Source organism: Ammospiza caudacuta, chromosome 27, assembly GCF_027887145.1.
Source record: "Ammospiza caudacuta isolate bAmmCau1 chromosome 27, bAmmCau1.pri, whole genome shotgun sequence".
NCBI classification, from domain to species: Eukaryota; Metazoa; Chordata; class Aves; order Passeriformes; family Passerellidae; genus Ammospiza; species Ammospiza caudacuta.
Window position 1 is genome coordinate 5,152,496 of NC_080619.1, and position 132,821 is coordinate 5,285,316.

The 132,821-nt window shown below is 63.4% G+C and overlaps 13 protein-coding genes across 17 annotated transcripts in view; 5 read left to right on the top strand and 8 right to left on the bottom strand.

The window, feature by feature from the left end:
* The first annotated feature begins 833 nt into the window (after window positions 1-833).
* GJD3 (gap junction protein delta 3) lies at window positions 834-1,535 on the top strand. The gene has a single exon (XM_058820735.1). The coding sequence runs from the start codon at window positions 834-836 to the stop codon at window positions 1,533-1,535; it is 702 nt and encodes a 233-aa protein (XP_058676718.1).
* Window positions 1,536-2,424: 889 nt separating this feature from the next.
* Window positions 2,425-25,760, bottom strand: RARA (retinoic acid receptor alpha). Its single transcript, XM_058820531.1, is given in 12 exon segments — window positions 2,425-2,737; window positions 2,739-2,859; window positions 2,862-2,921; window positions 2,924-3,070; window positions 5,183-5,341; window positions 5,512-5,716; window positions 6,381-6,557; window positions 6,644-6,804; window positions 7,573-7,714; window positions 7,819-7,967; window positions 18,361-18,656; window positions 25,526-25,760. Coding segments are annotated over 11 exon segments (1,746 nt in total). The 5' UTR covers window positions 18,539-18,656; window positions 25,526-25,760; the 3' UTR covers window positions 2,425-2,490.
* Window positions 25,761-28,992: 3,232 nt separating this feature from the next.
* On the bottom strand, window positions 28,993-33,809 carry CDC6 (cell division cycle 6). The gene is made up of 12 exons (XM_058820540.1): window positions 33,679-33,809; window positions 32,444-32,694; window positions 31,936-32,145; window positions 31,327-31,526; window positions 31,079-31,242; window positions 30,849-30,955; window positions 30,573-30,712; window positions 30,385-30,485; window positions 30,217-30,281; window positions 29,909-30,108; window positions 29,658-29,798; window positions 28,993-29,485 (listed from the first exon to the last, which is right to left on the bottom strand). The coding sequence occupies exons 2-12, from the start codon at window positions 32,679-32,681 to the stop codon at window positions 29,396-29,398; spliced, it is 1,656 nt and encodes a 551-aa protein (XP_058676523.1). The 5' UTR covers window positions 32,682-32,694; window positions 33,679-33,809; the 3' UTR covers window positions 28,993-29,395.
* On the bottom strand, window positions 33,480-44,963 carry WIPF2 (WAS/WASL interacting protein family member 2). 2 transcript variants are annotated; one of them, XM_058820539.1, is made up of 9 exons: window positions 44,910-44,963; window positions 39,238-39,306; window positions 38,465-38,576; window positions 38,178-38,310; window positions 37,920-38,039; window positions 36,874-37,524; window positions 35,685-35,894; window positions 35,470-35,571; window positions 33,480-34,626 (listed from the first exon to the last, which is right to left on the bottom strand). In XM_058820539.1, exons 3-9 carry the CDS (start codon window positions 38,525-38,527, stop codon window positions 34,586-34,588), a joined length of 1,320 nt encoding a protein of 439 aa, XP_058676522.1. In that variant the 5' UTR covers window positions 38,528-38,576; window positions 39,238-39,306; window positions 44,910-44,963; the 3' UTR covers window positions 33,480-34,585. The 2 variants fall into 2 exon arrangements, with proteins under 2 accessions (XP_058676522.1, XP_058676521.1); XM_058820538.1 differs by lacking the exon at window positions 44,910-44,963 and having other exon boundaries at window positions 39,238-39,347.
* A 674-nt stretch (window positions 44,964-45,637) lies between these two features.
* RAPGEFL1 (Rap guanine nucleotide exchange factor like 1) lies at window positions 45,638-56,133 on the bottom strand. The gene is made up of 15 exons (XM_058820473.1): window positions 55,710-56,133; window positions 53,916-53,994; window positions 53,357-53,507; window positions 53,186-53,283; window positions 52,662-52,774; window positions 52,333-52,500; window positions 52,154-52,251; window positions 51,947-52,069; window positions 50,131-50,309; window positions 49,560-49,650; window positions 48,254-48,304; window positions 47,925-48,012; window positions 47,765-47,829; window positions 47,418-47,472; window positions 45,638-46,017 (listed from the first exon to the last, which is right to left on the bottom strand). The coding sequence occupies exons 1-15, from the start codon at window positions 56,131-56,133 to the stop codon at window positions 45,893-45,895; spliced, it is 1,908 nt and encodes a 635-aa protein (XP_058676456.1). The 3' UTR covers window positions 45,638-45,892.
* A 3,967-nt stretch (window positions 56,134-60,100) lies between these two features.
* CASC3 (CASC3 exon junction complex subunit) lies at window positions 60,101-71,837 on the bottom strand. 4 transcript variants are annotated; one of them, XM_058820471.1, is made up of 14 exons: window positions 71,565-71,837; window positions 69,488-69,515; window positions 69,162-69,199; window positions 67,571-67,729; window positions 67,343-67,491; window positions 66,620-66,796; window positions 65,731-66,416; window positions 64,204-64,268; window positions 63,933-64,047; window positions 63,285-63,383; window positions 62,527-62,741; window positions 61,348-61,470; window positions 61,102-61,165; window positions 60,101-60,535 (listed from the first exon to the last, which is right to left on the bottom strand). In XM_058820471.1, the coding sequence occupies exons 1-13, from the start codon at window positions 71,835-71,837 to the stop codon at window positions 61,121-61,123; spliced, it is 2,172 nt and encodes a 723-aa protein (XP_058676454.1). In that variant the 3' UTR covers window positions 60,101-60,535; window positions 61,102-61,120. The 4 variants fall into 4 exon arrangements, with proteins under 4 accessions (XP_058676454.1, XP_058676452.1, XP_058676455.1 ...); XM_058820469.1 differs by having other exon boundaries at window positions 67,343-67,494; XM_058820472.1 differs by having other exon boundaries at window positions 61,102-61,178; window positions 67,343-67,494.
* Window positions 71,838-72,740: 903 nt separating this feature from the next.
* MSL1 (MSL complex subunit 1) lies at window positions 72,741-78,833 on the bottom strand. The gene is made up of 8 exons (XM_058820782.1): window positions 78,611-78,833; window positions 75,671-75,894; window positions 75,005-75,381; window positions 74,309-74,373; window positions 74,071-74,138; window positions 73,709-73,833; window positions 73,557-73,629; window positions 72,741-73,419 (listed from the first exon to the last, which is right to left on the bottom strand). Exons 1-8 carry the CDS (start codon window positions 78,752-78,754, stop codon window positions 73,329-73,331), a joined length of 1,167 nt encoding a protein of 388 aa, XP_058676765.1. The 5' UTR covers window positions 78,755-78,833; the 3' UTR covers window positions 72,741-73,328.
* Window positions 78,834-79,118: 285 nt separating this feature from the next.
* LOC131568743 (basic proline-rich protein-like) lies at window positions 79,119-85,850 on the bottom strand. Its single transcript, XM_058820829.1, has 7 exons — window positions 85,594-85,850; window positions 83,370-83,935; window positions 82,987-83,078; window positions 82,233-82,406; window positions 81,868-82,009; window positions 80,032-80,184; window positions 79,119-79,606 (listed from the first exon to the last, which is right to left on the bottom strand). The coding sequence occupies exons 1-7, from the start codon at window positions 85,848-85,850 to the stop codon at window positions 79,119-79,121; spliced, it is 1,872 nt and encodes a 623-aa protein (XP_058676812.1).
* A 738-nt stretch (window positions 85,851-86,588) lies between these two features.
* NR1D1 (nuclear receptor subfamily 1 group D member 1) lies at window positions 86,589-93,457 on the top strand. The gene is made up of 8 exons (XM_058820780.1): window positions 86,589-86,624; window positions 89,144-89,491; window positions 89,568-89,656; window positions 89,741-89,885; window positions 90,590-91,053; window positions 91,187-91,372; window positions 92,273-92,483; window positions 93,086-93,457. Exons 1-8 carry the CDS (start codon window positions 86,597-86,599, stop codon window positions 93,283-93,285), a joined length of 1,671 nt encoding a protein of 556 aa, XP_058676763.1. The 5' UTR covers window positions 86,589-86,596; the 3' UTR covers window positions 93,286-93,457.
* Window positions 93,458-96,397: 2,940 nt separating this feature from the next.
* THRA (thyroid hormone receptor alpha) lies at window positions 96,398-105,786 on the bottom strand. The gene is made up of 9 exons (XM_058820781.1): window positions 105,731-105,786; window positions 104,478-104,706; window positions 103,231-103,292; window positions 101,018-101,118; window positions 100,788-100,935; window positions 99,379-99,584; window positions 98,411-98,557; window positions 98,067-98,325; window positions 96,398-96,905 (listed from the first exon to the last, which is right to left on the bottom strand). Exons 2-9 carry the CDS (start codon window positions 104,528-104,530, stop codon window positions 96,655-96,657), a joined length of 1,227 nt encoding a protein of 408 aa, XP_058676764.1. The 5' UTR covers window positions 104,531-104,706; window positions 105,731-105,786; the 3' UTR covers window positions 96,398-96,654.
* A 624-nt stretch (window positions 105,787-106,410) lies between these two features.
* Window positions 106,411-107,253, top strand: LOC131568744 (basic proline-rich protein-like). The gene has a single exon (XM_058820830.1). The coding sequence runs from the start codon at window positions 106,411-106,413 to the stop codon at window positions 107,251-107,253; it is 843 nt and encodes a 280-aa protein (XP_058676813.1).
* Window positions 107,254-107,614: 361 nt separating this feature from the next.
* On the top strand, window positions 107,615-112,280 carry LOC131568745 (collagen alpha-1(III) chain-like). Its single transcript, XM_058820831.1, has 8 exons — window positions 107,615-107,868; window positions 108,650-108,761; window positions 109,001-110,260; window positions 110,575-110,804; window positions 110,959-111,379; window positions 111,482-111,534; window positions 111,632-111,796; window positions 112,178-112,280. Exons 1-8 carry the CDS (start codon window positions 107,615-107,617, stop codon window positions 112,278-112,280), a joined length of 2,598 nt encoding a protein of 865 aa, XP_058676814.1.
* A 3,321-nt stretch (window positions 112,281-115,601) lies between these two features.
* Window positions 115,602-132,821, top strand: part of MED24 (mediator complex subunit 24) — an 18,814-nt gene continuing 1,594 nt past the window's right edge. The window contains exons 1-22 of the mRNA XM_058820603.1: window positions 115,602-115,851; window positions 118,140-118,222; window positions 119,152-119,190; window positions 120,525-120,598; window positions 121,645-121,868; window positions 122,320-122,431; window positions 122,875-123,025; window positions 123,222-123,335; window positions 123,998-124,045; window positions 124,173-124,255; window positions 124,576-124,662; window positions 125,001-125,112; window positions 125,673-125,815; window positions 126,423-126,460; window positions 127,032-127,114; window positions 128,300-128,478; window positions 128,571-128,670; window positions 128,968-129,143; window positions 129,795-130,059; window positions 130,808-130,989; window positions 131,230-131,323; window positions 131,696-131,795. Of these exons, the coding sequence (XP_058676586.1) occupies window positions 115,722-115,851; window positions 118,140-118,222; window positions 119,152-119,190; window positions 120,525-120,598; window positions 121,645-121,868; window positions 122,320-122,431; window positions 122,875-123,025; window positions 123,222-123,335; window positions 123,998-124,045; window positions 124,173-124,255; window positions 124,576-124,662; window positions 125,001-125,112; window positions 125,673-125,815; window positions 126,423-126,460; window positions 127,032-127,114; window positions 128,300-128,478; window positions 128,571-128,670; window positions 128,968-129,143; window positions 129,795-130,059; window positions 130,808-130,989; window positions 131,230-131,323; window positions 131,696-131,795 (2,617 nt within the window). The 5' untranslated portion in view covers window positions 115,602-115,721. The remainder of the gene's footprint in view (window positions 115,852-118,139; window positions 118,223-119,151; window positions 119,191-120,524; window positions 120,599-121,644; window positions 121,869-122,319; window positions 122,432-122,874; window positions 123,026-123,221; window positions 123,336-123,997; window positions 124,046-124,172; window positions 124,256-124,575; window positions 124,663-125,000; window positions 125,113-125,672; window positions 125,816-126,422; window positions 126,461-127,031; window positions 127,115-128,299; window positions 128,479-128,570; window positions 128,671-128,967; window positions 129,144-129,794; window positions 130,060-130,807; window positions 130,990-131,229; window positions 131,324-131,695; window positions 131,796-132,821) is intronic.

Sequence of the window (132,821 nt, forward strand, 5' to 3'; positions counted from 1 at the left end):
GCTGGCAGGAGCCCTGGCTGTGCCACACAGGATTTTGTAGGGATTAGTCTACACGTGCTGGAGTTAGGGACAACCTGGGAAGATCCATGGAACCCCCAACAGCCCTGGCACAGCGTGCTGGGGCAGAAAGGGATGGTGCCAGCTGTGAGCATCCCCCAGGCACTGCAGGGCATGGGTGTACCCAGGCTCTGATGCATCAGGGGGTGATGGGGGGATCTTTTGGGGTCCAGTGCTGTAGCCTGGGGACCCAAAGGCCCTGTGGGTTTGGGAAGGACAAAGTTTGGGGGCATTTCTGCACTGAGGTGGCCACCACTCCTCTCTCAACCTGGGCAGGGCAGCTTTTGTCCTTGAGCCCCACCGGCAGCGCTGAGCCCTTCCCTCCCTCCAGGCGCCCCTGCGGGCGCTCTGTCCCTTTAAAAGGACTCCAGGCGTGGCTGTGGGACCATTATCCCATCCCAGCTGGACAAAGAGACCGGACAGTCCTGGACGGCCCTGGACAGCCGCTGCCAGCAGCGCTGGCACACCGTGGACCGCAGCCCGCGCAGGTACGGGGCTGTTATGGGGAGCCACAGCTCAGCCAGGCCGAGCTGTGCAGGGGCACCGGGGATGGGGAACCTGCTGGTCCTGCCCTGTTGGAGCCATCCCTGGGGGAGCGAGTCCTGGGCACAGCGGGTGCCTGGGGACACCCCTGGCAGTGCCTGGGGAGCGGGCACGCCGTGGTGCGTTCGGGAATGGCGGGAGGATGAAGAGCTGGAGGGACCGTGCTGCCACCAGGGTCCGACCCGGCGGTCACCACGTCCCCCCAGCGCTGACCCCGCTCCCGCAGCGCGGCCATGGGCGAGTGGGGCTTCCTGAGCTCGCTGCTGGACGCCGTGCAGGAGCACTCGCCCATGGTGGGCCGCTTCTGGCTGGTGGTGATGCTCCTGTTCCGCATCCTGGTCCTGGCCACCGTGGGCAGCGACGTCTTCGAGGACGAGCAGGAGGAGTTCGTGTGTAACACGCAGCAGCCGGGCTGCAAACCCGTGTGCTACGACGCCGCCTTCCCCATCTCCCACTATCGCTTCCTCGTCTTCCACGTCGTCGTGCTCTCGGCGCCCGCCGCTCTCTTCGTCATCTTCGCCGTGCACCAGGCGGCCAAGCCGGGCCGCGGGGGAGCTCCGGGCCAGCGCGCCCGCCGCCTGCAGCCCTTCTACGTGGGCAGCGTGGTGGCTCGGATCGCCGCCGAGCTGGGCTTCCTGCTGGGCCAGGCGCTGCTCTACGGCTTCAGGGTGCAGCCGCTCTTCGTGTGCCGCCGCCGGCCCTGCCCGCACCGCGTCGACTGCTTCGTCTCCCGGCCCACCGAGAAAACCGTCTTCATCCACTTCTACTTCGTGGTGGGGCTGGTGTCGGCGCTGCTCAGCCTGGCCGAGCTCGCCCACCTCCTGCGCAAGGGGCCCCCGGCCCGGCCCGGCTGCTGCCGCCGCCCGCAGGAGCGGGGCCCGGCGCCCGGGGGGGCTGCGGAGGGACCCCACCCGCGGGGGGACCTCACCGTGTGACCCGGCTGGGATGAGCTGTGGCCGGGGACAGCGGATCTCCCGGCCCCAGAGGGGTCTCGGCCCTCGCCGGGCCGGGCTGGGCCGTGCCCCGGTGCCCCCGGTGCCCCCCGGTTCCTGTTGTGGGCGGCGGACACGGGGCTCACCCGGCAGCTGCTGGAAAAAAAAAATACGGACAAAAAGAAAATAAACAGGTCCCATCCCTGCACAGTGGCAGGAACACCCCTGATCCCCCCAAGCCTGGCATGGGAGGGCCAGGGCTGCTCCCAAACCCCAGACTGCTCCCAAAACTGATCTGGGAGTGTCACAAATGCATCAGGGCTGGCCCCTGGCGTAGAGGGACATGACTGTGGCCTCAAGGGCAGGAAGATCAGAGCTTCAGGATACTGGGGAGACCCCAAAGGGTTCTGTCCCAGTCTTTGGGGATGACCAGACAGGGAGAGCAATATGGGGAGCCCTGAGCTGCCCTCCTGCAGCAAAGAACACCCCCCTGTCAAAGAAGACTTGGAGTGCCACAGCCTGACCATGTCCCCACCCCAGCTCCCCGTCCTCCCCTGGTACCCCCACAAGAATAACGAGCCAGGCACTAGAATAAATAAACTTTATTCTGGAGCCAGCCCCCCCGTCCCCCCTCCCCGTCCTCCCCGTGCCGGCAGGGCCGGGTCCCCCATCCCCGCGAGGCCGGGACTGGCACCACCCTGTGCCCCCCACAGTCCCCTCCCCGCCTGGGGGGCCGGGGCAGGGCCCGCCCGGTGCCCCCCGACTCTAAATCCACTAAAATCTCAACAACAACAACAAAAAAAAAAAAAAGGAATTTAATAATAATAAACCGTGTGCCCCCCCCCTCCCCACCCTCCCCCGGCAGCGCCCGCCGTGCCCCCTCCACCTGCACAGGCCTAAAAACCCCTCCAAACTTTTACAAAGGTTTTAAAACGTATTTATAGATATTTATAGATATTTATATATATATACTTTGCTTTCTTTTCTCTTTTAAATGACTCTGCTTCCTCGGCGTGTGGGGCTGGCCAGGCCCCCCCCTCGCAGACGGCCGGGGCGGGGTGGGTTGGGGAGGGGGGGGCTCGGTGGTCGCGATCCCGTGGGTGCTGGTGCTGGTGGGGTCGGGGGCGTCCCCGAGGTCCCCGCGCCCCTGAAATGTGACACAACCAACGCGCTGGGCCCGGGGCTGCTGCGGGGGGGATCCGCTCCGCTCCGGCGGGGGCTGCCGAGGAGTCCGCCCCGGGGATGCGGGGGCTGCAGCCGGGCCGGGCCGGGCGCGGGGGCTCCCCCCGGTACCGGCGGCTCTGTCCTGGTGCGCGCCGGGCGCGGTCACGGCGAGTGCGTGGCGGGGCTGCTGCGGTTGGAGCTGGGGGAAAGGCTGGGGCTGCAGCTGCCCGGGGGGGGCCCCAGGCTGCCCCCGCGGGGACCGCCCGCCTGCCCCCCCAGCGTGTCCATGCCCTCCGAGTTCTCCAGCATCTCCTGGATGAGCGGCGGCATCGAGCCTGGGATCTCCATCTTCAGCGTGATCACCCGCTCGGCACCTGCGGGACGGGCAGGGTCAGCGGGGGCCGCCACAAAGTGGCACTGACAGAATTGGCAGCCTCCAAGTGGCAGCCCCAAATGGTGCCCAAAAAGCCCTCAAAATGGCACCACCAAAACTGGCAGCCCTCCCCCAAATGGGTGCCCAAAAACTGGCACCCAAAAAATGGCACGCCCAAAACAGCAGCCTGAAAGTGGCACCCCCAAATGGTACCCAAAAAAAACCCCAAAATGGGGCACTAAAACTGGCACCCCTCCCCCAAAAACTGGCACCCAAAAAAACAGCACCCTGAAAGTGCTGAAAGTGGCACCCCCAAATGGTACCCAAAAAAGCCCAAAATGGGACACTAAAACTGGCACCCCCCCAAATGAGTGCCTAAAAACTGGGACCCAAAAAATGGCACCCAAAAAATGGCACTCCCAAAACAGCAGCCTGAAAGTGGCACCCCCAAATGGTACCCAAAAAAACCCCCAAAATGGGGCACTAAAACCGGCACCCCTCCCCCAAATGGGTGCCCAGAAACTGGCACCCAAAAAATGGCACGCCCAAAACAGCAGCCTGAAAGTAGCACCCTCAAATGGTACCCCAAAAACCCCCAAAATGGCACTACCAAAATGGCACACTAAAACTGGCACTCCTCCCAAATGGGTGCTCAAAAACTGGCACCCAAAAAATGGCATGCCCAAAACAGCAGCCCTGAAAGTGGCACCCCCAAATGGTACCCAAAATGGCACCAACAAAATGGCACACTAAAACTGGCACCCCTCCCCCAAATGGGTGCCCAAAAACTGGCACCCAAAAAAACAGCACCATGAAAGTGGCACCCTCAAATGGTACACAAAAAAAAACCAAAATGGCGCTAGCAAAATGGCACACTAAAATTGGCGTCCCCCCAAAATAGGTGCCCAAAAACTGGCACCCAAAAAATGGCACGCCCAAAAGGCAACCAAAAAAACCCCAAAATGGCACCACCAAAATGGCACATTAAAACTGGCATCCCTAAATGGTACACAAAAAACCCCCAAAATGGCACACTATAACTGGCACGCCTCCAAATGGGTGCCCAAAAACTGGCACTCAAAAAATGGCACGCCCAAAACAGCAGCCTGAAAGTGGCACCCCTAAATGGTACACAAAAAAAAACCAAACAAAATGGGACACTTAAACTGGCACTCCCCCCAAATGGGTGCCCAAAAACTGGCACCCAAAATATGGCACCCCCAAAACAGCAGCCTGAAAGTGGCACCCCCAAATGGTACCCAAAAAAAAACCCCAAAATGGCACACCAAAACTGGCACCCCTCCCCCAAATGGGTGCCCAAAAACTGGCACCCAAAAAAGGCACACCCAAAACAGCAGCCTGAAAGTGGCACCCCCAAATGGTACACAAAAAAAAAAAAAAAAAAATACAAAAAAACAAAATGGGACACTAAAACTGGCACTCCCCCCAAATGGGTGCCCAAAAACTGGCACCCAAAAAATTGCATGCCCAAAACAGCAGCCTGAAAGTGGCACCCTCAAATGGTACCCAAAAAACCCCCAAAATGGCACTACCAAAATGGCACACTAAAACTGGCACTCCTCCCAAATGGGTGCTCAAAAACTGGCACCCAAAAAATGGCATGCCCAAAACAGCAGCCCTGAAAGTGGCACCCCCAAATGGTACCCAAAATGGCACCAACAAAATGGCACACTAAAACTGGCACCCCCTAAATGGTACCCAAAAAAACCCTTAAAATGGCACCACAAAAACTGGCACCCAAAAAATTTCACCATTTTTGGTGCTGCCAAAACAGCACCCTGAAAGTGGCATCCTCAAATGGTACCCAAATAAAACCAAAATGGCACCCCCAAAAGGCACCCAAAAAAACCCAAATGGCACCACCAAGATGTCATCCAAAAAGTGACACTGCCAAAACAGCACCCTCAAACTGACACCCCCAGCTTTGTTTCTCCCTGGGCACTGAGGACAAGGGACATGGTCACATCTCCAGCATCCCTGGAATATGCAATGCTGGATGTGTGCTTCATCCCCTCTGGAGGATGCTGAGTGACCCAGAGCCCCCCATTATCCCCTCATGCTCCCTCAGGACCCAAAGCCACAGGAGCCTCACCCTTGGCGCTGATGCTGCGCAGGTCTGTGATCTTCATGAGCATCTTGGGGAACATGTGGGGCTTGTTGGGCCTCCTCTTCCTCACGTAGATCTTCAGCGCCTCCAGCAGTGGCTCCTGCAGCTTGTCCACCTTGTCAGGCTGCTCCAGGTCCTGGCGGTCTGCGGAGGGGGCACACACAGTGGTTGAGGGGAACAGCACATCCTGTGGGTTCCCATCTCCCACCGCTTGGGCTTCATTTGGGCTCTCCTTGCTCAGCCATCGTGGGGAGCACGGCCGGGCTGCGCCGGGTGCCCGCGGGCACTGGGCAGGTGCCCATCCCTGCACCCACCTCCGCAGATGAGGCAGATGGCACTGAGCAGCCCCGTCTCGGCGTCGTCCATCTCCAGCGGCAGCAGCTGGTTGGCGAAGGCGAACACCAGGTCGGTGAGGGGCCCGAAGCCCGCGTTGTGCATCTGCGTGCGGTTCAGCGTCAGCCCGTCCGAGAAGGTCATGGTGTCCTGCTCCGGCGTGTAGCGCGTGCAGATCCGCAGGATCTGGGGTGGGGACAGAGTGGGGAGCTCAGTCTGGTGTCCCCTCCTCATCCCTGTCCCCATCCCTGTCCCCGTGTGTCAGAACTCAGCGCATCCCTCTGGGTGTCCAGAATTGCCAGGACCCCGCCGGGGGGCTCAGAGACCCTGGGGATTTGATTTTGACCCCTGGAGCAAGTTGCCAGCTTTGTATGAGGACCTGAAAGTCACAGAGGTTTGAAGAGTATAATAAAAAAATTATCACAGGGTGGAAATGTAGATTTTAGGATTTTTGGTATGGGGGTTACGGGGACAAGATGGAGGAACTTGGGCGTGTCCAGCCTTTCTTCTTCTTCTTGTTCTCCATTTTCTGCAGTGATGTTGGCACTTTGGGATTGGATTAGAGTAGAAGTGCACTGTCTAACACAGGTGATAGGTATTGGGAATTAAGTGTAAATATGATATACGTAGCTTGTAGTATAAAAGGACAACACAGAGAGTGCCTGTGGCTGCCCTGCTGAGCAGACCTCAGCTGGGCAGAAAGAAAATTTTATAGATAAGAATTGATAAACAACCTCAAGACAGATAAGTGAAGAGTCCAGACTCCTTCTTCAGCCACGAGGGCCGAAGCAGAGACATCCTGCACATCTTGGGGCAGCAATAACAACCAAAACCCGAGACCCCTGCTCACCAGGATGTCGAGGCAGGCGGCTTTGAGGAGGGTGATCTGGTCGGCGATGGTGAGCGTGGTGAAGCCGGGGAGCTGCTTGGCAAACTCCACCGTCTTGATGATGCACTTGGTGGACAACTCGCTGAACTTGTCCCACAGGTCGATGTCCAGGGACACGCGCTGCTCCGAGCTGTTGTTCTGTGGCAGGAGATGGGGGATGAGGGCACAGAGGGGGTGCCACCCTCCCCAGCCCCCCAGGACCCCCCAGACCCCGTGCCACTCACTGTAGTGTATTTTCCGAGCTGGCAGAGCGCAGGGAAGGTCTCCTGGTGGGCTTTGCGCACCTTCTCGATGAGCTCCTCCACCTCAGGTGTGATGATGTAGCTCTCCGAGCACTCCGGCTTGGGCACATCCTTCTTCTTCTTGTTCCGGTCATTGCGGACGGCTGCAGGAATGGCAGGGTCAGACCTGGTCCTGGTGCCACCCAGCCCCTGCCCCACCTCTCAGGCCAGGATGGGGACCTGCCACCAGCAATGGGCTCAGCTGTAGTGACAACCTCCATCAGCCCCACAACCCCCAAGTCATCAGTTAGACCCTGCACACTTGGGGGGACCACACTCCTTGCCAAGGGGACAGTGCTCTGCAAAGCCAACACATCAGAGAGGGACCCCGGGGACAGAGGATGGCAGCTGAGCCACCACGCTGGGTGAAGGGCACGGGAGACACCCTGGGGGTGGCAGCTGGGAAGGGGGGAGCAGCTGGGAGGAGCCCCAGCCCTGCAGGGATCAGCCTCTGTAGGCTGAGAGGGCCAGGACCCCTCTTAGGTGCAGGGTGAGCCCCTGGGATGCTGAACCCCCCCTGGCAGTTCCTGCTCCTCCCAGGGGTCCCAGTCCCCCAGGGGCTGCCAGATGGGGCAGGACTCAGCTGTGCCCCAGCAGCCCTATCCCCCTGGGCACCCACCGTGGGGGCACAGCCGGGCACCATGGCAACTGCCAGCAGAGCAGGGAGGCCTCCTCAGCATCATTTATCTCTGACATTATCAATCACGTGTTGCCTGGGCAACTGCCAGGCTGTGACACAATCCCAGGGGGTCCCCATCCCCCTTGAGCCTTGCTGGGCACGCAGTGGGGGCTGCTGGGATGGCCCATCACACCCAGAACCCCCTGACGAGGACACGGGGTCATCCCTGCCCTTCATCCCCATCCCCACTCACACTCCTTGGACATCCCGACTTCGAAGCACTTCTGGAGCCGGCAGTACTGGCACCGGTTGCGCGTCACCTTGTTGATGATGCAGTTCTTGTCCCGGTGGCACGTGTACACCATGTTCTTCTGGATGCTGCGGCGGAAGAAGCCCTGGGGACCCCGCACGGCCCCGTCAGCGCCCGCCACGGGCACCCCGAGCACCCCGAGGAGCCCGGGGAGCCCTGGTGGCACTGGGGACAGGTGGCAGCGCTCACCTTGCAGCCCTCACAGGCGCTGACCCCATAGTGGTACCCCGAGGACTTGTCCTGGCACACGAAGCAGGGTTTGTAGATGCGGGGCAGGGGCGGGGGCGAGGGCGGGCTGGGCACGATCTCCTCCGAGCTGGTGCTCTGCGTCTCCACGGCTGTGGGGAAGGGGAAACGCTCAAAACACGGAGCCCCCAAAGCAGGGAGCCCCCCATGCTGCACCCCAGCTCCGGGGGTCCCGGCAGCCCCAGCCCAGCCCTGCCCAGCCCGGCCCTGGCTCCAGGTCGAGCGGGGCCAGCGGGGAGAGGACGCGTGCTGGGAAGATGCAACGTGACATTTCCAGGTCACAGAGACGATGTGGAATTCAGGCAGACAAAAAAAGAAAAAAAAAAGGGAAAAAAAAAAAAAAAAAAAAACAACAAAGAAAAGAAAAGAAAAGGGCCGGGATCCCAGGAGCCCCCAGCCCAGGCAGCAGCACTGGCAGTGGATGAGGGGATGGAGGGTGCAGGGCCAGCCTGGGGGGGCAGTGCCACACACTCAGTCACACGTGTGGGCACACGAACAGTGTGACACCGCACACACAGGGTGACCCCCACAGCCCCAGGGTCACCCAGCACCCCCAGCCAAAGCATGGCTCCCCAGGAGGGCACAGGCACAGTGGCACCCAGCTGGCACCCCGAGGTCTCCCAATGGAGGACATCCCCAAGGGCAGTGCCACCTTTGTGCCCGTAACAAGCAGACCCTGGTCCTGACAGCAGCACAGCGGACACAGCCAGTACACCCCTGCACCCCAAAACCTCATGGAACATGCCTGTTCCCCTCCTGCACCCCAAAACCTGCAGGGATGTGCCTCTTGCACCCCACAAGCACCCCCATCCCCTGCGGGATGTGCCCAAGTCCCCCTGTTCGGACAGGGAGCGGCTCAGTGCAGGTGGGGTGCACCCCTGGAGCTGGGGGGGGACTCAGCACATTTGGGGTGCACCCCTGGCATGTGGGGGGGCTCAGCACGGTCAGGGTGCACCCCTGGAGCTGGGGGGGGGCTCAGCACAGTTGGGGTGCAGCCCCAGCGCGGGGCACAGCCAGGCAGGGGTTAAGCGCTCCCCGGCTGCTCCGGGATGTTTGCGAATGTTTTTCTGCAGCCGAGCCAAGCGAACCAGTCAAACAGGATATTAAAGGCCAGGCCCGGCGGGGGAGCCTGGGCCCCCCCCCTGCCCCGCCGGCCCCTGCACCCCAAAAAGGGCCCCAGGGCCGCCGGAGCCCCCCCCGGGGCCGGGGAGCCGCGGGGAGCCCCGGATGGTGACACCGGATCCCAGAATGGGCCCCAAAGGAATGGGGGGCTTGGGGTGAGGGGTGGGGGTCCCCAGGCCGGCAGTGCCTCGGGATGGGGCCAGGGAGGGGACAGCAGGACAAAGCCAGCCCTGACGCGTGTCCCCAGGCAACAACGGGGACAGGGAAAGTGCGGGGTGTGACAGGAGCGTGTGGGGCAGGGTGGGGAGTACCTGGGGTGGGATGGGAGTGTGTGGGGTGGGATGTGGGTGTGTGGGGGGTTTTTGAATGTATGGGGTGGGATTTGAATGTATGGGGTGGGATGGGAGTGTGTGGGGTGGGATGTGGGTGTGTGGGGGGGGTTTGAACGTATGGGGTGGGATTTGAATGTATGGGGTGGGAAATGAATGTATGGGGTGGGATGGGAGTGTGTGGGGTGGGAAATGAATGTATGGGGTGGGATATGGGTGTGTGGGGTGGGAAATGAATGTATGGGGTGGGACACGAGTGTGCGGGGCGGAATATGAGTGTGTGGGGTGGGATATGAATGTATGGGGTGGGATGGGAGTGTGTGGGGTGGGATATGAGTGTATGGGGTAGGATATGAACGTATGGGGTGGGATACAAGTGCCTGGGGTGGGATATGAGAGTGTGGAGCACCGGGGGAGTGTGCAAGGCAGGAAATGAGCGTGCAAGGCGGGACACAAGCGTGTGTGTGGGGCTGGGAGGGTGCAGGGTGGGACTCAGGGCTGCGAGGTGGGACGTGGGTGTGCGGGGTGGGATCGCGGGGTGCGGGTGGGACACGGGCGCGGGGGCGAGCGCCGGGCAGAGCTCCCGGGCTGAATAAATCACCGCTGCCACTCGAGGGAGCGGAGCCATTAAAGTGACTGAGAGAACGTCGTCTATAATTTATCGCCTCTTTTATATAATTTAAGAACTTCCTCGTGGAGAGCTGCACTCACAAAACGCGGATTTGACAAGATTTTGATGTGCTGGATGCGGAGCGGGGGAGGGGACCCGGCTCCCTGCGCGTCCCTGCGCTGCCAGAGCCGCGCCAGCACCCCGGGAATCCCCTGCCACCGCTGTCACCACCGCGGAGGGGACACGGACACAGCCATCAGCCTGGCCAGTTCCCCAGGAGCCCCCTCATGGCAGCATCAGCGCTGAGGGGGCACAGAGCAGCACCCAAAGGCGCTGAGCGGGGCAGGATGGGTGCCAACCTGGGGTGCAGCGGGGACACGGCGCACCCCAATGCCCGGGCTCAGCCCGCAGCAGGGAGGACCCCGCTGTCCCCCCCGGCCGAGGCAGCGCAGCCCGGCTCCAGCTGCAGACCAGATGCTGCGGCTCCGCCAGATCCCGGGCGGGCGCAGCCGCCCCCGCCCGCGGCCCCGCCGGCTGCTTCCTGCCCGCGCCGGGGGACCCCGGGGCACCCCGACACCCGCACCCCCGCCCTGGCGTGGGAAAGCGCCCGCGGGGACACCGCGTGTGCCAGGGCCCGGGGGGACACCGGCTCCGCACCGCCACCACCCCGCCGGGCTCCGGGACACAGCCCGGCCGGCAGAGCGGGGAGGATGAGGATGAGGATGGGGGGGATCAGAGGGGAGCCCACCCGGGGGTCGCACAGGGGGTCCCCTGCAGGGCCGTGCCAAGGGGTCACAGCCCCCACCACAGGAGGGTGGAGGCCCACCCAGGGCTTCCCTGCGGAGGAGAATCCCACGTGCCCCGAATTCCTGCGCCTCTGCAGGAGAAGGGGGAGGGAGGGAGGGGAGGAGGGAGGGAGGAAGGGAGGAGGGTGCCGAGAGCGCAGGGCCGTGGGGTGCCCGCTCCTGCTCACGGCCACCGGCCACGGGCACCGCCTGCTCCCCACGGGCACCCTGCCCAGGACCCGCCGTCTGCGCCCTGCCAGCGCCAGGGTCTGGCGTCCCCAAACCCCGACACACCCACAGCTTTCACAAGGCCATGTGAGGCCACCCCGTGCCCGGCGGGGGGTGCCACGCACAATCCAACCCCACGTACCCCTCTGACACCCCACAGCACTCCAAAACCCCCAACAGCACACGGCTCCACAGGGCAGGGGGCTCCCACTGTCTCGGGGGGCTCCTACAAGCTTTCCCACCACCCTCAGGAGCTGCCTCGTGCCTCTGTTTCCCCATGGGGGTGTGGGTGGGCTCCCCGTGCCCCCCAGAGCAGCTCTGGCTCTCATGCCAACACAACACGCCCTGCCGGGCAGGGCAGTGCCACGCTGGGCCAGCTGCCAGCCCCGCGGGGCCAGCGGGCACAGCCGCAGCCGGCTCTGAGGAAACTGAGGCACGGCACGGCACGGCTGAGCCCTGCCCGGGCTGGCACCCCCGGGCTGGGGAGACACGGGCACCGTGAGTGACGTCGGGAGCGGGGCACGGAGCCAGGGAGCGCCGCCAGCTCCGGCCGCCCACACGCTCGCCAGGTCATGGTCACCGTGACCAGAGCCCCGAGGTGCCCCAGGCAGGGCAGGGACACAGGGCCAGCAGCGCTGCGACCCACAGGGAGCCCCCGCAGGGCTGGGGGGCACAGAGAAGGGACAATATCCCCCAGCGACCCCGCTCGGGACAGAGCCAGGGGGGCAGCGCTAAGGGTGGCACTGGAGCTGGAGACCCCCGTGCCCACCTCGGGGGCAGCCCCCACTCGTGGCAGAGGCAGCCGGAGTCCCCGCGTGTCCCCAGCGCAGACAAAGGCCCCGCGGCCGCGCTCGGTGCCAGCGCAAAGGTCGAGCGGCCCCGAGACAATGAGGGGAGCGACACCGGGGGTCCGCGGCCGCCTTGGCACAGCGGGCACCCCGCATGGGCCTCCGCCAGGGATCCCCGCCGCCCTTAGCGGGGTGAAAGTCCCGCGGAACCCGGCAGGACCTTCCCGGGCCGCTGTGGTGCCCCTGGGTGCCAGGACACGACAGCCGGGACAGGAGACTCCTCCAGCCCCCCCAAACCTCACTCGCCCCCACACCGTGGGCACAACGGGCAGCAGGGCTCCACATGCCCGAGGGGGAGCAGCTCCAGGCTGGGGGCGCTCGGACCGCGCTGCCCGTGGCCCCCGCTGCCCATCGCGGTGCCCTCATGCCCTCCGTGCCCCCCCTGCACAGGGCACCGGGCCGTGACCCCTGCAGGGACACGGGGCAGGGTCCCGCCAGCGGGAACAGGACCGGCCCGGCCCCACATCCACCCCCTGCCCAGGGGGACCCCCGGAGCCGCGGCAGGGTGGGGGCCCAGGCTGGGGCTCCCCCGCGCCTGGGCAGCGGCGGCGGCTCCGTCTGTAGTTAATTGGATTTTCCCGGAGCCTTTATCAGGAGAGAGCAAAATTCCCGGCGGAGCCCGGACCCCGCTGCGAAAAGGGGGGGCGAGAGGCGACCCCCCTGTCCCCCCCCTTCACCGAGCTCGGCCCCGACTGCCCCCGAAATAGGGCAGGGGGTGTTTAAAGAGCCGGAGGTTCTGCGCATGGAGCGGGTGGGGAGGAGGCTGAGGGGGCTGAGCCCCCCGCACTCCTCCAGGACGCGCACTCAGCTCAGCCCCCCGCCCACGGCCCCCGCACCATCCCCGCAGCCCCCCCCGCACCCGCCCGCGTTCCGGGGCCGCTCTCCCCGGCCCGATGCGGCGGGCGGGGGGCCCCGTCCGCCCCCGGTGCGCAGGTACCTACAGCGGCCGGAGCTGCTCCACGGCGGGGGCCGGCGGGGGGGGCAGCCCCGGGGGCCCGGCCCGTAGAAATCCATGCGGAGGAAGGGGCCGGGGGGCAGCCCCGCCACCGCCGCGCCCTCGTACATGGCCCCGGGGCGGCGGGGGCGGCTCCCCCGGCCGGGGCGGCCCCGGGCGGTCAGTGCCCCCCCCCGCGCCCCCGGGGCGCCCCGCGCCGCGCTGCCATCGCCCCGCGGAGCGGCCCCGCCGCTCGCTCCGCGCCCGAGCGGCGGGAGGAGGAGGAGGAGGAGGAGGAGGAGGAGGAGGAGGAGGAGGAGGAGGAAGAGGAGGAGAAGGAGAAGGCGGGGGGAGGGGAGGAAGGCGCAGCCCCGCCGGCTCTGCGGCTTCGCCAGCCCCGGTCCCTCCCGGCACCCGCCGCCTCCCCGCGCTTAACCCGCTCCGCGCCGCGGGGCCGCACCGGCACCCGCACGAGAGGGGACACGGACACCGGGCACGGGACACGGACACGCGGGGGGCGCACGGACATGCGGGGGACGGGCACGGACACGCAAGAGAGAAATGGACACGCCATGGGGGGGCACGGACATAGGACACGGACAAGGGACACCGAGAGGGACACAGACATGCAGGGGGGTAACAGACATGGTGGTGACACGGACACGCGGGAGGACACGGAGGAGAAATGGGCACACGGGGACACGCAGGGGAACACGGCCACGCAGAGGGACGCGGACACGCGGGGGCAGTGCCAGGCAGCAGCGAAATGGGGAGGGGCTCAAGGCGGGGCTGGGGGGCCCGGGGGTTGCCCAGAGCAGATGACGGGGCCCGGGGGTCCCGGGGGGGTCCCGGGGGCTGCCCGGCGGCCGCAGCTCATTTGCCTAATGGGATGCGGGTGAACTTCGGGTGAACCCGCGGGAAGGGCTCACCTCGGCCTGACCCTCGGGGGGGTGTGGGGGTGGCTCTGTGTACATGCATGTGCACGTGTGTTCATGCATGTTCCCGGTGCATCACGCGTGTGTGCATCCCCGCTGCAGCGGGGCCATGCTGTGTGCTCCTGCTGCACAGACACATGGGGAGGTGTGTGTGCCTGCACAGGGCTGCCTGTGTGTGCACACGTGTGTGCATTCATCCTGCACACACATACATACACACACGTGTGTGTGACACCGTGTCCCACCGAGCACGTGAACACACGAGCGTGTGCACAGCCCACTGTATCCATCTGTGTGTGCACGCACACGTGTGTGTGCTGGCGTGTCACCCTGCAGGGCACAGAACCCTGTGCCACCCCTCCCCTCCACACAAGGCCCTGCTGAAGCTGACACCACAAACCCGGGGAGCCTGAGTGGTGACAGCAGGGACGGTCACACGCCAAGGACAGGCCCTGGGGGTGCCACTTCCCTCTGCAGCGGTGATCTGCCTGCACAGCGGGCACACCCACGCTGCCCCGGCCCCAGCTGCCCAGCCCAGGCTGCCCTGGAGGGAGAGGAGCCCCCAGCTGGGCCCTGCCATGGGCAGGAGGAGCACAGGCTGGGAGGATGCGGGCACTGCCTCACACATCTGCATATCTGCGTGTCTGTGTGGCTCTGTGACTCTGTGTGCGTGTGCATGTGACTGTCCTGTGTGCATGTGTGGCTGTACATGTGTGCATGTGTGGCTGTACATACGTGGCTGTGCACAGATGTGACTGTACATGTGTTGCTGTACATGTTTGGCTGTATATGTATGGTTGTACATGTGTAGCTGTCTGTGTGTGTGGCTATACGTGTGTGGCTGTACATGTATGGCTGTCCTGATGTGCATGTGTGGCTGTACGTGTGTGTGTGGCTGTCCCCGTGTGTGTGGCTGTGCATGTGTGTGTGGCTGTCCCTGTATGTGGCTGTGCACACGTGTCCGTGGGTCTGTGTGTGTGGCTGTACGTGTCTGGCTGTACACATGTGTTGCTGTCTGCATGTGTGTGGCTATATGTGTGTGGCTGTACATGTATGGCTGTCCATGTGTAGCTGCGCACATGTGTGGCTGTTCCATGTGTGACTGTCCCTGTGTGTATGGCTGTACATGTGTGGCTTTTCCATATGTGTGGTTGTGCACATGTGTCCGTGTGTTCCATGTGTGTGGCTGTCCCCGTGTGTGTGACTGTACGTGTGGCTGTTCCATGTGTGGCTGTACATGTGTGGCTGTTCCATGTGTGTGTCTGTGCACGCGTGTCCATGTGTTCCATGTGTGTGACTGTCCCTGTGTGTGTGGCTGTGCACATGTATGACTGTCCCTGTGTGGCTGTACGTGTATGGCTGTACATGTGTGGCTGTTCCATGTGTGTGTCTGTGCACGCATGTCCATGTGTCTGTGTGTGTGGCTGTCCCCGTGTGTGTGTGACTGTACGTGTGGCTGTTCCATGTGTGGCTGTACATGTGTGGCTGTTCCATGTGTGTGTCTGTGCACGCATGTCCATGTGTGTGACTGTCCCTGTGTGTGTGGCTGTGCACATGTATGACTGTCCCTGTGTGGCTGTTCCGTGTGTGTGTGGCTGTACATGCGTGGCTGTTCCGTGTGTGTGTCTGTGCACGCGTGTCCGTGTGTTCGTGCGGGGCTGCGCAGCGCGGCAGCAGCGCCTGTTTAAATAATAATGGCAAGTCGGGGCTTTGCTTAGCCAGCAGGTTTCGAACAAAAGCCCAGCGCTGCTCCAACTTCCTGCAGCGAACATGACAAATGTCTGCTCTGACTCATTTACCAGCGCTGGAAAGAATGTGCCTGCGATGGAGGGGACGGAGGGGACGGCGCAGGGGACGCGGGCGGTGGCACCCGTGCCAGAGGCCGCCCCGACGGGCAGCACTTCCCATCCCGCATCGCTTCCTGCACCGCTTCCCACATCCCTTCCCGGCCCGCATCCCCTCCCGTCCCGCGTCGGCGGCAACAGGAAGAAACAGAGATTATAAAAAAAAAAAAAAAAAAAAAAAAAAAAACCCAAACACAAAGCCTTAATTGCAGAGCCAAGAGGAACTGGGCGAGGGGACACCCCGCACGTAAATCCCGCAGTGTGAGGGGGACAGGCACACCCCGCCCTGAGCCTGGGGACACGAAATCGGGGCCCTTCCCGCACCATCCCCAGCCCCGCGTCCTGAGCGATGCTCCGGGGGGACAGAGCCGCCTCCAAAGGGCTGATGCAAACCCAACCCACCCTCCAGCCCATGGGGACCCCATGGAGAACCCCCCGAGCCAGAGGGGATGGATTTGGGGTGGCAGGGTCACAGGGACGCCCGGAGCCCCCACAGGAACCCCCCCCATCCCTTCCCCCACCGCCGCGCCGGCACCTCGGGGCCCCGCAGCCCCCCCCGGGCCCCGCAGCCCCCCTCTCGCCCGCCCACTTCAAAAGACCCCATTTATCCCCTTCAGCCGCTTTTGAGCCCGGCGAATTCCCGGCTGGAGCAGGCGGCTCCCCCCGGCCCCTGACAGTGATAGAGAACCTCCGCCTAATGGGCTTTCCCAGGCCGGGGGCCCAGCGCCTCATCAATCTTCGCCGGGCAGCGATGGGGGGGTCCCCAGCACCGCCGCACCCCGCGGGGCTCCCCCCGGCCACTGCCCTGAGCGGGGCCCCCCGGCCCCCCCCTGCCGCCCCCCGGCCTGCAGGGAGCACGTTTTGCTCATTAATTTTTAAAAATTAATTAATTACGGGGCGCTGCGGGGGAGCGGCTGCGGCGCGAGGAAACCGGAGCCAGCGGGTTGGGTGACAGAGCCAGCCCGGAGCGGGGCCCCTGTCCCGGCAGTGGGGCCGGGGGGCTGGGCTGGGGTCCCGGGAATCAGCCAGGCCTGGGAATCAGGGCGAGGAGCCCCTCAGGGACCCCCCAGACACGGCACGGGCCAGGGGAGGGGACCGCAGGGACAGGCGGGCGCCACAGAGACCCCAGGGACGGGGATGAGGGCACAGGAATGACCTGGCGGTGCCACGCGTGCCAACATGGGGGTACACACCTGGCACAGGGCACGGGGCACGCTGCTCTGTGTGTGTCAGCAACACACAGGCACTGAGGGCGCTGATACACACATGTGACACACGTGTGTGTGCACACAGGGACAGAGGGCATTGACACACACACATGTGACACTCGTGTGTGAGCACACAGAGGGCACTGGCACAGACACACACGTGACACACGTGTGGATGCACACACAGGCCCAGAGGACACTGAGAAACACACATACGTGACACATGCATGCACACCCTGTACAGCCCCAGCCGTGCACAGACAGGCACAGAGAGCACTGGCACACACATGCACATGCATGACGCGTGTGCTCACCGTGCACAGCCCCAGGTATGAACCAGGCACAGAGGGCACTGACACACACACACATGTGACACACATGTGCATGCACACACAGGCACAGGGGGCACTGACACACACACGGCCAGCCCGGGGCCGCACAGCTGCAGCACATCTGGAGAGGGCGGGACACACGGTGAGGAGGGGGCGGTGGGACACAGACACGGGCACCTCCCTGCGCCAGCAGTGGCACCACAGGACACCCCAAAACTGCAGCACCGACCCAAACAGGGCACCCAGCAGCGGTGTGGATGCTACAGGCGGGGAGGACAACACATGGCGCCCCCACCCCCTGCATCGCTCGGGCACCCAGCAGGGAAAGCCAAGGGGAAACTGAGGCACGATTCCCCACCTGCCTCAGGACAGCCGTGCCCGCGGCCCTGTCCTCAGTGTCAGGGAAGCGGGGGGGACACAGCGGCCCCCCCAGCCTGTTCCCACACGCCCGGAATGGCCCCAGAGCCAGCGCGGGGGAGTGGCCCCACCCGCCGACACCCAGTCGCTGAACTGGTCCCACTGGGTCCCACCGCCGCCGGGGCGGCTCCGGCGGGGACAGCACCCAGGGCCGGCCCTGCCCGGACCTGCACCGGCCCCCGGGGCCAAGGACGGGCCGGGGGGGCCCCGCCACACCCCGAGCCACGGGGTTCGCCCCGGCAGCGGGCGCCGCAGGGCACTCATGCTGCAGGGAGCAGGCACGGGGTGAGAAGAGGTCCGGCAGCCGCACCACGGCGTACAGGGAAACTGAGGCACGCTGGGGGGTGCTGGTTTGGGGGGATCCCGGGTGGGAGCCCACCTCCAGCGGCTCGCAGCTGCCGTCATGGCAGGCAGTGATTACTGGGGCTGTGATGGACGAGCCTGTCACGGGGAAATGGGATCGGGAGCAGCGGTGATGATGATTGTCTTCATCGCCTTCATCGCCTCCCCCATGGCAGCCCCACCACCACGAACAAAGAGCCACCGTGGGGACACAGCACCCACAGGGTGGTCACAGTGAGGGACAGGAACGCCCTGCAGGCCATTAATAACCAGCCACTAACGAAGGTGGGCACAATTAATGACACAACCTCACCAGGGCCACTGACCGCTCCCTGCCTCAGTTTCCCCAGCAGCAGCACTCACAGGGACACACAGAGAAAAGCACCACGGAGGCCTCAAAAACAGCTCCCCACAGGCGTGGCTGGGAGCAGGGAGACCCTCCCTTACCAGTGCCACTGCTCCAGGGACACATGGATCCCATACTGGGGACAGAGCCTGCCCCAGAGGGGTCCCCACGGTGCCCCCAGCCCCCCCAGGGCCCTGGTACTCACTGGCAGGTGACGGGGTGCTGTATCCACTGACGGGAAGCTGGTGCTGGATGCCAGCCAGGGTGCTGGGTGGAGAGAGCCCCCCCAGCATGTGCGGGAAGAAGAAGGCGTAGGGGGGCACGGGGTAGCCATTGAGGTGCCCCCCACCCGGCGTGGGGCAGGAGCTGCTGTTGCTGGCCATGGTGGTCTCTGTGCTGCGGGGGGCTCTCAGGGGTGGGGTCCTGGGGGCCAGCAGAGCATGGGGCCCGCGGGTGCCCTGCTGCCGGGCTCTCCTCACTGCTGGTGCTGCTCCTGTGGTGCTGCAGGGGGAGCAGAGAGGGGCGTTAGCACAGGGGCTGTGACCCCTGACACCCTCACACCCACCCACCCACCGGCCGTGCCTCAGTTTCCCCAGGCACACATCCCATCCCGGCCCCAGGAGGGCGCAGCCGGCCGGGCCCGGGGCTCCGTGCGGGATTAACGCCGATCCCCCGATTAACGACACCGGGACGGCGGCACCGGCAGGCGCAGCTCGCTAATCCCGGCTTAGCTGGCTGGGTGGGGGACGGGGGGACGGCGTGGGGACGGCCTGGGGACACTGTGGCCCCACAGGGCACCCCCTCCAGCCAAGGGCCACACCGTGATCCCAAACCCGCTCTGCCATGCCAGGCATGGGACACGGGGCACGCAGCAGAGCCTGGGGGCAGCAGCCCCTGCCCCAGCCTGGGGGGCTGCAGGGCAGATGGGGACGGGCAGGGGGGGGCACACGGGCACACCGGGGTCCCCTGAGGACAGCGGCTCTGCTCCGGGCTGGCTCTGCCGTCACGGCCACGCTCCCACTCCGGCTGCGCTCCCCCATCCCTGCACAGATCCTGAGGGGGCTCAGGGGCCCGGCATCGTGGGGAGGGGGCTCAGCCCCCCCGGGACCAGCACCGGGGGGCTCTGCCGGCCTCAGGGCTGGGCTGTGCCCATCGTGACGCCGCTCTGTGCCATGTGCCACGCCGTGTGCCCACCGGCACGGACCCCTGGCCCGGCCGGCCGGGGGGCGGTGGGAAGGGGGGTGCGGGGCTTTCACAATCCCGGGCTGGCTGTTTATTTAAGTGCTGGCGCGGGGCCCGGCGGGGGCTGTTTATTTGCCGAGAGTGCTGGCTCCCGGCCCCGCGGAGGCGGAAAAGGATCCAGAGGAACAAGGCTGGGCCGCCCGGCAAGGCGCTGGGGAGGGGCCGGGATGGGCATGGCCCTGCCCGCCCCCCCAGAACACAGCTGGGAGCACCCACTACAGGCAGGACCCCCATTCTCCCGGCTCACCCCAGCACCCACTGACCCAGCGGGAAGCACCCATGGGCACACCCATGGTGCTGCCACCCTGGGGTGGGCACCCATCAGTGCCTGGGTGAGGGTCACAGCCCCCCCAGCACCCCAGTGAGTGTGGGATTCCCACAGGCATTGCCAGGGCACGGCGCCGGGCGCCAGCTCAGCATCGTCCTGGGCACAGCCCTGGCCTGGGCTCCACACATGGCCCTGCAGGGAGCTTGGCCTGGCTGTGGGGCACTGCCCATGCCCCCCCCCGGCCAGGCCGTGGCCCCCGAGCTGTGCTGGCCGGGGGGAGCCAGGGGAGGGAGGCGCGGGAAGAACTGTTTATGTTTGCCGGTGCCAAGTGCTGGCCGGGCACCGCGCCAGCCGTGCCGGGGCCCAATTACTCAACCCGCTCAGGCCCCCCCACACGCTGCTGGCCAGCCAGGGACCGAGCCAGGCCAACACCACTGGCCTGGTCACCCCAGCGACCCCCCCTTCCCAGGGCTCCACACCATCACAAGTGGCCAGGAGGGTCCAGGGATCGTGGCCAGCCTTGGTGCCATGGGTGCTGGTGGGCAGGAGGAGCTGCTGCCCAGAGGAGCTCCCCTGGGACCATGTTCTGCCACAGCTGCTCCCCAACTGGGGGATCGTGGGCATCCCAAATGGGGGTCCTGGCTGTCCCAAAGGGGGGTCCTGGCTGTCCTGACCAAGCTGCATCCCCAGAGCCCCCCTGGGTGAGCAGTGTGGGCCCAGGGGCCGTGCAGCCCCCTCGGCAGGGCCCGTGCTCTCCCGCCCCAACGCCTTTTCCTCCAGTCCCCGCAGGAGCTGGACGAGGCCCGGAGCTTCCTGGAATCCAGCGCCTCGTTCCAGCCCCGTGGAAAACGTTGCTGCGGGGCCCGGGCCAAATGCAGCCACGAGGAACCTCCCACCCAGGCCGGGGGTGGCCCCCGGGAGCGGACGGACAGACGCACGGACACGCAGAGCAGACCGTTCCCAGGGCCAGCAGCAGTGGGGCTGGTGGGGGACATAATTTGGGGGCCCATGGCTGGGGGTGAGAGGACACAGCTGGGGTGGGACACGGCTGCTCAAGCCACTATCCCGCTGTGACCTCGAAGAGAGCACGAAGCCCTCTGCAAAAATGCGTGCACACCCTGACAGGGCAGGCAGCACTGGCACGGTCCCACAAGAGACCCCTCCCAAAAAGGCAGCCCCCCATTGTGACCCCCCAAGGTAGGTTCAGCACCCACATCCACGTCCAGCATCAACCACAGAGCACCCCACCACAACACCCCCTCGCCAGTGCCCACCCCAGCCCACCCTGACACCCCCCTAGCACCCCCGGAGCAGGCAGCACCCAAAACAGCCCCAAACCCAGCTGTGCTTCCTGTCGGGGCACACGGTGATGGCAGCAGCAGCGCCCGGATGTGACACGCCGTGAGCGGGGGCACCGCCCTGGCACCCCCGGCAGCGGGGGGCAGCGGGCCCGGGGGTGCTGGGGGGTGTTTGGGGGTGCCTGGGCAGAGGGCAGCGACCCAGCCCTTCCTGTCACGCCGGCGGGCACCGCGCTCCCGGCCGCAGCTTCCCCTTGCCACTCTCGATTCCCAGGCAGACAGGTTTCAGTTCAGTCCCGGCCCAGCCGTCACAGCCCGTCACCCCAGACTCTGTCACCCTGCTCCCCTGCCACCCCAGAGTCTGTCACCCCACTGCCTGCTGACCCCTCTGCCCTGCCACCCCACTCCTTGTCCCCGTTGCCAGCTCAGGCTTCACCACCGCAGCATCCGCGCTCCCCAAACCCGGCAGCGGCCGCCGTGTGCGTCCCCCACCCTGCCCAGAACGGGCCGTGGGGACCCTCCCCGTGCCAGGCTGTCCCCGTGGTGTGTGGGCACAGCGGGGTTGCCGTGCTGAGGCGCGGGGGCACAGGATGGCAGCCTCCGGGCAGGGCAGGAAGCGCCTGCGGAGCCGCTGCGGTTGCAGCCTGCGGTTTCCTCGCTGGCAGCAGAGCCAGCCCGGGGTGGCCTCGCACGCGAGGCCAAGGGCCCGGCTGTCCCCATTGCCCCCCGCCACCACCGGCCCCTCCCCGGGCAAGGCAGCGGGGTTTGCAGGTTGTGCAGGCGTGGTGAGGTGCTCCCCTGACGGGGCTGCTGAGAGAGACCCTCTGCCGTATCCCCAAAGCTCTCCTCGGTGAGTCACCGTCACGTTTCTCACGTCCCCGGGCAGGCGTGAATCATGCCCAGCCTGCGGCACGGCCGGAGCCAGCAGCACACACTCGGCCAGCGAGTGCCGGGCTCGAGGCTGCTGGGAACAGCAATCTGAGGATGCTGAGAGCAGCGCACACCCCAGGACCTACATTCTCCTCCTGAGGGCCAGCAACAGACCCAAGGGCTTGTTCAGCCCCACTGCAGATCCCTGGGCAGCACTGGTGTTCCAGCATCCCGACACCAACCGCAAGATTCACTGAGCCACCACGGCTCCCCCAGCACAGACACAGCGCCAGGGACACCTCACTGTCCATGCTGGCCTCCCCAACCCATGGAGGCACATGTGCACCCTAGGGAGTCACCGCTGGCCCTGCAGTGTGGGTCCTCACCCCTGCACCCCACATCTCGCTGCTGCCAGGAGCCACAAACTGAAATTCCACCTGTTGCGGCCGGGCCGACTCCGGTTACACCGGGAACGCCGCTCCAGTTACAGCTCCCGCACCCAGCACCAGACACGCCATTCTTCTGCGGGAACAGGTGCCCCAGCCCCCGCCACGGCCCCTGGCATGGCCACAGCTGTGCCACAGCTCCACCGGCACCGCTCCGGCCTGGCTGCGCCGTGGGTGCCCTGAGAGGAGCAGGCCAGTCCCGAAGGTGCCGTGATGTCATGATCCACCAGCCCCTCACACTGTGGGGACAGCACCCTGGGGACACACACACACACCCACCCCTGCCTGCCCACGGAGGGGACATCCCCAGGTACAGCCCAACCGCCATCCTGCATCCCAACCCTCAGGATGAAAGCAGGAACCCACAGGCCCAGGGTTCACTGTCCCAGAGCACCCCATCCCAGGGGTCACAGAGCGCCCCATCCCAGGGGTCACAGAGCGCCCCATCCCTGGAGTGCCCCATCCCAGGGCTCCCCAAGCGCCCCATCCCTGGGGCCTGGAGCGCCCCAACCCTGGGGTCCCAGGGTGCTCCATCCCTGGGGCCTGGAGCGCCCCATCCCTGGGGTCCCCAAAGCACTCCATCCCAGGGCTCCCCGAGCAGCCCACCCATCTCAAGGGGGATGCACCCCATTCCAGGGCTCCCCGAGTGCCCCATCCCTGGGGTCCCAGGGTGCCCCATCCCAGGGGTGTCCCAGAGCACCCCATCCTTGGGCTCCCCGAATGCCTCATCCCAGAGCTCCCTGAGTGCCCCATCCCTGGGGTCCCCAAAACACCCCATCCAGGGGCCAGAAGTGCCCCATCCCAGAGCTCCCCGAGCGGCCCATCTCGGGGGGGATGCCCCCCATTCCAGGGCTCCCCGAGTGCCCCATCCCCGTTCCCCAGGGGCTCCCGGGCAGCAGGGGGATGGTGCCCCAGCAGCCACTCGCGGCAGTCCCGGTTGTTTTTAGCCGAGGCTGCGGCGGCAGCCGGCGCCCTGGGAATGGCGTGCCGGGAACAGCGCGGCCCCAGACAGCCCTCGCTGGCTCGGCGACAGCCGGCAGACAAGTGCAGCTGGCACGGGGCCGCTCGGGACACGGCGCGGGGGGACCCGGCGGGCAGGCGGCGGCGCGACACCCCCGGACACCGGGGTTTGGTGGCACCGTGCCCCCAAGCCTGGGCAGGCTCCCGGGAGCGGACCTGGGGGGCACAAACCGTGACCCACCGAGCCGTGCCCGGGCTGGCTGCGGGCGGGCAGGCGGCCGTGCGCCGCTGCCACGTCCCCTCGCCATGTCCCTCGTCGCTGCCCGGCTCAGCGGGGACAGCGGAGGGGACAGCGGAGGCCACGGCGGGCGCACGAGGCCCCTCGCCGGGCCCTGCCACGAGCCACCCCCCGCTAAGCCGCCTCCAGCCGCAGGGAGATTAACCCATTTTCCGTAATCAGCACATGTGTCACCGCAGATATGATCGCACACCCCCCCTCCACGCTCGCTGTGCCCCCCCCGAGCCGGGGCTGGCGCTGCCAGGGTGCCCCACGGCATGGGGCACCTTGAGGCTCCAGGCACGCACTGCAGGGCGCTCACAGCTCCCCTCCAGCCTTGAGGTGCTGCTGCAGCAGCGCCCCAAAAAGGGCTGGGGGACCCAGAGCTCAGCCACACTCTTTGTGGCAGCACCGCCGTCGGCGCTGGACGGTGCCAGGACAGTGGCTCAGGGCACGCGCGGCCAAATGTGGCACGTTGTCACACCAGAACCTCGTGGATATAAATAGATGCGGAGCGGCGCGATGGTGAATCCCAGCGCCGCAGGGCAGGCGGTGGCGGTGGCACAGCCGTCCCCAGGCTCTGTGGCCGCGACGCCGCTGCTGCCACAGGGACACGGAGGATGTATGAGGACAGCTGAGCGAAGCCAGGTGTCCCTGCGGGATGGAGCAGCCGCAGGCACCACCAGGCAGCTCCGGATGAAGCGCAGGGCAGTGCCCTGATCCTGCCATCCCGCTGTCGGTGTCACCGTGTCACCGGGGGGGCTGCGAGCAACGGGCAAAGGGGACAGACACCCACCAGGACACCCACGGGCATCCCCAGGGCGAGCACCCCCGGAGCAGGCGCATCCTCCGGCCGCACCAAGGTCACCCCCAAGGGCAGGGTGGGGGCCCACGGGTGACATATGGCCCGGGAGCAGTGGCCGCGGGGCCGCTAAGCCACCGAGCCGTCACCCGCTAATCCCGGCAGGGGACGCGGCGGGCGCTGCACCCGCAGCCACCAAACCGCCAAACCGGTGCCCGCCCGGTTCCTGGAGCGGGGGGACCGCCTTGGGGAACCCCCGTGTCCCCCCCAGCACCCGCCGCGCTGCGGGGCGGCCCCTGCCACCAACGGGGTCAAAGGTCAGAGGCACAGATTTGGGGGACAGACGCACAGATTTGGGGGACGGACGCACAGATTTGTCCCCGCACCGGTGCGCCCCAGCTTGGGGTGCTGCTCCCCGTTACCGGGGGGGTCCCCGCTCTATCGGGGTCGAACACCCGAGGGGCTGCACCCCCAAGCCCCCACCCCGCCCGGAGCCCCGCCGCCCCCAGCCCGGCCCCGGGCAGCTGCTGCGGGAGGGAGGCAGCGGCCGCCGGTCCCTTCCCCGGCCCCGCCGCCCCCCGCCCGGCTCCCCCCGCCCGCCGCCGCCCTGTCAGCCGCGCAGAGCGATGGCTTCCTCCGCCCGCCGGCCAGGAAACGGCGCAGACGCCGCTCCCGCCCCCCGGCCCCCGGCGCCCCCCGCGCTCCCGGCCCCGCTCCCCCGCCGGGCCCCGGCCCCGCCGCACCCCGAAAAGGGGAAGCGGCCCCGGCCCCCCCCGCCGCGGCGAGGTGGGGGCGATGTGGCTGCACCGGCGGCCCGGGGGAGCCCGGTAATCCCGGGCTGGTGTCCCCAGCACCGCGCTCTGTGGCGGCCGGCCGGTTCCCGGTGGGGTGCAGAGGCTCCCCGGAGCCCGCCCCGGGGTGGGGGAGCAGCGCTGCCGCCCGGGAGCGCCCGGGCTGTCGGTACCGGTAGAGGGAACTCCGGCACCCCCGAGCCCAGTGTAGGAGGCAGAGGTCGAAGCCGCGATCCCGAAGCCGCTGCGGCTCCGGTGCTCCCGGCAGCCGCAGCCCGGCGGAGTCCCTCCCCCGCTGCGGGAACCCCGGGATCACCCGTTACCGGAGGGGGATCCCCAGAGGCGGTACCGGAGCCGCACCAAGACCCTCCTTCCCAACCCCGCTCCCACGGGCACATCCAGAGCCCCCTCATTACCTGCTCGCGGAGACTCCAACACCGAAATCCTTAAACCCGGGGAGTTCCCGGTGGTGGCTGCATGGCGGCGGCACCGGGAAGGAGCGGGAGGGAAGGGGGGGGGGAATTCGCCCCGGCTTGGAGGGGTGAGGGAGGGGTGGGGTGGGGGCTCCCGGGGGGGTTCACCGAGCGGCGGCCGCGGCCATTGCGAGTCATGTGCTCGCGGGGAAACTTTACCCGGGGCTGGGCCGGGCGGGGCGGCGGCGGCGGCGGCGGCGGCGGCGGAGGGCGGGGGGGGAGCGGGAGGAGGACACGCCCCTCACGGTGGCCACGCCCCCGCCCCGCCCAGATGGCCAATGAGGAGCGGGCGGGGGCGGGGCGGGGGCGGGGCCAGACGGGCTTTGTAACTCTTTGAAGTCTCCAGAAAGCGGAAGGGGAGAAAGTGGGTGCGCGCGCCGCGCCGGGGGGGGGGGCCCTTAAAGGGGCCGCGCAGAGCAATTTCGATACCCCTCCCCGTTCCCCCCAAACTCATAGGAGGAGGTGCTTCAATCCCCCCCTCAACCCGCTTCCCTCTTCTCTGACTCTGGGTACCCACCCCGGGTGGAGGATTGGGGCACCCACATGATGGGAAACAGGAGGTGGGTTCTCCAGGGATGTAGGGGAGAAATGGGAACACACTGGGGGGAAGAGAGGAGAGGGATGGGGAGTCACTGAGCTGCCCCCCAGGCTCAGAGGGGAAGGGCTGGGGGCACCTGTGGCACCCCGGGGGTACAGAGTGCCTGTAGCCAGAGGAATTCCCTGTTCTCTGTCCCCGGAGAGACGCTGGTCATAGGAAGGGGATGGCGATGGAGACGCGGATATGGACCAGGCTGCCCAGAAAGGGCTGCACCCACCAGCACAGCCCAGACCCTGCGGCACGAGGGCTGGGAGGGCACTGGGGCAGGAGCTCCCCTGGGAAGACACACATGTGAGGAGTGCAAGCAGCCCCAGGGGGCTCACACTGACCCCCCACTACCCAGGACCCTTGGGTGCCTGTCAGGATCCCACGGTGCCCAAACAGCAGGGTGATGCCCACCGGGCCACTCAGCACATTCCCGTGCCTCAGTTTCCCCCGTGCGCTCACCACAACGAGGTTGGACACCGCGGCCGGGCCAGCCTCCGGCCCCCTCCCCGCACACCGAGGCCCAGGCGCCGGCATGTGCTCAGCCCAGTGGAATGTGCCAAATCACTCCCAGATGTGCACGCCGGCCAGCCCGACCCCGCTGCGCTCCCACCGGGGCACCGGGGACCCCCCGAGCCCGGCCCGGCCCCGCCGCACCGAGCCCATCCCCGGCCGCACCCCGCCCGCTGCCGCTCCCGCGGCGTCGCCGCACCGAGGGCGGGCAGGCGGTGCCACCGGCCCCGTGTCACCGCGTCCCCCGCGTCCCCCGGGCCTCGGCCGCCGCGGGGTCGCGCGGGGTCCCGGCCCGCAGCCGCGGCCCCGGTGCCAGGCGGGAGCAGCCGGGCGGAACGGGGCTGTCAGATGGAATCTGGGTGCCGGCGGTGACGGCGCGGCGGGAGGCGGCCGTGCCCGCCACGTGGCCGCTTATGTAAGGAGAGTGCAAGGGAGGACAGCGGGGCACCGGGGACACCGGCGAGGGGACACCGAGCCCCCGCCGCGCCGAGCGCTCGGGCACGGCCCGGCCCGGCCCCGTGGGCACGGCACGTGTGTGCGTGCGGGGACAGGCGGCACGGCTGCCGGAGGAGCCCGGCGGTGCCCCGGGCTCCGCACGTCGCTGCCGGTGTCGCGGGTGTCCCCTCGCCACGCTGCTGCCACCGCGGTGACGAACGGCGCCGGCACCCACGCTCCCGCTTCCAGCTGCGCCATCGATTTTTCATCCACTGCGGCACAGCGGGGCTGGGGCTGGCACTGCCATGGCCGGCGGGGCTGTCCCCAACGCTGTCCCGCTCTCCCCATGGCCACGCACACGGCCAGGACACCCCAGGGACATTGCCAGGATTGGCAACACCCCGAGGTGCCGCTCAGATGTGGGGGTGTCCCTGTGCCACCATCACCGCGGGGGGACACGGGAGGATGGAGGGACCGGGGGACAGAGGGAGGAACTGGGGGGACACGGGGGAATGGAGGAACCGGGGGGACAAAGGGAGGAACAGGGGGGACACGAGGGGATGGAGGAACCGGGGGGACAAAGGGAGGAACAGGGGGGACACGAGGGGATGGAGGAACCGGGGGGACAAAGGGAGGAACAGGGGGGACAGAGGGAGGAACAGGGGGGACACGGGGGGATGGAGGAGCCGGGGGGACAGAGGGAGGAACCGAGGGGACAGAGGGGACAAGGATGCCTGCCAGCATCACCCGCGCGTCACCGCACGCTGCCAGGCGCTTCCTTCCTGGCACTGCCACCGTGTGCCGTGTCACCGTGTCCCTGGGGCAGGACGTGGCGAGCTGGGGACCCCCACGGGCAGGACGGTGCCGGTACCCGCTCAGCCCCAGCGCTGGTGACAGCGGCTGGCTCACGGTGAGGGGACAGGCAGGGACAGGGACAGGGACAGGCAGGGACGTGCTGAGGGCACCGGGACACAGAGCCCGGAGCGGGCACAGCCCGGGCTGACCCCGGAGCCCGCCCGTGCCGCCGCACACGTCCGACACATGGCGGGGCCGGCTATAAATAGCGCCGGCAGCCCGGGCTGAGCCTGCTCGGGGCCCGCGGGGCTCCCCCCGTGCTCCCCCTGCCTCGGTTTCCCCACGGCCAGCAGGGACACGCGTGTCCCCAAGGTGTCCCCCAAGGTGTCCCCTAGCGCTGCACCCCGTTTGTGGCGGCATCCAGGGGGTCTCAGCAGGCTCCCCTTTGTGTCCTTGTCCTGGGGAGCCGGTGGAAATGTCCCCGTGTCCTGTGAGCTGCAGGGACGCCACAGAGGCAGAGCTGGGACATGGCAGGGCCCACAGGGAAACTGAGGCACGCTGGGGGCTCCAGTACCACATCCACCCCCACCAGCAGCGTCCCATCCCTGGGCAAGAGCTGCTGAGGGGCACCCAGGGGTGCTGGGGGACAGGGTGGGGTGGCAGAGGTGGGCTGAGATGGAGGGACATGGGGCACAAGCAGAGCCTCATCCCTTCCCGCTCCCCCCACCCCCATTTGGAGCCCCCAACACCCCTCCCGTGATGAGGAAGCTGCAAAATTAGGTCAAAGCGTCCATTATTTAACAGGAACGGAGGAGCTGGGGCCAGCAGCTGAGGCTGGGGCCGCAGCCCAGGAGAGGGGATGGGGAGGACAGGGCTGGGTCCCACAGCTGGGGGGCAGGCAGGGATTGGGGGGACAGGGGTGAAACACGGGGCACAGGAGACAAAGCTGAACGAAAATGACTTTTATTTCATGGTAGAAGATAAAAGAAATCCCCCCTGTCCTCTCCCCCCCACCAAAGGGGTCCCTGCCCCTCCTGTGCCACTGCCAGCACTGGGACCCAGGGCATGGATGGCACTGGGAGGATTCTCCCTGCAGCCAGAGCGGGCAAGAAGGTTCCAGAGAACCCCAGAAGGCTCTGAAAGAGTTGGGAGCAAATATAGTCCAGGATTCATGGCAGGAGCAACATCAGACCTCCAGGGTGGCAAAGGCGACCAGGAGCACCCCACTCACCCTACAAAAAGGCTGAGGGGGACACAGAGGGGCTGGGGGGCTGTCCCAGCCTCCCACCTAAGCTCCCATCATGCAGCAATTACAATAAAACATTAATAATATTATTATTACATTAAAATATTAATAAAAAGACCCCAGACTGACAGCCCCCAGGGCAGAACTTGACAAATGTCCAAAACCTTGGGAGCCACTTGTTGGCTCTTGCCACAGCAGCAAAATCCCCCTTGGGGCCACGGGGAGGGGGTTGCTGGGGGGGTCAGTGCAGCCCCTGGGTGAGGATGCTGCCCACCAGCGCCGTGTCCTGCAGCCTGTGCTCCAGAGCTGCCTCCTCCAGCATCAGGGAAACCTGGGAGGGAGAAAAAGGGTGCTCAGCATTGAGATCCTGCCCTGCCCCACTGGGATACTGCATTGTATCCCAGTGCTGTCACCAGAACAGGGGTGCTCAGCACCAAGATTCTGCCCTGCCCCACCACTGGATCACATCCCAGCGCTGTCCCTGCCCCAGCACCCCACGGTACCTTGGCCAGCCGAGACTCCTTGGCCCTCTTGAGCTCGAGGACCCCGCGGGACTCCAGGAGGGTGACAAGGGACAAACACTCGGCCTGGTCCACGGCCGGGAGCTGCTGCCGCCGGCACACCTGGCTGTAGGTGTCGTGGAGCTGGGGAGGGCAGGGAGGGGGGGGGGGGGGGGTTACACCACAGCAAAACCCCCGAGGGACACCCCAGGGACACCCCCCCACTGCCCTGAGAGGGTCCCAATGCCACTCACCTTCCCCAGGGTCACCTCCCGGGCGTGGGAGCACCGGGCAAGCAGGAGCAGGGAGCAGAGCAGCACCTTCTGCTGCAGGGGAAAAGTGTCCTGGGCCCCCCGGGACCCCCCTGCCAGGCGGTCCCCAAACACCTCCGAGAGCACGCGGGAGATGTGCAGGAGCCCCACGCGCTTGGGGACAGGGGACACCGGGGAGTCACCTGTGGGACACACAAAGGATCCCAGGCAGGTGAGAACAGGGAGAGAGGTTCACAAAGGGAGCCCAATTCTCACTGAGGAGCTCCAGCAGGGTTTTGGCTCTGACTCACCCCTGGGCAGTGGCTTGAGCAGGGTCTGGCCTCGCACCTCCAGCTCCACAACCTCCACAGCGCGCCTGGGGAGAGACAGCCCTGAGTGCCAGGCATGGGCACCCCATGCATGGGCACCATGGAGACTCCCAGGGACCAGTCTGGCTGGGTTTTGGGGCACACACTGACCTACAGACATCCAGGGCCTTGCGAGCATCACCGGAGACTGCAGAGACCTTGCGGGCACAGAACTGGAGCGCAGCAGAGTCCAGGACGGGGTCACCTGCCACCTGCGGGGCACCAGGGCCATCAGTGCTGCCACCCCTGTGGGCAGAGCACCTCATGGCCCCCCCACTCTGTCCTCCCCGTGTCCCCACCTGTCCCAGCCTCTCCTGCAGGATGAGGGTGAGCTGCTCCTTGGTGTAGGGGGGGAAGTGCAGCAGCCGGGGTTTGGCAGACAGGTGGGCTCCCAGCCTGGCCAGGCTCCTGTCTGTCAGGTCCAGGGCATTGGCCAACCCTGCAGGGCGAGAGGAAGAGGAGGATGAAGGCTGTTCTCCAAGGAGGGAGCAGGAGGGAAGTCTCCATCAACTGCCTCTAAAGAGGAAGGGTGCCCAGGAGAGCAGTGCACCCTCTCACATATCCTGCACACTCACCCACGAGGACGAGCCTGGAGCTGGGCAGCTGGGGCCACTCAAAGAGGGTGTAGAGCACGTCCTGGCCTTTGCTCTCCAGCTGGTCCAGCTCATCCAGCACCAGGAGGCTGTGGGAGAGCCCAGATCAACCCCTGCTCTGTCCTGTTCCCCTCACAGCACCCCAAGCAGGGAGGGCAGAGCTGCTGCATCCAGGAGAATCCCACCCCACCCAGCAGAGACAGGGAACTCACACCATGGGCCCCTGGGCCGTCAGATGCTTCTCCAGGCTCCTGATCCGCTCCCGTCCCGTGGCCACGGGCAGCCCCAGCTGCTGTGCCAGGGCAGGGAAGACGCTCTGGGGGCTGCCCAGTGCCATGCAGTTCAGCACCACAGTCCTGCTGCCAGCCAGCTTGTCCTGCCAGGAATGGGAATGTTAGAATGTTACACCAGCCCCATCCCACTGCCCCAGAGCTGCCCCACAGCCTGGCATGGCACACACCTTGCAGTCGAGCAGGACACGGCTCAGACAGGCAGTTTTGCCAGTGCCAGGGGCTCCAGACACGTAGAGGCTGCCGGGCCGGCGCCCCAGGACGTGTTCCAGCAGGAACTGCCGCAGCTGCCCCGTCTCCTTCTCCCTGCCCTGCAGCCGCTCGGGCACGGCCGCGTGCAGCACCTGCTTGGCCTGCTGGTAGCAGCTACCTGCACGGGGAGCAGGGGGATCAGGGAGGGAGGTGGCACTGCAGGGAGCCCATCCCAGCTGGTCAGCATCCCCATCCTCATCCCTGCCTTCATGTCTATCCCTAGCTCCATAGACGCATCCCTATCCTCATAACCCCAACCCCATCCTTTGCTCCACACCTTCAACTTGACCCCTATCACCATCCCAGTCCATATTCCCAACCCCTATCCCATCCCTGCATCCTCATCCCATCCATAACCCCACAGCCAGCCCTGCATCCCCATCCCATCCATAACCCCATACCCACCTTCCTGCACCCCCATCCCATCCATAACCCCACACCCACAATCCCATATCCACTTTCCTGCATCCCCACCCCACCCATCACCCCATACCCAGCCCGGCCCACACCCATCACCCCATTCCCACCTTCCTGCCTGAAGAGCTGTGTCCGTGGGTGCTGCCCCGAGCTCCGGGGTGTCTCTGGCCCCCCTCTCCGTGGGGATGGCCCCAAGCCCTTGGGCTGCTCGGGGGAGGCCGAGGGGTCCCCAAAGAGCAGGCGGCGCCCCTGATTCTCCTTGCTGCGTTTGGCCGGGGAGCAAGATAAGGCATGGGGGACATTGCACAGGTTGTCATCACCTGCGGGGACAACAGGCTGGTGGTGACACAGGGCCGCTCTCCCTGGGGGAGTTTATCCTTCAGCCCCCCCAAAACCCCGGGGGAGCAGCTCTTCCTCCTGAAATGAGGGTGAAGCCGCAAACGCAGCTGGACCAGAGCTGGATGAGGCTGGGTCCGTCTGTCTGTCCCAGCCCCCCCGGGATGAGAAGGGGGATGCACTCCCCACGGGGCTGGGTCCGTCTGTCTGTCCCAGCCCCCCCAGGATGAGAAGGGGGATGCACGCCCCGCCATTCCTGGGGGTGCCGGTGGAGGGACTCACCCAGGCGTTTGCGGGGGCTCAGGGGCTGCGTTTTGGGGCTCAGGGACTGCGCTGTGGCTCGGCCTGAGCGCGTGTCCGGGCTGGCCTGGCCGGAGGAGCCCGAGGCTTTGGGACGCGGCGAGGGGCGCAGAGCAGGGGCATCGGGGTCGCTCTTGGCCGAGGGGGCAGCGAGGCGTCGGGCGCTCCGCGTTCGGGGGAAGCTGATGGTGGGCTGGCTCTGCGGGCTGCTGCTGGCCATGGCGGGGCTACGGCTGGAGGAGAAAACAGCGGTCAGGTGAGAATAAACCACCAGCCCCGCGGGTCCCGGCCACCCCCTGCCCCCTGAGTCCCGGCCCCCACCGCGCTGCCCCCCATTTATGACCCCCATGTCCCCCCAAACCCCCTTGGGTCCCCCCCGGCTCCGCGCCGCTGCCGCCCCGACCTTCTCGCGCCAAATCAGCCCCGGCTCCGCACTTCCCGCCACCAGGCCGAGCTGGCCCCGCCCCCTTCTCCCCATTGGCTGCGCCGCTGCCGCCGCCGCCAATTGCCGCGGCCGGAGGAAGGGCCGCAACAGAGCAGCCAATCAGCGAGTGCAGCCGAGGCAGGGCGGAAGGAGCCGAGCGCGGCGCGCGGAGCATGCTGGGAGCTGTAGTCCGCTTGCGGGTACCCCGCGCTCCCAGTTCCCCCAGTGCTGCCGCGGCCCGCACCCCCCGACCCAGCCTTCCCCGTGCTCCCAGTGCCACCAGTTCCTCCTACATTGCTTTTCTGCTGCCGCCCAGTCTTGTCTCTCCACACTCCCAGTACTCCCCACCCTTCCTCCCAGTATTCCCCACGGCGCTTCTCCCATTGCTCCCAGTGCCCACGCGCGCCAATCCCCCTCCCCCTGCTCCCAGTACCCACAATCCTCCTTCCCAGTGGTCCCAGTGCCACCAGTAACCCCGATCCTGCCTTCCTGCTGTGCTCCCAGTACCCTCCACCCTGTCTGCCAAAGTGCCCTGCTCGCAGACCTTGGGGCATCACCTCCAAAAAAGAAAAGGGGTTCCTGGGAACCTCCCCCTTAGGCAGCGTCCTTGACATCATTACTTTATTACTTTTATTTAAATGTAATTTCCAGCTCCTCCAAATTCCTGTTCCCTTTTAAAAGGGCCCCTCACTCCAGGAGGGGCAGAACCGTATTGAACCTTTATTTAACCCAAAGGGCAGCACTGGGGGGGGCCTCATTCTCCAGAGAAACCCCCCACTCACCCCTCACCCACCTCGCTCCAGCCTCAACAGGGGAAGGTCCATCATCATAGAAAAAAAAAAATAATCCCCTGAATGAGCCCAAACCCGATTGCAGGGGTGGCCCCCTGCACCCTGTGCCCTTCCTGCTATGGTACAAAGAGATCAGTAACTACGTTAGTGTGACCCCCCCGTGGGACAGGGAGTGTAAGGCAAAACATCCCCGGCCCCCAGGGCCCCCCCACGTGCCCCCCGGTGTGCCAGACCCAGCACCAACGGCCCCCTCCCCATGTCATTAGTGTTTCCTCGTTAAAATGCTCAAGTTTGGGGGGAGTCAGCAGTGAGAGCCAGGGGAGCAGTGGTTTTGAGGGGGGCACATGGGGGTGTGCCCCCCTGTGGAGTCAGAGAAAGGGGGTCCCCACCAGCTCTTGGGGTGTCCCTGCATGGTCCCACTCATGTTCCCCCCTGCCTCCACTGGCTCCTGTGCAAAAAAGCAATGGGCTGTGCCGGGATGACAAGGTTCCACCAGGATCACGAGGCTCTGCCGGCCTGTCCCGCTCCCCCTCACTTTGGGGGGGTGTCACAGCGTGTCCATCCCCTGCCTGACCCCAGCCACCCCTCCATGAGCCCCCTGGTCCCCACAGCCAGCACACAGCTTGGCCTCAAGTCCTGTGCCTGGCTCCCAGGCAGATCCATGAGGAGCAATGAGGGATGGCCCCATCCAGGCTTGCCACGAGGTCACCGACTCCTGGGGGGTGCATAGATGAGGTGAGGCTGGCGGAGCACGCTGCGCTGGGGGGATCTGGTGTCCTGGGAGAACCAGAGAGGCTGGGAGTGTGTCATGCAGGATCCGGGGCGCTGGGAGCTGGGGGGGGTCCGGCTGAGGAAGGGGAAGGAGCTCCACGTCTCTGCTCTGGAACAATCCACCCGCACAGCCCGCTTTCACCTGGGGATGGGGGGCAGAGGGGGAGCCCCACGCGTGGCTGCAACACAAGGAAGCCTGTTGGAGCTGTGCAGAGCCGGATCCAGCACGGCTGCTCTTCCTCCCTCCCTCCTCCTCCTCCACACCCCCGCGCCAGCTGCCGCCCCCCCCCCCCGACCTCCCCGCGGAGATCTGGAGCCTGGGATTTGCGCCTGGCAGCAGCCGCTGCAGCCGCACCGAGCTCGGGGCTTTTCAAACCCGCATTAAACATTCATGGCTCTAAAAATAAACGAGCATCCCATTCTCCCCGGAGTCTCCGCCGGGATCCGCAGCGCTGACGTGCAGCACCAAGGGCACTTTGAGCTCTGCTGGGTCCGAGTGCCAGTGCTTGGGGTTTATCCTGAGGGTCTGCATCTCCCCCAGCCCCTGCCCAGCCCTGCCCTGGCTGTGGGGTCCTTTGAGATCCTCTCTGGTGGCAAAGGTGCTCAGCAAAGGCAGGAATGAGGTCTGCAGGCATACCAGGAGCAAGTGGGATAGAGCATCCATACAGCAGAAACTTCTGCCCTGCCCCACAGCACAGAGAGCTGCCTTTAAGGACCCCTAGGAATGGGGCTCAGGACCCCTGGAAATGGGGCTCAGGACCCCCAGAACCCCAGCAGGGCCGAGGGCACGGCCATTGCACCACCCACCACCCACCCTTCACAGCTTGGGCCCCCTGGGAATGCGGCTCAGGACCCCTGAGAATGGGGATCAGGATCCCCTGGGAATGGGGCTCAGCACCCCCAGAACACCAGCAGGGCCCAGGGCATGGTCACTGCACCACCCATCCCGTGCAGGGACAAACAGCACAGTGCCAGCCATGAGGGCACGAGGGAAGAGGGAATTTGGGACACCTCTTCCTCACCTCTGTTTGTTTTGCTGGGGTAGATTCTCTGGAAGTATTTATATTCCTCTGGGGCTGGGAAGTCTTCAACGGGGTGAAAGGAGTATTTGGATTCAAAGTCATCTGTGAAGAAACGGCAAAAAGGAGCAGGTGAGAGAGGGGGGCTCTGGGGGAGCCTGGCCAAAGCCACCGGGCTCGGCCCTGAGGGGGATCCGTGCGGGGCGCCACTCACTCACCCAGGAATGCTCTGACGGCGGAGATGGAGTCGCGGTGCCCGTTGCGCACGGGCGGCGGCGGCGGCGGGGGCCCGGCCGGGGTGCGGGTGGGTGGCGGCGGGGGCTTCCCCCGGCTGGGGGGCTCGGCGGGGCCGTGCAGTCTGTAGGGGGGTGGGGGCGGGGGGGCGTCGCGCCCCCCGTTCCGCAGCATCGGCGGCGGGGGCGGCGGAGCTGCGGGGACAGCGGGGTCAGCGCCGAGCGCGGCATTCCCGGGGCAAAGCCAGGGACATCCCCCGGAGCGTTCCAGGCCAGCTGCCGCGCCAGACCGCGGCCCGGGGATGCTCCTACGCGTGCCCGGAGATTTCCTGCTCGCTCCTGACATCTGCATTCCTCATCCCTCCACCAGCTGCGGTGCAGGGACCAGCCAGCCCAGCTGTCCCACGGCTCACCGTCCAGCCCCACAGTGAGCACAGGTCCCTCTGCACCAGAGGAGATCTCAGGAGCAGCTACAATCCAGAGAGTCCAAGGGCAGCAGCTCCACATGGAGCCAAGATGCTGCCTGCCAGCACTGGAAGCCACATCCGCAGTGTCACCGAGGCAGTGACAGCACCCACAGCCCCTCTGACCCACCTCTCACTCCTGCCCAGCCTCCCGCAGAGGCTCCATGGCAGTTCGTGCTCCTCATTAGCCTAATTACACTCGGGCTGACAGCGCAGATCCCCAGCTGTAGCTCTGAGGAGGGATTCTGGCAGGGCCAGAAGGACGGAGTGGCTTGGCAGGGGCCCAGGCAGGAGCTGCAGTCTGGACGGGGAGCCCAGGAGTGCACGGGGGGGCACCGGGGCACGGCCAACAGCAGTCCCAGCCACGGGGACACACTCCCAAGGGCTTCTCCCTGCTCTGCCATAGCTTTGTGCACCTTCCCAGTGACATTTAGGAAGCTCAGGGGACCTATGCTGTCCCGCATTCTCATCTCCCACCCCAGAAGAGTATGGGCAGGAGTTGCCCAGCCACAACCCAGCGCCAGCACCAGGCTTGGAAGGAGCTGGATTATCACGGGACATGACCAAGGACATGTGTTAAACATGGCACTGCTCAGTGCCCCAGCTCAGCCCATCACCACATGCAGAACACTCCCTGTGCCCAGAAGCCAACTCTTGCCACCCTGATCACCCCAGCTGCCCCCAGGCACCGTGGGTCGAGCAGCCCTTACCTGCTCCACGGCTCGGGGGGTCCCTGGCCGGCGGCGGGGGGCGGCTGCTCTGCAGGTTCGGGGAGGCAGCAGCGGGCGGCGGCGGCGCCAGACCCCGCAAGGGGCCCGGTGCCTTCCTGTGCAAGGAGTTGTGTCTCTGCGGCAGCTCCGGGGCCGACTCGCTGCCGGGGCTGGAGGGGCCGTTGGGGACACCGGGGGGCTGCCGGTACGGGGGCGGCGGGGGGGCGAGGGACTGGCCCTGAGCGCCCGAGCGGAGGCTGACGGGGGAAGGGGGGGGTTTGATGGGCGGCGGGGCGGGGGGCCCGTCCCTGCTGCCGGGCGGGCGCTGTCCCGGGGCGGGCGGCAGCGGCTTCTCCCGGTTGTAGGGCGAGGCCTTGGCGTGCGCTGCAGGGGGGGCCGGGGGGGCGGCGGCGCGGCGTCCCGGCGGCGGGGGCGGCGGGGCCGAGGAGCTGTGCTTCATGCCGGTGCCACCGGCGGCGCCGGGCCGCGACAGGTCAGGCAGGGAGGGTCTCTGCGTGCGCGGCAGTTCCGGCGGGGAGCCCCGGCTGCTGTCAGCATCGTCCTGAGGGCGGCTGTTGTTGGCCGGCACGGGGGGCCTGGGAGCAGCTGCTCGGGAGCCAGGGACTTGTAGTGTTTGTTTAGTGGAGCTGTCTGCGGGGAAGGAGAGCACGGTGAGGGGTTGGGGATGGCACGGGAGCAGTGCCCTGTCCATGCACAGAGCCACGGCCAAGGAGGGCAAGGAACGGTTTGTTGGCACACGCAGGGAGCTGGCACCGAGCACAGCCACACACGGCTCCTCTCTCACCACTCTACTCTGTGGTCACCACAGAGAACACACAGAGTTCAGCAACACACGAAACTCCTGCACCCTCCAAGAAGTCTGTGTGTGGGGCTGAGGCTCAGGGAGGGCACAGCTGGGATGTGATTTGGGGTCCTGCCTCTTAACAGCTAAAATCCCCAGGGATACACAGTGAGATCCTCAACCCCTTCCTGCTCAGGGCCCTCCCCAGGAACCCCCACGCAGACCACGGGCCGGTGGCCATTACCTGAGCTGTCCTTGACTCCCACAGGTCTGAGCTTGGGAACGCCACCTTGGAAGAGGCCGCCCTTGGGCTGGATGGCAGCTGAGCCGGAGCCGTAGCTGCTGCCGCCGCTGCCCTTGGGCTCTGAAAGGAGGGAGGCAAAGAGGTTAAGCCTGGAATTATCCGCTCCTCCAATGAGGAGCTGCTGGGAACCAGATGGGCAAGCGCCCTGCAGGGTACGGCTGTGCCCAGCGTGGGGCTGGGACCCTCCTGGGGACTCACTTTCCAAGATGGGTGCACTCCTGTCATTGATTTGGGTCACTTTCCTGAGCTTGGTCCCTTTACAGATGTCCTGCAGGAGGGCCCCGCGGCCCCGTTGCTCCTCTCGGCTCAGCTTCGGCGGCTCCGTGTTCGCCTGGGGAGGAGCAGAGGCTCAGCACCTCCCCAGGATTCCCCCCCAGCACAGGAACAGCCCAGCTCGGCATCCCCACCTCCCAGAGCACCCCAGCCCTGCCACAGGCAGCCCTCTCCAGAGGGAAGTGGCCTCTATGGGCACAGGCGACCCCTACCTGGCTGAGGGTGGGGGGCGGCGGGGGGCCGGGGGGTGGTGGCGGGGGAGGAGGGATCGGCATCCTGGCGGCTCCGGGTCTCAGTGCTGGGGGCAGGCCTGGGCACTCATGCCTGCAGGAAGGGAGGAAACAATCAGGGAAAGCTGGAGGTGAAACACAGCCCCGGGGAATTGTGCAGAGCAGCAGCTGGAGCTGCTCTCCCAGGCTGTCCCAACACCTTGGAGCAGCAGGTGCCAGAGGTGGGAGCCAGCACATCCCCACCCCAAATCCCCAGCACATCCCCACCCCAAATCCCCAGCACATCCCCACCCCAAATCCCCAGGGCTCCCTGCAGTCAAAACCCAGGACATGTCTCACATAACCACCTTGCTCAGCAGACAAAACCTGGCCAAGCTGATCCTGCACCATCCATCAGCTCCTCCAGCTGCAGCCAGGGGCTCTGCTCACTTGGGAGGGTGACAGCAGCCCCCCAGCACTGGCATGTGGCCCCATGGCCTCTCCAGCCACTGCCAGGGCAAATTTGCCAGATGGCTCCAGCTCCAGAGCAGCAGGAAGCAGCACAGGACTGTCCTGTGGCTCCCTCCCATCCCTGAATTTCCCGACCTCTTGTCTCCTACATCAATAACCCCCCCAGCACTGAAGGCTCTCTGCACCCCACAACTCCAAAGCCCCCTCAAAGCTGTCCAAGCAGAAACCAGCTTTTCCAGCACAGATCTGGCAATGCTCCAGCTCCTCAGAAGCCCAGAACAAACCTGTCTGGCACCACGGCTCACCTGGAACAGCTCGCGGGGCTCCGCGGGCCCGGCAGCTCCGGTCGGCACTGCAGACAGAACACAGAGGGACTGGGAACAGGAAGGGGAGCCTGAATCATTGGGAAGTCACAGGCCCTCGTGCCACTGACAGCAGTGCTCAGGTAGGGCCTTCCACAGCACCGGCTCAGGGAATAGGAATGTGGTGACTGCAGGCCTTGCTCACCACATAGAGAGTCCCAGCAGCTCAGGGCAGACCCTGAGGCAGGGGACAAATGTCCCTCTCTGGGCCACAGATGTCCTTCCCACAGGAAAACCTATTCCACAGTCACTAACGGGAAGCACACCACCACAGGAGGGAAGGACAGGGCAGATTCACACCTGAAACTTCCCATTTCCGAGCCCTGACCTCCAGGGCAGGTGACAGAGGGCACAGTGGGAACAGCCCCCACCGCAGGGAAAGTTCCTTTATGACTCAGGTTTGCACCAGGTATTAACAACCAGATCCCTTCTCCCACTCATCTCCTGCTAGATAAACTGCAACTTCCTAATCCCACAGGACACAGGTCCATCCTCTGGCAGACATTCCCAGGGTGTGAGAATGGGAAGCAGGGAGCAATAGCAGCAGCTCCCCTGCCCTCGGGCAAACCACTGCCTCTGGGGTTCAGGGAAATAAATAAATACCCAAACTGCTTTTTAATTAAAATCAGCTCTTCTGCCCTGTGAGAAGTCCTCAGCTACAGCTTCATCAGGAAGACATTCTTCCCTCTATCTTATGGCATTTTCCAAGTCCCTGAGCATCCAGCTCCTCACAACGTGCTGCTCCTTCTCCCCAGCCCGAGCTCGAGGCCTCCCACCCAAGATCCAACATCCATCAACCCCTCTGGACACTCCAGTCAGGAACAACACCCAGCAAACCCATCCAGCCTCAGCCTTTCCCACTGGAGCAGGATCACAGACGGCGCTGAACGTGCTCGTCTGGGACGTGTTGGAACAGGAGCATTTTCCCTGTGCTCCTTCCCACCCGCGGTGGGATCACAGGGCCAGGGTGGCACGAGTGGCTCCGGGCAGAGCCCTGCCGTGCTGGATCAGCTGCTGGAGGGAATTAGCAGGGATCCAGCTGAGGAACACACCAGGTAAGGAGACTCCTGACTGGGGCTCGTGTGTCACAGCCCTGAGCCAGCACAGGAGCGATGCCAGGGCCAGCACCTTCCGACCCACGGGAACGTCACGCGTTGTGTCCCCGCTCTGCTGCTGTGCCAGCAGGGTGACACTTCCCTCCGTGGCCCCTGTGACAGCAACTCATCTCACAGACAGACAAACAGGGATTTGTCAGCTGGCACAAACCAGCCAGTGCCACCCGTGCCAGGCCAGCACTGCTGGGGTCTCTCAGTGTGACCTGCTGACAGCCTGTGACAGGCTCCAGACAGCCCACAGGGGACAATCCACAGGGACAACCCACAGGGACCTGCAGGACAAGGGGGATATTTCTACAAACACATCACGAGTCACTATCTCCCCTCTAAGGTGCCCTTAAAGCAAAACCTGCGCTCGGATCCAGGCTCTGACCTAGAAGAGCGAGAGGAAAGGAGAGAAGAGTTTAAGCTAAAGCAGCTTGAGGATAAACTGGAGCTGAATTCCCAAGAAACAGGTCATTCCATTTCGGTGCACGGCCCCGTTCGGGCTGGGGATTAACAGCAAAGGTCACATTGAAAAACCAAAACCGAGAGGCCCCGAACTCAACTCGGCACACACGGCTGGGAAAAGCTGAGAGCTCCGGCTGGGAACGGTGCCTTTGAAATACAGCCTGGATCTTTCATGTGCAAGAAGACAGACCCAGCTGATACAGATTAGGGAGACAGCAGCTAAATCCTCCAGGAAAGGAAAAAAGGGGGGAGTTTTCCTCGCAGCACCCCTTCATGCCTGGTAGAAGTTATCCCTGTGAACAACGCTCTGACTTCTCTGCACTCTTTCTTTGTTCTTCCCTATCAGGACCCTTCCACCAAGACACATCAGAGCCTCTGAGGGCTCCGTAAGCTGTGTGGCAGCTCCCTGTGCTCGCAGGGAAAGTGGCTGGGAAGAGCTGAATCCAGAAACATCAGCGGATAAAAGCTGGGCTGAGGCAGGAGGGGCAGGTTTACACAGTGCCTTTGCTTTTCCAATCCAAACCAAACCTCAGGAAAGCTCTGAGCAAAGCAGGAGGAAAACAAGGTGTGAAAAGCTGTCCCTCGGGAGGAGGGAGACATCAGCAGATCGAGGTCACCCTGTGGAAAGCTGCTGTTCCACATGCTGAAGCCCACCATGGCCACAGACGCCTCGGCAGTGATTTGGATCAGCACTTCCCTGCCAACCCTGCAATCAAAACATTCCTAAACCCCAAGAACTTGACATTCAGCTGCCCCTCGTCCCCTAAAAGCAGCAGGATTGGGCAGATTCTGCCCAGCCTGGGAGACATGCCACGTTTTCCAGGCATTTTTCAAGTCCCTGTTTGCTGTGGAGGGAACTGAAAGGCCCCATCCCGGGGGGGATTGCTGCTGGAGCAGGACAGGCAGCAGCAGTGACCTTCAGCCGCCTATTTCCTCGCTTTTCAGGGGGATTTGGGCTCCGGGCGGATTTGTATTTCACATTTGCAAGCCCGAGCTGCAGCGCCTCATCCTCAGGGAGGCTTTGAACTGCAGATCAAGAGGAATTTCCACCCTCTGATGTCGGTGCAGAAATGCGGCCGCACCGGTTTGGGAACGACTTCCAAGGCTGGACCTCTCCAGCACCCGCCCCCGCGCCTTTATCTTCCCTCTCTTCCCATCCAAAGCCGCAGTTCCTCGTTACCCCCTCCCAAATTCCAACCCTGGCCGTCCTCCCTCCGCAGCCCGACATTCCTGCCCGCTCCCGAGGAGCTGAGGATGCTCCATAAATAATTTATCCCGAGCGACAGCCATCGCAGGATTTAAGGTCATTCAAGCTTTTAAAATCCTATCAGCATGCTTCCCGAGCCGAGCTGCCAGCTCCATTTGGAGCATCCCGCGGAGCCGGCGCATCCCTGCGTGCAGACAGACAGACACGCTCCGGCCCCGCGGGATCCAGACGCTCCCCGTGAATTATTAACGACCCGCGGGCTCTGACGAGGCGTTTTTAACAAAAAACCCCGATCTGCGGAGTTTCTAATTCCTCAGGGATGAGCTCCACAGCCTCAGTTTCCCCATGCATCCACGGCTTCCACAACTTCAGTTTCCCTATCCATCCACAGCTTCCACATCCTCCTGTTTTCCTCTCCACAGCTCCCTTGGCCTCAGTTTCCCCATTCCCACTTCCCACAGCCTCAGTTTCCCCATTCCCACTTCCCACAGCCTCAGTTTCCCCATGCATCCTTAGCTTCCACAACTTCAGTTTCCCTATCCATCCACAGCTTCCACATCCTCCTGTTTTCTTCTCCACAGCTCCCTTGGCCTCAGTTTCCCCATTCCCACTTCCCACAGCCTCAGTTTCCCCATTCCCACTTCCCACAGCCTCAGTTTCCCCATTCCCACTTCCCACAGCCTCAGTTTCCCCATTCCCACTTCCCACAGCCTCAGTTTCCCCATGCATCCTTAGCTTCCACAACTTCAGTTTCCCTATCCATCCACAGCTTCCACATCCTCCTGTTTTCCTCTCCACAGCTCCCTTGGCCTCAGTTTCCCCATTCCCACTTCCCACAGCCTCAGTTTCCCCATTCCCACTTCCCACAGTCTCAGTTTCCCCATTCCCACTTCCCACAGCCTCAGTTTCCCCATTCCCATTTCCCACAGCCTCAGTTTCCCCCATTCTCACTTCCCACAGCCTCAGTTTCCCATCCCCGACCACAGAACCCCCGGCTCAGTCTGTGCCTTGCCCCCATCTCAGGTCACTCAGCAGAGGAAACCTTTCATCAGGAGCAAGGCACCCCGTCCCGAAATCCCGCTGCAGCAAAAAGGAAAAGCAGGAAAAGCCCGTCCTGCCAGCCTTCCCCTGCCGCTCCCCCTTGGCCCAAGAGGCAAAAGGAAGCCGGGAAGGGAGGGAGAGGTGGCACACGAGGGGCTGGGCAGGAACCGAGGGGCTGGGCAGGAAGCGCTCAATGATTCCAGCGGGAGGAAGCGGCAGGAGACGCGGGGACTTCCCGGTTCCTTCGAGCCGGAGCTGGGAATTCCGGGTGATCCCGACACAGCGCGATCCCTCCCGGTGCACCGGGACCCTCCCTCCCATCCGTTGCACCGGGAGCAGGGAGCCCTGGATGTGTCTTGGAACATCCCAGCTTGGATGGGGCTTGCAACAGCCCCTTCCAGTGGAAAATGGGATTTTTCATCCCAGGATTCCACTGAATTCTGTGTCCATGGTCATCCCTAAGCCACCACAGGCTCCAAAAAGTCCGTCTGTCTTTCTGTAGCCCAAATAGCGTCCCCCCTATCAGGTCCCCCCTGTCACTGGGTGTCCCCCAGTGCACCCCCAGCCCTTTCTGGTTCTGGGCACCCACAGGGTGAGAGTCCAGAGGGGTCCCAGGGGTCATAGAGGGGGTCCTGGGAATCAGAGTGAGGGTCCCAGGGGTCATAGAGGGGGTCCAGGGGGGTCCTGGGAAGGATGAAGGGGTCCCAAGGGTCATGGGAAGGGTCCCAGGTAGACACAGGGGTCACATTGGGAGTCCCTGGACCCTGGTCCTGTTCTGGACAGCTCCAACGGGGTCATGGGGAGGGGACCCTGAGGTGACCCAGGAGTCAGGGGTCAATGGGGTCATGGTGGGGGTCTCAGCGGTCATGTCCCAGGGACACTCTGCGGTCAGAGTCTCCATGCTGGGGGTCCTGGGAGGGGTGGAAGGGTCAAGGGCATCAATATGGGGGTCTCAGAGGGGTGGCACTGGGGGTCCCAGGCTTCTGACAGCTCTGGAGAGCCTCAGGTTGGGGGTCCTGGGGAAGGATCCCTGAAGTGACCCAGGGGTCAGGGTGAAAGGGTCCAGGGGTCAGTGCAGGGATCTCAGGGCAGTCCCAGAGGGGTCAGGGTGGAGGTCTCAGACCCCTGGTTCCAGCCAACCCAAAGACAGGAGTCCAAGGAGGGGTAGAGAAGTCCAGGAGGTCAGTGTGGGGATCTCAGGGGTCACAGGGGGTCCCAGGCACAGCCAGGGTGAGGGCACAAGGAGGGTCATGGGGAGGGACCCCACACCAAACTCATGGGTCAGGGTGGAGGAGTCAAGGACAGCACGGGGGTCTCAGTGGAGATCCATGGGGGTCCTGGGGATGGCTCTCAGAGGAGACCTTGAGCTCAGAGTGGGGGTCTCCTTGGTGGTGGCCTCACAAGCCCCCAGACCCGCAGGTTCTGGGCACACCCCAATCTGGGGGTCCAGGGCAGTTCTGGGGAAGGGTCCCTGACGTGACCCATGAGTCGGGGAGGTGGGAGAGCTCCCTGGGGGCAAGGTGGGAGGGTGCAGGGGGTCCATGCGAGAACTCCAGCCCCCCGGCTCCTGTCACTCCACAGCCGGCCCCGCGGAGCCCTCAGCCGGGCCCGGGCACCCCCCAGACCCGCGCAGGCCTCAGCGCGCCCCCAGCCCCGCCGGTCCCGGGCTCCGCACAGGCCCCACGCGCCCACCCCAACCCACCACAGCCCACACCGGCGTCCCGCGGCCGCAGTCCCGGCCCCCCAAGCCCCGTGAGCCCCGGCCCGGCCCCGCCGATCCCCCCCGGCCCTCCCCCGCTCACCCGCGGCTCCTCCCGCCGCTCCCGGCCCCGGCCCCAGCCCCGCCGAACGAAATGGCGGTCCTGGCCCCTCTGCGCCTGCGCGGCACAGCCGGATGTGGGCGGGGCACGGCGGGGCAGCGCCGCCATGATGATGAGGTCGGACGGCCATGAGGGACGCGCCCGTCACCGCCGTATTGGGAAGGTCACGGCGGCTCCGTGAGCACGCAGCGCCGCCGTGTCCCGGTGACCGAAGGCAGAGCGGCACCACCGGGAAGAAATTCCCCGCTCTGTGCCGAAACGCTGCTGAAGGCCGCGACAGAGCACGGCTATACTGCCGGTCCCTCCCCGCTCCTTCCGCCATATTGAGAAGGTCAGCTGACCCCGGCAGTCGCCATATTGGGAGGGCTGACGGAAATCTTTGTCGTCGCCATGTTTGGAAGGTCAGAGATTGGCTCCGCGCTGCCGCCATGTTGGGAAGGTCTACTCCGCATACAGTGACGTCATCGACAGCGGGGCTGTGACGTCACTCCCACCATGACCTCAATCCCTAGCATGACATCACAGACAGGTGCCGGGACAGACTTTTATTGGGGCTCCCCGCCCCACCCCCAGCTTGATTTCTTTTTTTTTTTTTTTTTTTTTTTTGCCTTTTTTTTTCCTCCTTTTTCTTAAAAAATAGATGTACAATTCCGGACAGCGGCGGTACAAAATATACACGTCTGGGGGGAGGGGAGGGGGGGGCAGGCCACACATACAAAAATAAAGGGGATGGGGGGGGGGAGGAACATGACCCCTTCCCCCCCCAGGTACCCCTGTGCCCCAGCCAGGGGAGGGGGCAGGGGGAGAGGGGGATGGGCCGGGGGGTCCCCAAACCCACCCCCAAACCCCCCCCAAGGGTGGGGGCAGCACCCAAGGGCCGGGGCTGGGCAAAGTGCGTCAGTGCTGGGGGGCTCCGGGCCCCCCGGGGGGGTGCCGGGGTTTGGGGGTCCCGGGGGGGCCCCCCCTCACTGGCTGCCGGGCTCCAGCTTGTAGGAGAGCTCGAAGAGCAGGTTCTGGTTGTCGATGACGCGCAGCTGCCGCACGTAGGCCTTGGTCTGCAGCTGGGCCGGGGACGCCTCCAGCTCCAGGCCTGGGAACGGCCCCGGAACCCGGAACGGGGATGGAGGGATGGGGTGGGAGTGTGGGAATGGGATGGAGGGATGGGAGATGGCAGAGTGGGAATGGTGATGGAGGGATGGGGATGGAGGGATGGGAGATGGCAGTGTGGGGATGGGGAGGATGGGGATGAAGGGATGGGTTGGGAGTGTGGGAATGGGATGGAGGGATGGGATGGCAGTGTGGGAATGGGGATGGAGGGACAGGGATGGGAATGTGGGAATGGGATGGAGGGATGGGAGATGGCAGTGTGGGGATGGGGAGGATGGGGATGGAGGGATGGGTTGGGAGTGTGGGAATGGGGATGGAGGGACGGGGATGGGAATGTGGGAATGGGATGGAAGGATGGGGATGGAGGGATGGGAGATGGCAGTGTGGGAATGGTGATGGAGAGGATTGGGATGGAGGGATGAGGATGAGAGATGGCAGCGTGGGGATGGGGAGGATGGGGATGGAGGGATGTGTTGGGAGTGTGGGAATGGGATGGAGGGATGGGATGGCAGTGTGGGAATGGGGATGGAGGGATGGGGATGAGAGATGGCAGTGTGGGAATGGGGAGGATGGGGATGGAGGGAAGGGAGGGATGGAAGTAGGTAGGTATGGCAAGGCAAGGGTGGGGATGTGGGGATGGAGGGATGGGGATGGGAAAATATAGTGTGGAAACGGGGTCAATGGGGATGGAAGGGATGGAGGGATGTCAGTGGGAAATGGCAGTGTGGAAATGGAGAGGATGGGGATGGAGGGATGGGGATGAGAGGTGGCAGTGTGGGAATGGGCGTGTGGTGATGGTGATGGAGAGATGGAGATGGGATGGTGATGGAGGGATGGAGGGAGAAGGATGGAAGTAGTCAGGCATGGCAAGGCAGTGGTGGCAATGTGGGTATGGAGGGGTTGGAGGGGATGGAGGGGATGCAGGAAAGAAATGGGGATGGCAACATGAAATTGGGGATTGAAGGATGGAAAAGATGCAAGGGATGCAGGTGAAGGGATGGAGATGGAATGGCCGTGTGGGAATGGGGACGTGGGGACAGGGATGAAGGGATGGGGATCCAGGGATGCAGAGTGAAGAGAGAAGGGGTGAGGATGCAGGGATTTAGGGATTTAGGGATGCAGAGACATGGACAAAGAGGTGTGAGGATGCTCTGGCCACATCCCCATCCCTCAGGGCCAGCACCACAGGTTCAGGGCCATGTGGGCATCCCCTGCAGTGCCCCCTCAGCCCCAACAGTGCCCCCTCAGCCCCAACAGTGCCTCCCCAGCTCCAGCAGTGACCCCCAGCCCCAGCAGGGCCCCCCTCAGCCCCAAGAGTGACCCCCAGCCCCAACAGTGCCCCCCCAGCCCCAACAGTGCCCCCCAGTCCAGCTCCCCACTCACAGAGGGGGCGGCTCCGGTACTTCCTCACGGTTCTCACTTTCTCAGCGATGCAGTGCTGGGACACAGAGAGAGCCCAGAGTCAGCCCCAGCCCCCCGAGACCCCACCCCAGCCCCCCAGGGACCACTGACCCCTCCTGCACCCCCCCAACCCTCAGGGACCCCCCTGGATCCTGTTCTGCGCCCAGGACACCCTGAATCCTCCCACCCTCCAGAGAGGGGAACCCCAAATCCTCGGGGAAGGGGGGGTTCTCCAGCTCCTCAGGGGGGTCCTCCAGCCCCTCAGGGGGTCCTCTCCCCCCTGCCCTCATCCTGGGGGTCCTTGTGCCCCATTCCCCCCTGGAACCCACCAGTTTCTCCACATTGACCAGCCCATCCACGAGGGTTTTGCTGCCTTCATGCAGGAAGGTCAGATCTGGGGGAGAGAGGGGGTGATGGGGGGGGGGGGTCCCATGTGGTGTCAGAGGGACCCCAACCCACCCAGGGGAAACCCCTGAGACCCCTCCTCACCTTTGAGGATGAGAGGCACGAAGGGGATGAGCGGGGGCTTCATCTTGGCCAGCACCTCCCTGTAGGTCTTGTGGTTCCTGCAGGGGTCCTGGGGGGAAATGGGGGGGTCAGGCTTTGGGGGGGCTCCCCAGGGGTGCCCTGGATCCCCCTCTCATGCTGGTGGCCATGGATATGGGGTTGGTGAGGGAGGAGAGAGGCAAGGACACCCCAGGACACCCTGGGACACCTTGGGAATGTCCCCTGCTCACCAGCACCCCAAAAACCCCCAGGAGAGACCTGGGGACCCCCCCCGCTAAACACCCACAGCAGCCCCCACACCTCTCACCCACCGTCAGGTTCTCAAACTTCCGAAAGAGATTCTTGAATTTCCCCGGGAGCTTCTGGAAGACAAAAAAAAAGGGGAGAGGGTGGGCAGCATCCAGCAGGGCCAGGGAGCACCAAAGAGAGGGGCAGGAGCATCCAGGAGCTTCTGGGAGAGCCCAGGAAAGGGTCAGGGAGCGTCTGAGGGGGTCCAGAAAGGTCTGGAAGCATCCAGGGGTGGTCTGGGAGCACCCAGAGGAGTGTTGGCAGCACTGAGATGGGGGTGAGAGGTCCTGGAGGGTTCCAAGAGTGCTCAAAGTGGGGTCTGGAAAAACCCAGGAGGGGTCTGGGAGCAGCCAGATGTGGGCATGAGCATCCCAAGGGTCCTGGGAGCACCCAAGGGTGGTCTGGGAGCATCCAGGGGCAGTCCAGGAGCACCCAGAGAAGTTCCAGGAGTACTGAGAGGAAAGGGAGCTCCTGGGGGGAGTTCTGAGAACACACAAGGAAGGACTGAAAGAATCCAGGAGGGGCCTGGGAGCAGCCAGGGGTGGGCATGGGCACCCTGACGGTCCTGGGAGCACCCAGGGATGGTCTGGGATCACCCAGGGATGGTCTGGGATCACACAGGGATGGTCAGGGAGCACCAAGGGATGGTCTAGGAGTGCCCAGGGATGGGCAGGGAGCACCCAGGGATGGTCTGGGATCACCAAGGGATGGACAGGGAGCACCCAGGGATGGTCTGGGATCACCAAGGGATGGACAGGGAGCACCCAGAGATGGTCTGGGACCACCTAGGGATGGTCAGGGAGCACCCAGGGATGGTCTGGGAGCACCCAGGGATGGTCTGGGATCACCAAGGGATGGACAGGGAGCACCCAGGGATGGTCTAGGAGTGCCCAGGGATGGGCAGGGAGCACCCAGGGATGGTCTGGGATCACCAAGGGATGGACAGGGAGCACCCAGGGATGGTCTGGTCCCAGGAAAGGGTCAGGGCATGAGGGGGGCACAAAGTTGGATGTGAAGCTGCAACCAGGAGGGCACCAGGGTGGGTGACCCCTCCAGCCCCTGGGCACCCCCCAAGGGCCACAACTCCTTGTCCTTCTTGGGAACTGACCCACAGGGACCGCCAGGGACCCCCAGGACCCAGAGGGAACCTCAGCATGAAGCAAACCTTGTCCCACAGAGACCCCAGACCCCACAGGACTCCCTTCCCTCCCCAGCACCCCCTGGGTGGGTGGGTGACCCCAGGGAAGGCTCAGGGAGCCCCTGGGGGTGCCCAGAAGGGCACAGGAGGATGTGGGAGCACGGTGGAAGTGGGGGCACCCCGTTGCTCACCTCCCAGGTGAGGCGCAGGCGGCTGATGGCGGCGTTGTTGAGGCCGATGACGATGGCGTAGAAGGAGAGCATGTCCTGGTTCTGCTTGCAGCTGGGGTGGGGACAGCGTGAGGGACACCCCAGGACCCCTGGCAGCCCCCCCTGTGCCCCCCCATTGTAACCCAGGACATTGCTCTGGCTGCCACGGATGGCTCGTGCCAAGAGACACGAAGAAGAATAGTGAGAAACTATGTTGGAAATTCAGAGAGGGGCTAAATTTATGTATACAATAGAACAATATAAGTTTAATAATTAACATGAAAGTTATGTAACGATAGAGTATAAAACATGATCATTTCGGATGTATGGTCGGAGTGAGATTTGGGTTGAATATACCCCGATTCCCAGAGCTCTTAATAAAAAGCACCACATATAATCTCCCGTGATTATGTGTTTTTGAACGCTAACAGGTAAGAGAAAATAAACAACCTCGAGAACCAGAACAGAAGAGTCTTGGCTTCTTCTTCGGTTGTGGAGCTGGGAGAAAAGGACTTTAAAACACCTTTAAAGCCCCCGTGCCCCCCGGACTCACATGGCAGCGATCTTGATGAGCTTCTTGAGCAGGTGGGCACGCTTGCCCAGCGCCTCGCAGAGCAGCAGCTCCGTGCCCACCCAGTGCTGCACCTCGCTGCAGCGCTGCAGCAGCAGCTCCAGGTTCGCCGTCTCCCTGCGGCCCCGCTCCCCGTGGAACACGTAATCCACAAATTCCACCTGCCACGGGCACATATAGAGTAGCAAACGAATGATTTTAATTATTTTTTTATTATTAAAAAAATTATTTTTAATTTAAATTTATTTTTTATCTATTTTTTTAATCTAATCTCTTTTTTTTTTTAATCGAAATTTTAATTATTTCTAAAATTGTTCTCTGATGGTGAATAGTTCTGTGACTGCAGAAGGTTGCGCAAACGTTTTATTAAGCTATACTATACTGCACTAATACTAATACTATTGCAAACTATACTAAAGAAAAATATATAAAACTATATATAAATAAATATATAAGTATATATAACTATAATATATATAACTATACTAAAATATAAAATTATAAAAAATAAATACTATATATAAAAATGTACTAAAGAAAAATAGAAAACTATATATAATATATATATAAATATGTAAATATATATATAACTATAATATATATAACTATACTAAAAATATAAAATTATAAATAAATAAATAAATAACTACTTTAGTATATTTAGTATATAATTAGTATATACTAATTATATGTTAGTATATACTAATTATATATGTTTATATACTAAAGTACTAAATATATACTAAATATACTTTAGTATATTTAGTATATATTTAGTACTTTAGTATATAAACATACTAAAGAAAAATATAAAACTATATATAAACATATATATAAGACTATAATATATATAAAACTATACTAAAGGAAAAAATATAAAACTATATATAAATAATTAAATATATTTAAAACTATAATATATATATGAAACTATACTAAAAATATATATATTATGATATATAATTAAATAAATATAAAACTATAATATATATAAAACCACACTAAAGAAAAATAAATACTAATAAATAAATAATATATAACTAAAATATATAAAAACTATACTAAAGAAAAAATATATAACTATATATAAATAAATGATTATATACAAAACTATAATATATATAAAAATATACTAAAGAAAAATACATATGTAAAACTACATATAAATAAACATAAAACTATAATATATATAAAACCATACTAAAGAAATAATATATATTACGATATATAATTAAATAAATATAAAACTATAATATATATAAAACTACACTAAAGAAAAAAAATAAAATAAATATATAAAACTATAACATATTAAAAGCTATACTAAAGAAAAAATATATCAAACTATATAAAAATAAATAAATAAAAAACGATTATATATATATACACATATATATATGTATATATACACATATAAATATGTATATATATATGTGTATATATATGTATATGTATATATATGTGTGTGTATATATATATATATATATATATAAAACTATACTAAGGAACGTCTAACATCTTTACCCAACACACACATGGCTCCAACTGGTCAAATGAAATAAAACCACCATCCCTAGAATCTAACCAACAAATCCCTTTCAGCAAACAACCTCCACAACACATTCCACACGCGCCAAACAACAAGGGCAGAAATTGAGACAAGAACTGTTTTCCATCTCTCTGTGAGCTTTCTCACAGGAAAATCCTGGGAGGGAAAATTTATTATTATTTTATTTATTATTTTTATACTCTGTTCAGAGGCTGTGTGAATCCCACACACACCCCCGCGGCCCCGCACCTCGTGGATGCAGCGGAACAGCTCCCAGTGGAACGCTGTCAGGTGGTTGGCCACATCCTCGGGCTCCGCTCGGTGGATCTCGGTGTCCCCCGGCACCACCTGGATCTCCTCGGGCAGTGGCACCTGTGAGGCGACACTCAGGGCTGGGTCCCCCCGCTCTGCGCAGGGGGTGATGGCAGTGCCAGCTGTTGGGGTGTGCCCACTCACCAGCGTGTCGAAAGTGTCCCTGGTGCAGGCGAAGAGGTGGCTGTTGATGCCCAGCGTGGTGAACACGCACTCCTCGCTGGGCTGCAGCACCGCTTTCTCTGCCGAGGGGCACAGAGAGAGGGTCAGCACCCCCTGGGACCCCCCAGCCCTGCCCGCAGCCCCCCCAGCCCCACGGGCACCTCCGGACGAGGCCATGGTGACGAGGATGAGGGCGTCCCCACGGGCGCTCTGCTCCTCCGAGTACTGCAGCTTCTCGGTGACCGAGGCCAGGATGTCCTGCACCGAGGCCGAGAGGCGGCTGCGGATGGTGACGTACGAGTGGTCGGGCATGTACACACGGCAGAAAACTGGGGAGAGGGCGGGGGGTCAGCGCCGGGCACCCCCACAGCACCCCGGCACTGCCCGCCGGGGAAACTGAGGCACGGAGAGGGCACGGAGCAGACCCGGTCGCATGGTGGGTCACAGAGGGGATCCTGGTGCCCCCTCGGGCCCCCCCAAAGTCACTCACTCTCGTCAGAACCCCGGAACGCCACCCGGGTCTGCAGGCAGGAGTCGATGCGGCGGAAATGCCGGAACAGCGGCTTCACCTGCTTGTTCGGGGGGGGGGTCTCGTCCGCCACCCTGGGGGGCACAGACAGGGCTCAGACAGGACCCCCGACCCTGGGGTTGCACCCCGAGACCCCAGGATGGGCACAGGAGGAGGGGTCCAAGGCTGTGCATGGTGAGGGCATGAGGAGGGCACAAAGTTGGATGTGAAGATGCAACCAGGAGGGCACCAGGGTGGGTGACCCCTCCAGCCCCCGGGCACCCCCCCAAGGGCCACACCTCCTTATCCTTTTTGGGAACTGACCCACAGGGACCCCCAGGACCCTCTGCCCTCCCCAGGGACCTCCTGATCCAGAGGGAACCTCAGGACCAAGCAAATCTTATCGCACAGAGACCCCAGACCCCAAAGGACTCCCTGCCCTCCTTGGGATCCCCTGACTGATGGTGATCCCTGATCCCCCCAGGACCCCCTGACCCTCTTCTCACTTGAGCTCCACAGTCTCCACGAGCTGGTGCAGCTTGATGATCTCGTCCTCCAGCTCGTGGTACAGGGACGTGTCCTTCATGATGAGCAGGTAAAGCTCCTGTGGGACAAGAGGGGTCAGGGCCGGGACTCCTGACACTGAGGGGAGGGGGACACGGGGAGGGGACACCCACCTTGATGACCTTCCCGGCGCTCTCCTCCTCCTGCAGCAGCCCCTTGTAGGTGTCGAGGAAGTGCAGCAGCACGGCCAGCACCGCCCGCTTGCGCCGCAGCCCCGAGCCCTCCTCCCAGCGCGCCGGGGGGCTGCCGGCCGCCAGCACGAAGGTGCCGCTGTCAAGGAGCCGCCACGGCAAGGAGGGACCCCCGGCCACCCCCCAGCACCGGCTGCACACTGAGGGTCGTTGTGCCCTCGCTGGTAGCACCACACTGCCCACCTCAGCCTCAAACCCCATACCCACCCTCGTGGCACCCCAATCCCCTTCTTGCTGCTCCTGTGAGCCCCCCCCCCATAGCACCCCGCTGCCCTCCCCACATCCCCCTTCTCCCTGCAAGCCCCGTGCCCACCGTTTTGCCACCCTGGTGCCCATGTTGATGCCCTGCTGGTTGCACCTCGATGCCAACTCTTGTGCCACCACCGTGTCCCCTTCATGGCCCACCCTCCCTGCACCCCAATACCCTCCTGATGCCCAGGGCCGGACCCCTCCTCACCCAGCCCCGTGCCCCCCAGGATATTGCTGGTGCAGCTGCTGCAGGAAGCGCTCGGTGGGCAGGAACAGCGAGTGGGTGAGCACGATGTCATCCAGCAGCGACTCTGGGGGGACAGGGGGGGCACACGTGGGCACACCCCCCTCCCAAATATCCCCCCGACACCCCCCATGCCCGGATGGGTGAGGGGCGCCCTGGTAATTCGCAGGGTGACACCGGGAGAGGCCGAGCCCCACGCGAACCCCCCCGCGCCGGCGCTGACTCAGGGCCCGCTCCCAGCCCCGGGGCAACCGGGCCCGGCCGAGCCGGTGTGGGGGCAGAGGCGCCGGCAGGGCGGCACCGGGGCCGCGACGCCCCGGCACACCCGGGAGAGAGCCGCGTGAGAGCCCGGCCGTGGGGCACGGCAGGACACGGCAAAGGGAAACTGAGGCACGCAGCTTGGGGACAGCGAGAGGGTGCCGCAGCCGGGATCTCTGGGCAGCGAGGGTGGCACCGCCCTGGGAAGGTGTTTTGGGTGAGCCAAGGGCTCTGTATCGCCGTCAGAGCTGGCATCAGTCACCGCCAGGACCTTTGGACGAGGCACCGCTCCCTCACTGGCACCAGCCCTGCCCTGGTGCCCCGGGGGTCCTGTGGTGGGACCCCAGAGCCCTTCCAAGGGCTGACCCACTGAGGGGCCATGCAGAACATTCACCCAGCCACTAACCCGGTCACGGAGCAGCGCCGAGCCAGGGCAGAGCATCCCCTGACGCTCCCGCGCCGGGCACAGCACCCAGGGGTCACCAGCTGCTGCCGAAAGCGGGACACGCAGTCTGGGGCACAGGGACGGCACGGGGCACTGCCAGCACGGGGGGCGCAGCTGCACGGCCCCCAGCTCCCCCAGCCCCCTCCCAGGTTCTGCCTGCGGGGCAGGAGCTGAACACTCCCCCCAGCCCTGCCTCAGTTTCCCTCTGCAGCACTCACGCTGTACCCCAGATTCACAGGGATGTTTTCCCCACGTCCGGACCCCCATGCTGGCTCCTGCCCTCTGCTCCCTGCCAGCCCGGGCACCACCAGGCCTGGCAGCGTGCTTGTGCAGGCAGCACCTGGCGCTGCCAGTCCCGGCTCGCCCCTACCCGAGGGCTCCTCTTGGTGGTTGCACCCAATCCCGGCCCTGGCATGGCTGGAGCAGGGGCTGGCACTGCCCTGGGCTCCCTGAGGGTCTCTGTTCCCGGCAGCCGAGGGGGATTGGCCGGGACAGGGATCCCCGCCGTGCGGGAAGGCTCCCACACCCACCTGCAGCCAGCCTGGCACCCGCCCAGCCCCGACATCGAAACCACCGCGACACCTGGGCACGGGCAGCCGCGGTGGGACAGCACGGGCAGGCCTGTGCCAGAGCAAAGGGGCATCCCACCGGCCCCCCCTCCACTGCAGCTCCCGTCGGGGCTAATTTTAGCACCAGGAGGATGTTAAGGACCATCCAAGCGGGAGGTGGATGCTGCAGTGACTGCCGGTGCCCGGCCACCCCCGACACTGCCACATCCCCTTGCTAGCCCCTCTGCCGAGCTGTCCTGCCCACCCCACCGATTCCTGCCCACCCCTCTGCCCCGGCGGGGACCCAGCTTTGACCTTGTCACCCCCGCCGGGCACCGCTGTGCCCTGTGCGGGGCCACCCGCCTCACCGGGCACGCGTGTCCCCGCACCCACCGCGCTGTCCCCAGCCCGGCATCCACCGGCGCATCCCCCCCGCCGGCAGCGGCCGCCCCCGGGCTCTCCCCGCTCCGCCGCATCCCCCGCGCTCCCCGCGCTCCCCACGCCGGTGCCGGCGCTCCCGCAGCCCCGTACCTGCCCCGCAGCCCCTCCCGTGCTCAGCCGCCGGCAGTCGGTCGAGGAGCGCGGCCAGGAGCCGCTCGGGGGGCGCGGGCGCGGCGGGGGCGCAGCCGCAGCCGCAGCAGCACCGGGCGGCGGGCGGCGGCTCCGGGCTCGGCGGCTCCCGCTCCCGGTCCCGCTCGCGGTCGCAGCCCGGTGACGGGTCCTCAGGGGAGCGGAGCGGAGCCTCGGGCGGCCGTAGCTCCAGCCAGCGGCCCTCGCCCCCCGGTACCGGCCCCGCGGGCCCCGCCGGCTCCTCGGGGGAGGCGGGCGGGCGCGACAGGCTCTGCCGCCGCGGCGCCGGCACCGAGCCCGGCCCCGGTACCTGCCCCGGGGGGGCGGCGGGGCGGACGGGCAGGTGCGAGCCCGGCTTCTTCAGCAACTTCTCCAGCGGCTTCATGGCCGCCCGGGCGCGGCGGCGGCGGCGGCTCAGGGGCCCATCGGCGGCGGCGGCGGCTCCGTTCGGCTCCGCTCGGGCTCGGGCCGCGGCACCGCTCCCCGCCCGCCCCGCACCGGCTGCGCGCTGCGCCCGCCCCACACCGGCCCCGCCGCCAGCACCGCCCCGCCCCGTTACGGCCCCGCCGCCGCCGACCCCGGCACCTGCCCGCCCCTTTCCCCGCACCGCCGCCGCCGCCCCCGGGCCCGCCAACGGCACCTGCCCGCCCCCTCCCCTCCCCGCAGCACCGCGCTCGGTACCGAACCCGCCCCGGGGCTGCGGTGGCACCGGCTCGCAGCAGGACGCGGTGCCCCCCCCGCTTCCCCGCAGCCCCGCACAGGTGATGCATTCCGCACCCCCGCACCCATCTCCCCGCATTCTCCTGCCGCATCCCCGGCTACCACCACGCTCCCCCCCGCCCCACACACCGCACAGCCTGGGGGACACAGCCTGTCACCCCTCACTGTCACACACCGTGACCGGCGGGCACAGCCCCACAGCCCCCGCTGCCTCACGCCCCCGGTTCCCCCATGCCAGCCCAGGGGCACACGACGCCGCCCCTCCCCGCTGTCCCCTGCACGGTGGCACATCCCCAGCTGTGGGGTGACCACCCCCGGACCCCAGCCCAGCGCTCTGCACCCGCCGCAGCGTGGGAAAGGGCCGGGGGTGGGTGCGAGATCCCCCAGCCTGGCACCCCCCCGGGGCTGGGTTGCCCCGCGGGCAGGGTGGGCAGGTCGGGGTGGCTGCCAGACCCCCCCATTTCCGCCGCCTGCCAGGCTGGAACGGGCCCCGGCGTGCCGGGGCAGGTGCCGGGGCAGGTTCTGGGGCAGGGCAGGGCCAGATGTGGCGCTTGCCTGGGGCTGATCCTCCTGCCCCGCTCCTGCGGGGTGCTGAGCTCCCATCCTGCCCGTACCCACTGCCCCCAGCCCCACCGTGCACCCTCTGGGCAGGCCAGCAGGTGCCAGTCCCCTTCTCCCGGGTGCCAGTCCCCTTCTCCCGGGTCCATCCCCCTGCAGAACCCCGGCCCTGCGGCAGCTCCGGGCTGGGATGGTGGCAGCGACTTGGGGGGACACAGCGAGTGACCCCACGGCCTTTGCTGGGCCCCACTGCCCAGGGGGCTCGGGGGGAGATGGAGGAAGGAGGGTCCCGGCAGTTCCCGCTTTGTTCCCGCCTCGCCTCCACCCGGCAGTTGCCTGGCAACTCCATCCATGCGGCTGCCGGAGAGCAGCAAAACACGGCCCCACATCCCCACACCCGGCTGGATGGGGGGCTGTCGGGATGGCACAGCACGGCACGGCCCGGCACGTCCCTCCTCCAGTGGTCAGATCCCCCACAGCCCACCCAGCACCCCCAAAAAAATCCCACTCTGATGAGCTACTCCATCCCCTTTCCCCACTGCATCCAGACGAGTTCTCAATGTGGGTGTAAATGGTGCTGCTGGCCAGGGTCAGCCACGCAGAGAGAGGCTTCTCCTGACAGCAGGAGGGGAAACTGAGGCACAGAGAGACCCTGAGACACTGGTGGCAATGGGGATGCACTGGGCCACACGAGCAGGAGGAACCTGGAGCACTGTGCCATGCTGAGGGCAATGCTCCCCCTGGGAAAGGTGCTCCAGATCCAGCCTGTCCCATCCCCTCTCCCCGTGTCGGCAGGGATGGGGGCACTGCTGGCGCAGAGGGAACTATTGGCTTAATTAATTTGCTGTTATTTCTCCTAACGAGCTGGGATCTGGAGCGGGTGCTTCCCTGGCTTGGCAGCCAGCGCATTCCCCCGCCCCGGCAGCGAGCCGGGGGTGCGAAGCCTCCAGGCACTGCTCAAAACAGACCGTGTGTAGGAGGGAAAAATTACACCCCGGGAAAAATCCCTCCCCAAGCCAGCGCTTTAACCCACTTCCCAGCTGCAGCGCTGCGAGAAGGGACTCAGGCATTTGGGGAAGGGGAGAAGCACCACGAGATTGGGGCAGCTCCTCCATGAGGTTCCTGTGGAGGGCTGAGCCAAATCCTGGACTGTGCTCAGACTGTGCTGCCAGGGAGGGAAACTGAGGCAGTGGCACTGGGGAGGGACGGGGTAGTAAAGCAATGTGGGCAGACACTGGGGAGACCTGAAGGGAAAAAGGGAGTAGGATACAAAGGGGGATGCTGGGGTCCCCCCTGCCCTTGCACCATGGCACAGGCAGGGCCCACCAGCATCCCTGGCTGCAGGAGGGCAGAACTCACAGTGATGCTCCATCCACAGGATCAGGGTGTAACAGGAGTGGGATGTGAGCCCCCCAACTCTGCTTGGCGTGGGCAGGGGACTGGCAGGAGGCTGCGGAGGCAGCATGGCACCAACACGCGGGCGGCAGCTCCCACACCACCAACACAACAGTTGGTCCTTCCCCGTGAGCCAGGGAGGCTGGGGGAGAGGAGGGGGCTCACATTAGCCCCCAGACAGACAGGGAGCTCCCTCCAGCCCCCAGAGAGACAAGGGGCTCCCTCCAGCCCTGCTCCCAGGGCAGGGCTGGGCTGGGGATGGGTGGCAGCTGCTTTCAGGGATGTGGGAGTGAGGGTGGCTGGTGCCAGGCACAGCAGAGCTGCAATTTCAGTCCCACTGTGAGCTCCTGAGAAGGGCAGAGCTGTACCCAGGAAGAGCAGAGCGGCTCCTGGGAAGGGAGAATGGTGCCTAAGGAGGGAGCACTCCTGGGAGACAGCAGAGGTGGCACTGGTCCTGCCAGGGAAGCTCAGGTGGATGCTGTCCCTGTGAGTCTCAGCCCCAGGAAGGACACACAAGAGCTGTCTGCTTCCTACAACGCTGTTAAATGTGCATCCCACAGGATTAGAATCCAAATAACACCAAAACCTTGGGATGGAGGTATAAGATCCAGGATTTCAGTTGTGTAATCAATGACATCTATAAGATGAGGGGATTGGTGGCTGAAACAAGACACAAAAGGTCACGGAGTCACAACCATCACACAAAGAAGGAATTTCTGCTGGAGAGCCAGGCATGGATGAGGGACCCACACAGAGAATGAGCAGGTGGGTGCTGTCCCTTGTCCTGGCCACAGATGGGGACAGAGTGGCCGAGCCACCTCTCGCTCGGTGACGTCCCCTCAGCCGGCAGCTGGCGCGTCCCCACGGCGTCCCGGCACGTGCTCGGGAGAGCAGCAGGAACCGGCAGGAACGGGCAGGAATCAGCAGCCGGCCCTGCCAAGTTTCCTAATGCAATTTGCAAACGGCTGCGAGGACGTGGCCAAGCCCGAGCCCGAGTGGGGCCGGAGGGATGCAGGATGTGGGATGCGGAGCGGCAGCGCTGTGGCACACAGAGCCAGCCAGGACAGAGTGGCACAGCTGTCGTGGTGACAGTCACCCCATGGGGACAGCAATCCCACAGGGGACACAAGGCTGCTGTGGGGAAGCGAGGCAGGAGCTGGAGCAGGGCTAAGGTGCTTCCTTGTGAGGCCAAAGCCCAGCCCGGTGCGTTGGGGCGGGTTCCAACACCCTCCACAGCCCCAGCAGCAACACCCAAGTGCTGGGAGCAAACCTGGCCCTGCTGAGCTGGTTTGGGTGCTGGCTGGGCTGCTCAGGCAGCGTCGGGGTGCTGGGTGCCCACAAACCTCCCCCTCTCTCTGTGGATTTGGCAGAGGAAGGATGGAAACATCCCCTTGTGCTGCTGGGGGTGGCAGGGATGGGGGTCACCCTGTGGTCTCCCACCTGAGAGCTCACACACACCAGTTACCAACAGTTTTGTTGGGAAAACAATCAGGAGGAGCTCCTAAGTTAAGTGGTTCTGCCCAGGCAGTGCATTCCTGACAGCTTCCCACGGCTCCATTGCCCTTCCCCTGCTCCAAAAGTGGCAGAAAACAACTTGCTAATTGAAGAGAATTGAAAAGAAGAATAAACTGAGGTAGGGGCGATGTCACTGCTGCTTACCCAAACAAATAAAAACGAGATACCCAAAAGAAACAAATCAGCTTTACTGAAGGAGCTGCTTCATTCCTTAAATAAAAACAGAGACCACGATCAAGCCAGCGGAGTTGGACATCCCAGGAGGGAGCGGGGAACATTTAGTAACGGGGAGAAGTTGGGAGAACTTGTGGCCAAGGACCGACTCAGGGGTTGGTTCTTTGGCGGCCCCAGCACGGGGGAGAAGGGGAGCGGGCAGCAGCAAGATGGATTTTGGGAAGGCACAGCTCAGGCCATGGGGGAAGTGCCTGGTCCTGAGCACAGTGCAGGTGGCTCATCCTGCTGCCTCACCTCCACGCAGGGAAGGAGCCATTCCAAGGAGCAGCTTTCCTCCTTGCCCAGGGGCTGAGTCTGGTGCTGGGATTCCTGGGGCTGTGTCCCTACGTGTTGCTCCTCTCCTTTGATTTTTCACCTTTGCTGTCCTGGGAAGGGGGAAAGAGGGAAGAGCAGCAGAGGTTTAGAGCCCCCCAAACCCCTACATGGGGGAGACAGTGCTATGGCTGGGTCTTGACAGCAACCCCCCCACCCACCTCTCTGGGCACAACCAGCCCCCCTGTGCCAACCTCTCCTCATGATTCCAGATTTTTCCATCACGAGGCCTTTCCAGGGCCTCTCCATCAGACAATTTGCTCCTTAGCCCTCCCCATGTACAGGAACCCACCAGCACATGCCTGCCCGGGTCTGGGCTTGCTTGGCTGCCATACATGAAGGAGATATGGAAAGGGAAACCAAAAACACACATGGCATTCCAGCACGCTCACACATGCACAGCTCACAGCACTGGAGCAAGGAGATCATTCCCAGCACAGGGAAGCACTGGCATCCTGAAAAACTTTAAACTCTACTGCTTGAATTATCTGCTGAGTTCTCAGTGTTTATCCTTCCTGCCTCCTAGCTCCTCCAGCCAGGGCTGGATTTTTCCCTCTCAAAATCGTCCTGTTTTCTACCCTGAACAAATAAAATAAAAAAGAGTCAACTTCAGACTTACTTTTTACGTGGTTTTAGTTTTAAAGATTTAAGTAACTCAAATTAACTGGAGCCCTGCTTACCACCTGCAACGAGAAGCTGAGGTTTGGGACAGGTCAGAGATGAGACAGTTTAAGATTCCCCCTTACAAAAGAACAAGGTTATTTTTTTGGGGGGATGGGAGAGGAAACTGCAGCCCCACACACACACACACACACCAGTGACATCTCACACACACACACAAGGAGCAAAGGTGGGGGGATGGTACCTCTGGAGGGGGTGGCTTGATGGTCACAGGCTGGGACGTCCGGCGGGGCGGGGAGGGCTTGGGCTGCACCTGCTGCTGGACAGTGTTGTAGTAGGTGACCCCCCCATAGACCTGGGACTGCGCCTGCAGGAGCAGCAGGGTCAGAGCTCTGGGCTGGGGGGCCCTGTGAGCCCCTCCTGGCACCCACTGGGGCTGGACAGCTGCCCCCAGCCAGAGCCAAGAGGGGCTGTGCCCCCCAGACATCAGCCTCCGAAGCCACTTGTGTGTGCCCACCCCTCACCAATGTCCCCCCCAAGTCCAGCAGGGACAGGACCCCTGCGGTCCATGGAATCCCTGAACTTCCCAACAGCAGCTTTTCTGCCTGGACACAGCTGCCCTGCAAATCCAGCCCTGCAGCCTCAGGGGAAAATGCCCTCAAAGCAAGGTGAGATCCTGCTGGGATGGGCTGGAGCAGTGGGAAGGGTAGGGATGGCTGGCAGCTCAGGGAACATGCAGCTCTCCAGCCTTCCACAGCGTGTCAGCCCTGCTCCAGTCACAGCCTGTAGGCTCTGCTCCAACCACAGCACCAGGATCTGGTCTGCTCTGGCCTCATCTGCCTTTTCAAGGATCTGGTCTGATCTGTCTCCTGTGGGATTAGGTCCATCTGCCTCCTCAGGGATCTAATCTGCCTCCTCACAGGAATCTGACCCATGTCCCTACAGAATCTGGTCTGATCTGCCTCCTCAAGGACCCAATCCAATCTGACTCCTAAGGGATCTGATTTGATCTGCCTCCTCACAGAAACCTGATCCATGCTCCTACAGGATCTGCCTCCTCAGGGACCCAATCCAATCTGCCCCCTCACAGCCTAGCAGTGACCTTAGATACCAAGCTGGGCTATGGAGCATGAAAATCCATCCCCATGCTGCTCACACCAGCCAGTTCCCAGCCTCCATCTCCAACAGAACTGACCTCCAAAGCCATTCCCAAGGGATCCTTGGCTCAGCAGGGCCCTGGAGGGCCTGCTCCACACCCCCCAGGACAGGATTTCACCCAGTGCCTGCCACACTCAGGGAGCCATGAGAACAATCTTTTCTGGGATTCCAGCAGCCTTTGCACATCCTCTCCCAGGAACACCTCACATCCCACACCATCCCACCTGCTCCTGCCTGGGGAGGAGCCACAGCACACCCGGCTTACCTGAGTGTTGGAATAGAGATGAGGAGGGGGCGGAGGAGGCAGAGCTCCAGGGGGGTAGGGGTAGCCAGGATTGCCGAAATTCATCACTCCAGGGGCAGAGAAGTAAGTCGGAGTGAGCAGCTGCTGCGGCGGGGGCTGCCCCGGGGGCATGGACACTGCTGGGGGGTACAGGCCGGGGTTTGCCATGGCTGGGGGCGTCTGGTGGGGGTGTAAACCTGCAGGTGAGCCAAAAAAGAGCATCCCTGGGTAGCAGCAGGAAGGAGCACGCTCTGCTCCCTGCTGGGGAGGGACACAGAGCAGCAGAGCACAGCCCCCTCCCCAGTTCCGGATTCAGCGGAACCAGAGGTGGCCCCACGGCAACTCCACTGCAGGAAACAATTTGTGTGGGCAAGCAGAGAACATGTTAGACAGCTCCCAGTTCTGCTTTTTCCTGAGCTACAGGGCCAGGGAGTGAGGAACCAGCCCAGTGCCCACGGAAGGGAGCGGCCCAGCCTGCTAAGGCCCCACAGAGACCTGCAAACATCCAGCTGGGAGCTGCCAAAGGTTCAGCTCCCCTTGTCCTGCACTGCATGGAAGCTCCAGAAATATCTATTTTTTCTTTCATTAAAACTGATACTGGTTCAGCCTCACTGCAGGAGGGAGCAGGTCTCTTCCATGTTGTAGAAATTAAGGAAAATGGATTCCTCTCTGTGATGGAGGCTGTGGGAGAGCAGAGTTCTCTGTTGCCCAGGTCCAGGGGTGTCCCACTGGCTCCTCACCTGGATGAGGGAGGTGCATCTCCGGCTGCACAATCATCCCTTGGGGCGGCAGCGAGGCTGGGTTCTCACCGTGGGCGTAGATTGGTCCCTGGAATTGTACTGCAACAACACATGACAGGCTGTGAGGAAAAGCTCTGTGGAATTTCATTCCCCTGCAGCCGGGCACACACAGCCCAGCCTGCCCCGAGGGCTTCCACAGCACACAGAGGCTCCAGGGCTCACAGATGGGACATGGTCCCTGAAGAAAAGCCTCCTACTCCCTTTAGAAAGCAGGAAAATACGCGGGGAATTTCTTCTCTAACACTTTAAATGCTGGAGGGAATTCCTAATCCATCCCCAGTCCTGTTCTCCCCATGCTCAAATGTCAAAGACCTGATTTAAAGTTCAATTTTAATCCCAATTCTCAGGAAGAATTGGGACGTCCTAAGAGCCCTGGCACAGAGAGGGGGTAACACTGAGGATAATTCCATGGGTTTTAACACAACCAGGCAGGCTCCCAGCTGCCTCTGAGACACTGTATGAGAAGACACAACAAACAAAAGAGAAGATAAAGTCCCAGCCCTGAGAGAAATGGGGAGATCCTTCCTCCAATTGCTGACATGGAGCAGGGATCACAGGGAGCCACAGGAGCAGGAAGGAAACACTCACGTGGGTCATAGTAGTGCCCTTCCACGATGCTGATGTGCATGGGGGGCGCAGGCTCCGGCACGGGGGGTCTCTGTCTCTGCGATGAGTAGCGCTTCACACGCCCCCCCGGCACTGCCTGTGAGAGTGCAGGGATCAGGGGGGCTGTGGGGCACCCCTGACACCCAAACCTCCCCTGGGTCACCCCCAAACACCCCCAGAATGAGCCTGTAATTAGCACAGCCCCAAGGGAATGAGAGCCCGTGTGCAGTCACGCTCGGGGATCAGGCGTTACCATCTCCTCCATCCGGTTAAACTGCGGTGCTGGCCCAGCTCCCACGTGCACATGGTTGGGAATACCTGAGGAAGGAACACACTGCTCATTACTGGGGTTTGTGCTGGTTCCCAGGCTGGAGCTGCCTCACCCGGGGGCGTGGCTGCAGCTCAGATCCCTCTCCCATGACATGGAACCTTTGGACTTCATGGCCCCAGTGATTTGAAATATTCAGGGATAAATTAGAGGCTGTTTTATCGCTGCACATTCATTCATTTCAGGCATTTAGCAATGTCTAAATCCTGTTTCAAAACTAAATCCACTGCTTGGAACTGCTCTGAGCTCAGTGTCTGCTGAGACACAGATCTCTTCCAGGTGGATCAAGGATCCATGTGGAATCTGAAGCTGCAGGGTGTAAACACTTTTTAAACCTCTGCAGGGTGTAAACACTTTTATCCCAGGCTCCTTTGGATTCCAACAGCAAAATGAATCCACAGCAAAGTGAATTTGAAACCATGGCTTAAAACCACAGTGCCAAGGTGATCACAGGTGATTCCAAGGGAGGGAAAATGGATAAAACAAACACTGGAAGTGTTCATGGATCACTGACAGAGGGATATAGAATGGACAGATGGGGGCCAAATGATTCCCAGAATAACTCCTCCCTCCTCTGCAAGGGACAAAAAGGGACAGCAGAGTCATCATCCCTCTCACAGCAGAACATGATCATGTACCTGCAGCCAAGAGCTGGCCTGGGGGAAATTTGGGAAGATGCTTCATTTTTGTGCATTAAAAAAAAAATCCCTAAACCAGACAATCTCAGTACTTTTGAACTTTGGACATTTCCAGCCCATCCAGGGGTCTGTTCTCACAAACTTCACAGTGCCACCAGTACCAAATGACTTCTGGTTCCATGACCTCAACCTCACAGACATTTATGAAAGCAGCAAATCACTTCCCTCTCCTTGCTCCAGTTTTACTCCCTCGGGAAGCATTCTAACACTTCCCAGCACAGACTCTAATTCTGCAAAGGGATAATTATACCTGGATGACCTCTCTGTGGATGTGCAACTGGAACTGTCCTCAGCTGGCACCAGAGTTACTCTGTCCCATGTCTCTCCCTCCTCCCAGGTACAAAGGGATTTGCCAATCCTTGCCAGGCCTTGGCTGTTGGTAACCAAACCCCAGTGCCAGGAAATGAGCTGATAAACAGGAAGAAGTTCCTTTCTGCTCTGAGCAGGACACCACAGAGCCCAGTTATTGATCCTTATCTTGTGCTCCCCTGCAGCAGGGGTCAGTCTTGTGATTCACATCACAGTGAAAGGATCCCTTCTATCCTTCCCAGCCCTGATTCCATTCACCTACACGAAAATGTTTAATTTCCCTTTTTCTCTGCTGTTTTATCCATACTGCAGCACTTTCTCAGCAGAAACCACCACTCTGCACCCACCCTGGGACAGAGCTTGCACAGAAACAGCTCAGCTCTGACCAACTGCACAGATAGGAGGCCCTGGGCTGCTGGAAAAGCAGGAGGCTGCTCCCACTTACCCCTCAGCTCCCGGGGTGGGATGAACTGGGACTGCCCCGGGCTCCAGTTCTGCTCTGTCAGGTTCATCTGGGTCATCTCCTGCTCAAGTCCATCCACGCTGGATTCCACTGGTGACTCCCAGTTGCTCTTGGCTGCCGTGGGGGAGCTCTCAGCTGGCGTGGCTTTTGGAATCACAGGAGCCAGCCCCTCAGAAGCAGGCACCTCCTCTGCCAGCTTCCCTGCCTCCCCAGCCTTGACTCTGGTCCTTCTTGCCCGGGAATAAGATTTCTTCTCCACTGGTCTGTCCGGTGGTGGCTGCACAGCGTCAGCACCCGTGGCTTGGTTTTCCAGAGCTCCCTCCTCCTTCCCAGGGCTGCCATGGACGTGTCCCACCTCCAGCTCAGGGGACGTGTCCCTCGATGGGCTCTGCTCTGCGTGCTTCCCACGGTAGCCACCCTCCTGCTTGGCTTGTTCCCCGTTCCTGTGCAGCACAGTGGCCTCTGAGGCTCGGTAGCCTGGACGTGTGTCCTTGTAGCCCCCCATCCTGGGGTAGTTCCTGGCATTGGGCATCCTGCCAGCGCTGCCAGAGCTGCGGCTGTTGTAGGAGCGTGGGGGAGCCGAGGGGCTCTTGGCACCCTGGTGCCTTGGGGGCTTGGGGGGCCTCTCGTTGGACCAGTTGGGGTCTCGCTGAGGGGGACTGCCAAAGCTGAGGGAGAAAAACAGAACAACTCATTAGGAAGAAACCCCTGGGTGGGAAGAATCACTTGTGTTAGGGAACACCTTCCCAGTATGCACATCCAGAAACCCCAGGAATGTGGTTCCACGTGACAGAGCTTTCCCTCTTTGCATCCCCAGACCTGTTCCCTCTCCCCAGGACAACCCAGGCCCTGGTGTGACCCCGGGGCTCACCGTGGCTTGCGCATCCTGCGGGGTTTGATGTCATCAGGGTTGTGGGCTGAGCGGATGTCATACCCATACAGAGCAATCAGCTCCTGCCTGGTCTTGGGGGCCTGCTCATCCTCACGGAACTTGTCGTGTTCCCAGCGCCCCTCGTCCTTCCACAGCTTCCGTTGACGACCCTTGGGCCTGGAAAAGGGACACAGGGAGGAGCAAGGGGCTGTAAGGTCATGATGTGGTAGTTTTGAGCAGTTCCACACAGAGCCTGAGCATTCCTGGGGCAGGGAATGCACAGGAAGCAGCATCCCTCCTTCCTCCCACTCCTCCTGGCCAGCAGCTGCTGGTAACCCTCTGCTATTTGGGAAAAGCAGCTGCAAGAGTCACTGCTGCCTGCCACAAGGCTTTTTTGGTGGGTTTTGTGCATCTCTCCTTCAAAATAAAGATTTGAAGTGTCCTGGCAGGTAACAAGCACAGACCTTCCCAGTTCCTCCCACTCCTCCTGCCCAGCTGCTGCTGGTGACCCTCTGCTATTTGGGAAAAGCAGCTGCAAGTCACTGCTGCCTCCCACAAGGCTTTTTTTGTAGGTCTTGTGCATCTCTCCTTCAAAATAAAGATCTAAAGTGTCCTGGCAGGTAACAAGCACAGACCTTCCCACTGAAGGAAGGAGCCCTGCTGCCAAAGCTGGCCTGGAAGCTGGCCTGTCCCTCCCAGAGCCCCAGGGGGACACTCACATACCTGACCTCCTCCTCCTGCGTCTGCCCTCGGAGGTCGTGCTCAAAGAAGAGCCCCTTGCGCGGGATGTACGCCGGGTTCTTGCGATCCTCATCGTCATCCAGGTGCTTGGGAACCTTCTTCCCAACCTTCTTCTCCACAGGCTCGGTGCTCTCCTGTCAGAAGCAGGGAGCTCTCACCACTGCAGCAGTCCTGCTGCCAGCCCCCAGCCCGGAGCCGTGGGACACCCACCTGCCCGTCCCCGCTCTGCCGCTCGCCCGTCACCGCTCCCTTGGCATCCACCTTCTCACTGCCCTTCTCTCCTCTGGCTGCTGACTCGCAGGAATCGTTGCTGTCCTGCTTCAGCTCCACCTTGGAGCTTTCTTCCTCGCTGTAATCCTCTTCCTCTGCCTGGGAGACACCCAGTGACTCAAACGTGCTCCGTTACCAACAGATCTGCCAGGAATCTCCCCAAATCTGGAGTCAGATCCGGCAATAGATTGCCCAGAAATTCCCTCAGCTGTGGAGTTAGATCCCTGCTCCAGCTGTTAGACATGACTCTTCCAGAGCAGATGATTAGCTCCTAAAATTCTTCCTATCCCCATGTTTTTACAGGAAAAGCAAAGGTTAAACCCAACCTCTCTAAAGAGGGAGGATTCAAGAGGTTTACTGGAATGGAGCTGGGATCAGCTGCCCAACAAAGACGTGACATCCCACCACTACAAAAAGGCTCCTGCAGACTGGGAACACCGGTGATCTCAGGCCCTTCCCTCCACACTGAGGGCCCGGATCCAGCCAGGGCCACGTTTCCAAATTCCCTGGAGTTCCTCAGCTGACTCACTCTGCTCAGGAGCATGACCTGGTTTCACCCCCAGGAGCCTCCGGAGGCTGGAGCCCAACTAAAAATAGCTCGGGGTGATTAACCAAACCCTGCTCCATTTTCCTCTTTCAACACAGCCCTTGCACATCGCCTGCTCCCGGTGTTTACGCTGGGGAAGCCCAGGCTGGGCATTATTTTTAGGTACAGGAACAGAGTCATCCTGGCAAGGCAGTGATGCAACAACCCCGCTGCCACTGGGAGCCTCCACGCGGGATTCCAGGCTGGAAGAGCTCTGGGAGCTGCCCCAACACTTCTGCAGCATGCAGTGCTCCTTCTTTGTTAATGCCATAGATTAATTCCCAAATAAACAACTTGGATTTCCTCTGCCTGGTGGTTTGGATGGTCTCTAGCCACTGTTTCCCTCAAGATTCCCAAAACACAGATGGATTTTCCTTAGAAAGCCTTCACTGTAATTCTTAGACACCAGAACTTCTCTAAACTCCTTGTAAATCTCAAGAAAGCTTTCACTATAATTCTTAGACACCAGAACTTCTCTAAACTCCTTGTAAATCTCAAACTTTACAGAGTTCTGACCTAAAAATCCAGGGGAACCTGCAGCCCCCCAGGCACGGGTGGGATGGGATTCCTTCAGCACCCCCTAATTCCCAAAGTGCATTCCCCCTCCAGCTGCTCCCTCAGAACACAGGGAAGCCCCTGGGATGCTCCCAGCCACCACTTTGCTTTTGAATTCCAACTAATTAAAACCCAACAAGCATTCCACACTCCTCCCACGCCCTTCTTGGCCGTGGCAAATCCAGTTCCCAGTGTGAGAAGAGCCAGGAGAGTTTTTCCCTTGCACACACTGGCCCTGCACCCTCCCCAGCAGCACAGTGACACTGGTCCCAGTGCCAGGGGCTGGGAGTGGGGGAGGAAATTTCCTCAGGAGACAGAGGGAAGGGATCCAAGGGCACAAATGAAATTCCATGGGAATCAGGGGCTCAGCAGGACAGGGGTCAGCCTTACCTCCGAGTCCTCGGCGCTTTCGTAGTCAGAGAGCACGGCTGTGGGGAGGGAGAGGAGTGGGGTCAGGGCAGGGCTGGACATGGCTCCCCTGCCATGCGACCAAACCCTTCCCAAAGGGAATTTGGATGCCAGCAGCACCCTGGATCAATGCCACAGCCAGCTATGGGAGCAGGGAAGACTTTGGGACACTGTCCCTGTACCCCACACTTGCCTGCTGTTACAATATTGGGCATAGCAACAATCACAGGATTGTTTGAAAAGCTGTTTTTTGTCTGGTTTTTACTTTTTTTTGCACACAAACAACCCTGCCAAGAGCTATCACTCACCATCTCCTTCGATGCCATCCTCACTTTCCTGCAGAGAGAGAAAAGTGAGGGGTGTTAAAGCAGGGGAGGGCAGCAGCCAGGTCCTAGCAACATGGAATCATGAATTCACAAAACCACAGAATAATGGAATTGTTTAGATTGGAAAAGATCTTTAAGACCAAGTCCAACCTTCAACAAACACCAGCCCCATGTCACCACTAAACCACATCCCCAAGAGCCACATCCACACTTTTTGTACACTTCAGGGAATTGGGCAGCCTGGGCCAGTGCCTGACCACCCCTTCCATGAAGGAAAATTCCCTCAGAACATATTTTCTTAGTATCTACTACCCTAATACCTTTTCCTAACAGCTGTTCTTTTGTCCTAATGTCCATTTTTCCTAACACCCAGCATCCCATGATCCCACACATGATAACAGCAAGGTCTGACCCTGACCCTATTGCGTCCACCCATGGAAGTTCAGCTCCAGTGACCAAGAAGAAACAAACTGGAGTCTTTCTAAGGCTCCAAGAAGTTTCTAGAGCAGCTACAGCAGGGAAGATGGAGAGCAAAGCACAGCCTGTTGGTGTTGGGGGTCTCCAGGGAACAGAGTGACAGTGACAGGGGAGCCAGGATCCCTCCCCTGGCAACCAAGAGCCAGGGAAAGGGCAAGAACAGGGAATAACAAACAGAGGCTCAGCTCAGGGAAGGGGCTGGAAGAAGCCAACAGGTCAGAGAAGGAAAAGTGATCAGTAAAACTGCTGCTCAGAGAAGCTGTGGCTGCCCCATCCTTGGAAGTGTCCAAGGGCAGGTTGGACAGGGCTTGGATTAAACTGGGATAGTGGAAATTGGTAGAAGGTGGAACTGGATGAGCTTTGAGGCTCCTTTCAAACCAAACCATTCCACGATTCCAGCATGAAGACAAAGATCAACCCAACTGTGCAGAAACAACAACCCCAGAGCACAAACAACCCGACCAAGGTGACAAGACAAACCCAAAACCACCAGAGAAAAACACCCAGGGAGTCAGGGGGAGCTGGAAATAACCAGCCCTGGAAGCTAAAACAGGAAAGAGCTGGAAATAACCAGCAGCAGAACCCAAACCAGGAGGGAATTGCACCTGGATGTGAACTGCAAAGCAGAACTGCACAGTGGGGGGAGAGAGCAGCACCCACCCCCCACCTGCCCTTGCTGCAGAGACCCCAAGAGCAGGGACAGCACCCCAAGAACAGGCACAGCACCCCAAGAACAGGACAGGATCTCAGACTGAGGAGATCCAGCCACAGGGAGTCAGAGCAAAGTCTGCTCCTGGGGGGCTGCTCCAGCCCAGCTCTTCCCCACACATTTTGGGGGGGGGTTCAGCCATTCCCCCAATTCCCCAGACTGGCGCTCCCCCAGCTCTCCACCCTTCACTTTGTCCCCACACCCTGCAGGTCCCAATATCAGTGCCCCCAACAGCAGAGCCCCCCAGGTCTCTCACTCCTCCCCAGGGACCTCCATGGAGACCAGAACCCCTCTCTCAGCCCCTCCCTGCACTCGGTCCTCAATGTCCCCAAACCCCCTGCCATCCCCAGGCTCCTCAATGTCCCCAAGTCCCCCGCCATCCCCAGGGTGCTCGGTGTCCCCAAGCCCCCCACCATCCCCAGGCTCCTCAATGTCCCCAAACCCCTCACCCTCCCCAGGGTGCTCGGTGTCCCCAAACCCCCAGCCATCCCCAGGCTCCTCAATGTCCCCAAACCCCCCGCCATCCCCAGGCTCCTCAATGTCCCCAAACCCCCCGCCATCCCCAGGCTCCTCAATGTCTCCAAGCCCCCCTCCCTCCCCAGGGTGCTCAGTGTCCCCAAGCCCCCCGCCATCTCCAAGGTGCTCAGTGTCCCCAAACCCCCCGCCATCCCCAGGCTCCTCAATGTCCCCAAACCCCCCACCATCCCCAGGCTCCTCAATGTCCCCAAGCCCCCCGACATCTCCAAGGTGCTCAGTGTCCCCAAGCTCCCCACTATACCCAGGCTCCTCAGTGTCCCCAAGCCCCCCGCCATCCCCCGGTCACACTCCGCCCCCCGAGCCCCCGTTCCCGAGCCCCCCCAGCCCCTCACTCACACACTCCGACTCGGCCGCGCTCTTCCCCCCGGCCCCACCGGCGCTCTCAGCCCCGCGGCCCCGCGGCCCAGCCCCGAGGGCCCCCGCGGCGCCGCGCGGCGGGCGGTGAGACAACCGGGGCGAGCCGGACCGGGAACGGGAGCGGGATCCGGATGCCGAGCGGGAGCGGGCGGAACGGGGGGAACCGGGAGCGGAGCCGGCGCTGTCGGAGGCCGCCGAGCCCTCGCTGTCCTCGCTGTCCTGCGAGGCGCGCTGCCGCCGCCGGTCCGCCATCTTGGCCGCGGGGCACCACGGGAACGGCGCGCGCGCGGCCTCCGCCGCCCCCCCCCCCCCCCGCTCCGGTACCGCGCCCGCCAGGGGGCGCGCGCCGCGCGCGCCGGTGACGTCACCGGCCGCGCGGAAATGACGTCACACCCGAGGGCGGGTAAATCATCAGCACCCAGCGGCCTTTTCCTTGTTTATTGTAAAAAAAAAAAAAAAAAAAAGCCAACAAAAAAACCAACCAAAACAAAAAATATATAACCAACAACGAAAAGCAATAAAAAATAATAAAATAAAACCAGCGAGCGGGCGTGTCCGCGAGTGACCCCCACCCCCTCCCCGTAACGTTTGTTTAGAACTCGGCGGTTTTAGAACTTTATCGATTTTTTTTTAACAATTTCCGGGTTGTTTTTTTTTTTTTTAAGTTTGTTTTTCTTGAAGTTTTTTTTTTTTGCTAATTTTTTTTTTTTCTTTTTGTAAACGAGTTTTCCGGCGTTCAACAAGCTCGGGGTTAATTATAGAGAGGGGGGCAAGGGGGGGGGATAAGACTGGGGGGGCACAGACTCAGTGTAGGGGGGAAAAAATGTGGAAAAAGGGAGGAAAAGTGAGGAAAAAGGGGGAGATAGGAGGAAAAAGGGGGAAATAGGAGGAAAAAGGGAGATAGGGAGAAAAAAAAGGAAAAGGGACACATGGAGCCTCCTCCCCACCCATCCAGCACCAAGAGGGTCCAGCAGCACCCAGGGGCTCGGACAGGCAATAATGGCCCCCCCTCACAGCAAACCCCTCACCCGCCTCAAAACATTTAAATTACATTTAAAAAAAAACATTAAAACCCCCCAAATTGTGCGCACAGGGTTTCTATTTCACAAAAAAAAAAAAAAAAAAAAAAAAAAAAAAGAAGAAATTTTTGCTTTTTAACTCTCCCTTCTGCCCCCGCCAACCCCACTCCAGAGAGAGGAAAACCACCAAAGAGGGGGGAAAACCTCCCCAAAAGAGAATCCCAGGCGCTTCCCAGCTCCCAGCTGGCTCCAACACAATCCGCTGTTTATCCTGCTCTCTAACTAAACACAACATGAAGGCAGCAGCGGGTGAGTCCCGGGGGATGTGGCACCCCCAGACACGGGATCTGGTGCTGGTCATCCCCTTGTTCCCACCAGACACGGGACAGCCCCAGATCCCAAGGCCACGGGCTGTGGAGTGCAGGGGTGGCACACAGGGGACTCAAGGATGGGGCTGGGATCCACCCACTGCCCCCAGGAGAGGAGCTGCAGGCTGGTGGCACTGGGAAGGCGGTGCCAGTGCGGGGGATGAGTCCGGGAAACGTTCCAAAACCCAAACGAACAAAACTTGGGATTGCAGAAGAACGAAACCATCCGTCAGCAGCTGGTGGTGACCGCTGATGGCAGAGCTTCTGGTGCCTTAGAGGTGTTCAGAGCTCCTGAGGACGGAGCTCCTGGAGGTGGTTGGAGCTCCTGGAGGTGGCTGGAGCTCCCAGCATCTCCCTTATTTCCGGCAGGTCCGGTGTGGTGTCTGCTTCTTCTGCACCTCCAGCCGGCAGCGGCTGCGCTCGTCCAGCCAGGGCAGCTCGAAGTTCCTGTGGGCACAGCTGGTGTCACCTCAGATCCCTCCCGACCCAAAATGGCCCCATCCAGACCCAAAATGGGCAGGGTGCTTTGTTAGGAGTGACATCAGCACTCACCAGCCCCATCCCCTCCTGTCCCCAGTACTCACTGTGGGGTCAGTTTGGGCAAGGGCCGGCCAAAGGCGACAACGGGCAGGTAAGGGGTGATGAGCAAACTTTCCACTGGGGAGAGACACCAGAGCATGTGAGACCCCCCTCACATTTACACCGCCATCCCCAACACCCCCTTCCCAAGCCTCACCATCATCTGGCTCAGGGAAAAATGAGGTAACTTCAGGTTCCGACTCCTGAATCCCTTTCCTTTTGTACATTCGGAGCTGCAGCCGCTGCAGGATTCTCTGTTCCCTGATCCGCTGGATGTCCCACCTGGAAAACAGGACGGTGGGAAAGTGAGGAGCCGTGGAGCAGTGCCAGACTCCCCCAGAGACCAGAACCCCTCTCTCAGCAGAGAGGGTGATCACAGGACTGCACTGGCTGCCAGTGATGTGAGAGCATCCCTTCTCCTGCAGCATTCCTGGTGCCATCCCAGATGCACCCTGCTCCAGGTGACACCCCAGGACCCTCCCCTGTGAGACTGGAACTCCAGACCCTATTTGCTCCAACCTTTTCCTTCGTTTCTCATCCAGCTCCAGCTTTGCGTGCCGTTTGGAGAAGACGCTGTCGTCCAGGTTCTGCAATGACACCAGACAGGGATCAGTGCATCATCCCAGGGCCAGATCCCCCTCCTCAGCCTCCCAGCCACAGATGGGGGTTGTGCTGGATGAGGGGATGAGATGCCACCAGCTCTGGGAGTGGGGGACAGCCTGGAAAGCCCCTGTGGCAGCACTGATGGCTCACGTACCTCCAGGAGGTCCGAGGGGTTGGGGTCTCTCAGGGGCTCCACGACATGGTCCCTCCAAGACGGAACTGCAGGACAAGGAGAAGGGTGTTAGCCCCCAGCAGGATCCCCACAGCTCCATCCACCACCTCCACACTCCCTTCCTGCCCATCCTTCCCCTTGGAGCATGGCTCAGGACGGCCCAAACCCCCATCCTGAGCCAGCAGTGGACATCTGGCTGACAACCATGTGACAACCCCGCATCCCCAGCCAGCCACAGGGCAGCAGAGCTGATCTCCACCCCCTGAGCCACTCCCAGGGATGTGCCAGGCTCTGTCTGTGCCACAGTGCTGAGCCACCTGGCACAACCCAGTTCCCACTGCTGGCACCAACCTCGCTGGGCTCAAGGCACGACAAGCACCAGATTTGGGGACAGCAGGTGACCCTAGTGCTGTGTCACTGTGGCATGAGCCAGAGACAATTTCCCACCCACCCACAGGAAGCTGCTCCACCAGACCCCAGCCAGGAGCCCTGCCCAGAGCAGGGTGACCCCAGGATGAGATTTGGGACAGCCCAGAGCCAGCAGTGGAAGGAACCAGCAGCATGGAACCTTTCCACCACCACGGGCACTCCCTTTGGGAATATGGGAGCCCTTTCCCAGCTTCAGAATGAGGGTGCTGAGCCCTGTTCCCAGGCTGGAGCCCTTCTCTGCATCCTTACTTGCTACAGTCTCCTCCTTTTTGGGGGAAGGCTCCCGCAGCGGCGACGGCGGCGGCTGGTGCCAGCGGCACAGGTACATTTCTGTGGTGGACAGGTAGGGCAGGTCGTCGGCCTCACTGACAAAGCTTTTCTCCTTGGGGTGGGTGCCAGGACCCTTGGGTGGCGCTGATGCTCTCAGCGGGGTCTCCAGGAGCGAGCGGGTTTTTTCCGGAGTCTCTTGGCTCCGCAGTTCTCGTTTACAAACAGTTTCAGCCAAGGAGCCGCCCGACTCCTCCTTCCCCGGGGAGTGTTTCGGAGTTTTACTCTTCACTTTGGAGAATTCTGACACTAGTTTTTTCACAGGCGTCTTCCTCTCTGTGCTCCCAAATGTTGGCTTCCTGCAGGAGGAAGAAGAGCTGAGCCAGGCACATGGATCCTCACTCTGCATCAGGGATGCTGTGGGGGGCTGCTGGCACCCCCAAGCCAGGGCTGCTGCACCAGGGCCAGACTTTAGCAGTTTACAGAGGGGCTTCCTCAAGATTTTGGGACCCTGCACTCCCCTTCTTGAGGTTCTCCTTGACACAGGGATGTGTTCCTGGTGCTGGGTGGCCTCTCCAAACACCTCAAAAGTGAAGCCACAGGCAGTGTCCCCCCTCCTCCCCACACATCCCCCCATGCACTCTGTACCTTTTATGCCCCTTCCCGTTCCTGCCGTAGGGAAAGTGCTTGGGCTGCAGGCTCGGGGGAGGCTCCAGCAGCTCCTGGGGACACTCCAGAGGCAGCTTCTCACAGGCCTCTGCCTCGGGCTTCTCATCCACCTCAAAGCCCTGGAAGATGCGGTGCTTCTCCCGCTCGCTGTCCTTCTTCACCAGCTGCACCCGCCTTTCCATGCGCTCGATCCGCGCCAGGAGCTGCGAGGCAGGGGAGGGAGGGCTCACCTCGGGGTGGGGTCACCCCCTGGGCACCCCAGGGCAGCTGCCACAGGATGTCCAACAACACAAAATGGCCACTCTCTGTCTGCTTGTGCTGCTACAAGGACATCTTCCACCATCCCAGCTGTTCCAAACCCTGTCCAACCCAGCCTGGAATACTTCCAGAGATGGGGCAGCAGAAAGCAGAGGATTTGGGGGTCCCACCCTCTGTGTGTCCTCCCCAAGGATGGAGGGGGGGGGGGGGGGTTGCAATTAGCTGTGGGTTTAAAGAGCACCTGGTGACCCCTGCCCATGGTCACTTGTCCCCAGCCATCCCCAGAACTGTTTTTGGACAGCAGAGTTGGGCACCCAGCACCTCCCAAAGGTGTGGCCCAGTTTTGGGGAGCAGAGCCCAGTGCACGCAGGGTGTGGCAGCCCCATGTCCCCAGCAGTGTCACCCCTGGGAGGCCGTGCCCCTCGAGTCCCATCACGGACTTGCCGCAGTGGCTCCTCCATGTTGGGGGACGCGGCATTGCCTGCGGTGACACCACGTGGGGGGGGTGGCCCCGTCCTTCCTGCCACCAACGGGGCCACCACTGCTGACACCGCCACTGCAGCCACCGCTGCTGGTGGCACACGGCCACCGTGGGGCTGGCAGGGGGGCGACCCATGGCTGTGGGGGGGACACTCAGCATCTATGGGGTGACACAGCACCCATGGGGGGACAACGCAGGTGGGACAATGTGGGGGGGGGCACACATGGCATTTATGGGGTGACGCAGGACACACGTGGGGGGCGGGGGGAGAGCACAGCTGTGGGGACCCCACAGTGTCCCCCCCAAGCCTGGAAGTCTCTCATGGCTGTGACGGCGCCCAAATCCCCGAGCTGGCCCCAGCAGCGAGAGAGGCGACATCCCTTGTGGTGTGGCCTAGTGTGGCCGTGTCCCGCCCGGTGACGCGGCCCCTTTAAGGTTCCCCCCCCCCCCCGCCCGGTCGCCACGGTAACGGGCGGCGGCCCGTTAACCCCCGCCCCGCCCCCGCCCTTTGTGCCCCCGCCGCTTTGTCTGGGGGGGGGGCTGCGACCCCCGGGGGCACCCGCGACTCCCGAGGGGGGGGACCCACCCTGCGGGTGGCAGAGACCCCCGGGGTGGGTGGGATGGGGGGGCAGAATTGTGTTTAACCCTTTGGGGAAGGGGGCATTAACCCCCCCCCCCCCCCGGTACCAGATGCCCCCAATGAGGGAATTCTCAAAGAGGGGGGGATTAACCCCTGGAGTGCCATGGGGGAGAACACTAACACCCAAGGGGAAGGGAGGCATTAACCCCTGGGGTGCCATAGGGGGAGAACAGTAACACTCAAGTTGGGGGGGGGGGGGATTAACCCCTGGGGTGCCAGGGGGGTGGTGAACCCCCACAGGGAGGCACATTAACCCCCGAGGGGCCTCCCCCACGAGGGGAGAACGCGTGGGGCATTATCAGTCAAGGCGGGGGGGGGGGGGGATTAACCCCTGTGGTGCCATGGGGGGAGCAGGTTAACTGCCATGAGGGGCACATGAACCTCCAAGGGGGTTGGATGTTAACCCCTATGGGGGGACATTAACCCCCCCAAGAAAGGGCGGCATTAACCCTCGAGGGGAGCAGAGTTAACCCTCAAAGAGGGGGGCAATAATTGCGATGGGGTGCAGAATTAACCCCCAAAGAGAGGTGGAATTAACCCCCAAAAAGGGTTTGGGGGGGAGGCATTAACCCCAAACAGGGGCACAGAATTAACCCTCAAAGGTGGGGGGCAATAACTGCGATGGGGTGCAGAATTAACCCCCAAAGAGGGGTGGACATTAACCCACAAGGGGATGGAATTAAGCCCCAAAGAGAGGTGGAATTAACCCCCAAAGAGGAGGGGGCATTCACCCCAAAGAATTAACCCTCAAAGGGTTAATTTGGGGGGCATTAACTTCCAATAAGGTGGTGGAATTAGCCCCCAAAGAAGGGGGCACATTAACCCCCAAAGAGGGCACTGAATTAACCCCCGTAAAAGAGGTGAAATCAAACCCCAAAAAGGGGGTATTGCCCCGGTAAGGGGGATATTAACCCAAACAAGGGGAGGGGGTAAATTAAGCATTGAGAGGACGGAATTTAAAAAAAAGAGAAGTGAAATCAACCGCCAAAGAGTGGGGTATTAACCCCTAAAGAGTGGGGTATTAATCCTCAAAAAGGGGGGTATTAACCCCCAAAAAGGGGGGCAGCATTAACCCCTTGGGTGTCAGGGGGAGTGAGAACTTTCCTGTTGGTGGGCAGAACTCCACCACAATCCCAGGGACCCCTGGGTGGTGTTGGGGAGCCATTAACCCTGTGGGGAGGGGGCATCATTCTACGGGAAGAGTGTTAAAGCCAGGGGGGGTTAAATCCAGTAGGGATCACCCCCATGGGGAGGGTTAACCCATAGGAGGGTGTTTAACCTAGGGAGGTTAACCCTAGGGTGGGGGTCACCCCAGGGTGGGGGGGTTAAACCTGAGGGAGGTTAAACCTTAGGGGGAATTAACCCTGAGGGGGCGGGGGGGCTCACTCCACAGGGCAGTGGGTTCAATCTGGGGGGGGGTTGGTTAAACCCAAGGAGGAGTTAACCTTGGCGGGAGTTAACCCCTTCCACGCCGCATTCCCGCCCACCTCCCCGTTCCCCCCGGTGCCCCCCCCCCCCCCGCTCCGTTTCCCCGCCGTACCGTGTCGCGCTCGGCCCGGAGCTCCTCGATCTGCCGCTCCTTGGCCTGCAGCTGCTGCTGCTGCTGCTCGATCAGGTCCAGCTGGAGCAGCAGGATCTGCCGCAGGCAGGCGGCCTGCCCGGGCGACCCTCCGCCGGCGCCCATCGCTGCGCGGGCCGCGGGCCGCCGCTTCCCCGGCTCCGCGGGCCCCGCTCCCGGCCCCGGCCCCGCTCCCGGCCCCGCCGCCGCCGCCTCCCCGGGCAGCCCGCCCGCATCCCCCGCCGCGGCCCTGCCCCCGCCGGCCGCCGGCCCCGCCGCGGCCCCGCTCCGCTCCCGCTCCCGCTCCGCCACCCCGCAGCCGCGGCCCGTGTGTGCCCCCAGCGGCGGCGGGGCCCGGGGCCGCCGGGCCGGCGGAGCGGGGCCTTCCTCCCCCTCCTCCCCCTCCTCCTCCTCCTCCTCCCCGCCCGCCCCCTCGGGCCGCCGCCGCCCGCCCCCCCGGAACGCCGTGGACCGCATGGCCGGGCCCCCTTTACCGCCCGCCGGCACCGCGGGGCGGCGGCGCGGGGGGCGCCGGGGGCATCGGCGCGGAGCGGCCCCTGGCCCGGGGATGACCCGCGCGGGGATGAGCCGCGCGGGGGGGCGGCGGGGCGGGGGTCGGTACCGGGCACGGGACCCCGGGTACCGGCGAACGGGGCTCGGCGCGCATGCGCCGGCGGCGGTGGGGGCGGTGGGATCCCCGGGGGTGAGGAGCGGGGCCGGTGCCCGCCCGGGGACCCCCGGGGCGGTGCCCACCCGCGCCGCTCCCCACGGGCCGCGCCGGGGGCCGGGGGTGGTCGCGACACGCGGACACGCGTGAGGTGGGGGGTCCCGCGCCGCAGTACCGGGGGCGGCCGCTCGGGGGCCCCCGAGAGTGGCGGTAGCGGCTCCCCGCCCCACGGGGGGGGCTCGGGTCACGGGCCGGTCCCGCGGCGGGAGGGGACACGGAGGGGCGGGGGGGCCACACAAAGGGACCCCGAGCTGCGAGCCCCCCGTGCAGGGAGAGCCGGGCATGGGGGGGGCTGTGCTGTGATTCTGGGGCTCCGCACCTCCCCACTGGCGCGCACCCCCCCACGGGGACTGAACTGCACACACAGAGCTCTGCAGTTCCTGCTGGACGTGTGCAAGAGCGCGCGCGCGCACACACACACACACACACACACACACACACACACACACACACACACACAGTCCGCAGCACCCTCTCTGCAGAGGCTGCAGCCCCAGCACACTCGTGCATGCACGGACACGCACACGCACACGCGTGTCCCCCTGCAGGGAGCGAGCGCAGCCCCCGCTGCAGCACAGGCGCAGCCCGCGGACACTGCAGCCCCTGCTCAGCAACCCCGACTGCAGTCCCGGAGCACACTCATGTATGCACACTCATGCACACGCACAGCCCGCACTGCAGGCACACGTAGGGACATGTATGTACACGTACACACACACACAAACGCACACGGAGGAGCGTTTCCCCCTCTCGCGGCTGAAACTCCGCCCCTCCCGCAGCACACGGGGCCGTGTCACCGGGGACACACAGGGGACACGCGTGGCACGTGCTGGGGACGCACAGGGGACACGTGGGGGACGTGGCTCCCTCTGCAGAGCCGCGCTCAGGGACACGCAAACACACGCGGGGGGAGATCCCCCTTCACCCAGCCCCTGGCAGCCTCAGGGTGCCCCTGCTCCTGGTGGCCGGGTCACGGCGGCGGTGCCACCCCCGCGGTGTGGCACTGGGGAAGCCCCTCCGAGGTTCCTGCTGTGCCATGGGTCACATCGAGCCCTGGCAGCAGCGTGTGCACATGGGTGGGTGCTGTTCAGACACGGCGGGCTGTGGTTGTCCCCCCCCCGTGTCACTGTGCACATGTGGCTGTGGTCACTCACAGGGGTGGCAGTGTTCAAACACCTGTGTGGGTGTGCTCAAAAACACACACACATCTGTGTTTACACACGTGTGTGGCCATTCTCATACACACACGGAGCCATGGTTGGCTGTGTTACACACATGTGTGGCTGCTCTTGTATTTATATCCTGGCTGTACACAAGTGTGGCTGTGCTGTGGTTGTACACACGTGTGGCTGTGCTCACACACACACAGATGTGGTTGCACACACGTGTGGCTGTGCTCACACACACACACTGTGCTCACACATGTACATGGCTGTGGTTGTACACCCGTGTGGCTGTGCTCACACACACACACAGATGTGGTTGTACACACGTGTGGCTGTGCTCACACACACACACTGTGCTCACACATGTACATGGCTGTGGTTGTACACACATGTGGCTGTGCTCACACACACACACAGATGTGGTTGTACACACGTGTGGCTGTGCTCACACACACACACTGTGCTCACACATGTACATGGCTGTGGTTGCACACACATGTCGCTGTGCTCACACAGACATGAGCGGGTTAGTACACATAGCCATGTTCACACACACAGAGCCGTGTTCACACACGTGTGACCATGCTGACACAAATACAGTCATGCTGGCATGCATGACAGTGCTCACACACACAGAGCCATGTTCACACACGTGACAGTGCTCAAACACACAGAAAGCCATGTTCACACACGTGTGACCATGCTGACACATACAGAGCCATGTTCACATGCATGACAGTGCTCAAACACACAGAACCACATTCACACACACACATGACCATGTTCAAACATATGAGTGCTCAAACACACAGAAAGCCATGTTCACACACACAGAGCCATGTTCACACACACATGACCATGTTCACACACATGGCAGTGCTCAAACACACAAAGAGCCATGTTCACATACACAGTCATGTTCACACAGACACAGAGCCATGTTCACATAAAGAGCCATGTACACACACACACAATACCATGTTCACACACATGGCAGTGCTCAAACACACGGAGAGCCATGTTCACATAGAGAGCCATGTTCACACACACAGCCATGTTCACACACATGACAGTGCTCACACACACACATGACCATATTCACACACATGGCAGTGCTCAAACACACAAAGGGCCATGTTCACACACATGACAGTGCTCACACACACACAGAACCATGCTCACACACAGAGCCACGTTCACAGACATGACAGTGCTCACACACATACAGAACCATGCTCAAACACACACATGACCATGTTCACAGACACGACAGTGCTCACACACACAGAGCCATGTTCACACACACACAGAACCATGCTCACACACACACACACACACACACACACAAATCCCTATCCGCACACACGGTGCCGTGTCCCCGCCGTGCCCGGGCCGGTGCCGGTGCCGGTGCCGGTGCCCGCTGCGGCAGGCCCACGTGCCGGCCGGCACCCGCCCGCACATGGCTCTGCAGCACGGAGGCTGCTGGGGCTAAAAATGGAGCAGGGCGCACATGCCAGCGCCACGTGACGCGCATGGAGAGGGCTCCCCGCGAGAGGAGGAGGAGGAGGAAGAGGAGGAGGAGGAGGAGGGAGCCCGCTCACATGGGCTGGCACAGATGCCAACCCGGCCGCTGGCCACGGCGCCGTGGCCTCTCTGTGACCTGTGGGTTTGGAGGGGGGGGGGGGCGTTAATGGGGTGGCCCCCTCCCCACTTGCTCACAGGTTTGACTCTTGGGAAGGTCAAACTTGGGGTGACGGCGGAAGGGGAAAGGGGAGGAGGGCTCGCAGGTGGTGGGTCTGAGGAGGGGGATGTGGAGGATGAAGGAGTTCCCGCTGCTGTCCCGCCCCCTGCCCGCCTTTGCCCCCCCTCCCGCGGGGTCCCAAGGCTGCAGAGGGAGCACAAACATCAGCACAAACATCGCTGAGATATTGGGGGGGGGGGTGGGGGCAGGTGCCAGGGCTCCTCCCCCTGGGGGTGCTCCCCAGAGCCCCCCACATGATGAACATATTGGGGTCCCCCCTACCCCCGGGGTCCCGCACCCCTTTTGCACCCCTATGTCACAGTGTCACCCCAATTTCTGGGGCCCCGAACCCTCCTGGGGTGCTGAGACCTCCAAACCATCCCAATGCACCTTTCCTGTGGCCCTGCACCCCTAAATCCTCATGGGGTCCCTACACCCCCTGATCCTGCATTCTTTGGGGTCCCTGCAACCTCCCGGGGTGCATCCATCCCTAAATCCCACACATCCACAAATCTGTGCACTCCTGCTCCCCGCAATCCTGCACTCCTGCCCCTCTTGGGGGTCGGTCCCTGTACCCCCAAACCCTGCACCCCAAATCCCTGCACTTCCTGGGGTCTCCCTGCACCCCAACCCCGCTCTGCCCCATTCCACAGTGCCCGCACACCACGGGGTGTCCCCACCTGTCTTGGGGTGCCCCGCCCGGGGCCAGGAATGCCTTGTTTACCCGATTTTTCCCGTTCCCGGGGAGGGAGGACGAATCTGGCAGCGGGAGCTGTTGCCCCAGCCAAGAGCCAGGGGCCGAGCCAGGGCTGCTCCCTGCAGGAAAACACCCCAAAACCGCCCCAAAACACCCCAAAACCCGACCCTCCAAGCACTCTCCTGCCCCTACAGCACCACTGCGGGTCCTGCCCCACTCTTCCCCCCAATGGGGACACAAAGGGGGGGTCAGGGCTGCAGGACCCCCAAATTGGGTTGCACCCGCACCTCTGGTTGCCCCCCCCAAAGCTCAGTTACGAGTGGGGAAAGTGAGGCTCGATGAGTGTAGGGTGACACGGGGACACAGCAGGACCCGCTGTCCCCAAACCCACAGGGGAGCTGCAGCCCCACCGGTAGCTCTGGGGGTGTCCGAGTGGGGCTGGGGGTGCAGGACTGGGGGTCCTGTCCCGTGCCAGCCCCCGCTGTCCAACCCCGGGGGCCGAGGGGGGGGATAAGCAAGAACAAGCCCCCGGTGTCCCGGCGGAGACACCCCCTCCCCCTTTTCCTGGAAAAGGTTCAACAAGGTAAACAAGGCTCCAGCCCCGAGTAAAAATAAACCCTCGGCACGCAGGCGCCGGCCGGGAAGCGGGGCGAGCGTCACGCGGCACGGCCACGGCACCGGCACCGGCACCGGGCACCGGGCACCGGCACCGGGCACCGGCCCCACCGCTGCCTCCTGCCCCCGGGAGCAGTGGCGGGGAGGGAAATGCGGAGTGTTGAAATGGGGGGTGCACCTGGGGCACGGGAAGGGCAGGGGCACAGCCGGTGGCACGGACGGGGTGATGGGTGTGTGCCCCCCGACAGTCCGGGCACCCCACGGCGGGTGGGGGTACCCCGCGGCGTCCTGGCACGACCCCGGGAGGTGCAGGATGTGGGGGTGCAGGATACAGGGGGGCAGAATCTGGGCTTGCAGGATCCTCAGGAAAGTACCGGGATGCAGAGTTTAGGGGTGCAGGATGCGGGGATGCAGAGTTTGGGGGTGCAGGATGCAAGGGTGCAGAGTATGGGGGTGCAGAATGCAGTTTTGGGGTGCAGGATGCTGGGATGCAGGGTTTGGGGGTGCAGGATGCAGGAGTGCAGAGTTTGGGGGTGCAGAATGCAGGGGTGCAGGGTTAGGGGGTGCAGGATACAGGGGGTCAGGTTCTGGGCTTGCAGGATCCTCAGGAAAGTACAGAGATGCGGAGTTTGGGGGTGCAGGATGCAGAGTTTGGGGGTGCAGGATGCAGGGATGCAGGGTTTGGGGGTGCAGGATTCAGGGATGCAGAATTTATGGGTGCAGGATTCAGGGATGCAGAGTTTGGGGGTGGAGGATGCAGGGATGCAGAGTTTGGGATGCAGGGATGCAGGATTGGGGGTGCAGGATGCAGGGATGCAGGGTTTGGGGGTGCAGGATGCAGGGATGCAGAGTTTGGGATGCAGGAGTGCAGAGTTTGGGGTTTCAGGGATGCAGGATTTGGGGTGCAGGATGCAGGGATGCAGAGTTTATGGGTGCGGGATGCAGGGGTGCAGGGTTTGGGGGTGCAGGATGCAGGAATGCAGGGTTTGGGGGTGCAGGGCTGCACAGATCCGTGCAAGTGCAGGATTTAGGAGTGAATCTGGCATGTGGCGACCTCGAGGGGCGTTCAGGTGCCCCCTCCGTGCCCTGCACTGCTTGGCACGGGCGCTGCCATGTCGGGGTGCACAGGGAGTCCCCCGAGACACAGACCCGGCCTCTGGGGGCGTTCCCCGCTCACGTCAGCGGCAGAACCCCCCTGTCCCCATGGCTTTGGTGGCTCCTCTCCCTCAATCCGCTCCCCATGGGTGGTCCCAGAGTGGGGATATCCCGGAAATATCCCAGCTGTGCCCAGCGCGGGGTCCCTGCTCACAGCACCCCCACCAGGACTCCCCGTGCGGGGTTCCCACAGAGAGACCCCAAAAGATTTGTCCGGTCCCGGGGATTCCGGGGGGATCCGGGATTCAGGCGAGCATCCCCGGCGCCGTGTGCCGCAGCGCCGTGCGCGGGGATGTTTTCCCAACCCAGACGCGCGGCTGAGTCACGGATAATCCCCGGGAACGTGCCGGGAGGGGAGCGAGGAGCTGCGGGGGCCGGGGGCACTGCACGGTGCGGCCACGGGGGTCCCTTCACCCCAGGAACGGGGTGTCCCCCCCGGGTTCCCCGTTGCCGTTCCCGCCTGGCCCCCACACATCCTTCCGCGGTTCTCCCGGCCGGAGGTGCCACGGCCCCGCGCACCCGCCCCGTGACTCAGGGCAAGGGCACGTCCTGTGGCGTGTCGGGGTGTTCCCCCTGCCCCAGTGCCTTGGGGAACCCCAAAATCCCGGAGCACCCCCAGCAAACCCCGGACACCGCCAGCTGAGGGGTTCCAGGGGGTGTTTGGGGTGCACAGCTCTGGTGTCCCCTCCCCGGGAACTCCGCAGGGACACCGGAGGCCTCCCCTCCTGCGGGATGAGCTCGGAGGATTTCCCGGCGCTGGCACATCCGTGTTCGGCTCCTTCTCCTCCTGGCTGGGTGCCAGGGCAGCGCCCGGCACACGGGCACCCCCAAAACCTTCCTGCAGGAGCACCCAGGGAGCCCCACGGTGCCACCGGGGCTGGGCTGGCCCCGGCCGGCTCCGCGACCCAGATCTGCCACCAATTGTGCCCTGGCACGGCGTTGCCGCAGCCCCCGCGGCAGCCAGGAGCGGGGCCAGGCTGGGATGTGGATGCCAGGCACGTGCCACAGCGGGCACCCGCGGGCACAGCGTGGGGACAGCGTGGGGACAGCGGGCAGAGGGCTGTGCCATGCACAGGCAACCTGCTGCTGCTGGAACAGGTGGGCACAGGAGACGGTGCCATGTGGGGTGACAGGGATAGCTGAGTGTCCCCAGTGCAGGGGACAGTGCCACGCGGGGTGCCTGGGTGTCCCTAGGACAACGGGCTGCGATTTGAGGGGTGACAGAGGCACCTGGGTGTCCCCAGTGTTGTGCGGGGTGGCATCGGTGCCCAGGTATCCCCAGGGGAAGGTGGCACGCAGAGTGACAGTGGATGTCCCCGCTGCAGGGGACAGCCAGCGCCGCGCTCAGGTGTTGCCAGCGCAGGTGACAGCGCTGTGCAAGGCGACAGCGCTGCCGGTGCCGTGACTGGGGGGATGGTGTCGCGCCAGGTGACAGATGTGTCAGGTGCTGCACCCAAGTGTCCGCAGTGCAGGGGACACTGCTGCGCCCGGGGGTCCCCAGCGCGCACGGGGACCGTGCTGCGCTGCCCGACGGGGCGCCCCGCGTCCCCCCGGTGCGGGTCCCGGTGCGGGTCCCGGTCCCCGCGGTCCGTCGGGCGGCCCCGGTGCGGGGGTCCCCGCCGAGCCCGGGCTCCCCAGCGGCGGCGCGGGGCCGAGGCCGCCGGCGGAAAGTGTGTCACTGGGGCACGAGGCTGTCCCCGGGAATCACATGGGGGAGGCGGCGGCGCCGCGTGCGGCCCAGTGCGCAGCCGCGGCCGGTGCGGGGGGCGGCGGGGCGGGCGGCGGGCGCACAACAGCCCGCACCGGGCGGCGGCGCGGCACGGCTCGGCGCGGCTCCGCTCCGGGAGGCTCACGGGGCCGGGACAGGATGGCGGCCCCCGAGGCCGGCAGCACAGGTCAGTGCCCCGCCGGAGCCCCCCATCCCCGGGACCACCGTGCGGGCACCGGCAGCGGCAGCGGTCCCCGGCACCGGAGCGGATCGGGGGGCAGCGCCCCGGGACCGCGGAGAGGGGCTGCGCGCTTGAGACGCGAGTTGGAGGGGTCCGGACACCGGGACCGAGGGGTCCCGCACGCCCGACCGGGCAGGATGCGCGCTGGGACCGCGTCCCGGAACGGGGCTCCGTCCTACCGGGACCGGGGGGTCCTGCGGAGCGGGGTAAGGCTCGGACAGCGGGGCCGGGGTGTCCCCGGGAGGAGGGTAGGGAGGGCTGCGCGCCGGTACCGGGCGTCTTGCACACCGGGGCGATGTCAACACCGGCACCGGGGTGCTCCGGTGATCGGGGCAGGAGGGATGGAGACCGGACTGGGCTGTCCCGAACGCCGGAGCGTGCGGGACGCGGGGGTAGGAAGGCTGAGAACGGGGAGCTGTGTTCCGGGAGGTCCCGGACAGCGGGATCGGAGGGGAGCGCGGCGGGACCCGGGTGTCCCGGAGACCGGGACCGAGGATTCCCGAACGCCGGAGAGTGCTGGACGTAGGGGTAGGAAGGGTGAGAGCGGGGATTGTTGTGTCCTGGGCAGCGGAACCGGAGGGGAGTGAAGCGGGTCCGGCTGTTGTCTCCTGGGGCAGCGGCACCGGACTGTCCAGGAACCGGGACACGGGGATCGGTGTGTACCGGGCGGCGGGACCGATCAGGGTGACCGGAGGAGACCGCGGCCACGGGACCGGGTTGTCGCTATCAGCGGCACCGCGGCCACGGGACCGGGCAGCCCGTGGACGGCCGAGGCGGCGCCGCGCGTGTCGGGGCTCCCTGCGCACCGGGAGGGGGGGACCGGAGGCGGTGCCCCCCCCTTCCCCCGTGTCCCCCCCCCGCACGTGTCCCCCTCCCCGCCGCTGCCACGTGCGGAGTTTGTTTTCCCCTCAGCCCCGCCCCGCCCCCTCCCATTGGTCGGTGCATGACATCAACGATGACGTCACGCGCGGAACTGGGGACGCCGCCGTTCATTGGAGGGGCGGCTCTGTCTCCGGGGCAACGAGAGGGGGCGGGGCGAAGTTTGGCCAATGAGAGGCGGGTGGGCGTGGTAAAGCGTGAAGGGGCGGGGTTTAGGGGGCCACGTGCGGCTGGAGCACGTGGGGCGGCGGCGTGAGGCCGCCTGAGCTCGGGGGGGGCTGCGGGGAGGCTGTTTGGGGGGGTTCCCTCTGTTTTGGGGTCAACAGAGTTTCCCTATCTCTGGGGCGAGCCTTTCTGGGGAATCCCCGCACCCTAAATCCTAAAATGGGTGTCCCGAGGCTTTTGGGGTGCGGGGATCCCCCCAATTATTTTGGTACCTTAGCAGCGGGGGGGGGGGGGGGGGGGGGGTCGCCAGGATCAGCTGGCCTGGAGGTGGGACCCACTGTCCCCAATTCGGTGACCCCCTTTGGAGATGGCTCAGTGAAGGGGGGATGGTGACAAGCTGGCTCTGGCGCGTGGCATCTGTGCCAGCGGCACCGTGTGCGGCGGGAGACACATGGCCCTGGTGATCCCGTGTGTCCCCGACATCACCATCCACGTGTCCCAGCCCGGAGTCGTGTCCCGGTGCTGCTGTCCCTGCCCCGTGAGTGGGGTGACAACGGCTGTGCCTTCAGCCAGGGGCCACGCGTGTGTCCCCCCTATCCTGCTCCCCATTTTCGGGGGTCTTCACACAGCTCCTCAGTCCTGCAGTGCGGACTTACCCCCCCAGTTTGGGGGGCTGCGCTGGTGCCATGGAGGGGCTGCACTGGGGGCACCCCAGTGCCGTGGGGGGCTCTGTACCGGGGGGGGCTGCGCCGTGGGACCGTCCCGGGAGCCGTGGGGCGGGAGCTGCAGGCACCGAGCCAGGAACGGCAGCAGCAACTCCGTGACCTCCTGATTTCACCTCTGCAGAGGGTTCCCAGCCCACATTCCTGCTGCAGGCAATTCCGGGGTGCCCTGCCCGTGTCCCCAGCCGGCACGTACCCGGATAAACCCGGCCGTCCCCGTCCCACGTGGGGCCGCGGCCCGTGGCTGCCGCTGGGTGCGGTGCCTGACTCAGGGTGGGCGGCACACGTGCGGCGCAGCGGGAGATCCGCGGATCCGGGATGCATCCGGGCCGCTTCCCTGGAGACCCCACGCCGCGTGGGGCTGCGATTCCCCTCTGGGGGGCTTCCCCCCCACCCCCGCGGTGCCTGGTGTAGCTCAGCGCATAATGGGCCCACAGGGATGCCCGTGGATCTGGGATGCTTCCCTATGGATCCCACCCCACCTGGGGCTGCAATCGCCCTCCGAGGGGTTTTCCCCTCCTCAGCTGGCAGAGGCTGAGCCTGGCACGGCTCAGCGCACGTGTGGCAGCGCGGGATGCCCACGGATCCTGATTGCTGATGGATTTGGGGTGCTTCCCTGGGCATCCCACCCACCTCCGTGAGGCGGGGGAGGCTGAGCCCGGCACGGCTCGGTGCATGAGTGGCTCCTTCTCTCTGCAGGTGGGGTGATCAGCTACGTGGGCTCCAGCGGCGCCTCTCCCACCCGCACCAGCCCCGTGTCCCTGTGCAGCGACAGCTCCAACGGGAGCTCCCAGTCGGGCTCGCAGCCCTTCCCCACCTATTTCCCACCATCGCCCACCGGCTCCCTCCAGGATTCCCGCGCCTATGGCGGAGCCACGCTGGCCCCTCATGAAGACGGCTCCCCTTCCTCCTCCTCGTCATCCTCTTCCTCCTCCTCCACCTCCTCTTCCTCGTTCAGCTCCTCGGTGAATTTCCCCGGGGTGCAGCCGGTCCCCGCGGACGAGCGGCGCCGCAGCTCGCCCAGCAAATCCGGCAGCACCGTCACCAGTGAGTGGGGCTCCCGGGGGGGTGGCAGGGGGCGTCTCCCCGCCCCTGGACCCCGCTGACCCCCGTCCCCCCGCAGAGCTCAACGGGATGGTGCTGCTCTGCAAAGTCTGCGGGGACGTCGCCTCCGGTTTCCACTACGGCGTGCACGCCTGCGAGGGCTGCAAGGTACCGGGATGGGGCCGGGGATGGGGCACGGAGCCCCTGTCACACTGCGGGGACCCCCAGTGATGCCCCCCGCTCGCCCCGCAGGGTTTCTTCCGCCGCAGCATCCAGCAGAACATCCAGTACAAGAAGTGCCTCAAGAACGAGAATTGCTCCATCGTCCGCATCAACCGCAACCGCTGCCAGCAATGCCGCTTCAAGAAGTGCCTGCTGGTCGGCATGTCCCGTGATGGTGAGCTCGGAGGGACCCTCGTGTGACGTCCCGAGCCGGGGATTCCCTTCGGGGGTGGGATTTCCCCGTCCCCAGCACGCTGGTCCCTTCCCGGGATGTCTCCAGGGCTGTGCCTCCCCTCTGGAGCCGCTCCCCGCCTGTGCTGGGTGCTGTGCCTGTCCCAAGGGATGTGTCCCCCTTTCCTGGCACCCCCCATACGTGGGGCTGCGTGTCTCCTCCAAGACTGAGTGCCCCTTGCCCAGAGCTGCATGTCCCCCCAATGGCCAGGGCTGACCCTCCCACACCGGGTCCCCCAACATCCAGGCTGTATTTCCCTCCCTTGGATGCATCCCCTTCTACTCAGATCTCTACATCCCCTCCTGGGATGGGTCCCCCTATGTTCAGGGCTCTGTGTCCCCTCCAGGACCGAGTGTTCCATTTCTAAAAGCTCCGTGTCCCCTCCCGGGATGGGTCCCCCTATGTTAGGTCCCCTCCAGGGCCGAGTATTCAATTTTTAAGGCTCCATGTCCCCTCCCAGGATGGGTCCCCCTATATTGGGTCCCCTCCAGGACCGAGTATTCAATTTTTAAGGCTGTGTGTCCCCTCCAAACCCAGGGCAGGGATGCAGCCCCGCTCCCATCACCCCCTCATGGTGCAGGTCTGGGGGGGCATGGGGGTGTCCCCGCCATCCGCTGATGTCCCCCTAACCCCGGTGTCCCCCCCAGCCGTGCGCTTCGGGCGCATCCCCAAGCGGGAGAAGCAGCGGATGCTGGCGGAGATGCAGAGCGCCATGGGCGGCATGGCCAGCGCCCCACCGCCGATGCCGGGGCCCGGCGAGGGTCCCGCCGCGGGCGGGGGGCACGCAGCGCCCCCCGGCCCCCCTCCGCTCGCTCCCCCCGCCTGCTTCTCGCAGTTCCCGCAGCAGCTGACGCCGCCCCGCTCGCCCAGCCCCGGCGGGGCCACCGAGGATGTGATCGCGCAGGTGGCCAAGGCGCACAAGGAGATCTTCATCTACGCGCACGACAAGCTGGGACCCCCTCCCGCCTGCGACAGCGGCCTCCTGCGCTGGGACGCGCCCCCCGCCTGGGCCCCCGGGCCCCCCGAGCCCCGGCTGTGCCCCGCCGCCTACCCCGAGCCCCCGGCCCCGCGAGGGTGCCCCTGGCCCCGCGGCCCCAAGGACGTCCTGCCGGTGAGCGCTCCCGCTCCCCTCCCCAGGCTGTTTTTAGCCACTAATCACATCGACCCCCTCACCCGTGCCCCGCTCCCCGGTGGGGAGAGCCCGGGGGTGCCCCCGGTGCCCGCTGACCGCCGCTCCCCCGCAGGCGTGCCCCATGAACAGCCACGTGCCCGGGCGCAGCGGGCGCTCCGTGCAGGAGATCTGGGAGGATTTCTCCCTCAGCTTCACCCCCGCCGTCCGTGAGGTCGTGGAGTTCGCCAAGCACATTCCCGGCTTCCAGGCGCTCTCCCAGCACGACCAGGTCACCCTGCTCAAGGCTGGCACCTTTGAGGTACGTCCTGGGATAATGGTGAGGGCTCGATGGTGCCCCACAGACTGACAGGGTGCTCCATGGACTGGCACGGAGCCCCAAAGCATGGGAACAGTGGGCCAGAACACAGCAGGAGCCCCGTGGCATTGCAGTGCCCCACATTTGAGAGCCACGGCGCCCGTGGCATTGCCTGGTGCCTCACAGCACTGCAGTGCCCCACATTTGGGATCTGTGGCACAGAGCACGGTGTCCCTGTCATGGCACAGTGCCCTGAGGACTGGCATGGAGCCCTGCAGCACTGCAGTGCTTCACAATCAGGAGTTGTGGCATGCAGCACAGTGCTCCTGGCATTACACAGCACCCCGTGGCACTGCAGTGCCACTGTTTTGGGAGCTGTGGCACAGAGCACGATGCCCCAGGCATGGCATGGTACCCCACAACTGGGCACCACGGGCTAACATGAAGCCCCATTGTAATGCCCCACATTTGGGAGCCATGGCATTAAACACAGTGCCCATGGCATCACACAGTGCCCATGGCATCACACAGTGCCCATGGCATGGTACCCCACATGTGGTGGTCACAATATGGATCACGGAGCCCATGGCATGGCGCAATGCCCCTGGCATTGCCTGGTGCCCCATGGCATGGCAGTGACCCACATTTGGGAGCTGTGGCATAAAACACAGTGCCCCTGGCATCACACAGTGCCCATGGCGTGGTACCCCACATTTGGTGGTCACAATATGGACCACAGAGCCCATGGCACGGCACAATGCCCCTGGCATTGCCTGGTGCCCCATGGCACGGCAGTGCCCCACATTTGGGAGCTGTAACATGGAGACCGATGTCCCTGGCATGAAGCACGGTGCCCGTAGCTCTGCCTGGTGCCCTGTCCCACATCCTGCCCCCTGCCCACAGGTGCTGATGGTTCGTTTTGCGTCGCTCTTCGACGTGAAGGAGCAGACGGTGACGTTCATGAGCCGCACGCGGTACGGGCTGGAGGAGCTGTGGGCCATGGGCATGGGAGACCTGCTGGGGGCCATGTTCGACTTCAGCGAGAAGCTCAGCGCCCTCGAGCTCAGTGACGAGGAGCTGGGGCTCTTCACTGCCGTTGTCCTGGTCTCAGCAGGTGGGCACGGGAGGATTTGGGGACATCGAGGAGGTTGGGGCTGCGATGGGAGGAGTTTGGAAAAGAATCAAATTTGGGGCTGGGATCAGAGGAGTTTGGAAAAGAATCGAGGGGTTTGGGGCTGGGATCAGAGGAGTTTGGAAAAGAATTGAGCTTGGGGCTGGGATCAGAGGAGTTTGGAAAATAATCAAATTTGGGGCTGGGATTAGAGGAGTTTGGAAAAGAATCGAGGGGTTTGGTGCTGGGAGAAGAGGAGTTTGGAAAAGAATCAAGTTTGGAAAAGAATTGAGGGGTTTGGGGCTGGGATCAGAGGAGTTTGGAAAAGAATCGAGGAGTTTGGAAAAGAATTGAGGGGTTTGGGGCTGGGATCAGAGCAGTTTGGAAAAGAATCGAGGGGTTTGGAAAAGAATCGAGGGGTTTGGGGCTGGGATCAGGGGGTTAGTTGAGTGTTCGGTGCATTCAGGGATGGGATTTGGGTGGCATTGAGGTGATACCGGGGGAATATCAGGGGGTTCAGCGCTGGGATCAGGGTGATGTCGGGTGTGATCAGGAGGTTTTGGGGGTGGAACTGAGGTGTCCCCTCCCCTCCCCTGCCTCGTCAGACCGCTCGGGCATGGAGGACACGGCCTCGGTGGAGCAGCTGCAGGAGACGCTGCTGCGGGCCCTGCGCGCCCTCGTGCTGAAGACGCGCCCGGCCGAGACCTCGCGTTTCACCAAACTGCTGCTGAAGCTGCCGGACCTGCGCACCCTCAACAACCTCCACTCCGAGAAGCTGCTCTCCTTCCGCATCGACGCCCAGTAGTGCCCCCCCGGACCCCCCTCCCGCGCACCCCTGTACATAGACCACAGCGTGGGGGGACGGACACACAGACTCCCACCCCCTCCCCCGGGGCAGCACCGACCCCGTCGGACTCGCAGGGATTCACCCCGAGGTGGGCGCCAGGATGCTGGGAACCCCCTCCCACCCCACCCCAAATCGGGCACCGCCCCCACGGCACCGCTGGCAGAGCCGGGGGGGTCCCCTCGCCCCGACACCCCCGTTCTGGCGGCCGGGGGGGGGACGCAGAGCCGTGCTGGGGAGGGTGAGGTGGGTCTAGAGAGGAGGGGAGGGGGTGGTCGGGGAGGGGGGGGGGGGGTTTGGTTGGTTGGTTTTTTTTTTCATCATATATTTATTACATAAATATATAGTAAAATAGACCAGCAACAATTACCATAAAAATATCTTTCTTTAAAATCCTGACCAAAACACAAAAGGGTTTAAAATCGCACGTCACAGACTGTGATTGTCACGGGGGCTCCACGGCCCCCCCGGCCCGCGCCCCTACATTCAGCGACGCCGGCCGCGACCCCCCCCCCAACCCCACCCCCCCCCCCTCCCCAGCACCCTGCATAGTGGGGGACCCCGCGTGGGGCGCGCCGAGCCGAGCCGGGCCGTGCTGGGCCAGGTGCTGGCCGGGCTCGACGCCCGCGGGCAGGGGCAGCTCTGGAGCCATGAGGTATGTGCTTGGGGGGGGGGACACACAGGGGGGCACGGGGACCGGGGGGGGGACGCGGGGTGACCCGGGGGAGGTGGCGCAGGGGTGGGGGGCACCGCTGTGGCCCCCCGGGACCGAACGCTGGATGCTGGACGTGCGATGGCGACGCGAGACGGAGACGCGGGGACGGCCCGGGGGGGGCGTGGGGGGTGTAGAGGGTGGGTGGGGGGCGTGCGGGTGGGCAGCGGGTGGGGGGGGCCGGGCTGAGCCCCCCCCCCAGCCCGGGACAAGCTGCCCCAGGGCCCCGTGTGCGGGGATGGGGGGGTCACGGGGGCTGATTAAGACACGTCCCGTGTCGCGACGGGAGCGCGCGGTGTCGCGCGGAGTGTGCGCGGGAACGCGCGGGCAGCGCAGGGACACGGCAGCGGCACCGCAACGACATGGAACGGCCACGGTACCGGCACCGGAACGGCCACAGCATGGCCACGGTACCGGCACCGGAACGGCCACGGCACCGGCGTGGCATGGCCACGGTACCGGCACCGGAACGGCCACCGCCCTGGCATGGCACGGTCGTGGTGCCGGCACTGGCACAGCCACGGTACCAGTACTGGCCCGGCCACAGCTCTGGCGTGGCATGGCCACGGTACCGGCACAGCCATGGCACCGGCACCGTGCCCTCATTGCACCAACAGGAGTTGCCATGGCACTGACATGGCACGACACGCGTGGCCGCGGCACCGGCGTTGCGCCAACTGGCACCGACATGGCACAGCCACGGCACCATCACGGCCACCGCCAGGTGCGGGGGGCATCGCCCGGGTGCCGCGGCCCCGCCCGTGGCCCGAAGGCACGAGGTGGGACCGGTGCTGTGCCAAGGGTGGGGGGCGAACCCCCGAACCTGTGCCCCCCGCCCAGTGCGGGCGTTAGTGTTGGGCTCCTATTGCACCGCCCGCAGCCGGTGCTGCCGGGACCCCCAAACCGGGACCCCTCAAAGTGGGGACCCCCAAACTGGGACCCCTCAAAGTGGGGACCCCCAAAGTGGGGGTCCCAGCCAGGCCCCCGCCCGAGCCAGGCCCCTGGGTGGGGGTTTAAGACATTTTGCACCAAGGTCCAATCCGGCGCTGGTATTTGGGGCTGGGGGCAGGCGCCCCCTCACCCAGGGCACCCCACAGCCCCGCTGTGCCCCCCAACCCAGCTGCAAGGGGTCTGGCAGGGCCCCCCCAACACAACCCCAATGGCTGGGGGGGAGTCTGGGGTGTGGGGGGAGCCCAGCCCGGCCCCCTGTGCCTATGGGAGGAGGGGACGTGTCTGGTGTTGGGATTTTCTGCTTTTAAACGACCCGTAAAAAGATTTTTTTTTTAATTACAAAAATTATATATTTTATATATATTTATATATATATATATATATATATATATTAGCTTAGGTGGGCCCGGCCTGCCTTGCCGGCCCCCCCCCGGCCCGCACCCCCCCCTCGGCCTCCGCCTGAGGTAAGAAAAAATTCACAAACCTAAATTTGGGGGGGGGGGGTGATAAAAAGGTGATAAAACCATTCCCGGGTGCCCCCTCGCAGCTGTGCCCCCCCCAACCCTCCTTAAGCCCCCTGTGGGATTCCCCCTGCCGGCCCCCGCCTCAGCCCGGCCCCCCCGGCAGCACTGGGGGGGCAGTTGGGGGGTGCAGCCCCCCCAAAGTGCTGCTGCCGGGGAGGGGGGGCCGTAGTGCAGTGGGGGGACACCCAAAGCCCCCCCAGCCGGCGCCTCCAGGGCCTTTGCAAACTCCTGACGGACACGACAAAACCCACGAGGACAAGGGGGGGAAAAACAACAACAAAAAAAAAAAGGACAACGGAAAATTGGGGGGGTTTGGGGGGGGGGGGAGTGGACCCCCCCCACCCCAGTGTCCTGCAGCGCCCACCATCCGCGGCGCTTGGCACAAAAATCGTTTCCTCTCAGCCCAAAAAAAAGACAAGAGAACCCCACCAAAACCCCAATTCTGGCCCCAAATTTGGGGATAAGGGGTGGGGGGACACAGGGGGGGGGTCACCCCAGCCGGGGCAGACCCAGTGGGCTGGGGTGGGGGGGGGTCCACCAGCCCTGCACCCCGATGGGCTGGGGTCCCCCTCGCCACTGCTGTGCCCCCCCTGTGCCCCCACCTTGCTATGGGGGGGTCCTGGCCCTCACCCCACTATAGGGGATGGGGGTCCCAGCCCCTGCCCTGCTAGGGGGGAGGGTCCTGGCCCCCACCCCAGCCCCCCAAATTGCTGCCCGGCCAAAAGTGCATATGGCCACGGCCCCCCAGCCGGGGCAGCCTCTCCCTGTGCAGCCCAGAGCCCCCTCCTCTCCTCCCTGCTCTTCCTCCTCCTCCTCCTCCTCCTCCTCCTTCCAAAGTGCAGTTAGTTTAATATTTTAGCCTCTCAGGGAGGGAAATAAATGCTTAAAAAATAATAATCTACGAAGAGAAGGACAATAAAGGGAACGCTCGACCGTCGGGGCCCTTCCCTGTGCAAACAAACAAAATTCGTCAAGTCCTGGGGCGGGGGGTGGGAGGGTGGGGGGTGGCTGTTGGGGGGCACAGCAGGACCCCCACCCTGGGCACAGCATCCCCTTGTCCTTACAGGGGGACACGAGAAAGATTTGGGGGGCAGGGGGCCAGAGTGGGGTTTGGGGGGGCACAGGGTGGGGGTGGTGTCGTCCCTACACCTCCTGGTCCTCGAAGACCTCGAGGAAGAGGGGGGGGAAGAGCTCGGTGGGACACTCCACCTTCATGTGCAGGAAGCGGCTGGCGTGGCAGGCGCCGATCATCCGCAGATCCGTCACCTTCATCAGCAGCTTGGGCCAGAAGTGGGGAATGTTGTGTTTGCGGTAGTTGATGTAGTGCTCAAAGGCCAGCAGGTAGGTCTCCTGGCACTTCTCGATCTTCTCCACGCAGATCAGCCCCGTCCGGTCTGCAGGAACCCAAGGAATCGTCAGGGGGTGGTGGAATCACGCAATGGTTTGGGTGGATGGCAGGGACACCTCCCACTGTCCACCTTCCACCCTGACCCAGGGTGCTCCAAGCCCCATCCAGCCTGGCCTTGGACACTTCGCTTTGTCAGGTCCTCACCACCCTCACAGAGAAGAATTTTTTCCCAATACCCCACCACAACCTCCCCTTTTTAGTTTAAATCTCTCCCTGCTGTCCTGGCATTCCCTGCCCATGGAGGAGTCCCTCTCATAGGGCTGAGTGTCCCAAACACCCCCTGGCTGTTGGGGTGCCCACCCCACAGACCCACCCCAGCCTGGCAGGGATGCCCAGGGGACCAAGAGGCTCAGCCTGTGCTCCTGGGTGCCCTCTTCATGCTCCTGGAGCTCTGGGAATTGGGGTGCCCACCCCAAATCCACCCAAAATCCAGGGGGGCATGATTTCCCACCCAATGCACTCTGAAGGTGTTGGGGGGCTCTGGTATCGGGGTGCCCATTCAACACCCCCCAGGACAGTGAGGATTTTGGGCATTGGGGTGCCCACCTAATGTACCTCCAAATGCTGGGGGTTGTAGGCAAAGAGGTGCCAACACAACAATCCCCATGGACACCCTCTGGGCATGGCAGTGCCCACACAATGCACCTCTAAATGCTGGGGGCTCTGGCATTGGGGTGCCCACCCAACACACACCCAGAACACTGAGGACTTTGGGCATTGGGGTGCCCACCTAATGCACCTCCAAATTCTGGGGGTTGTGGGTAAAGGGATGCCAGCACAACAGTCCCCATGGACACCTTCTGGGCATTGAGGTGCCCACCCAATGCACCTCCAAATGCTGGGGGTCGTGGGCAAAGAGGTGCCAACACAACCATCCCCATGGACACCTTCTGGGCATGGCAGTGCCCACCCAATGCACCTCTAAATGTTGGGGGTCGTGGGCAAAGAGATGCCAACACAACCATCCCCATGGACACCCTCTGAGCATTGGGGTGCCCACCCAATTCCCCCCAAACCTGCAGGGGACCTCTGGCATCAGGGTGCCCACCCAACCCCTCCTCAGGACAGCGAGAACTCTGAGCATTGGGGTGCCCACCCAACAAACCCTCTGACTCCCTGGGCACCGGGGCACCCATCACCCCCTTACCTGAGGACATGAGCAGCACAGCCTGGAGCAGGGCCACCTCGGTGTCATCCAGGTTGAAGGCAGAGAGGGACTTGCCCAGGTCGAAGATGGCATCGGAGACGACGCCGAGGCCGCCGTTCTTGAGCTGCTCCCGTTTCACCGCCATCTCCCCGCTCAGCGTCAGCGTCTCGCTCTCGGGGTCGTAGCGCACGGCCGCCCGCAGCGACATGATCTCCATGCAGCACCCCTTCAGCAGGATGATCTGGTCCTCACAAGGCAGCTGGGGGCAGTTTTGGGGGGGTTTGGTGTGATTTAGACACTGGGCAGAGCACCCCACGCCTCCCAAAGTCCCCAGCCTGCGTTACCTCTGAAAACATGGGCAGTTTTTTGGCAAAGTCGACCACGCGGGTGATGGCCGGGGTGATGATTTTTGTAAACTCGCTGAACGCCTCCAGGTCGACTTTGTCCCCGTCAGGCATGGAGGCCATAGGGGACTGGCCGATGTCCTCAGGCTGTGGGGGACACGGTGGTGTTGGGGGGTGTCACGTCACCATGTGTCCCCTGGGACCACCGTGGTGGCATTGGGGAACGTGGTGTGACCGTGCCACCCTTGGGACCCCCACAGCATTGGGGGCATTGGGGGTGCAGTGTGACTGTGTCCCCCATGGTGGACATTGGGTTTGGGCATGCAGTGTGACTGTGTCACCCTCTGGGACCCCCATGGCGGGCAGTGGTGTTGGAAGTGTGGTGTGACCATATCCCACCCTGGGACACCCACGGTGGCACTGGGGGTGTGGGGTGACCATAGTGTGACCAACCTGTGGCCCCCACAGTGGTAGGGGGTGCAGAGTGACTCTTTCCCCTCCGTGACTCCCACAGTGGACAGTGGCATATGGGGGTGCAGTGTGACCGTGCCCCCCCTCTGGGACCCCCGTGGTGGGCAGTGGTGTTGGGGGTGCAGTGTGACCCTGCTCCCCCTCCCTGGGACCCCTCTGAGGCCATGATGTGACTCTGTCCCCTCTCTGGGGCCCTCATGTCACCGGGAACAGCCGTGGCAGGGCCGGTGCAGCAGCCAGGAGAGGGAGCTGCATGACAGGGACAGTGACAGGGCCAACGGCAGGGCCAGCCCAGGGCCACCCGCGGGCACAGCTGTCCCCTTCGGTCACTGCTCACCCCTGAACCCTTTGGGGGTGACCAGCTCAAGGACGCCGAGCAATGTCCCAACCCCCCTCGAGTGCCCAAGGACACGGTGACATCCCAAACCTGGCACTGCCACCACGTGTGTGCCGAGCGCCCGAGGTGGTGACAGAGCCCCTCCACTGCATCCCCTCACCAGGAATTTCCGCTTCTGCTTCCAGTGGCTGCCCTGGGCATTGGTGCTGCGGTGGGCTTCTGTCACAACGTGGATCAGCTCCCACTCCTCGGCGCTGGGGTTGGGGCGGTGCTGCAGGGATTTGATCATCTCCTCCTTCCGCCGCCGCTCCCGGTTCTCCTCGATCAGCTTCCTCTTGGCTACCCGCTTGGAGTCATCCAGCACCACTGCCGGGACCCCCAAAATCAGCAGGGATCCCCTCACAATGCACCCCACAGCTGCACCCCCAGAATCGGCGAGGATCCCCTCACAATGAACCCCACAGCTGCACCCCCAGAATCAGCAGGGATCCCCTCACAATGCACCCCACAGCTGCACCCCCAGAATCGGCGAGGATCCCCTCACAATGAACCCCACAGCTGCACCCCCAGAATCGGCGAGGATCCCCTCACAATGAACCCCACAGCTGCACCCCCAGAATCAGCGGGGATCCCCTCACAATGAACCCCACAGCTGCACCCCCAGAATCAGTGAGGATCCCCTTACAATGCACCCCACAGCTGCACCTCCAGAATCAGCGGGGATCCCCTTACAATGCACCCCACAGCTGCACCTCCAGAATCGGTGAGGATCCCCTTACAATGCACCCCACAGCTGCACCCCCAGAATCGGTGAGGATCCCCTTACAATGCACCCCACAGCTGCACCCACAGTGACCCCCCAGCCTCCTCCTGCTGCTCTGGGCATCCCAACTCACCCCATAGCACCATGACCCCAACCCACCTCCTCAAAGCCCCCCACTATCATCTGGGACCCCCACAATCAGCAAGGACTCCCCATTCGTGCATCCCATCCCACTGCAGCATCTGAAATGCCAGATTGCTCCTGCAGCTGATCTGGGCACCCCAAAATGCCCCACGGTGCTGGGACCCCAACCTGCTCTGGGGGGGTCCTACGGCTGATCTGTGCACCCCAAAATGCCAGGGCCCCAACCTGCCCTGGGATCCTGCAGCTGATCAGCTGATCGGGGTACCCCAATGTGCCCCACAATGCCAGGACCCCAACCTGCCCTGGGGTCTTGTGGCAAAACTGGGTACCCCAAAGTGCTGGAACTCCAACCTGCCCTGGAGTTCTGCAGCTGATCTGGGTACCCCAAAGTGCCAGGACCCCAACCTGCCCTGGAGTTCTGCAGCTGATCTGGGCACCCCAAAGTGCCAGGACCCCAACGTGCCCTGGAGTTCTGCAGCTGATCTGAGTACCCCAAAGTGCCGGGACCCCAAGCTGCCCTAGGGGTCCTGCAGCTCAACTGGGTACCCCAAAGTGCTGGAACTCCAACCTGCCCTGAGGTCCTGCAGCTGATCTGGGTACCCCAAAGTGCCAGGACCCCAACCTGCCCCACCAGCCAAGCCCCCCAGTGCCCCCCAACTCACAGTCCATGGCCATGCCCACGGAGATGCACTTCTTGAAGCGGCACAGCTGGCACTGGTTGCGGGTGATCTTGTCGATGACGCAGCACCCATCATATTTGCAGGAGTAGGTGGGGTGCAAGTTCTTCTGGATGGTCCGACGGAAAAATCCCTGGGGAGGGCGAAAGGGGGGGACACAGTGAGCCCTGCTGAGCCCCCCCTGAGCCCCCCAAACCCCCCCTGCCCCAGCTCACCTTGCAGCCCTCGCAGGTGATGCAGCGGTAGTGGTAGCCGGTGGCCTTGTCCCCGCACACCACGCACTGTTCATCTTTGTCCAGGTAACTAGGGATGTACCCTGGGGGGACCCCCGAGTCAGGGACCCCCAAGGCACCCCGGGGCAGGGTCCCCCACAGCAGGGACTCGTGGGGTGCTCCATGACAGAGACCCCCAGAGAACCCCATGATGGAAATTCCAATGACAGAGACCCCCAGAGCACCCCAAGTCAGTGGCCCCTGGAGTGCCCTATGACAGGGGAACCCCTGGAGCACGCTGTACCAGTGACCTTCTGCACACCCCACATCTGGATCCCCAGAAACCCCAAGTCAGGGACCCTGGAGCACCCTGTACCAGCGACCCTCCCACACACCCCACATCAGGGACCCCTGAGAAAACCCTGAATCAGGGACCCCCTGCACACCCCAAATCAGAGCCCCCCCAGGAGCCCTAAATCAGGGACTCTCTGCACACCCCACATCAGAGACCCCTGGCACAAGCAGCATCACCCCCCATGCCAGGGATGCCCAGTACACCCTCCCCTCTCTGTGCCTCAGTTTCCTCTCTTGTCTGCACCCAGCGCTGTCTGCCCTGCCACTGCCTCCACCCTGGCACGGGAAGGGTTAACTCTGGGGTGTGTGAGTGGGGGGTGCCCGAGCCCCCCGCAGCAATAAAGCCCCCATTATCCCATTAACCGGCAGCAGGGGGGGGTCCCTGTCCCCCTGGCACACAAAGACACACTGTCCCCGCTGCTGTCCGGGGAGCAGAGCCCCCCCAGCCTCCCCACCGCCAACCGCTCAGGGAAACTGAGGCACGGATCATCAGCAGGACCCCAGCACCCTCCTGTCCCCCCCTCGTGTTTTGGGGGGGCTGGAAGTGGCAATCCGCACGGGTTGGGGGATATGGGGAGGGGGCTGAACGCCTGGGTGCCCCCCACAATTCGGGGAAGTGTCCGGCATTGCTGCACCCCACAAACGCAGGCGTGGGGACCCCTGTGGCGCTCTGCGGGTGCCGCACGTGGGGCTCCCCGGGTGTTCCCCCCATTCAGGGAGCGGGGAAGGCGCAGGGGATGGGCGGGAGCCGCACGCCCGGTTCCCCCCGGTTTCCCCCCGGCAGCTCCCGCCGGCGCCGGCCGCTCCCCGCCGGGGAATGGGGCAGGGCGGGGGGCAGCGCCCGCGGGGCCCCCCTTATCGGCCCCCCTTATCGCCCACCCCAGGGCGCTGCCGCCCCGATAGCGCCGCCCCGAGCTGAGGGCGGACGAGACCCAGGGGGACCCTGCAGGGATGTGGGGTGCAGGGAGGGATTTTGGGGTGCCTGGGATACAGGGGGTGTCCCTGCGAGCCTGGCAAGGATATGGGAGCTCCTGGGGTGCCCACAGGGGACACGGGGTGTCCGTGGGACTCCGGGGAACCCAGGGGTGTCCGTGGGACATTGGGATGCACAGACATGGGAATCTTGGGGTGCCCGCAGGAGACACGGGGTGTCCGTGGGACACCGGGGAGCCCAGCCGAGATCTGCGGTGCCCGTGGGACATTGGGGTGCGCAGACACAGCAATCTTGGGGTGCCCACAGGAGACACGGGGTGTCCGTGAGACTTTCTCACTCCGGGGAGCCCAGGGGTGTCCGTGGGACATTGGGATGCACAGATATGGGAATCTTGGGGTGCCCACAGGGGACACGGGGTGTCCGTGAGACTCCGGGGAGCCCAGGCGTGTCCGTGGGACATTGGGATGCACAGATACGGGAATCTTGGGGTGCCCACAGGGGACACGGGGTGTCCGTGAGACTTTCTCACTCCGGGGAGCCCAGGGGTGTCCGTGGGACATTGGGGCGCGCAGACACAGCAATCTTGGGGTGCCCATCGTGGACGACGGGTGTGCACAGACTTTGGGGGACCCGGGTGACACATAGGGACCCTGGCAAGAATTCGGGACCCCCAGGGTGACGCATGAGGTGCCCGGGTGAGCCGGGAGTGCCCAGCAGGGTTCATGGGGTGCCCGGGTGAGCCGAGGGTGCCCAGCAGGGTCAGGGGGTGCCCGGGTGAGCCGAGGGTGCCCAGCAGGGCTCATGGGGTGCCCGGGTGAGCCGGGGGTGCCCAGCAGGGCCAAGGGGTGCCCGGGTGAGCCGGGGGTGCCCAGCAGGGTCAGGGGGTGCCCGGGGGGGTTCAGCGGGAGCCGCGGGTGCCCCCCCGTACCTGACATGCTGCTCTTCACCAAACATTGGCTGCTCTTTCTTTTGCGCTTCCCATCCAGCCACCTGCGGGAGCGGGGGGGGGGGGGGGGTCACAGGCTGGGACGGCGCCCAGGGATTCCCGCTGCCCCCCCAAAAATTCCAACAGCGCCCCAAAATCCCCCTCGGGCCCCCTTCCCTGCAGGCCCCGCCCGGGGGTCCCAACGCGGCGATGTCGCGGGTGGGTGCGGTTGGGGGGGGTGGAGAGGACCCTGGGGACCCCCCCCACCCAGAACAGCCCCCCCGGGACCGGGACCCCCCCCCCGGGACACGGCACCGCCCCTGGGGGGGGGAAAGAGGGGAAGGGAAAGGGTGGCGGGTGGGGGAGGGGAAGGGTGGGGGGGTGGGGGAGGGGCGGGGGAAGGGTGGGGGGAGGGGCGGGTGGGGGGAGGGGCTCATTCACAGTCAAAGACAAAATGTCCTTTTGGCTGAGCGGGGAAGTGACGTCATCGGGGGCTCAGCCAATGGCGGGCGGCGGGGGTCCGCGCGTGCCCGGCCCCGCGGGGGGGGAGGGGCACCTGAGGGGGGGGGGGGGGGGCGACACGGGGACCTCTCACCCACCCCCCCCCCATCAGGGGGGGCTTCAGCCCAAGGTGACCCCGAAATAGCCCCGGGATGCGGGGGGGGGGGGCGTGAGTGGCCCCCGCGGGGAGAGGCACGAGTGGGGGGGGGACACCATGGGGACACCTGGGCATGGACACACCAGGTGACGCGTGGGGTGCAGGGGGACACGCAGGACACGTGGGGATGGTCCCCAGAACGGGAGGGGCGGTTGGGGACATGTGGGGTACAGGGTGGGGCTGGGGTGCACAGGACATGGGGGACACCCACGGAACGCGCGTGGGGACACGCGGGGGGGACGGGGACACGAGGGACACCCAGGACACAGGGACATATAAATGACCGTGCAGGGGGACACAGCGGGCGCGAGGACACAAGGGACACACCGGGCACGACAATACAAGGGACACGGTGGGCACAGGGCACACCGGGCACAATACAGGGGACATAGTGGGCACAGTGACACACCAGGCACGACAATACAAGGGACACGGTGGGCACGACAATACAAGGGACACGGTGGGCACAGGGGTGCAGCAGGTATGGGGACACTTGGGGACACACACGACATTCGGACACAGAGGGCGCAGGGACGCGCAGTGCCACCCCAAGCAGCGCCACACGTGTCCCCGCGCCGGGCTGGGCGCTCACCGGGTGTCCTCTGGCTCCGACAGCGGGTCCAGGGTGCTGGGCTTCTGTTCCATTCACCGCAATTCCATCAAGGAGCGCTCAGCACCGACCGGGGGGGGGCTCCGGCGCCACGCGGGGGCCACGGCGGGGTGGCCACGGCCGGGGGGGGGGGGGCCACGGCGGGGGGCTACGCCGCGCACCCCATGGCGCCCCTCAGTGCTCAGCACCGCGCAGCATCCCGGGCCGGACCCTGAGGGATGGCACAGTCAGCCCAAAGCGCCGGGAGAGGGGAGCGACCAGCCCCAAGGGACACGGAGGGGACCCCCAGGCAGGGGTGGGGTGTATGGGGCACCCCCAGGAGGTGTGGATGGTGATGGGGGTGCGTGTGAGCGTGCAAGGGTGTGTGGAGTGTGTAAGGGCGGTCAGGGCTGGGCAAGGGCATGAGGGACGTGTGAGAAGTCAAGGAGGGAGCGACGTGCAGGGTGTGACAGCAGCGGGGCTGGGCCAGAGGGCAGAGCGGGGTGAAACGCACACGGGGGGCTGAAATGCACGGGTGTGAGAAATGCACAGGTGTGCAAGGCTGTGGGAGCATTCAAGCAGGGGAAGAGTGTGCAGGGTTGGGGAAGAGCGTGCAGAGATGTATGAGAATGCGCACAAGTGTGTGAGCGTGTGCACGGGTGTGCCACGCCGTGGGAGAGCATGCAGGGCACATGTGAGAGCGTGCATGGGTGTGCAAGAACATGTGCAGGTGTGTGAGAGCGTGCATAGGTGTGCAGGGCACATGTGAGAGCGTGCATGGGTGTGCAAGAACATGTACAGATGTGTGAGAGCATGCACAGATGTGCAAGGACATGGACAGGAGTGTGAGAGCATGCACAGGTGTGCAGGGCACGTGTGAACGCGTGCATGGGTGTGCAAGACCATGTACAGCTGTGTGAGGCTGTGGCAGCAGGGAAGGCGTGTGTGAGAGCGTGTGCAGGGCTGTGCAAGGCTCTGTGAGCGTGCACAGGCGTGGGTGGGCGTGCAAAAGCACACCCAGGGGTGCAAGGCTGTGCGAGGACGTGCCCAGGGCCGGGAGTGTGCAGCAAAGCACAAGCACGCACACATGGGAGCTCCCCCCACCTTTGGGGCAGGGCTGGGGGTCCCCAAGAGGAGGGGAGAGCGTTGGGGCAGGGGGTGCAAAGGGCAGCAATGTTCACCGCACGGCCGAACACCCCAAAATCCGGGGCTGGGGGTGAATTATGGGGCGATTTATGGGGCAGGCGGCCACTTACGGGATGGGGGGCGCCGGAGCTCCGGGCGATCCCTCCTCTGCGAGCTCTGCTGTGGCAAAGACACGATGGGTGGGGGGTCAGGGCACGGGCAGCACCGGGGGGCACCCCGGGAACCCCTCCCCAATGACGGCAGCAGCACCGCCGGCTCTCGGCGCCCACATCCCACGGGTGCGATGGGGGGGCCCTGCTCACACCCCCCCCCTCCCCGTGACCCCCCGGTGACCCTCCCGGTGCGAGGGGCGCGGGGGGGCCCGGAGCCCGCGGCGGGGGGGGGCGCGGGGGGGCGGCGGCGGGCGCGGTGCCCAGCCCCGGGCTCCTCCGCTCCGCGCGGGGACAGCAGAAAGTAGGTCACGTTTGTCTTGGCCGCCACAGAAATTCCTCCGGCGGATTTAAAACGCGGCGGACGGGGCTGGGGGGCCCCCCCGACACCCCCACGCCGGCCTCCATTGCTGTCGCCCCCCTCCTAGATGAGGGCACCCCAACCAGCGAAGGATGAGGGGAGAGGGATGCTGCACCCATGGGTGCACAGAGCACCCCGCGCCGCACATGGGGTTCGCATGAGGGGTCCCCCAGAATGAGGAGGGGGCGTCGCCTGCAGCAGCCTCTTCAGGGAAACTGAGGCACGCAGCGCACCCACCAGCCCGGGGTGCACTCCCCACCTCGGGGGGGGCTTATGGGGAATGGACGCCCCTCGCCCGCAGCCCCAGGCCGGGTTTGGGGCCGGCGGTACCTATAGAGCCGGGGGCTGCAGCAGCAAATGTTTGTTCCATATGGGAACGGCGCGCCGAGAACTTCCAAGTATAGGCACTGGCAGGGATCCAGAGCTGCGCGGCCCCCGCCGGGCACCGGCCCCCCCGCCGCCCCCCGCCCCTCTCCCCCGGGACCCGGCAGAGCCCCGACACGCTCGGGGCATGTGTGGGGCTCGGGGTGCAGCGACGTGGCGCTGGAAGCGCTCTGGGGTGGAATATGGGCTGTCCCCAAAGCCGGCGTGCGCTGGGTGGGCTTGGCCGCCCCGCCTCAGTTTCCCCGCCGAGGTGGTCTGGGGGTGCAGCCCCAAACGAGAGAGGTTTAGGGATAAACGGGGCGGCGTTTTAGGACGGGGTTCGCCACCCCAGCGAGACCCCAGCAGCCCCCTGACACCCTCGGCATCACCGGCACCCTGGGATCGCCCGGCGGAGCCTGCGGTGCCGCTCCAGGAACCGTCACTCGAGGAATCCCGGGCGCGCTGGGGCGGCCCAGACAGACAGACAGACAGACACGGGAGGCGGCTCTTCTCGTCCTCCTCCTCCTCTTCCTCCTCCTCCTCCTCCAGCGGGACACGTGTGATGAGCGCAGCCAGGTCTCAGCCCACCCTGCGCCGCCGGCACCCAAACCCGCGCGTCCCACCTGCAGCACCAGGTGCTCTGGGTGGGTGCTGGGTGGGAGCGGGGTGGCAGCCGGCGGGAGCCCCCCCGGCGCCCCCCCAGCCCAGCCCCACGCCCAGGGGAGCGTTTCTGCTGAGTCGGGTGGTTGCAGGCGGCTGAAAACAACCCTGGGGCAAAGTCCGGGGCTGGGCCCGACGGCGGGAGCCACCTCGCCCCAGCGGGGGCACCCAGCACCCCGCTCCCCACGGACCCCACCCCGGGGACACCCCAGACAATGGGAGATCCCTCCACAAAGGCACTGACCGCCTCCGTGGGTGCCGGGGCTGCCCCATGGGGACATTGCCGTGTCCCTGCCCCCCAGCACAGATGGGCTCCGGGGGTCCCAGCGCCCCCCCAGCCCAGCTGCCAGCCGGGTCAGGGAGGTGAGGCCCTAAGCGCTTTAGCCACGGTGCCAATTAGCGTGATTAGCACGGGCTGGGGGCAGGGCAGCCCCGCGGCCGCTGGCCAGGGATCCCCGGCCATGCGGGCACCGGGGCAGTGTCACCGTGGGCACTGCGGCGTCACGGTGGGCACCAGGGCACTGTCACACTGGGCACTGGGGCAGTGTCACGGTGGGCACCAGGGCAGCGTCACGGTGGGCACCGGGGTGGCACAGATCTGCCTGACAAACCCTGGCTGCACCGGCTGGCACGGCCGTGCCATGGGAGTGTGGCCAGGCACGGGGCACCTGCCGTGCCACGGCTGGCGGCACCCGGCACGCGCCGATGCCCATGTGTGAGGCCGTGCCAAGTGCCACACGCGTGTCTGCGGCTGCTGCTGTCACACACCTGTGCCAGTGCCTGGCACACCATCACACCCAGTGCCACGCAGCGCTGCGGGCACGTGTGGCAGCGGGGACAGCGCGCTGTGCCGTGCTGCGCTGTGTCAGGAGGCTGCAGGAATCCCAGGCATGCACAGCAGCTGGGCAACCCGAGCAAGGGGGATGCCACGGGCCTGACATCAGGGCAGCCCCCCCAGTGCCATGGGGGCTCTGCATGGTGCCCCCTTCCCACAAAGGATGGCTGAGCCCGGGTTTGTGTCCTCCCTGTGGCTCACGGCTCATTGAAGCCACCACTCGTAGGACAAGCTGGTGGCTGCAGGGCTGGTGACCTGTCCCGACACTGACAGGGCACCCAATGTTGTGGCCTTGAGCCTCTGACAGGTCCTGTGTCTGACACGTCCTGCATCACCACAGAGGGGACCTGCACCACGACCCAGCCCTGGCCCTGCAGCCCCCAGGATTCCCAGGAACTCTGCATCCAACCAAGGCCCCCAGGATTTCCAAAACTCTGCATCCAACCAAGGCCCCCAGGATTCCCAAAACTCTGCATCCAACCAAGGCCCCCAGGATTTCCAAAACTCTGCATCCAACCAAGGCCCCCAGGATTCCCAAAACTCTGCATCCAACCAAGGCCCCCAGGATTCCCAAAACTCTGCATCCAACCAAGGCCACTCCAGCCACTCCTTCCTGCCGTGTGTGAGCATTCAGCTGTGCCTCCTCTTCCCTATCCCACAGGAGCTGCCTGGCAGAGAAAGAGCCACACTCCCCTATCCCCAGCAGCGTGTCCCCTGTGCCAGCACACAGGATGTGCCTCATCCCGCTGTCACAGCTTGTCCAGGCTGCAGAGGTCACCCAAGAGGGTGACCCCCGAGCACCTGGAGTGTGCTGAGTGTGCCCAGGCTCAGCTCTTTGGGGTGGCTGCGGGCCCCGAGCCCCGCGGGGTGCCCCTGGCCCCAGGAGGTGTGCCGGGACGCCGGGAGCTATTCTCAGCCCTTGGCACGGCATGGGACGTTTCTAAATCGGGGGCTCTGGTTCACGTGCACGGGGACTGGGGGGAGCTCCTGGGTCCCCTCCCCCTGCTTGAAGGGGGGGAGGTGGCCGCCACGAGGTGCCCAGCGCGGGCACCCACGAGGGGACACAGGGACAGGCACCGGGACACGGCACCGGGACCGTGTCCCCCTTGAGAAGGGGACACACGGGACAGTCGTCACAGTGTTCCTGCAGCCACCCGACCCTGTCCGAGGGTCTGCAGCGCGGGGGACACCCCGAACGGCACCGACCCCGCCGCGCCCCCCGCCCGCACCCAGCCTGAGCGGGGCCCTGGCAGCGCAGCCCGCGCCCGCCTTCGCCTACACCGCGCCCCCCTTTTCTCCTCCTCCTCTTCCCCCCCAGTCTGGAGGGGCACCCAGGCGTCCGGCCCCGCCCCCATGCACCGGCGGCTGCGCGGGGTCCGGCGGGGCCGGGGGTCCGCGGGATGAGACCCCCGGGGCGGCCCCGCCGCTGCCTCGGTGTCCGCTGAGCCGGGAACGCGCTGGCGGGGCGAGGAGCGGAGCCGGGGGATTGGGAGGGGGGGGGGTCCCGCTTCCTGCAGCCGCCGCCCGTCAGGAGGGGTCGGGGGATGCGCCCGCAGCCTCCCCGTGCCCGCTCCGCAGGGTGCGGGACACCGGGGACACCGGGGACACCGGGAGTGCGCGGCCCGCGCTCCCCGCTCCGCGAACCCGTGTGCGGGGCGACCCCGCGAAGGTCACGGCCGCGGGAGGGAAAGGGGTGCCCGTGGAGCCCCCACGCGAGGATCTCGCTCCCGGGGCCCGCACCATGGCGGGGGGCGCACGCATTTGCACCGAACTGCCCTGGGGAGGGGGGGACGCGCCTCGTCCCCACCCTGCGCCAAGACCCCCGGGCAGAGGAGCCCCCCCAAACCGGTTCCACCGGGGTTTGCCCGCGCCCCACGGCGGCCCCAGCCCCCTTAGCGCTGCAGCGGAGCCGCGGGGGTCCCCGGTGCCGTCGGAGGTCAGGCGGGGTGAGGCACAGCCCGGCCTCCCGGTGCGGCTCCGGTGTCGGTGCCGGTGGCAGTCCCGGGCGGGGGGGGTCACGACTGAAGGTCGCGGTCCCGGGGTGACCTTGGCCGTGGCGCCCGCCCGCCCCTGCCTCAGTTTCCCCGCATCGCAGAGTGGGGACGCACCAGAGTCCGGTTGGGACCGCATCCCTAACCCCGGCGGCGACACCGGACCGGGGCAGGATCCGCCCCCCCGGGGTTGGGGTGGGGGACACCCCGCGGGACCGCGGGGCGCCGTGCACAGGGGAGCCCCCGCCACGCCCCGCGCCCCGCTCAGGGCGAAGCCCGTGGTGCGGGACTCGAGCCCCCCCCTCCCACCCCGCCGCACCGGGGACGCCCCCCCCGCTGCCCCCGCCCTAACCGGGAGCGGCCGAACCGCCCCCCCCCGCCCCCCCCGCGCTCCGCTCTCGGCGCAAAAAAAAAAAATTAAAAAAACAATTTAAAATTTTCATAATAAAAAAAATCGCAGCATTCCTGCCGCCCTGCGGGGTGGGTGCGGGGGAGCGGACACAGCGGCCCCTAAAACCCTCACGGACACCCCACGGCGCCGTCACGGCCCGGCCGTCCACGGTTCCTCCCCCCCACCCCCCCCGCGCCGCGACAGGGCCACGGCCTGCCCACGGCCCGGCCCCGCGACCTGCCCACGGCGCGGCCCTGCGCCCAGCACCGCAGAGCCACGCCGCGGCCCGGACCCCGCCACGCCGCCACGCCACGGCCACGGGGGGGCCGCGGGGCCGGGGGGCCACGGCCGGGGGGGGGCTGCCCCCGTGGCGCGGCGTGGCGGGCGGGGGGCAGCGCCGTGCCCCGCATGCAGCAGCCGCGGGTGCGCTGGGGGTGGGGGGCGCGGTGCCCCCCCCCCACCCGCCCCCCACGGGGGAACGCGGCCCCCCCCGCCCCACGCCAAACGCCCGGATTTTCCAAGAAAAAAAAAAAAAAAAAAAAAAAAATCTTTGCCCGTGTTTTTTCCTCGCGGTTCGCGGCCCCCGAGCCCTCCGCGGGTGCCGAGGCTCCCGAAGCGATCGCCGCCCGCCCCCCCATTCCACGCACCGAACTGCGCCCGTGCTCAGCCGGGGGGGCCCGGGGGGGGCGGCCGTAAACAACCGGGGGGCGGCGGGGCCGCTCGGGCCGGCGGGGCCGCTCGGGCCGTACCTGAGGTCGACGGCGGCGGGCGCGGAGCGGCGGTGCGGGGCGCGGAGCGGGGCTCGGAGCGGCGGTGCGGGGCGCGGAGCGGAGCGGGGCGCAGCGGCGGCGGCGGCGGCGGACGAACGGCGCTGGCTCCTCCCTCCCCCGGCCCCGCCGCCCGCCCGCTCCGCTCCGCCGCGGCCGCAGCCCCCTCCGCCGGCCGCAGCCGCTCCCTGCACCCGCCGCGCCCGGCCCCGCGTGGGGACCCACGGGGGTACCGCGGCTGGGTGACCCCGGGATGGCGGGGTGGGGACGGTGGCGGCGGCAGGGTGTGTGTGTGTGTGTGTGTGTGTGTGTGTGTGTGTGTGTGTGTGTGTGTGTGATGGGAGCCCTGGCGGTGCCCGCGGGAATGTGGTGACAGCGACAACGAGGACGGGGGGTGGTGAGGGCAGGGTGGGGGGCTGTGGGCAGGGGGGGCGAGGGGAAGTGCCCAGGGGGTTGGGGATGGCACCTCGGGGAGCTGGGCACTGTGCCCACAGCGTCCCCGGCGTGGTGCCCGTGGCCACAGGAGTTTGGGACGGTGCTCGCGGGGATGTCGTGACAGTGACAACGGGGACGAGGGATGGCGACCACAGCGTGGCGGGCTGTGCCGGAGGGGGAGCGGAGACGGTGCCCAGGGAGGCCCAGGGGATGCCCGTGGCAGGGTGGGGATGGCGCCCACAGGGACTGGGAACGGCACCCACGGGGATGCTGTGACAGTGACAACCTGGTGTCCACGAGGGCAGGGCACGGCTGGGGACGGTGCCCACGGCCATGCTGTGATAGTGACACTGGGGACCGGAGAGGCTGCCCACAGGATTTGGGGACAGCACCCAGGAAGGGCTGGCACGGTGCCCTCGCTGGGTGGCGGTGGGGTGGAGACGATGCTCACGGAGATCTGGGACGGTCCCCACGGGGCTTGGTGACAGTGCCCACGAGGCAGGGGGCAGCTCCACACCCCGCGGTGCCCAGCCCGGCCCGGGGAGGGGCACACACCAGGCACGGGGGTCCCAATCAGACCCACACCACAGGATCCGCTCCCGCAGGACACCCGCACGTCGGGGGGCCCTGCCCCTGCGCCCCCCGGGGGATGTGTGGGGAGAACGGGGGTCGCACCCTGCTGTGGGGCCGCATCCGGAGCCGCTGTGAGGCCGGGGATGGCGGCGTGCACCGGGAACGCGGGGGGAATCACTGGGGAGGGCGCTGAGGGTCGCCCCCCGGAGCCCCCCGACCCGCCCGTGCCACCCCACCCCCGTTCCCAGCAGCCCCTGCTCCCAGCCCCCCCTCCCCTTTTCCACCCCGGACTACACGTCCCGTCATGCCCGGGCTTAAAGCGGCTCTGCCGCCCCCCACCCCCGCCCCGAGCCCTGCAGCTCGGCCCTGGGACCCCCGGGGGGGTCGGTGTGGCCGCCCCCCACCCCCCAGCCCCGTGGGTACCCCCCTCCCTGGGCTGCACGGGCGGTGCGGTGACACCCAGGGGGATGGGGGTCCCCAAGGGATGAAGGCTTCTAGGAGAGGAGGGTCCCCAAGGGATGAAGGCTTCCTTGGCACGGGTGTGCCCAGGGGATGCTTTCCCATACTCGGGGGGTGCAGGGAAGGGGGGTCCCCAGCGGCTCTCAGGGCACGGTGCTGCTCAGAACGGGGACAACAAGGGGACAGCGCTACCCTGGGAACGGGGATCTCCAGGGGATGGTGGTCCCCAGGTGATGGGGACACCCAGGGGATGGAGGAGAGTGACACCAGTGACACCTGGGACTGCTGGTGGCTGTCCCACAAACACCGAGGGACCCCCCAGGACCTCCTGCTCCGCTGCTCCCCACAGCCCCGTGTCCCCACAGCCCCCACGGATGGCCCCGCTCCCTGGGTCACCCTGGGGCCCTCCTGGCCTGCCCGGCGCTCCCAGCGTGGCGGGGCAGCGGCAGCGTGACGGCCCCCCCGGCCCTCCCTGCCTGTTCCGTACACTTTATCCTCAGCAAACACGGCACGGCCGCGGCCCCCCGCAGCCGTCTGCCCGCGATAAGGCCGTGGCCGAGCTTGCCTGCCCCCAACCCCGTCTCAACACCACCTCATGACCCCAAATCCCCTGCCCGAGGCTGCCTGGCAGCCCCCATCGCAGTGGGGAAACTGAGGCAGGGCTGGAGCTTGCCTGTGGCCCCTCTGGAGCGCATGGACCTCTCGCATTCATCACCAGCTCTCTGTGCCCTGTGAGGTGCCCCCAGGGCCACCACAGGTCTCTCTGCGCTGTCCCAGCAGGGTGAGGACCCTGTGCCCTGTGGCTGTCCCTGATTTGGGGGGATTTGGGGGGGATTTGGGATTTAGAGGGGCTCTGCTGCTCTTGGGGTGCAGACACTCAGCCGAAATACGCTCAATTAAATTCGTCCTGCTGCTCTGCTGCAGAGACACTAAATATAGCCCCAAATCAGCAGTGGTGCCCCCCCAGGACCCCCAGGGAGGGAATGACACCCAACACCTCCATCCCCAGCATTGAACACCCCCATGGGGCAGCACCCACCACCAGCTTCGGGGGGTCTGGACAGCCCCATGGATCAAACCCTTCACACCCCGCCAAACACCCGTCACCAGCCATGTGCCCCCCAGCAGGACGTGCCAGCAGTGCCCCCGTGGGAAGGGGGAGCCCCCCACGCTGGCCCCCGCTCGCCCCTCGCCTGCCCCCGGCTCTGGGAACGGCCCCGGCCCCTTCCGGCCCCCCCCCCCGGCCCCGGGCCGGAGGCAGCTGTGCCGGGGCGCCCTGCCAAGCACCGAAACCTCGACGCCTTCCCCCCAGCCCGGGGAGCTGCGACCCCCCAAGCACACCCTGCCACCCCCCACCACTCCCTCCCCCTGAATTTGGGGGTGCCGTGCCAAGGAGAGGGGGGGGGGTCCAGCACAGCCTGGAGACCCCCGTGTTGTGTTTTCCTCGGCCAGCTGTGGGAAGCCGCCCCCCCCTGCACAGGAAATCCCTCCTCACGTCCAGGGCTGCCCCCGGCGGGACCCCCCCTCTCTGCCGGGGCCCCTCGCCGGCTGGGCAGCGCTGCTCGCCCGCCTAATCCCGGCCCCGGCACGGGCGGATTTGCTGCGCCCCGGCCCCATGAATGATTAACCGGGGAATTAAGGGGCCGAGAAGCCCCCCCCCGCCCCACCATTACCCTCCTTGGAAAATGGGGGCAGCGGGTGACTGAGCCCCCACCTCAGCCCCATGAGGCTCTTCACCCTCCTTCTGAGCCTTGGGGTTCTCCTCTGGGGGTACTGACAGTGGTGGGGGTGCTGAGGGTTTTGGGGGGGGGTTTGGGGGTGCTGGAGGTGTTGGGGGGGCTACTGGGGGCGTTCTGGGGGGGTTCATGAGCTGGGAATACCGAGGGGGGGGAGCTGGCAGTTCTGGGGGGCTGCCCCCCGGCCTTGCTCCCCATCCTCCCGTTGCCATGGCAACGGCTGGCACCATCCCTGGGGATATTTTTAGCGGCTGGTGCTGCAGGGAGGGGGTGGGGGGCAGCCCGGGCCCATGGCTGTGCCACGTGTGTGCACACACGTGTCTGTGTCTGCAGCACAGGGCCGTGCACACCCGCGTGTGCCCACCCCTGCACCGGGGCCTGCGTGTGCAACACCTTCCCGGGGCTGCTGGTGTCTGCACACGTGTGCAAGAACACACGCATGCACACACACACACTGCTGTGCATCCACATGTGTGAGCTCACCTGCTTGTGTGCGTGCACACATTTGCACACCTGCACACACGCACAGAGATGTGCTGGGAGACCTGTGCTGCCACCCCAGAGCCTTTGCACACTCACCCCTCATGTGCACCATGTTTGCACATCCCTTGTTTTTGCACTCACCTTTTATTTCTACATCCCCTGTTCTCACACTCACCCTGTTTTTGCACGACTCCTGCCTTTCGCATCCACACCATATTTGCACCTTCCCCCTGTGTTTGTAGCCCCCCACCTTCCCACACCCCTGCTATTTGCACACCATGCCCTGTTTGCAAAAATCCCGTGTTTGCAACCTATTTTCACCCCGTGTTTGCACACACACCCTATTTGCACACTCACCCCTGCTGTTTGCATAGTCAAGTCCTATTTCCACGCTCAGCCCCACATTTCAACACACACACGCACACATCCCGCGTCAGCCCTCTCTCCCCCGTTTGCTCACCCACACATTGTTTGCACTCTCCCCCCGCTGTTTGCACACTCGCCTCCCGTTCCCACCCACCCTTTGCACACACACTCCCGCCCCGGCCCGGCCTAGCCCTCCCGAACTACAACTCCCATCACCCCCCGCGCCCGCCCTGCCCCGCCGCCCAATCAGCGTGCGGCTTGTTGGCAGGTGCCGCAATGGCGGTGCCCAGGCCGTGAGGGCGGCGCCGGGCCGCGGTGAGGGGCGGCGGGACCCGGCAGGACCCGCGGGCACCGAACCTCGGGGGCTCCGGGGGGCTCCGGGGCGGCTCCGAGCTCCTCCACGCCCGGGGAGCGGGCACACCCCGAGGTGCAGCCCTACGAAACCGCTGGGCCGCTTCCCCGCGCTCCCCGGCCCGCTCTGGGGTCAGGGCCCCGTCCCCCTCGTCTTGAGCTGTCCGTCCGCAGGGTGACCATGAAGGTGGTGAACCTGAAGCAGGCCATCCTGCAGGCCTGGAAGGAGCGCTGGAGCGACTATCAATGGGCCATAAACATGAAGCGGTTCTTCCCCCGCGGAGCCACCTGGGACATCCTCAACTTGGCAGGTCTGGGGGGAGGCGAGGGGTTCCCCCTCCTTACTGGGCACACTGGGCTCTTTTGGGGGTCCCCACGCGTGTATTTGGGTGTTGCCCCAAGTGTTCCCCTTTTTGGGGTATTATGGGGGTGCCTGTTGCATTTGGACCCCTCCTTCCCTTCCCACACTGCTTTTCACCCCAGAATTCCCATTCCCAACCATGTCAGCCCATTCCCATCTGTTCCCACCGTTTTGGGGTCATTCCCTCTTTTTTCCCTATAGAAAAAGGTGTTCCCTTCTTTGGGGTATTATGGGGGTGCCTGTTGCATTTGGACCCTCCCTGCCCCCCTTCCCACACTGCTTTTCACCCCAAAATTCCCATTCCCAACGATGTCAGCCCATTCCCAACTGTTCCCCTCGTTTTGGGGTCATTCCCTCCTTTTCCCCCATGGGAGGTTTCAGGAGTCAGCGCAGCGTGGCTTTTGGGACAAGAGAAGCAGCTTCAAGTTGAGCCAGGAGAGAATTAAGTTGGAAATGAGGAGAAATTTCTTCATTGAAAGGGTGTTGGAACAGGCTGTGGTGGAGCTACCACGTGGATGTGGCTCCAGGGGGTTTGGGTTATGGTGAGATGTTCCTGGAGGTCTTTCCAGCTTTAATGATTCCCTGATTTTCTGATTCTAGCACTGCACAGGAGCCAGGTGCTGCTCCCAAGGCTGCTTCCCAGCCCAATTCAAGGGCATTTCACAGAAATCCTGCCAAGGGCTAGGACTGGTTTAAAGATTTGCCAGGCTCTCCTGCTAATTATAGAAACTTGGTGCTGGGATTTTCCCTGTGCTGCAAGTCCCGGGATAAATAAACAGAGCTGCTGCTCCAGGGGGTTTAAAGGAACCAGCCCCACACAGGCAGCAGCTCTCACTCCTCTGAGTGTGGGGATCTTTCCCCTGTGCATGTTTTTCCCTTCTCCCCACCCTCCCATTGGGTTTTGTGTCAGTGCCTGTTTTTTGTCACACGCTGTCCCTGCTGCTGGGTTTGTCATCTCCGAGCTGTGGCCGTGGGGAGAGGGATTTGCTGTGGATGGATTTGCTGGGGATGGATTTGCTGGGGATGGGGGTGTTTGGCTCAAGGGCTCCCTGCTGCTGCCCAGCTGCTCCCTGGGGCTCCCAGGTGTCTGTGGCCACCCTGGTGCCACCATCTCCTGCTCCTCTGGCCTGCGGGGTGCTTGGCTTGGCCTCATGTGTGTATCCCCCAAAACCAGCCACACAGAGAGGATAATTCCCTATTATTTCTGCTGGAATGGGTTTCTCCTGGCTCACATTTAGCCAGGGCTCAGTGGTTTCTTTGGGGCAGCCAGGAGGAGAAGGAGCCATGTCCCCTTTTCCTTTTGGGAGCCACACGGGCAGGATGCTGGCCCTGACTCTGAGCGTTGTTTGCACCCCATTCCCGAGGTCCTGATGGCTGGAACAGCAGCTCCCCTTCCTCACCACAGCCCCCAGAGCTGTCCTTTCCCAAGCTTAGCTTGGAAGTACAAAGGAGGGAGAGCTGGCACGAGGTGCCAGGATCACGGCAGGGCCTGGCAGATCGCTGCTGACACGTCTGCAGCAGGGAGCAGCATGTGGCTGGCTCGTGGTGACACTCTGCGATGGGCTGGGGAGGGGATGGCTGCCACCAGCCTTCTGTCCTCATCCCAGACCCTCCTGGCCAAGGATTCAGCCTCGGAGGGACACCCAGGGAGTCTCCTGCACTCAGGATCTGATGGTGCCTCCTCCTCCTCATCTTTGGGGTGACAACTTCCCACCGAGCTGCTGCTCCCCCTTTTACATCTGGGTGCTCTGACCTACTTGCAGGCTGCTCTGCAGCCCGGGGCCTGCTCAGGGAGGTGCTTCCTGCACTCTGCCATGGCTCAAATGGGCAATTAAAGGCTTGGCTGAGCAGATGGGACGGGCAGAGCCCCTCAGGCCACCGAGGGCCAGACGGGCAGGGCTGTGCCCAGCGCAGGGGACTGGTGGCCCCAAGCTCAGCCCCAGGTGCCTGGGTAAAAGACACTCGGTGGAGGCTGTAGGAGCCTCCTGGCAAGAAGTGGGAGGGAGGAGAATGTGGAGAGCAGCAGCAGCAGTTTCGGGGCTGGAGCAGGAGGCTGTGAGCTCTGCCTGAATTATTCAGGGATTAGAAAGTTGTGGGATTTGGTGAATTGAGGAGAAAACAGGTTTGGAGTCTCTGTGGTTGGTACAGTTGGACTTTGCCAGCTTCCCTGGGGGATGAGGGGAGAACAGAGTGTCTGTGTGTCCCCATGTGCTGACCTGGGACCCTCTTTCCTTGCAGAGGCTCTGCTGGAGCAGGCCATGATTGGGCCGTCCCCAAACCCACTCATCTTGTCCTACCTGAAATACGCCATCAGCTCCCAGGTAAGAACCTGCTGCTGCTGGGGGTCACCTTGCAGCCTCAGTGAGGTTGGGCAAAGCAACTGGGGTGTCCCCAAACCCCCATGTGAGCCTCTCCTGGGCTGGGGCAGACACCCCAAACCTCCATGTGAGCCTCTTTGGAGCTGGGGCAGACACCCCAAACCCCCATGTGAGCCTCTGTGGGGTTGGGCAGACACCCCAAACCCCCATGTGAGCCTCTGTGGGGTTGGGCAGACACCCCAAACCCCCATGTGAGCCTCTCTGGGGCTGGGCAGACACCCCAAACCCCCATGTGAGCCTCTTTGGAGCTGGGGCAGACACCCCAAACCCCCATGTGAGCCTCTCTGGGGCTGGGCAGACACCCCAAACCCCCATGTGAGCCTCTTTGGAGCTGGGGCAGACACCCCAAACCCCCATGTGAGCCTCTTTGGAGCTGGGGCAGACACCCCAAACCCCCATGTGAGCCTCTCTGGGGCTGGGCAGACACCCCAAATCCTCATGTGAGCCTCTCTGGGGCTGGGCAGACACCCCAAACCCCCATGTGCGCCTCTCTGGGGTGGGGCAGACACCCCAAACCCTCATGTGAGCCTCTGTGGGGCCGGGGCAGGCAGTGGAGGGCTCAGCCTGTGCCCTGGGCAGGGATGTTTCCATAAATAGCCTCTGCCATCGCCCAGGGTGGCAATTCTGCCCCCCAAGAGGCTCTGCACTCTCTCCGAGCTCCACAATTCCATATCCTGGCATTTAATATCGCCTAAAGTTTGTGTGAAACGCATCAGCCATCACCTAAAAATGTCTGTTTGGATTTGTGCCGGGTCAGTGCCCCAGCCCTGGCCCCGTCTGCGGTGACAGGCAGCGGGGCCGTGCCCTGACCTTGCCGTTCCTCAGCAACAGCCCCTGCGACACCGCGCTTGTTTTGGCTTTCTCTCTTGTAGATGGTGTCCTATTCCACGGTGCTGATGGCCATCAGCAAGGTAGGGCTCTGCCAGGTGCTCTCAGAGGTTTCACTCTTCACCCACAACCCCACAAATCCCTTTCCCTCCCCACAAACTCCCACCAAATATAGGTCAAGTGGAAAGCGACGTCCTGGGCTGAGTCAGCAGCGGGCAGCCGGCGCAGATTAACGCCCAAGCCTTTCTGTGTCCCCCTGGGGATGGGCTGCCGTGGGTCCCAGGGGGTTTTGGAGGTGTCAGTGCCTTGTCCCTCTGCCCTGGGGGGCCTGGCAGGCTCCTGCCTGTGTGTAACCTCATCCCAACTGCTGGAAACCACATCCTGCTGTGGCCGGCCGTGCTGGCAGCGCTGTGGGGATCAGAGCTGGCCATGGAGGAGCTGGGTTACAGCCACACACCATGCTCAGCTGGGCTCTGTGTCCCTCTGCTGCTTCCTTGGGGACACTGAGCACCCTCCATGGCTGCCTCTGTGTCCCTGTGCTCCTTCCATGGGGACACTGAGCACCCTCCATGGCTGCCTCTGTTTGGTGTTGGGACGCTCCTCACAGGCTATGAAAGACCCCCCACTCTCCTCCTTGGCAGGGTCACCTCAGGCCCCCTACTCAGGGTGACCAAAGGAGGAATGACTTCAGGGAGAATGATTTCTGTTGTTATGGGGATGGAGGGGAGAACTTCGCTGGCAGTCAGTGTTGAAAATTTTGGGGAACTGGAGGCTGAGCTCGAAGCCCTGGCAAGGTGGGGACCCCTCCAGGGGTCCCAGCGCCCATCCTGGGGGGAGGGTAGAGCAGACCCCAGCCCAGCTCAGCTCCAAAGGGTTCGGGCTGTTTGCTGTTTGCCCGTGCCTCGTCTCTGCCCGTTCGGAGGGGCGGGCACAGCGCTGACCTTGACAGCCGAGCCTTCCTCCTTCAGCGCAGCGTGGGCCCAGCGCGGAGCTGCGGGCAAGCTCCGGCCCGGCGGGGCTCCCCATCTGCTCCGGGAGGAGGCGGGGGGGCCGCGCTTCTGCTGCCCCCCGCCCCCAGCCCCGCGGCCGGCCGGGCTGATGGCGCTGCCAGCCCCAGCGAGCCGGGGGTGGGCAGGGGGCTGGCGGCCGGCCCACCACAGCCCCGGCCTGAGGCTGCGGAGAAAACGCAGCCCCGGCCCTGCTGCCGCGGCCCCACCGCCTCTCACAACCCCGGGAGGGCACGACCTGGCCGACAGACAGCCCTGACCTACTTCTCATTCAAGTGGCTTCTGGGCAGCTGCCAGGGGGAGTGTCCTGTGGCGCAGAGCTTGGCCCGGCCCTGGAGGAAGGGCTTGAGCTCGTGTGGAGCTGCCGGAGCAGTCCCCATGTGAAGCCTCTCTGTGTTCCCCTGCTCTAGTTCGATGACTTCTCCCGGGATTTGTGTGTCCAGTCGCTCTTGGAGATCATGGACATGTTCTGTGACCGCCTCAGGTACTGTGTGGTGTTCCAGCACTGCCAGCTCTGCCCTGGCTGTGCCATGGGCACAGCCAGGAACCAGCAGAGCCTGGGGGTCCTGTCTGATCCCAGAATACTCACCCTGGCAGAGGAAGGCAGGTTCCCCCTCCAGCTCTGTGTCCCTTACCAAGTTGCTGCCTCTTGAGGGCCAGCACAGGGGCAACAGAGGGAATCCAAACCCCTCCAGCTTTGTGGGAAACTGCCAGAAACCCCCCTATTCTGGATAAACCTCACTGTTTATCCTTCCCTGTTCAGCTGGATGGGGTGGGTGTAAGACTCATGGTCTGAGGGTCTCTATTTCCTTTCCCTCTGCACCTTCCCAGGCCCCAGCTGCATGTCCCACTCTGCTCCTGCCCTAGGCACTGCCTTGTTTTTTTCCTTTATGCTTTTCCGCTGGTGTTGCAGGACCCAGGGGAGTCCAGACAATTCAGGCCACAAAAACTTTTTTAGAAAGCTCAGAAATCTTCCTGTTAACCCCTGACAGCCTCTTCTGGGAGGCAGGAGCGTGTGGCAGGGACAGTGAGAGGAGAAGGAGGATGAGGAAGGCTCTTCAATGAGATGAAATGAAGCAGCAGCAATGAATATGCATCAGTGGCAGATGTTGACAAGGAGCTGTTGCTGGCCGACTGCAGAGCCAGCCCTTAATCCCCTCCTGGCTGCTCTGATCCTCTGCTTAATTTGATCAAAACTTCTGGCCCCGATGATTTGTGCATCAGGAGGGGAAAGCGTTCACCTCTCGCAGCGCTGATCAATGCTGAGCCTCCCTTAGCAAGATAATTTGATTAAAAGCTTGGAAAGTTTCCCTGTAGTGGAGAGGCCAGCGAGGAGGCTGCATGGTGGGGGCTGGGGATGTCTCCTTCCCCCTGGCACAGCAGGAATTCTGGTGGGATGAGCAGGTTGGGATCTGCAGCAGAGGAGTGGGCTGGGAGTGCAGGACCTTTTGGGTTCCTCAGCCTACCCAGTGTCTGTGCCTTAGTTTCCACATTCACAACGAGCATATTCCCACTTTTCCCTTGTCCCAGCTGCCATGGCAAGGCTGAGGAGTGCATCAGCCTGTGCAGGGCACTGCTCAGTGCCCTCACCTGGCTCCTGCGCTGCGCCACCTTCTACGCCGAGAAGGTGAAGGATCCTCTGGAGCAGGCAGCAGCAGAGAACCAGCTGAAGATGTGCCTGGAGAGGCTGGAGAAGGTGCTCAGCAGCACCAAGAACCGTGCCCTGATCCACATTGCCAAGCTGGAGGAGACCTGTACGTCCCTGTCCCTGCATGCTGGCCCTGGGGAGATGTCATTGGCACCTCTCCCTTCCCCCTGCCCGGCTCCTGCCGCATTGTCCCTGCGGCTCCAGGCCCATCCATCTTCCAGCCCTGTAGCTGGAACCGTCTCCTCCCTGGCTCTGTGCCACTCTCTGCCCCCTCCCCTGCGTGCCGCCTTTGGAAGAGGAGCAGAATTAATGTGAAGGCTGCAGGAGCTGTTCCTGGGTGTGCTGTGCTCACACAGCCTGGCACAGCCCCACACTTTGGTCTGTGTCTGGCCAGGAGGCTGTGCCAGGCTGGGCTTGGGGTGGGACCACACAGACCCCTGGGCTGGGCTTGCATCACCAGTGGGGACTCCCAGCCTCTTCAGCCTGCTGTGGGCCTTGGAGCTGGCCTGCCTGGTTTCCCCATTTCCCTTCACTGAATCCCTGCCTTCCCTCCCCAGCCTCCTGGAGCACCGTGGAGCAGTCCCTGGTCAAGCTGGGAGAGAACCTGAACAACCTTGGCAGCTCCCCGCTGCGGAGCCAGGCTGATGACTGCGTGTCCCTCATCAAGAGGTGGCTGTGTGCTGCTGCCCTGTGGGCTCAGGGGGTGAAATGGGTCTGAGCCTCACTCTGAGTCCCCCAAAATCCTGCTCTGAGGCTCCTCCCTCCCTGCACACTGGCTCTCTGCTTCCCCATCCCTTCCCTGCTCCAGCAGAGGAGAGAGGACAGAGCTAGTAGTGATTTATTGCAGAAGAGTCTTACCCAGGGGTTGCTCCTCTGGTGACCCTGAGACCTTTTACTGGCCCTCAGCTGCTCTGTCCCTGCTCTGGATCCCCCTGGAATTGCTCCCAGGGCTTGAGGGCTTGGCTGAGCCTTGGAGCTCCCAGGTGTTCCAGTGTCCTGCCCGGGGGGCGGCAAAGGTTAGGGGTTTGGCCAGGGAATGGGAGTGGGACAGGAGGAGCAGGAATCTGTCCCTGCAGGGCTCCAGTGACCCTGTGCTCTCCTCTTCCACCCAGCATCCCCACCATGCTCTCAGTCCACTCAGAGCAGCTGAACAAGACAGGCTTCCCCACCGTGCACGCCGTGGTGCTGCTGGAGGGCACCATGAACCTCACAGGAGAGACCCAGCCCCTGGTGGAGCAGCTGATGATGGTGAAGAGGATGCAGGTACAGAAGTGACAGTGTGTTCTGCTCAGGCAGCCTGGGGCTGTGGGGCCAGGCCATGTGTGTGCCTTCCCTGTGCTGGTCCTGGACCAGGGGAGCAGCAGGAGCCCATCAACACCTCAGCAGGGCTTTGGCTGGGCTGGGGGATGAGCTTTGCTGCCAGCCCAGCACTGGGAGGGTTTGTGTGTGTGCCCCACAGCGCATCCCCTCCCCTCTCTTCGTGCTGGAGATCTGGAAGGCCTGTTTTGTGGGCCTCATCGAGTGTCCTGAGGGCACAGAGGAGCTCAAGTGGACAGCCTTCACCTTCCTGAAGGTAGGGCCCAGCCCCAGCACCAAATCCCTGCCTGCTGCAGTCCTTTCCCTGCTCCTGCTGAGGTCTGAGCTTTGCCAGAGCAATCAATCCTTCTTCTTTGCAGTGTGCTCCTTGGGGTGCCCAGACCTCACAGTGTGCCCCTCACCCCACAGTGTGCTCCTCGAGGTGATTCCCACCCCACAGTGTGCCACTCACCCACCTTGTGTCTCTTGGGATGCCTTCCAACCCCACAGTGTGCCCCTCACCCACTCAGAATTCCCCTTGGGTTACCCCCACACCCCAAAATGTGCCCCTTAGGGTGTCCCACTCCTCGCAATGTTCTCCCGAGGGTGATCCCCACTCCCTACAATGTTCCCTTTGGGGTCCACCCCACCTGAGCCCTCCTGTCACCCCCTAGCATCAACTGTGCTGTCAGGGGCCTCCTTTCAGCCCAGCCTCATTTTGTTTGGCAGAGTTTTTTCCTGAGAGGTCATGGGGGAAATGTGGCTCCAGGTGATGGTGGAAGGACCCTGCAGAGGGGAACAGGGGCACAAAATCCCCTGGGTGCGCACCCTGCTCCAGAAATGCTGCTTTCCTGGGGCTGGGGGGTCCCAGCTGTGGAACAGGGTCTGCCCTCATGTCACTCTGTGCCCTCATGTCACTCTGTGCCCTGTGTCTTTCAGATGCCCCAAGTGCTGGTTAAACTCAAGAAGTATCCCCAAGGGGACAAGGTGAGACTGGTGGTGTTGTTACCTGCATGGGGAAATGTTCCCTGTCCCAAAACCCTTCCCTGATGGAGCAGGTGGGGACAGGGGGAGGTGGGCTGGTGAGCTGAGTGCCTGGCTTTGTGTTTGTCAGGATTTCACTGAGGATGTGAACTGTGCCTTTGAGTTCCTGCTGAAGCTGACCCCTCTGCTCGACAAAGCTGACCAGCGCTGCAAGTGAGTGAGTGCCCAGCATGGCCACAGCTGCCACAGCCACCCTGTCCTCAGTGTGGGGACAAACCAACCCAATTCCTGGCAGGGCTGGCTTGGTTTCTGATCCCATTTCTTCTTCCTGAGGAGCTGCTGCTGCTGCCACATGAGTGAGGCAGCTGAGTCACGTGTGTGACACCCAGAGCTGCTCTGGACCCTGCAGCACCCTCAGAGGGGTGGGACAGGGCCAGCAGGGCAGCTCATGATCCCCCTGCCCTGTGGCACTGTCTGGGGTGACAGGAATGCTGTCCTTGGGGCTACAGCTCTCCTCTCTCTCTCTCTTCCAGCTGCAACTGCATGAGCCTGCTCCTGCAGGAGTGCAGCAAGCAGGGGCTGCTCTCTGAGGCCAACATGAACAACCTCATTGACAAACGGTACAGCCACCCCAAAATCTGGGGAACCCCTCACAAAGGAGCACCTGGTTTGGGGGAGCATGAGGGAGCAGCTGTGCTGACACTGGGGGGCTGGAGCACCTGGTTTTGGGGGGAAGCAGCTGTGCTGACACTGGGGGACTGCAGCTGGGACATGCATGGTGGCCTGGGGGGACAGGATGCTGCTTTTGGGACAGGTTGGGTACAGGCAGAGTTTGTCCCCTCAGAGAGGCAGCTGGTGGTGGCCTGAGGCAGTGGCTGTCCCTTGAGGGTGCCATGGGTGGAGGGAGGGAGGCAGAGTGATGGATTCCTACAACTGGCCCTTCTTTGGGGTCCCCCAGGGCCGCAGACAAGGAAAACTCTCCGTCCCTGAAATCGGCCGAGAACGCCAACATCCAGCCCAACCCTGGGCTCATCCTGAGGGCTGAGCCCACTGTCACCAACATCCTGAAGGTCAGTGCCCTTCTGCAGCCCTGCTGGGCTGGCTGGGCTCAGGCCTGGAGCTCTTTGCCAGCAGCATCAGTCTAAGCAGGCAGCCAGGGTGCTTGGGAGGCGCCGGATTTCTCCCTGCCCTGGGGTGGAGTAGTGGAGGAATCACTGGAGCCTTGCTGCTCCATTGTGGAGATGAGGAGCTCCCCTCCTCCTCTCCTTCCCAGGAAGCTGGAGGAGCTGTCAGGTGGCATGTCATCAGTGCCAGCAGCCTGAGCCCAGCCAGCTCTGCCTGTATCAGCTGCTCTCTGTGTGTATCTCCCCTGCTCCCTGGGGACTCCCCCTGTCCCTGTCTCACTCTGCTTGTTTTGCTGCTACTGAGTGACAGGGGCTGTTTTCCTGCTGGTGGCAGGGGCTCAGAGGTCTCCATCCCACCTCTCCCAAATCCAGGAGTCCCTGTTCCTTAAGGTTTCAGGGACAGCTCTTGCAGCTGGTCAGCTCTGTACCCATAGAGCTGGAGTTTGCTGCTACTCTGTAGCACACATCCCCATGACTTCCATTTCCTCTTGCTTTTTTGCTTGTAGACCATGGATGCAGATCACTCCAAGTCCCCTGAGGGCCTGCTGGGGGTCCTGGGTCACATGCTGTCTGGGAAGAGCCTGGACTTGCTGCTGGCAGCAGCAGCAGCCACTGGGAAGCTGAAATCCTTCGCTCGGAAGTTTGTCAAGTGAGTGTCCACATGGGTGGCACTGTGAGTGGTGACCAGGGGGCTGGGGGGGACAGACACCCCTTAAACTGCCCCCTGAACAGGGCTGGATGTGCCTGTGACCCTGTGGAGCACTGGGGAGGGCTGAGATCTCAGGGATGCTGCACCCCACAGCCCCCCATCTTTGCATGAACAGGACAGAGAATTGGAGCCAGGCTGGTCTGGGGTGTTCAGAAAACTGAAGGCTGTGGCTGAGCCCTGGATCCAGGGCAGTGTGTCCCTGCCTTCTGCAGACACACATGTCCTGCTTAGTGCACACACACGTGGGGCTGTGTGATGGGCTCCTCCAAGGTGGCTTGGGGGGTCTGTGCTCTGAAATGCCCTCTCTGGGGAAAGCCCTTGGTGTGGGTGAGCAGCTTGGCTGGACCTGTGTGACCACAGGGAGCAGAGGCAGGGAGGAGGTGACGTCCCTGTGGTGCTGGAGGGTGTCTGCAGAGCTGGGCCTTGCATCTCCTGCCCCTCTGTGCTGGAGCTTGGGGGGGTTCTGCAGGCCAGTCCTGCTTGTGTCAGGGCTGGTAATTGTGTGGTTGGACTGATGATGCTTTGCTGCCACTCTGTGCCCCTGCAGGCTGAATGAATTCACCAAGCAAATCACCGGGGAAATCTGTGAGTGCGTGTTCGTCCGTGCGTCGGGTGATTGGAGCTGTGCCCCCCCTGCTGCCCCTGCTGGGGTGCTCTGGGGCCTGCCTGGGTTAAACTGGGGCTGGCTGTGGCACCAGAGCCAGCTGAGCTGTGCCAGGCCCAGCTGGGGGTGCTGGCAGGGTGGGTGCTCTGTGCCACCAGGGATTTGGGGGCACGCTGTGTGTCCATCCCAAATCTATGGTGTTCCCGTGGGCTCCCTCTCCCCAGCTGAGCCAGGGGGCCCCTTGGCTCCCTCCCTGGAAGGGGTGATGTGTCAGCACAGCCCAGATAAGGACTCTGACTCTGTGTGATGAAACTTGCAGAGTGCTCTGACCTTCCATGGTGAGGGAGGCCCCACTTGGGCTGGGGCTGCCCAGAGGAGGCCAGAGCTGCTCTGGGAGAGATGAGGTGGGGGGAGGCACTTGGAACATCCACTGGGGGGGGTAGAAACTGTGTGGGGGAACAGTGGGGGAACTGTGCCCTGGCCCCCTTGTTTGTGGGGTTCTGCTTCCCTCCTCCTGCTGAGGCCCCAAGGTTTTTATTTCTCCTCCCTCAGCCAAGAGTGGCCCAGTCCGGGCTCTGCTCTTTGACATCTCCTTCCTCATGCTGTGCCATGTGGCCCAGACCTATGGCTCAGAGGTAAGGATCCTTTGGGGGGAGGGATGAGAGGGTGGGACTGGATTCTGTGAAGGAGGGGAAGGATGAGGCTGGATGCTAAGAGGAGCTCTCAGATCTGCCAGCTCAGGCCCTGCGCTGCTGCAGCCTATCAGCCTCCTCTAGTGGCCAGCCTGCCGCTGTCCTCACTGTCCCTGCAGCCACTTCATAGCCCAGGGCACAGCACCCAGTGCCTGTCACCTGGAAATGTGTCCCTGGGGCTCTCTGGGTGCCAGGTGATGGAGCAGGACTGGCTGTCACCTCCCTGAGGGCTTGGGCTGTGCTTCATTGGTGGGATCAATGGGAATGCTGCTTCCAATGGCCTTGCAGCTCACCAGACTGCTCCCAGTTTGCCCCTCCAGTTTGGCACTGGTTGGCATGGCCAGGCAGTGTCAGCCCTCCCTGTCTAAGGAGGAACTCTCAGCCCTGCCCAAGAAACCACTTTGGGTTGCACGAAAATTTTCCAGGTTTCGACATCTGTGTGTGCTGGGAGGCGAAACGATACCGAAACCTGGGGATGCAGAGAGGGGGAGAGCAGGGTCCTGCCCAGGCAGCCTGGGAGCAGGGAGGGGAAACCAGGCAGGGATGGATGTGCCCAGGGCTGTCCAATGAGATCTCATCCCCCCCCTCCCAGCCCAGCAGCTTTCCTGCCCAGCTGCTGCTGAACAGATGTGTGAAACTTCTTTGGACAAAAATAGTGTCCCCTGGGTGACACGGGCTGAGGGGAGGAAGTGACGTGTGGGGTTCCCAGCTCATGGCCCCCACAGGGGTGACCCCAGCCCCAGGGACCTTATGGACAAAGGACTTGTTTGAGCTGGACACTGTGACCCCGTGGCCACACTCACAGCTGGCCTGGCATCTCTGCTCTGAGCTGGGCTGTGTTCTGCTGGGGAGCACCGTGGTGTTAGGGGAAACCACAACCCACAGAGGGGAAACCAGTGCCTCAGACAGCCTGACCAGTGCCCTGCTGGGGCCTGACCAGTGCCTGTCCCTCCCTCCGGGCCACAGGGCGGCGCTGTTCCCACGGCCATGAGCACCCTGGGGTGGGGGACAGACCCAGGGTGGGACAGACATACCCCAGGGTGGGACAGACATACCCCAGGGTGGGGGTCCCCAGCAGGGTCCCCACCTGGGGATGAGGATGCAGACCCCGTGTTGGTTCCTTTCCAGGTGATCCTGTCGGATTCCAACCCTCCAGGGGAGGTGCCCTTCTTTGAGACCTGGATGCTGACCTGCATGCCCGAGGAGGGGAAGATCCTCAACCCCGACCACCCCTGCTTCCGCCCGGATTCCACCAAGGTGGAGTCCCTGGTTGCCCTCCTCAACAACTCCTCTGAGATGAAGCTGGTGTAAGAGCCCACCTGTGTGCCCACCCTGCCAGCTCTTGGGGGAGCCCCCAGCCCCACAGCTGGGTCTGAATCCCCATCTCTCTCCCTGACAGGCAGATGAAGTGGCACGAGGTGTGTCTGAGCATCTCAGCTGCCATTCTGGAGATCCTCAATGCCTGGGAGAATGGAGTCCTCAGCACGGAGTCAATCCAGGTGGGGCTGCTGGGGGACAGAGTGGAGCTGAGGAGGGGCCAAGGGTCCAGAAGCTCTGGGGTACCCTGTTCTCCTGCCCTGATCCCTCTGGCAGCTGCCTTGGAGCTCGGAAGTGGGAAATTGATGTGGCTCCAGCCCCTTGTTCCGGCTCCAAAGTGCCCTGTAGGTGGCATGGGACTGGCAGGGACAGTGTCACACCCATGGAGGACAGAAGGGGTTGAACCCTGCAGTCAGGACCCACAGCCCTGGGAGGTGATGGCTGCACACCCACCTGGCTGTGCTTCTCTCCTCTGCTAGAAAATCACAGAGAACATCAAGGGCAAGGTGTGCAGCATGGCAGTGTGTGCAGTGGCCTGGCTGGTGGCCCATGTCCGCATGCTGGGCCTGGATGAGCGCGAGAAATCTCTGCAGATGATCCGGCAGCTGGCGACGCCTCTGTACGGGGAGAACACGCTGCAGTTCTACAACGAGCGGTGAGCTGGGCCCAGGGGCTGCTCCTGCCCTGCAGCTGGGGCCCAGGGGCTGCTCCTGCCCTGTAGCTGGGGCCCAGGGCCACAGCTCCTGCCCTGCTTCCCCTTCTCCACTTCCCAATCCTGTGCCATCTCCTGCCCGGCTTCTGCTGCCCAGCTCCACGCTGCCTCCTGCCCCCTTTCCACTTTCCAGTGCCATTGTCTCCTGCCCTTCTTCTTCCCAGTGCCATGCCATCTTCCCTGTTTCTGCTCCCCAGTGCCATGCCATCTTCCCTGTTTCTGCTTCCCAGTGCCATGGTATCTTCTCTGTTTCTGCTTCCTGGTGCCATGCCATCTTCCCTGTTTCTGCTTCCTGGTGCCATGCCATTCTCTGTGCCCTGCTGTCCCTTCCTGTGCTGTGCCATTCTCTATCTCTGTGCTATCCTGTCCCTTCCCAGTGCTCTGCCATTCTCCATGCCCTGCTGTTCCTCCCCAATGCCATGCCACTCTCTGTGCCCTGCTGTTCCTCCCCAATGCCATGCCACTCTCTGTGCCCTGCTGTCCCTTCCCTGTGCCATGCCACTCTCTGTGCCCTGCTGTCCCTTCCCTGTGCCATGCCACTCTCTGTGCCCTGCTGTCCTTTCCCTGTGCCCTGACCCCATCTCTCTGTCCCAGCGTGGTGATCATGAGCTCCATCCTGGAGCACATGTGTGCGGATGTCCTGCAGCAAACGGCCACACAGATCAAATTCCCCTCCACTGGCATGGACACCATTCCCTACTGGAACCTTCTGCCCCCCAAGAAGCCCATCAAGGAGGTTCTGACCAGCGTGTTCACCAAGGTGCTGGAGAAGGGCTGGGTGGACAGCCGCTCCATCCACATCTTCGACACCCTGCTGCACATGGGGGGGGTCTACTGGTTCTGCAACAACCTGGTCAAGGTATGAGGGGGCAGGAGGGACCCCCTAGTGCTGGGCAGGGTGTGAGGGCAGGAATGGTGGGTCTGGTTTGTGTTCCCAGTGTCCTGGGTTCTCAGGTAGCTGTTGTTAATTGCTGCCCTGAGATGTGCAGGATGTCCCTGTTTCACCTGCGTGGCAGAAGAACGAGTCTGGACTCTTCAGTTTTCTGTCTTGAGGTTGTTTATCAATTCTTATCTATAAAATTTTCTTTCTGCCCAGTCGAGGTGTGCTCAGCAGGGCAGCCACAGGCACTCTGACTGCCCCTCTACACCACAAACCAAGTACAACATATCTACACTTAATTCCCAATACCCATCACCTGTGTTAGACAGTGCACTTCTACTCTAAACCAATCCCAAAGTGCCAACATCACTGCAGAAAATGGAGAACAAGAAGAAGAAGGAGAAAGGCTGGACACGCCCAAGTTCCTCCATCTTTTCCCCATAACCCCCATACCAAAAATCCTAAAATCTACATTTCCACCTTGTGATAATTTTATTATTATACTATTCAAACCTCTGTGACTTTCAGGTCCTCATACAAAGCTGGCAACTTGCTCCAGGGGTCAAAATCAAATTCCCAGGGTCTCTGAGCCCCCTGGCGGGGTCCTGGCAATTCTGGACACCCAGAGGGATGCACTGAGTTCTGACACTGGGTGTCCCTGGGCTGGGTGCTGGGACAGTCCTGGCTCTGTTCTGGGCAGTGCCACCTCTCCCCTCCCCTCCTGCAGGAGCTGCTGAAGGAGACAAGGAAGGAGCACACGCTGAGGGCTGTGGAGCTGCTCTATGCCATCTTCTGCCTGGACATGCACCAGCTGACACTGACACTGCTGGGCCACATCCTGCCCAACCTGCTGACAGACTCCTCCAAGTGGCACACCCTCATGGACCCCCCTGGGAAGGCCCTGGCCAAGTAAGACCCCCCAAAGCAATGAAGACTGTCTCCTCAAGGCCTGTTTGGGGAGATGGGAGATGATCTGTGCTGGGATGAGGATCCCAGCTACCCAAATCCCACTCTGGCTTTGGCAGTGCCAGCAGTTCCCATTCCCTGCTGCCCCCTGAGGAGGAGGAGGAGGAGGAGGAAGCTGCTGTGTGCCACACCCCATTGTCAGGTGGGCTGGCAGCACCTGCCTGTGTCCCTGTCTGTCCCCAGGCTCTCTGTTTGGTGTGCCCTGAGCTCCTACTCCTCCCACAGCAAGGTCCAGGCCTCAGCCCGGCAGAAGAAGAGGCACAGGGAGGACATTGAGGTGTGTCTGGGTGGGGCAGGGGCTGCCTGGGGGCTCTCTGTGCCCAAAAGCAGCAGTGGCTGGGGAAGGTGAGGGTGGCAGGAGTGGATGGGTAAATGCAGACTCCCTGCCCAGCTTTTCTGGGTTCTCTGAGGCCTTCCAACCTTAAAATTCAGGATTCTCCTTTCTCTTTTTCTGGGGAAGGGGCTGTAACGAGCTGCTCAGCATGAGTCCAGCTTAGACTGAGCAGAGATCAGATCCTGGGCTGTGGGGATCAGATCCTGGGCTGTGGGGATCAGATCCTGGGCTGTGGGGCTGTGCAGAGCCCAGGGGGGGTGACCAGCCCTGTGCAGGGTGAGGGGCTGGTGGGGCTGACCCCCCTGTTCCCCCCAGGATTACATCAGCCTGTTCCCACTGGATGACACCCAGCCCTCCAAGCTCATGAGGCTGCTGAGCTCCAACGAGGAGGATTCCAACATCCTCTCCAGCCCCAGTAAGTGCAGGAGGGGAGGGGGGATGGCTGCCCTGCCTCCCTGTCCCTTTGGGAAATGTGTATTTGCACAAAACCCCTTCCCTTCCCAAACTGGCTGGGTGAGGGTTTAGAGCTCTCAAGTGCTTTTTGAATTGTCTTGGAGTTTTTGCTTTTGGGAAAAGCCAATTTATTTACTTTTCTGGTCAGAACAACTTGAAAGGATGACATTACCCTTTCCTTTCCTGCCAGCTCAGGGGGTCTTTGTGTCCCTCCAGCCACCCCTCATGGGACCACAGCTGGATGTGACATTCCTGGTGTCTGGGGCCAAATCCTGACATTCCAGTGCTGTTAACAAGGCTGAGGCAGAGCGGATGGGGCCCCGGTGACATCCCTGTCCCTGTAGTGTCACGGGTTACGACAGCTCCAGCGGGGGATTTGCTGGGGGGATCCATGTCACAGTTCCCACATACATTGTCCACACTCCTGGGCAGTGAGTCAGGACATTCTCAGGTCATTGTTTCTCCCTTTATCCCAAATTACTCTATATGTTAGTTTTCATCACATCTATTGACCTTCAGTTTCAGTTTGGTTTCATTACTGTTGAAATATGGGCTTTTCCCTTTAGTTCACTTATCTTCTTTTATCTCCTGAGGCAGTCCCACCTCTTCCCAGTGACATTCAGGACTTTTTTGGGCTATTTGCTGCAGTGATGTGGAAATGCTGCTTCCTGCAGCCACCATGGAACTCATGTGATTCCATGAGAAAAGTGTGGGAGGGCTTTTCTTTTTCTGGTGAGCATCCTCAGAGCAGCACAAGGTGGATGCTGCAGATTAGGGCTGTGGGATGTGCACAAGATCCTTCCCAAAGGGATTCCCATCCCTTTGGAGCACACCTGACCCAGTTCTTCCCACAGGAGTGCCCAGCAGTGCTTCACATCTGGGGGTCAGCTCAATCCTCCTGGTCTATCCCAGGATTTGCTGCTAGATTTGGACGTGCTTCAGCTCTGATAGCTGCATTGCACCCTGACAGTGAGATGGGAGGGCTGCT

Bases quoted from the DNA above. Each gene is read 5' to 3' on its own strand.
- LOC131568745 (XM_058820831.1), top strand. From the start codon at position 107,615: ATGCGGGCACCGGGGCAGTGTCACCGTGGGCACTGCGGCGTCACGGTG. The intron at 108,762-109,000 runs GTCACCCAAGAG...CCCTGCTTGAAG, and splicing joins AGCTTGTCCAGGCTGCAGAG to GGGGGGAGGTGGCCGCCACG. The intron at 111,797-112,177 runs GTGGGGATGGCG...CCGCTCCCGCAG, and splicing joins CAGGGGATGCCCGTGGCAGG to GACACCCGCACGTCGGGGGG.
- RAPGEFL1 (XM_058820473.1), bottom strand. From the start codon at position 56,133: ATGAAGCCGCTGGAGAAGTTGCTGAAGAAGCCGGGCTCGCACCTGCCC. The intron at 47,830-47,924 runs GTGAGGAGGGGT...TCTCTCCCCCAG, and splicing joins CGTGCCTCTCATCCTCAAAG to ATCTGACCTTCCTGCATGAA. The intron at 47,473-47,764 runs GTGGGTTCCAGG...TCTGTGTCCCAG, and splicing joins TGGTCAATGTGGAGAAACTG to CACTGCATCGCTGAGAAAGT.
- THRA (XM_058820781.1), bottom strand. From the start codon at position 104,530: ATGGAACAGAAGCCCAGCACCCTGGACCCGCTGTCGGAGCCAGAGGAC. The intron at 98,326-98,410 runs GTAACGCAGGCT...AACTGCCCCCAG, and splicing joins AACTGCCCATGTTTTCAGAG to CTGCCTTGTGAGGACCAGAT. The intron at 96,906-98,066 runs GTAAGGGGGTGA...GGGTTCCTGCAG, and splicing joins TGTGCTGCTCATGTCCTCAG to ACCGGACGGGGCTGATCTGC.
- LOC131568744 (XM_058820830.1), top strand. From the start codon at position 106,411: ATGGACGCCCCTCGCCCGCAGCCCCAGGCCGGGTTTGGGGCCGGCGGT.
- LOC131568743 (XM_058820829.1), bottom strand. From the start codon at position 85,850: ATGGCACCGTCTCCTGTGCCCACCTGTTCCAGCAGCAGCAGGTTGCCT. The intron at 83,936-85,593 runs GTGGGGCTCCCT...TACTTTCCTGAG, and splicing joins AGCCCAGCCCCGGTGGCACC to GATCCTGCAAGCCCAGATTC. The intron at 82,010-82,232 runs GTGGGGAGGGGG...CTCCATTTTTAG, and splicing joins AGAGTCAAACCTGTGAGCAA to CCCCAGCAGCCTCCGTGCTG.
- NR1D1 (XM_058820780.1), top strand. From the start codon at position 86,597: ATGGCGGCCCCCGAGGCCGGCAGCACAG. The intron at 86,625-89,143 runs GTCAGTGCCCCG...TTCTCTCTGCAG, and splicing joins CCCCGAGGCCGGCAGCACAG to GTGGGGTGATCAGCTACGTG. The intron at 92,484-93,085 runs GTGGGCACGGGA...CTGCCTCGTCAG, and splicing joins CGTTGTCCTGGTCTCAGCAG to ACCGCTCGGGCATGGAGGAC.
- CASC3 (XM_058820469.1), bottom strand. From the start codon at position 71,837: ATGGCGGACCGGCGGCGGCAGCGCGCCTCGCAGGACAGCGAGGACAGC. The intron at 64,269-65,730 runs GTAAGTGGGAGC...TTCCTTCCTCAG, and splicing joins CCCACCCCGGGAGCTGAGGG to GTATTCCCAACCATGTGCAC. The intron at 63,384-63,932 runs GTGAGTGTTTCC...GTGTTGTTGCAG, and splicing joins AGGGCACTACTATGACCCAC to TACAATTCCAGGGACCAATC.
- MSL1 (XM_058820782.1), bottom strand. From the start codon at position 78,754: ATGGGCGCCGGCGGAGGGTCGCCCGGGCAGGCCGCCTGCCTGCGGCAG. The intron at 75,895-78,610 runs GTACGGCGGGGA...CCTGCCTCGCAG, and splicing joins TCCGGGCCGAGCGCGACACG to CTCCTGGCGCGGATCGAGCG. The intron at 74,374-75,004 runs GTAAGGATGCAG...CTTGTCCTGCAG, and splicing joins AAAGGAGGAGACTGTAGCAA to TTCCGTCTTGGAGGGACCAT.
- CDC6 (XM_058820540.1), bottom strand. From the start codon at position 32,681: ATGGCCAGCAGCAGCCCGCAGAGCCAGCCCACCATCAGCTTCCCCCGA. The intron at 30,956-31,078 runs GTGAGTTCCCTG...GCTCTCCCACAG, and splicing joins ACGGCCCAGGGGCCCATGGT to CCTCCTGGTGCTGGATGAGC. The intron at 30,713-30,848 runs GTGAGTGTGCAG...CTCGCCCTGCAG, and splicing joins CTCCAGGCTCGTCCTCGTGG to GGTTGGCCAATGCCCTGGAC.
- WIPF2 (XM_058820538.1), bottom strand. From the start codon at position 39,335: ATGATTCAGGCTCCCCTTCCTGTTCCCAGTCCCTCTGTGTTCTGTCTG. The intron at 38,577-39,237 runs GTGAGCCGTGGT...CCCTTCCTGCAG, and splicing joins AGCCCCGCGAGCTGTTCCAG to GCATGAGTGCCCAGGCCTGC. The intron at 35,895-36,873 runs GTAAGGGCTGCT...CTGTCCCCGCAG, and splicing joins CCCCCCGAGCCGTGGAGCAG to CTCCGCCGCCCCCGCCGCCG.
- GJD3 (XM_058820735.1), top strand. From the start codon at position 834: ATGGGCGAGTGGGGCTTCCTGAGCTCGCTGCTGGACGCCGTGCAGGAG.